This window comes from Lutra lutra, chromosome 5 (assembly GCF_902655055.1).
Source record: "Lutra lutra chromosome 5, mLutLut1.2, whole genome shotgun sequence".
In the NCBI taxonomy this organism is placed as follows: Eukaryota; Metazoa; Chordata; class Mammalia; order Carnivora; family Mustelidae; genus Lutra; species Lutra lutra.
The window spans coordinates 144,530,965-144,675,143 of record NC_062282.1 but is presented as its reverse complement, the minus strand read 5'-3'; the positions used below and the strand labels follow the sequence as shown (position 1 = coordinate 144,675,143).

The following is a 144,179-nucleotide window of genomic DNA, read 5'->3' as shown; positions in this document are numbered from 1 at the left end:
TGATGGTCTAGTAAGTAAATTATTTCCCTGAGTTCTGTGAGGTGCTCTAGGAAATTAATCAAACCTAAGGAGAAGGTCATAGGAAATTCCAATCTATAGTTGGTTGGTTGAGACTGGTGTCTGAAGTGGGGGTTGGGGAGGGGAGGTCCTAGAGGACCAAGACCTTAGTCTGTGGGATCTGAAGCTAGCTAATTCTAGGTACTATCCGAACTGAGTTAAATTTATGGAACTAGGTCAGTGCCACAGAGAATTAAGTTAACTGCTTGGTGGTTTGGAACACACACACACACACACACTCACACTATGAAATCTTTCCACTGTAGCTTATTTTTAATTTTTATTTTAAAGATTTTATTTATTTGACAGAGATCACAAGTAGGCAGAGAGGCAGGCAGAGAGAGAGGTGGGGGGAAGCAGGCTCCCTGCTGAGCAGAGAACCCTATGTGGGGCTCGATCCCAGGACTCTGAGATAATGACCTGAGCTGAAGGCAGAGGCTTTTACCCACTGAGCCATCCAGGTGCCCCTCCACTGTAGCTTTTAAAATTCACTTTCAGTCATCAACAGGGTGACTATGTATTAGTTTGCACACTACTTTATCCCTTTACTATATCCTAGTATCCCATTCAAAAGATGGAATTATCCTCATTTATATAATAAATGAGACAATCAACCTAATTATCAGTAGCCTCTGCTATCCTCTGAATGTTTCCCTCACCATAACTACAACTTGCTGTCCCCTTGGGACACCGCTTCACCCGCAACCCCTATGAAGTAGAGGCTGCTTTTCCCATCACTGTCCTCGTTTCCTCTTTGATGGCCACTGTCACTTTCCATCCAACTCTCTTGTTCTCTCCTTCATCAAAAACCAGTACCCGTCTGCAATTATTAGACCTTATTACCCCTTACACTCCTTGTTTTTTAAAATATTTTATTTATCTATTTGAGAGAAAGAGAGAGCGAGCACACACAAGTCAGGGGTGGTGATGCTGGTGAATGGCAGAGGGAGAGGGAGAAGCAGACTTCCCCCGCTGAACAGGGAGCCCAATGCAGGGCTTGATCCTGGGATTGAGACCCTAGGGTCATGACCTGAGCCGGAGGCAGTTGCTTAATGGATTGAGCCACCCAGGTGCCCCACCTTACCCTCCTTGTTGACATTACTATTAACCTCCACTCACTTCCCTTCACTCATTGATGAATTTAGCACCTACATTCCACCACTAGTCTTATCATTGGCAACTTACATATCCCAAAACTTTTCCATACAATTCTATAGCCTCTTGATTCTTTAAGACCTCCAATCAATGACCATACCAATTTTCAAGTATCCATGGTCCAGATGTCCTTCTCCCCTCCTTATCCAGCCTAGATTCTATGGTCTAGCATTATAGTCCATTGGCTTATCCTCTCTCCTTCCCTTGAGCTCATCTAATAACACCCCAATTCAATGCAGTGCTCACTCTAGGATTATGCACCACAGCAGAATGGGGCGTGTGCATACACAAACACAAATCACACCAACCATGCTGACCATATCAACTTCAAATTCATACTCCTGTATCTGAAAGGGGCACACCACAATGCCAAACAACCCTATTCCCTCCCCCTGGTAAGTCCATTCTCTAGATAAGTATTTCATGTCTTCTCCCTCCATATACAGGTCTATGTGAGTATCTCCCCTCGTGCTCAGTTGATAACTTTGCCACCTTCTTCAGGGGGGAAAAAATGCAATTCGATAAAAAATTGTCCCTTTTTTATTTCTTTCAAACAAGTTCACCAATCTACCCAGATAGCTATCCTTAATACCCTGTATCTCTCCAAAAAACAGTCCTCTCCTTTGAACCCACTGAACTATTATTTCTCTCAAAAATTCTTTGGGGAAGCTGGCTGGCTGTCAGTAGAACATGCACTCTTGATCTCAAGGTTGTGAGGTTCAGCCCCACAACAGGTGTAGAGATTACTTAAAAAAATAAATAAATAAAATCTTCTTAAAAATTTATTTCAGGAGGAGTCGTCAAAATGGCGGAGTAGCAGACTGAGATGACATCAGGTCATAGAAGCTCAACTAGATAGTTATCAAACCATTCTGAACACCTACAAACCAACAGGAGATCGAAGAGAAGAGCAACAATTCTAGAAACAGAAAATCTACCACTTTCTGAAAGGTAGGACGTGCAGAGAAGTGAATCCAAAGCGATAGGAAGATAGATTGCAGGGGGAGGGGCTGGCTCCCCACAAGCAGTGGAGCAGCAGAGCACAAAATCGCAACTTTTAGAAGTCAGCTCCACTGGGGCACATGGCTCCAGAAGCTAAGCGGGTGTGGAGCCCTCACAGGGACAGTGTGGTCTCAGGTCCCGTGGGGTCATAGAAGGATCAGGGGTGTCTGAGTGTCGCAGAGCTTGCAGGTGTTAGAGTGAGGAAGCCAACTACAGAGATGGAGCCAAGGAGTGAGCTCTCAGCTTGGGGTTACCTTAAACTGTGATCCATGGCACAGTCGGACCACTGCTCTTTGAGCAGGGACACCAGAAGTGGCAGATCCGGGGAGACTCACCTTCCTTCTCTGGAGGCAGGAATCTGCTGGGTTTGGAGGCTCCAAACGGGGCTGTGTGCCAGAGACAGAAATGCTCAGTCACAGGCCAGGTGAGCTGGGAGCACAGCAGGAAACCAGGGAGAAGGGAGGGAGCAACTGCTTTTCTCCCAGGGAGCACTGAGGAGTGGAGCCCTGAGCTCTCGGCTCCTATGGGCCAGAGATTGGGAGGCCGCCATTTTCATTCTAGTCCTCCAGAGCTCTACAGAAAGAGTTCAGGGAACAAAAGCTCCCAAGAGCAAACGCGAGCAGATTACTTAGCCTGGCCCCTGGCAAGGGCAGCGCAATTCTGCCTTGGGTAAACACATTTGAGAATCAATACAACAGGCCCCTCCCCAGAAAATCAGCAAGAACATCCAACTAAGACCAAGCTCACTGATCAATGAGTACAGCAGAATTCCAGAGGAGGGGAAAGCAAAGCATGGAATTCATGGCTTTCTCCCCATGATTCTTTAGTCTTGCAAAGTTAATTAATTTTTTTAATTTTATTTTTTCTTCTTCTAATTTTTGAAAACTTTTCCTCTTTCCTCTTGTAACATTTTTTAACTAGTTTATCTTAACAATACCTTTCTTAAAAAAAATCTTTTTAAACCTTCATTATTGTAGTCATATTTTATACTTCCTTGTATCTAACTTTATTTTTTGTATACATATAGAGTTTTTTCTTCTAAAAAATTTTTGGGATACAATTTCTTCTAATAGATCAAAATATACCCTAAATCTAGCACAGGGCTTTGTTCTAGTCTCCAGCCTGAGCAAATTCTCTCCACTTTCTTTTTCTTTCTTTTTCCAACCAACTTATCTTATCAATTCCATTTAAAAAAATTTTTTAATATTCACCTTTACAGTCATATTCCATCCCTTCATCATGTTTCCCCTTATTTATATATATATGTAAGTTTTTCTTTCCTTAAAATTTTGGGAGGTAGTATATTCTAAGAGACCAAAATGCACCCAAAATTGAGTGATGGGCTATGTTCTATTCAACAGTCTAATATATATATATATATTTTCTTTTAATTTCTTTTAAACTTCTTTTTACCCCTTTCTTCTCCTCCCGATTTGGCATCTCTTCTGATTTGGTTAGTATACATTTTTCTGGGGTCTTTGCCACCCTTTTAGTATTTTATTCTCTCGTTCATATGTTCTTATCTGGATAAAATAACAAGGCAGAAAAACTCACCACAAAAATAAGAACAAGAGGCAGTATGCAAGGCTAGGGACCTAATCAATACAGACATTGGTAATATGTCAGAACTAAAGATCAGAATGATGATTCTCAAGGCACTAGCTGGGCTCAAAAAAGGCATGGAAGATATTAGAGAAACGCTGTCTGGAGAAATAAAAGCCCTTTCTGAAGAAATAAAAGAATTAAAATCTAACCAAGCTGAAATAAAAAAAGCTATTAATAAGGTGCAATAAAAAATGGAGTCTCTTATTGCTAGGATAAATGAGGCAGAAGAGAGAATTAGTGATATAGGAGACCAAATGATGGAGAATAAAGAAGCTGAGCAAAAGAGAGACAAACAGGGGCACCTGGTTGGCTCAGTGGGTTAAGCCTCTGCCTTCAGCTCAGGTCATGATCTCAGGGTCCTGGGATCAAATCCCACGTTGGACTCTCTGCTCAGTGGGTAGACTGCTTCTCCCTCTCTCTCTGCCTGCCTCCCTGCCTACTTGTGATCTCTGTCTGTCAAACAAATAAACAAAATCTTAAAAAAAGAAAAAAAAAAGAGAGAGAGAGATGAACAACTACTGGACCATGAGGGGAGAATTCAAGAGATAACTTACCATAAGACAAAACAATATTAGAATAATTGGCATCCCAAAAGAAGAAAAAGGGAGGGGCAGAAGGTATATTGGAGAGAATTATTGTAGAGAATTTCCTAATATGGCAAAGGGAACAAGCATCAAAAGCCAGGAAGCACACAAAACCCCCCTCAAAATCAGTAAAAATAAGTCCATATCCCATCATCTAATAGTAAAACTTACAAGTCTTAGTGACAAAGAGAAAATCCTGAAAGCAGCCTAGAACAAGAAGTCTGTAACATACAATGGTAAAAATATTAGATTGGCATCAGACTTATCCACAGAGACCTGGCAGTCCAGAAAGAACTGACATGTTATATTCAGAGCACTAAATGAGAAAAACATGCAGCCAAGAATACTATATCCAGCTAGGCTATCATGAAAGTAGAAGGAGAGATAAAAAGCTTCCAGGACAAACAAAAACTAAAAGAATTTGTAAACACCAAACCAGCCCTACAGGAAATATTGAAAGGGGTCCTTTAAGCAAAGGGAGAGCCTAAAAGTAGTAGACTAGAAAGGAACAGTGACAATATAGAGTAACGGTCACCTTATAGGCGATACATATTCATACAAATTCATATTTTTTAATAGTTACCCTGAATGTAAATGGGCTAAATGCCCCAATCAAAAGACAAAGAGTATCAGAATGGATAAAAAAAACAAAACTCATCAATGTGCTGTCTATGAGAAACTCATTTTAGAACCAAAGATACCTCCAGATTTAAAGTGAGGGAGTGGAAAGCAATTTACCATGCTAATGGGCATCAAAAGAAAGCTGGGGTGGCAATCCTTATATCAGATAAATTATATTTTAAGCCAAAGACTATAATAAGAGATGAGGAAGAACACTATATCATACTTAAGAGGTCTGTCCAACAAGATCTAACAATTTTAAATATCTATGCCCCTAACATGGGACCAGCCAACTATATAAACCACTTAATAACAAAATCAAAGAAACACATTGACAATAATACAATAATAGTAGGGGACTTTAACACCCCCCTCACTGAAATGGACAGATCATCCAAGCAAAAGATCAACAAGGAAAGAAAGGCCTTAAATGACACACCGGACCAGATGGACATCACAGATATATTCAGAACATTCCCAAAGCAACAAAATACACATACTTCACTAATGCACATGGAACATTCTCCAGAATAGATCACATCCTGGGTTACAAATCTGGTCTCAACCGGTCATTCTCTGCATATTTTCAGACCACAATGCTCTGAAACTAGAACTCAATCAGAAGAGGAAAGTTGGAAAGAACCCAAATACATGGAGGCTAAAGAGCATCCTACTGAAGAATGAATGGGTCAACCAGGAAATTAAAGAAGAATTGAAAATTCATGGAAACAAATGCTAATAAAAGCACAACTGTTCAAAATCTGTGGGACACAGCAAAGGCAGTCCTGAGAGGAAAATATATAGTGGTACAAGTCTTTCTCAAGAAACAAGAAAGGTCTCAAATACACAACCTAACCCTACACCTCAAGGAGCTGGAGAAAGAACAAGAAAGAAAGCCTAAACCCAGCAGGAGAAGAGAAATAATAAAGATCAGAGCAGAAATCAATGAAACAGAAACCAAAAAATAACAGTAGAACAAATCAATGAAGCTAGGAGCTGGTTCTTTGAAAGAATTAATAAGATTAATAAACCCCTGGCCAGACTTATCAAAAAGAAAAGAGAAAGGACTCAAATAAATAAAATCATGAATGAACAAGGAGAGATCACAACCAACACCAAAGAAATACAAACAATTATAAGAACATACTATGAGCAACTCTGCACCAACAAATTTGACAATCTGGAAAAAAATGGATGCATTCCTAAAGACGTATAAACTACCAAAACTGAACAGGAAGAAATAGAAAACCTGAACAGACCCATAGCCAGTAAGAAGATTGAAGCAGTCATCAAAAATCTCCTAACAAACAAGAGCCCAGGGCCAGATGGCTTTGAAGGGGAATTCTACCAAACATTTAAAGAAGAAATAATATCTAGTCTCCTGAAACTCTTCCAAAATATAAAAATGGAAGGAAAAGTTCCAAACTCATTTTATGAGGCCAGCATTACCTTGATCCCAAAACCAGACAAGGATCCCATCAAAAAAGAGAATTACAGACCCATATCCTTGATGAACACAGATTCAAAAATTCTCGCCAAAATACTAGCCAATAGGATTCAACAGTACATTAAAAGGATTATTCACCACAACCAAGTGGGATTTATTCCTGGGCTGCAAGGTTGGTTCAACATCTGCAAATCAATCAATGTGATACAATACATTAATAAAAGAAAGAACAAGAACCATATGATACTCTCAATAGATGCTGAAAAGCATTTGACAAAGTACAGCATCCTTTCTTGATCAAAACTCTTGCAAGTGTAGGGATAGAGAGTACATACCTCAATGTCATGAAAGCTATCTATGAAAAACCCACAGTGAATATCATCCTCAATGCACAAAAACTGAGAGCTTTTCTGCTAAGGTCAGGAACACGGCAGGGATGTCCATTATCACCAGTGCTATTCAACATAGTACTAGAAGTCCTAGCCTCAGCAATCAGACAACAAAAAGAAATTAAAGGCATCCAAATTGGCAAAGAAGAAGTCAAACTCTCACTCTTTGCAGGTGCTATGATACTTTTTGTGGAAAACCCAAAAGACTCCATTCCAAATCTGCTAGAACTTGTACAGGAATTCAGTAAAGTGTCAGCATATAAAATCAATGCACAGAAATCAGTTGCATTTCTATACACCAACAACAAGACAGAAGAAAGAGAAATTAAGGAGTCAATCCCATTTACAGCTGCACCCAAAACCATAAGATACCTAGGAATAAACCTAACCAAAGAGGCATAGAATCTGTACTCAGAAAACTATAAAGTACTCATGAAAGAAATTGAGGAAGACACCAAGAAATGGAAAAATATTCCATGCTCATGGATTGGAAGAACAAATATTGTGAAAATGTCTATGCTACCTAAAGCAATCTACATGTTTAATGCAATCCCTCTCAGATAGCATCAATTTTTTTTTCAAAGAAGTGGAACAAATAATCCTAAAATTTATATGGAACCAGAAAAGACCTCAAATAGCCAGAGGAATGTTGAAAAATAAAGGCAAAGTTGGTGGCATCACAATTCCAGACTTCAAGCTCTATTACAAAGCTGTCTGGCACAAAAACAGACACATAGATCAATGGAACAGAATAGAGAGCCCAGAAATAGACCCTCAACTCTATGGTCAACTAACCTTCGACAAAGCAGGAAAGAATGTCCAATGGAAAAAAGACTCTTCAACAAATGGTGCTGGGAAAACTGGACAGCCCCATACAGAAAAATGAAACTGGACCATTTTCTTATTTTTCCTACAAAAATGGATAGACTCCAAATGGATGAAAGACTTCAGTGTGAGAAAGGCATCCATCAAAATCCTTGAGAAGATCACAGGCAGCAATCTCTTCAACCTCAGCCACAGCAACTTCTTCCTAGAAACATTGCCAAAGGCAAGGGAAGCAAGGGCAAAAATGAACTATTGGGACTTCATCAAGATCAAAAGCTTTTGCACAGCAAAGGAAACAGTCAACAAAACCAAAAGACAACTGACAGATTGGAAGAAGATATTTGCAAATGATATATCAAATACAGGGCTAGTATCCAAGATATATAAAGAACTTATCAAACTCAACACCCAAAGAACAAATAATCCAATCAAGAAATGGGCAGAAGACGTGAACAGACATTTCTTCAAAAAAGACATACAAATGGCCAACAGACACATGAAAAAGTGCTCCACATCACTTGCCACCAGGGAAATACAAATCAAAACTACAGTGAGTTACCACTTCACACCAGTCAGAATGGCTAAAATTAACAAGTCAGGAAACAACAGATGCTGGTGAATATGTGGAGAAAGGGAACCCTGCTACACTGTTGGTGGGAATGGAGGCTGGTGCAGAACAGAACGGAAACAGCATGGAGGTTCCTCAAAAAGTTTAAAATAGAGCTACCCTATGACCCAGCAATTGCACTACTGGGTATTTACCCTAAAGATAGAACTGTACTGATGCAAAGGGGCATGTGCACCCGAATGTTTATAGCAGCAATGTCCACAATAACCAAGTATGGAAAGATCCTAGATGTCCATCAACATATGAATGGATAAGAAGGTGTGGTATATATATACAATGGAATACTATGCAGCCATCAAAAGAAATGAAATCTTGCCATTTGCGACAACATGGATGGAACTAGAGGATATTATGCTGAGAGAAACAAGTCACTCAGAGAAAGACAATTACCATATGATCTCCCTGATATGAGGAATGTGAGAGGCAAAGTGGGGAGTTTGGGGGTTAGGGAAGGAAAAAATGAAATAAGATGGGATTAGGAGGGAGACAAACCATAAGAGACTCTTAAGCTCACAAAACAACTGAGGGTGCCAGGGGGAGGGGTAATGGAGAGAGTGGTTGGGTTATGGACATTGGGGGGGGCATGTGCTGTGGTGAGTGCTGTGAAGTATGTAAGCCTGATGATTCACAGATCTGTACCCCTGGGGCAAATAATGCATTAAATGTTAATAAAAAAATTTTTAAAAAATTCCTTCAGAGGTTAGTATAAAATATATAAAGAATTTATACAACTCGATACCAAAAAAACAAATATTCCAATTAAAAAATAGGCAGAAGATATTTCTCCAAAGACATCCAGATGACCAAAAGACACAGGAAAAGATGCTCAATATCCCTTATCATCAGGGAAACGCAAATCAAAACCACAATGAGTTATCACCTCACAACTGTCAGAATGGCTAAAATTAAAAACACAAGAAACAACAAGTGTTGGTAAGGAAATGGAGAAAAAGGAACACTCATATACTGTTGGTAGGGATGGAAACAGGTGCAGCCACTGTGGAAAACAGTATGGAAGCTCTTCAAAAAGAATAGAACTACCTTATGATCCACTAATCACACTTTGGGCATTTAACCAAAGAACAGGAAAACACTAATTCAGAAAGATATCTGCCCCCCTATGTTTACTGCAGCATTATTTACAATAGCCAAATTATGGAAGCAACCTAAGTGTCCATCAGTTGATGAATGGATAAGGAGATGTAGTACATGTATACAATGGAATAATATTCAGCCATTAAGAGAATGAAAACTTGCCATTTGTAACAATGTGGATGGATCTAGACAGTGTAATGCTAAATAAAATAAGTCAGTCATAAAAAAAAAACAACAACAGTACCCTATGCTCTCACTTATATCTAGAATTTAAGAAACAAAACAAAGAAAAAAGAGACAAACCAAAAAACAGGCTCTTAACTATGCACAGAGAACAAAGATATGGTTACCAGAGGGGAGGTGGGTGGAGGGAGGGATGAAATGGTGAAGGGGATTAAGAGTATACTTAACAGGATGAGCACTGAGTAACATACAGAACTGCTAAATCTGCACCCATACTACTGTATACCTGAAACTAATATAATACTGTATGTTAACTATACAGGAATTAAAACTTAAAAAAAAAGGAGTTATTTACATGCTGCTTCCTTCTCATCACAGCCCAAAACTATAATGTCACCTCCTCCAGCAAGGCCTTTCCCAACTATGACTAAAATCTCATCACACTTTATTCTAGTACTCTCTACCATAACAGTTATTAATACCTGAAATTATCTTATTGTGGTCTGTCTCCACCTACCAGCACTTCAACTTCTCAGACATAGACTCTCTTCCACATTGCTCTAGTACTTAACATAGGGCCTGACAAAGAGTAAAGGCTAAATAAAAATATCTACTAAATAAGTGGTTTAATGGACTGATCACTGAGAAATACTAAGTAAACAAAGATCTACCTACTAACAGGCATAAAAGATAGAACTTACAGACACTTTTACTATATACTACTAAAACCTTTAATGGATGCCCAAGCATATTTCACTACTAACATCATCACGTCCGTTATTCAAAATAATGGTAGATGCATGCAGATATATTATCCAACAGACTCTGTTGTTCAACGCTAAATACTAGGAATAATTCGTGTATTTCAAATTAAATATTAATGATATTTTAATAATGATATTATTGAGAATCACCAAGAAAATACAACACAGCAATTATATTTTCAAAAACATTTCAAATAATTTTTGTTATGAATAAAAAATAGTAAAACCATTACTGAAAATAACTATTAAGTCATTAGTAATTTAACTATTTCTTTTAAAATGGAAATTAAGTTTAACATTGTTAATTAACTGAATATTAATTATAAATTATAAATCACAAATGTCTAGTTCTAAGTAAAAACTATTATTACACCCCATCCCTAAAGATATTAACAAACTCTAAGCTAAAATAAGTACTAATACTTTTCAAAGTAATGAAATCCATTAGCACAAGTGAAAAATCAAAAAATGACGGCATGATCCATTTTTCCTACTTTAAGTTAATGAATAAACACTTCATAAATTAAAGTAACAGTCAATTTATTAATGTATTTTACCTTAAAGATACTCATTATTTCAAGTAATCTTTACTTTTACCTTATTCACTAAATGAATATTTTTCTTTTACAAGAGACTATATATGTCATGGGTGAAAGTATTTGTCATATAGAATTTGCCATACAGAATTCAAATTTATGAGAGTTCTGAGAATTACAAAACAAGTAAGTCTTAAAATATGCTGTTAAAACATTGTTTTCATTTCTATAACGTCAGCTATTCCAGAAATGGAAAAAAAGGGAAACTTACATTTTAGATCCAAAATCAAGGTTTCTCATGTACATTTAAAAATTTCTTCATTGATTTTATTAAGAAAGAAGTAATGCTGGAAGTAAAACTATTTAATAAAGCCAAAATGACTGGCAATTATAGTTATAAAACCTTATGACCATATTGCAAATTATTGCCTTTTTCATATCAACTAACGTTTCCTATAAAATTACATATAAAAATGTAATAGGAGATTTTTCACCTTGTAAATAACATATTTATAGACAGAAATGAGTAAATGCTATTAGCATGCAAAAGAATCCTGAAGCAGATGTACTTTTAAAAATGTTTTGAAATTCCTCAAAAAAATTAAAAGTAGAACTACCACACAATCCAGAAATTCCGTTTCTGGGTATTTATTTGCACAAAACAAAAACACTAAGTTGAAAAGATCATGCACCTCTATGTTCACTGCAGCATTATTTACAATAGCCAGGATATGGAAACAACCCAGGTGCCCATCAATGGACCAGTGGATAAAGAAGGCATGGTATATTTATACAATGGAGTACTACTTAGTCATTAAAAAAAAGAACAAAATCTTGCCATTTGCAAGAACGTAAGTGGACCTTGAAGGTAATATACTAAATGAAATAAGCCAAACAAAGACAGACAAATATTGCATGATATCACTTATATGAGGAATCTAAAATACAAATACACAAAACAAAACAAACACAGAACAGAATGGTGGCTGCCAGAGAGGGGGAGGGGGAGAAGTAGGCAAAATAGGTAACAGGGTTCACGAGATAGAAACGTTCAGTTATTAAATAAATAAGTCATGGAAATGTAATCTACAGCATAGTGACTGCAGTCAAAAATACTGCATTGCATATCTGAATGTCACCAAGAGAGTAAATCTTAAAGTTCTCATCACAAGAATAAAAAAAAAATGTATAGGGAGCCTGGGTGGCTCAGTGGGTTAAAGCCTCTGCCTTCGATGCAGGTCATGATCCCAGGGTCCTGGGATGGAACCCCGCATCGGGCTCTCTGCTCTGCAGGGAGCCTGCTTCCTCCTCTCTCTCTCTCTGCCTGCTTCTCTGCCTACTTGTGATCTCTGTCAAATAAATAAATAAAATCTTTTAAAAAATGTATAACTTCGTATGATAACTAGGCTTATTGCCCTAATCATTTCATGGTATCCACAAATATCTACCAAATCATTACATTGTACACCTGAAAGCATTTAATGTTATACATCATTTATACCTCAATTAAAATAACTTAATAAAGAAGAATGTTTTAATTTCTTAACATATCTTTAAGTAACAAAACTAAATTACTTTCTTAATCAAAGGATATCTACTTCAGTTTTTTAAAAATTCCTATATTAAAAAGTTTCTTTAAAAAATTCCTATTTGTTGATTCAAGTGAAAAAATTAAAGACTAATAATAACATCTTTCTCTAGTGTGCTTTTTTTTTTTAGTAGAGTAAGGGAATAAGGGAGGCAAATCATCAGCACAGAGTAAATCACAGAGCACTGCCTGATTTCCTGCACAAATTTTAAATACAAAACTATAATCTATTAAGACCACTACAGGATATTTTACAAGAAAACAACTTATACAAGGATACACAAATAATTTGTACACATAAAAAAACTAGTAGACAGGATAAGGATAGTAGAAAAGGAGAGAGGATCATGAGAGTGAGGAGGAAGGGAGAGGAGGAGCCCAGGAATAAGGAAGTATGAGGAAAAAGGGAGAACATGGTTATAGCTGATCACTGAACAGCATAACTGAAATTCCCCAAGGGATAGAACTTAAAGTTATCACACACACACACACACACACACACACACACACACACACACACACACACACACACAGGGTTACTATGTGAGGTAGTGGATATGTCAATTAAATAACTTGACGGGGAGAATCTTTTTACAATGCATATGTGCATCAAATCATATTGCGCATTTCATTTGTCAATGATACCTCAATAAGGCTGAAAGAAAAAGAAAAAGGAAGGAGAATATGCTAAGCAAATCCAGTAGATAAAAATTTAGATTGAGAAAACTAAGAGACAGTGATTCATTCTATGCTATGGGATGTAATTAAATGCAAAGTTTCATTACATCTCAACCATAGTATTATTTACCTATGAGGATATCCATTCATACCTATATTTAAGGAATAAACCTACATAGTAAAAGGCTCACTACATAACACTTGTGAGTTCACCAAGACAAATCTAGCTTTGTTTTGTTTTGCTTTGTTTTGTTTTGTTTTTACTTAGGGCATCAAAAACATTTACTTCTATACCAATGACAATTTTATCCAAGGGTCTACAATTTACTTCCCCGAAATTCATCAGCATTCAATGGAAAGGACTATCTACACAATCACATGTTTTAAAGAGCCAATTTAGGGCAGAAAATGGGAATATGTGATGAGCAAATTGGAGAAGTTGTGTAGAAGTGTTCTTCCATATAATTCATTAACAATGGTGGTAGCAAGGAGCTTGCTTCTTCTAAAATCTTGGGGGAAAACCCTAAAATTGTAATGGTCATGGAAAGTTGGGTGTGAGTCTTAAAACAGGGGAACGTAATATTTCTTAAAATAATTCTCATGTTCCACATAAAAAATCTTGTAATCCAACCTACAGAAATCTGCCAAGCACTGTGACTGGCTTCATACACTATAGTTCTCAATGCTTTATACTCACATAGGCCAGAAACTCTGAAAATAACACCGCTCATTACATGATGATTTTCAACCCAACACTTGGGGCTGATGAAATGCATGACATCTTGTGTATAAAGAAATCCTGTCCTCTGAGTTACATGGTTCAAATAACAATTCACGAAACAATCTACGCAACATCAAAGTGCAGTTGGAGGGTGCAAGTAAAGACTACTATTAGCTATAAATCCACAAAAACTGAAACTACTCCAGGCAAATCAAGCAAATATAAAGCATCTGAATTAAAAAGACAGCTACAATTAAAAAAAAGAAAAAAAAACTTTTAAAAACCATGTAAAATTGTCAGTTAAAAACATATAATTCTACCTATTTTGAGTATTTTTAGTAACTAAAACTATCAATTATAGTTCTTAAAACTGCCTAATGAGAGCAATGACTAAAGAAGCAGTGAATACCAGAAAAGATTAAGTGAAATCACCTTGTCAAGAGGTCAGTAAAGATAAAAAAAATTAATAAAATAAGAGGTCAGAAAAATAACTTGGAAAACTATATATACTTTCTTTAAAAGTTTTTTATAAGTTTTGAAAAATACTAAATTTTAAGCTTTTGTAAGGGTTCAAAAATTACCCTAAAATGCTGTAGTTAATAGATAAAGGTAGTAATCATTCTTAAAAAAATCAATATAAATTAAAGTACAATTTAAAGATTTATATGGTGCCTTATACAGTGATTTCTTTTTTAAAGAGGCAATAAAAATGGATAAAAAAATTTGCAAAATTTTATTTTTAACCTGAAAATATTACTGTAAGATGATTTTAACTCATTTTTTAGGAAACCATTACACATTATTATTACTATTTCTTTTCTATCATACCTAGGAAGTCATTCAATAGTAGGTGTCTTAGATTATAAATGAGCTAACTTGTGTTTAAATCAAAAAATTCAGTAATACAAGATAAAAAGAAATCTAACTTTTGTTCAGTATTTTAAAATATTTTCTGCATAGTTTCCCCAAACATTCATCAGCATTCTTATTATGACTAGCATTAAAACTTTTAAGAAGACTTTAATCCAGGTTAACAATTTTTTTCTTTTTAAATTTTATTTTTTCAGCATAACAGTATTCATTATTTTTGCACCACACCCAATGCTCCATGCAATGCGGCCCTCTATAATACCCACCACCTGGTGCCCCCAACCTCCCACCCCCCACCCCTTAAAAATTCTCAGATCGCTTTTCAGAGTCCATAGTCTCTCATGGTTCACGTCCCCTTCCAATTTCCCTCAACTCCCTTCTCCTCTCCATCTCCCCTTGTCCTCCATGCTATTTGTTATGCTCCACAAATAAGTGAAACCATATGATAATTGACTCTCTCTGCTTGACTTATTTCACTCAGCATAATCTCTTCCAGTCCCGTCCATGTTGCTACAAAACTTGGGTATTCATGCTTTCTTTTTTCTTTTTTTCTTTTTTTTTTTTACAGCTTTATAAACATATATTTTTATCCCCAGGGGTACAGGTCTACGAATCGCCAGGTTTACACACTTCACAGCATACTACTACTACTACTACTACTACTACACTACTCACCATAGTACATACCCTCCCCAATATCCATAACCCCACCCCCCTCTCCCAACCCCCTCCCCCCATCAACCCTCAGTTTGTTTTGTGAGATTAAGAGTCACTTATGGTTTGTCTCCCTCCCAATCCCATCTTGTTTCATTTACTCTTCTCCTACCCCCTCAACCCCCCATGTTGCATCTCCTCTCCCTCATATCAGGGAGATCATATGATAGTTGTCTTTCTCCGATTGACTTATTTCGCTAAGCATGATACCCTCTAGTTCCATCCACGTCGTCGCAAATGGCAAGATTTCATTTCTTTTGATGGCTGCATAGTATTCCATTGTGTATATATACCACCTCTTCTTTATCCATTCGTCTGTAGATGGACATCTAGGTTCTTTCCATAGTTTGGCTATTGTAGACATTGCTGCTATAAACATTCGGGTGCACGTGCCCCTTTGGATCACTATGTTTGTATCTTTAGGGTAAATACCCAGCAGTGCAATTGCAGGGTCATAGGGTAGTTCTATTTTCAACATTTTGAGGAACCTCCATGCTGTTTTCCAGAGTGGTTGCACCAGCTTGCATTCCCACCAACGGTGTAGGAGGGTTCCCCTTTCTCCGCATCCTTGCCAGCATCTGTCATTTCCTGACTTGTTAATTTTAGCCATTCTGACTGGTGTGAGGTGATAGCTCATTGTGGTTTTGATTTGTATTTCCCTGATGCTGAGTGATGTGCAGCACTTTTTCATGTGTCTGTTGGCCATCTGGATGTCTTCTTTGCAGAAATGTCTGTTCATGTACTCTGCCCATTTCTTGATTGGATTATTTGTTCTTTGGGTGTTGAGTTTGCTAAGTTCTTTATAGATTTTGGACACTAGCCCTTTATCTGATATGTCATTTGCAAATATCTTCTCCCATTCTGTCAGTTGTCTTTTGGTTTTGTTCACTGTTTCCTTTGCTGTGCAAAAGCTTTTGATCTTGATAAAAATCCCAAAAGTTCATTTTTGCCCTTGCTTCCCTTGCCTTTGGTGATGTTCCTAGGAAGATGTTGCTGCGGCTGAGGTCAAAGAGGTTGCTGCCTGTGTTCTCCTCGAGGATTTTGATAGATTCCTTTCTCACATTGAGATCCTTCATCCATTTTGAGTCTATTTTCGTGTGTGGTGTAAGGAAATGATCCAATTTCATTTTTCTGCATGTGGCTGTCCAATTTTCCCAACACCATTTATTGAAGAGGCTGTCCTTTTTCCATTGGACATTCTTGCCTGCTTTGTCGAAGATGAGTTGACCATAGAGTTGAGGGTCCATTTCTGGGCTCTCTATTCTGTTCCATTGATCTATGGGTCTGTTTTTGTGCCAGTACCATGCTGTCTTGATGATGACAGCTTTGTAATAGAGCTTGAAGTCCGGAATTGTGATGCCACCAACTTTGGCTTTCTTTTTCAATATTCCTTTGGCTATTCGAGGTCTTTTCTGGTTCCATATAAATTTGAGGATTATTTGTTCCATTTCTTTGAAAAAAATGGATGGTACTTTGATAGGAATTGCATTAAATGTGTAGATTGCTTTAGGTAGCATAGACATTTTCACAATATTTATTCTTCCAATCCAGGAGCATGGAACATTTTTCCATTTCTTTGTGTCTTCCTCAATTTCTTTCATGAGTACTTTATAGTTTTCTCAGTAGAGATTCTTAGTCTCTTTGGTTAGGTTTATTCCGAGGTATCCTATAGTTTTGGGTGCAATTGTAAATGGGATGGACTCCTTAATTTCTCTTTCTTCTGTCTTGTTGTTGGTGTAGAGAAATGCAACTGATTTCTGTGCATTGATTTTATATCCTGGCACTTTACTGAATTCCTGTACAAGTTCTAGCAGTTTTGGAGTGGAGTCTTTTGGGTTTTCCACATATAGTATCATATCATCTGCAAAGAGTGATAGTTTGACTTCTTCTTTACCGATTTGGATGCCTTTAATTTCCTTTCATTGTCTGATTGCGGAGGCTAGGTCTTCTAGTACTATGTTGAATAGCAGTGGTGATAACGGACATCCCTGCCGTGTTCCTGACCTTAGCGGAAAAGCTTTCAGTTTTTCTCCATTGAGAATGATATTTGCGGTGGGTTTTTCATAGATGGCTTTGATAATATTGAGGTATGTGCCCTCTATCCCTACACTTTGAAGAGTTTTGATCAGGAAGGGATGCTGTACTTTGTCAAATGCTTTTTCAGCATCTATGGAGAGTATCATATGGTTCTTGTTCTTTCTTTTATTAATGTGTTGTATCACATTGATTGATTTGCAGATGTTGAACCAACCTTGCAGCCCTGGAATAAATCCCACTTGGTCGTGGTGAATAATCCTTTTAATGTACTGTTGAATCCTATTGGCTAGTATTTTGGCGAGAATTTTTGCATCTGTGTTCATTAAGGATATTGGTCTGTAGTTCTCTTTTTTGTTGGGATCCTTGTCTGGTTTTGGGATCAAGGTGATGCTGGCCTCATAAAATGAGTTTCGAAGTTTTCCTTCCATTTGTATTTTTTTGAACAGTTTCAGGAGAATAGGAATTAGTTCTTCTTTAAATGTTTGGTAGAATTCCCCCGGGAAGCCGTCTGGCCCTGGGCTTTTGTTTGTTTGGAGATTTTTCATGACTCTTTCAATCTCCTTACTGGTTATGGGTCTGTTCAGGCTTTCTATTTCTTCCCGGTTCAGTTGTGGTAGTTTATATGTCTCTAAGAATGCATCCATTTCTTCCAGATTGTCAAATTTGTTGGCGTAGAGTTGCTCATAGTATGTTCTTATAATTGTCTGTATTTCTTTGGTGTTCGTTGTGATCTCTCCTCTTTCATTCATGATTTTATTTATTTGGGTCCTTTCTCTTTTCTTTTTGATAAGTCTGGCCAGGGGTTTATCAATCTTATTAATTCTTTCAAAGAACCAGCTCCTAGTTTCATTGATTTGTTCTATTGTTTTTTTTTGGTTTCTATTTCATTGATTTCTGCTCGAATCTTTATGATTTCTCTTCTCCTGCTGGGTTTAGGGTTTCTTTCTTGTTCTTTCTCCAGCTCCTTTAGGTGTAGGGTTAGGTTGTGTACCTGAGACCTTTCTTGTTTCTTGAGAAAGGCTTGTACCGCTATATATTTTCCTCTCAGGACTGCCTTTGTTGTGTCCCACAGATTCTGAACTGTTGTGTTTTCATTATCATTTGTTTCCATGAATTTTTTCAATTCTTCTTTAATTTCCTGGTTGACCCATTCATTCTTTAGAAGGATGCTGTTTAGTCTCCATGTATTTGGGTTCTTTCCAAATTTCCTCTTGTTATTGAGTTCTAGCTTTAGAGCATTGTGGTCTGAAAATATGCAGGGAATGATCCCAATCTTTTGATTCCGGTTGAGACTTGATTTAGGACCAAGAATGTGATCTATTCTGGAGAATGTTCCATGTGCACTAGAGAAGAATGTGTATTCTGTTGCTTTGGGATGAAATGTTCTGAATATATCTGTGATGTCCATCTGGTCCAGTGTGTCATTTAAGGCCTTGATTTCCTTGTTGATCTTTTGCTTGGATGATCTGTCCATTTCAGTGAGGGGAGTGTTAAAATCCCCTACTATTATTGTATTCTTGTCGATGTGTTTCTTTGATTTTGTTATTAATTGGTTTATATAGTTGGCTGCTCCCACGTTAGGGGCATAGATATTTAAAATTGTTAGATCTTCTTGTTGGACAGTTCCTTTGAGTATGATATAGTGTCCTTCCTCATCTCTTATTATAGTCTCTGGCTTAAAATCTAATTGATCTGATATAAGGATTGCCACTCCTGCTTTCTTCTGATGTCCATTAGCATGGTAAATTCTTTTCCACCCCCTCACTTTAAACCTGGAGGTGTCTTCGGGTTTAAGATGAGTTTCTTGTAGGCAACATATAGATGGGTTTTGTTTTTTTATCCATTCTGATACCCTGTGTCTTTTGATTGGGGCATTTAGCCCATTAACATTCAGGGTAAGTATTGAGAGATATGAATTTAGTGCCATTGTATTGCCTGTAAGGTGACTGTTATTGTATATTGTCTCTGTTTCTTTCTGATCTACTTCTTTTAGGGTCTCTCTTTGCTTAGAGGACCCCTTTCAATATTTCCTGTAGAGCTGGTTTGGTATTTGCAAATTCTTTCAGTTTTTGTTTGTCCTGGAAGCTTTTAATCTCTCCTTCTATTTTCAATGATAGCCTAGCTGGATATAGTATTCTTGGCTGCATGTTTTTCTCGTTTAGTACTCTGAATATATCATGCCAGCTCTTTCTGGCCTGCCAAGTCTCTGTGGATAAGTCTGCTGCCAATCTAATATTTTTACCATTGTACGTTACAGACTTCTTTTCCCTGGCTGCTTTCAGGATCTTCTCTTTGTCACTAAGACTTGTAAATTTTACTATTAGGTGACGGGGTGTGCACCTATTCTTATTGATCTTGAGGGGGGGTTCTCTGAACCTCCTGGATTTTGATGCTTGTTCCCTTTGCCATATTGGGGAAATTCTCTCCAATAATTCTCTCCATCATACCTTCTGCTCCCCTCTGTTTCCTCTTCTTCTGGAATCCCAATTATTCTAATGTTGTTTCATCTTATGGTGTCACTTATCTCTCGAATTCTCCCCTTGTGGTCCAGTAGCTATTTGTCCCTCTTTTGCTCAGCTTCTTTATTCTCTGTCTTTTGGTCTTCTATATTGCTAATTCTTTCTTCTGCCTCATTTATCCTAGCAGTGAGAGCCTCCATTTTTGTTTGCACCTCATTAATAGCTTTTTTTATTTCAACTTGGTTAGATTTTAGTTCTTTTATTTCTCCAGAAAGGGCTTTTATATCTCCCGAGAGGGTTTCTCTAATATTTTCCATGCCTTTTTCGAGCCCGGCTAGAACCTTGAGAATCGTCATTCTGAACTCTGGATCTGACATATTACCAATGTCTGTATTGATTAGGTCCCTAGCCTTTGGTACTGCCTCTTGTTCTTTTTTTTGTGGTGAATTTTTCCGCCTTGTCATTTTGTCCAGATAAGAGTATATGAAGGAGCAAGTAAAATACTAAAAGGGTGGCAACAACCCCAGGAAAATATGCTTTAGCCAAATCAGAAGAGATCCCAAATTGTGAGGGGGGAGAAAGGGGATAAAAAAGGGTTCAAAAAGAAAAAAAAAAAAGAAACTATTTAAAAAAAGAAAGCCGATAAAGAAAAAATATAAAAAGAGGAAAAAAAAAAAAAAATATATATATATATATATATATATATATTAAACTATTTAAAAAAACGTTAAAAAAGAAAACGGTAAAAGTTAAAAAAATTTAGCAGAAGAAGAGAAAAAGAAAAAAAAATTGAAAAAGAAAAAAATTAAATTAACTGCAAGGCTAAAAAATCATGGGGAGAAAGCCATGAGTTCCGTGCTTTGCTTTCTTCTCTTCTGGAATTCTGCCGCTCTCCTTGGTATTGAAACTGCACTCCTCGGTAGGTGAAATTGGTCCTGGCTGGGTTTCCCGTTGATCTTCTGGGGGAGGAGCCTGTTGTAGTGATTCTCAAGCGTCTTTGCCCCAGGCGGAGTTGCACTGCCCTTACCCGGGGCCGCGCTGAGTAATCCGCTTGGGTTTGCTTTCGGGAGCTTTTGTTCCCTGAGCGCTTTCCGTAGAGTTCCGGAAGACGGGAATGAAGATGGCGGCCTCCCGGTCTCCGGCCCGGAGGAGCCGAGAGCCCGGGGCCCCACTCCTCAGTGGCCCTCAGAGAACAGCGCGCAATGACTCCCGTCACCCTGGCCTCCGGCCGCGCTCCGAGCTGACAGAGCCTGCGACCGGTTCAAGGCAACCCCGAGCTGAGAGTCACTCCTCGGCTCTGTCTCTGTAGCCGGCTTCCCCGTTCTAATACCGGTAAGCTCTGTGACACTCAGACACCCCCGATCCTTCTGCGACCCTGCGCGACCTGAGGCTGCGCTGACCCCGCCTGGGCTTCACCCCAGTTAAGCCTCTGGAGCGATGTCCCTCAGCGGAACAGACTTTTAAATGTCCTGATTTTGCTCCGTTGCTCCACCGCTCGCCGGGAGTCGGCCCCTCCCCCCGCGGTCTATCTTCCCGTTGCTTTGGATTCACTTTTCCGCCAGTCCTACCTTTCAGATAGTGGTTGATTTTCTGTTTCTAGAATTGCTGTTCTTCTTCTCTTCAATCTCCCGTTGGATTTGTAGGTGTTTGCAATCTTTAGATAAGCTATTTAGCTGATCTCCCGCTACCCGAAGTAGTCTCAGCCTGCTACTTCTCCGCCATCTTGACTCCTCCCCCAGGTTAACAATTTTTAAAAAGTATGAAAACAGTCGGAAATAACCATTCATATATCACACATACAGACACATACATAACAAGCTTATTTTTATATCACAAGTTTAGCTCTTCCTTACAACTTAACACTTGATACAGCACACTCTAGAAGTCACAAATAAAGAACAAAGCAAAGCCCCTCTTCTTGTCAATATGTGACTCCAACTGTGGTAGATTTAAGTTAGATATAAACATATATTACATACATGCCTCTAATACTATATAAGATGTTAGTAAATATTTTCCCAAGAGGGTAGGGAAAATTTAATCTCTGAAATTAAAAGTTCTTGCCACCAAAAAAGATTTAAATAGCCCTAGTTAGGAAAATATGTTCCTGAAAGTATAGTTGTATTATATGCTATTTCAGTTATTTCCATGTGAAAATTTCAATACAACTAATCAGAGTCAATAAACGTTTTAGATGAATGTTGAAAAATGTAACCTTACCCAGAGTGATTACAAATAAAAATGCATGCTATGCCAAAATTACAGGCACCTCTTTCAGAATTTGGGCTACTATCCAAAACAATCTTCAGAGTCATTGAAATCTGTAACAACAATCCAATGGCATTTTTTCATAGCTAGAGAACAAAAAATCTTGCAATTTGTAAGGAGCCATAAAAGACCCCAAAGAGTCAAAGCAACCTTTAGAAAGAAAAACAAAGAGGGATGCATCATGCTCCCTGATTTCAGAGTACATTGCAAAGCTATAGTTATCAAAACAGTATGGTATTGGCATAAAAACACACAAATATATCCATGGAACAGAACAGGGCTCCCAAATAAACCCACACATGCATGACCAATTGATTTATGATTTCTGACAAAGGAGCCAAGAATGTACAGTGGGGAAAGGACAGTTTCTTCAACAAATGATGCTGGGAAAAGCTTCAGCCACATGCAAAAGAATGAAACTGGACCACCATCTTATACCACACACAAAAACTAATTCCAAATGGATTAAAGACTTGAATACAAGAAATGAAACCCATAAAACTAGAAAAAAAAGGTGGTAAGTTCTTTGACATCAATCTTAACAATGATTTTTTAAATCAGGCACCAAAAGCACAAGTAACAGAAGTAAAAATAAACCAGTGGGACTACATCAAACTAAAAAGTTTCTGTACAACAGAGGAAACCATCAACAAAATGAAAAGGCAACCTATGGAATGGGAAAAAATATTTGCAAATCAGATATCAGATAAGGGGTTAATAACAAAAATATATAAAGAACTCATATAATTCAATAGAAAAAAAATCAAAACCCACAAACAATTTGATTTAAAAATGGGGGAAAATGTACAGAGGATCTGAATCAACATTTTTCTAAAGAAGACATAGAGAGGGCCAACAGGTGCATGAGAAGACGCTCGCTATCACTCATCATCAGGGAAATACAAATCAAAACCAGAAAGAGATATTATCTCACACTTGTCAGAATGCCTAGTATTAAAAAGACAAGAAATAACAAGGGCTGACGTGGAAAATGTGGAGAAGGGAGAACCCTCGTGCACTGTTGGCAGGAATGTGAAGTGGTGCAGCCACTACGGGAAACACTACAGAGGATCCTCGGGAAGTAAAAAATAGAACTATCATATGGTCTAGTATTTCCATTTCTGGATATTTAGCCAAACAAAACAAAAAGATTAACTTGAAAAGATATACTTTTATGTTCACTATAGCATTATTTACAACAGCCAAGATATGGTAATAACCTAAACAGCCATCAAAGGATAACTGAAATGGATTATTAGTCAGCCATTAAAAAAAAGACTGAAATCTTGTCATTTCTGACAACATGGATGGACCTGGAAGGCATAATGCTCAGTGAAATAAGTCACAAAGAGAAAGATAAGTATCATTTGATATCATTTTTATGTGGAATCATTAAAAAAAAAACACAAAAAAACAAGCTCATAGATAGACTGGCAGTTGCTGGAGGCAGAGGGTGAATGGTGGGCAAAAGGAAGAAACTATCATTTATAAAATAAATAAGTCATGGGGATGTAAAATAAAACATGGTGATTATAGTTAATAATTCTGCAAAACTGCAAATATTGCATATTGGAAAGATGCTGAAGAAGTATATCTTAAAAGTTCTCATTATAAGAAAAAAATTTCATAAATATGTAGGGATGTTGACTGGACTTATTGTGTGGTGATTATTTTGCAATGTATATAAAGACTGAATTATTATGGTGAACACCTGAAGCTAATATAATTTTATACTCCAATTGTACTCTAACACCAAACAATTCAGGCAATTAGTAGAACACTTAAATCAAAATAGCTGAATTCAAATTTAGCCCCTAAAAAATATATTTAGTTTCCTTATTCTGTTATAGTATTCTATGAAATAAATTAATTCAATCTCAACTACCTGATGATCATTATTTTTGTTACTTATTACAAACTATAAAGTTTATGTACAGGATTGCATATTGATGTGAGCTCCCTCTATTATAGATCTACACCTATCTATAAATTAATGAAAAGACTACTGCCCCGATCAGGTACAATAATTTCTTTCCATTTTATAAAAAAGAACTTTTTTTTTTTTTTTTAAGATTTTATTTATTTATTTGACAGAGAGAGATCACAAGTAGACAGAGAGGCAGGCAGAGAGAGAGAGAGAGAGAGAAGCAGGCTCCCTGCTGAGCAGAGAGCCTGATGCGGGACTCGATCCCAGGACCCTGAGATCATGACCTGAGCTGAAAGCAGCAGCTTAACCCACTGAGCCACCCAGGTGCCCTAAAAAAGAACTTCTAAACTCACTCAACAACTAATCACATTTCAAACAAGGATCTGAAAAAATGTTTTAGAGGCACAGTTTTTAAAACAAATACACTATGAAACCTTGCTTTTTATGGAGTCAGTGAAATTTTTTTTTTATTTGCTTTTTTATGGTTATTTGGTTTACTTCCTTCTTCTGGGCAAGTTTAGTATGCCAATCTCATTATTCAGATAGTCAAAAACCCACGGACTTAAATTTTCTGAAAACTTAACCTGGTATTATCAGTGGAAGACATCATAACTAGCACCATGAAACAACTGTACTAAATTTTAACACTGTTCATTAACAGTTCCATTTTCCTGAGTTTGCGTTTGTTCTTTGGCATTGGCTTAAGATATAATCCATTCTTCAGAAGGTGTTCCTTGCTGAGGCGAATTTGAGCACCGTGCTGAAGCTGGAAAGAGCATAAAGCTTGAAGAGGACGAAGCAAAGTCTGTGAAGATAAAAAAAAAAAAAGATACTAAAATAGTGTCTGTAACAAATCACAATATTGTATCTAGTCTTTTCTTCATAAACAGGGATTATTATGTTTCTTTTTACTATCATTGGCTTTTGACTACAAAAAGTAATAGAAACTCTACTAAATATGTGATGATTTCCAAATATAAATTTCTTTTAATTCATACCTTACATAGCGCTAAGGAATTCTGGTAAAAAGACACAAGCATAGGAGCACTTTGGCTCAGGGGGTTAAGCCTCTGCCTTCAGCTCAGGTCCTGATCTCAAGGTCCTGGGATTGAGTCTCACATTAGGCTCTCTGCTCAGTGGGGAGTCTGCTTCCCCACCCCCCTGTCACTCCCACCTGTCTCTCTGACTACTTGTGATCTCGCTGTCAAATAAATAAATAAAATCTTGAAAAAAAAAAGACACAAGCATAGAGATGATAAAGTCCAAATTCAGTTTTATACATTAACATTCAAATATCTCAAAAAACTGTTGCATTATAATAATTTAATGTGTAACAGTAAAAGAGACCTTTAGATACAAATTAATTGTTTCTTTAAGATTTTATTTATTTATTTGAGAGAAAGAGAGAGGAGAGCATGAGAGGGGTAAGAACAGAGAGAGTGGGACACAAGCAGACTCCCCACTGGGCACGGAGCCAGATTTGGGGCTTGATCCCATGACCCTGAGATCAGGACCTGAGCCAAAATCAACCGACTGAGCCACCCAGGTGCCCCTTAATTCCCTTAATTCAGCTTCAATCACAGACTGATGTATGTTTCCTGCTGCCTGAGAACAATCGGATGACAGCAGCAATGGGTAAGAGGTTTACTAATTCTCTCACATTGGTCCGGGGACCACAGCAAGTTAAATACCCTGGTATTTGGTACATTTGAAAATAATTCTAACTATATATGTGCCTGTCTAAATCCAAATACCGACAGGGCCAGTCATATAACATAAACATGTACGGGGGTAGGGGGGAAACCCATATGATAACAAAGAATGATGGCAGTTAAAACACAACTAGAGTATAAGTCCAACCTCAAGTTTTTCAAGTTCAAAAATTAAAAAAAAAAGAAAAAAGAAAAAATCCACTCTGTCATATGTTTAAAACATATTTTGAGTCAGAGTCTTTCCTTGGGCCTGAGATCCCTGATCTAAATCTCCCAAGTAACAATAGCAAACTTGAGTAAGCAAACTCTTTTTTAGAAATAAAAGGAACAAAGAAGAAAAACAGATAAATTTATCTACCAAAATGTCACAACGTCTGTGTAAAAATGTATCGTCCCGGGGCGCCTGGGTGGCTCAGTGGGTTAAGGCCTCTGCCTTCGGCTCAGGTCATGGTCCCAGGGTCCTGGGATGGAGCCCCGCGTCAGGCTCTCTTCTCAGTGGGGAGCCTGCTTCCACCTCTCTCTCTCTGCCTGCCTCTCAGCCTACTTGTGATCTCTGTCTGTCAAATAAATAAATAAAATCTTAAAAAAAAAAAATGTATCGTCCCTCATCCACAGAGAGTGGCAACAAAGAGCTTAACATCAGCTCTCTACTTTGACACTGAACTCAGACACTGCGACAAGTCACCAGCATTTCCCTCTCCATATTTATTCTTTTCTTATTAAAAAAAATCCAAAATGTTATTCCAGGTAGCAATGTACCCAGCTGGTAATGCTAACTGGCTACCGACACTCCGTGTAATGATATGTGTGTGGGGCGGGGTGGGGGGGTGGTTTCTGCGTGGGGCTTCCAGAGACACTCTTTTTTTTTTTTTTTTTTTTTTTCATTTATCTGACAGAGAGAGCCCGATGTGGGGCAGAGAGCCCGATGTGGGGCTCGATCCCAGGATCTTGAGATCATGACCTGAGCCGAAGGCAGCGGCTTAACCCACTGAGCCACCCAGGCGCCCCAGAGACACTCTAAAATGGGACAGACTCGACAGGCAGAGGCTCCTGCACTTTCCTCTTGCCTGGAACAGGACTGTGGGGGTGGGATAACTATCATGGGACTCCTAGGCAATAAACACAAAGGTTAAAGTCAAATACATCCATTCGATAATGGACAGAGAGACAGAAGTGATGCCCAGCCCTGGGCTGCTCACCTCACCATCCCTTCTACCCAGGAGAAAAAGAAGCATACATACATGGTCCAAGCACTATAGGAGCCACTCTGTCACAGGCAACCCCATGTAATCCCTGACGTACACCAATGGGAAAGAGACAGACTTCTTGGAGAAACTCTGCACGCCATTAGTGTAGAAAGCCCCTAATATATGCAATCATGATTTCCTTTAAGTTGTTCAAATAAGAGAGGAAATGTGGAAATTTCTTTACAGAGTCAGCTCAGACTGACGGGATCCTGAAACACCATCCCTAGAAAACAAACCGAGGACTACACAGACTGAGACAACTGAAGGTTCTGTTGCTATTTATGATATTTATCAGATTCTTGATGGACAGAACCCTAATATTCCTATTGGTAAAGGCCCCCAATGTTCACCTCCTGAAAAGAAGATTCTACCTGTTTCCTGAGGTAACTAAGAGAAGTTGTGGAGACAGATCTAGATTAGATCCCCACTCCATCTGTGTGGTACTCAGTAGGGCTGTTCACAAATACACCAGTCCTCCATCCTTGAAATTAGATGTAGCCATATCACTTGCTTTGGTTAATGAAATGTGAGCATAAATACTGGTGTCACCTCTGGACAGAAGCTTTAAAAGAATGTATGATAAGGGCGCCTGGGTGGCTCAGTGGGTTAAGCCGCTGCCTTCGGCTCAGGTCATGATCTCAGGGTCCTGGGATCGAGGCCCGCATCGGGCTCTCTGCTCAGCAGGGAGCCTGCTTCCCTCTCTCTCTCTCTCTCTCTCTGCCTGCCTCTCTGTCTACTTGTGATCTCTCTCTGTCAAATAAATAAATAAAATCTTTAAAAAAAAAAAAAAAAAAGAATGTATGATTCACCAGCTGGTGCCTCCACCAGCCTAGGCCCCTAAGGGACTGTAGCAAGCACAAGCCCCCAGTGATCCCACAGCACAGTGGATCTGTGTGACACACGCATAAATCTCTGCGGTGTGATGCCGTTCTGATTTTACAGTCGCATCTAGCCTATCCTGACTGGTGTAATCATCACTAGCTATGTGTCTCCAGGTAAGTCATATAACTTCTCCTTGCCATTTTCTCCATCTGTAAAAGGAGGGAAATAATGTCAACCTTACAGGGTCATTATTAGGTTATGCTAAGGGGAAGCATCTAATGTGTTTAGCACACCACATGGCAGTAAGTGACAAGGCTTCTGTATAAACAAACATTTTACTCCAGGCAATGCGAAGCTACAGGAGAAACAGACTGGTTCAGAGGAACAATGAAAATCCAAAATCCTCCACTTTCAAAATAAGTTCATTTCTAAAAGTTTACTTGGGGGGTGGGGGACAGGAATCAGTGTTTTATAAAACCTTTTGTGCTCTGGTATAAAGTGACAGTTCTCAAGGGGCCATGACTGACCAGCTACTGCTGTCGAGCAGGGCTAAGGCACTTAGGCTGTGCACGAAGCTTTACCCCATCTAGCTCTACGGGCTCATGAGGTAAAACTTTAGAAGTAGAAAATGTTTTACTATAAAAAAGATCCCTAGCTCAAGACCTCCAAGGTGTGAAAAGCCCTGGTAAGTATTACAGTAGCTGAATGAATGAAAACCACCAATTTTCAGCTCAAATTTTTTGTTAATTTATTGGCAAGAATCGGGGACAAGGAAGGACAAGGGGATTAATTCTTCTTGAGTTCCTTGTGTCACGCAATTAACATACATTATTCCACTCAATTCTCACAACAGTACTAAGAGGTAACTATTTTGGGTACATTATAGGGAAGTAAACAAGCACAAGGTGATTATGTGAATTGCTCATGGGCAAAAAGTGATGGAGGTTTCATTCAAGCCTGCTTCAAAGCTCACCCTGAGCCACTGTGAGTGTTTGAAAAGCTGCTCAGGAATAAAGAGCGAGGATGAGCCAGCAGAATAAGAATGCTCTTCTATGCCAAGTTCTTCATTTTGAGGAGCCCTACCTACCCACACAGAATAAAGCCAGCTGAAAAATTACTACTCCGCCCCACTGCCTTAACATTTCATTAGGGGGCCCCTAATAAAAGGTTACTGGGGAAACGTGTCATGGCTTCCCCCTCAGGAAAGAGAGAAAGCACCTATGTTCAGAACAGATAGTAACTGCATTTCTCATAAGAATGAACTAATGTATTTTTTTTTAAAACTGTAGCTAGATTTGAACAGGCTAGACTTGGGATTCCCCCACTGAGAAAGCTAATTTTTTGCCAGCTGTAATAATAAGCAACTTGGGATGTTCCATTAAGCATTTCTTCTGCTCATGCTCTAGCCAAGAATCTTATCAGCACCTCCCAACTCACACATCTGATTGTCAAACACCATTTTTCCTCTCCTGGCTACTGAAGTATGACTACTTTTGACGATCAAGGCAAACAGAAAGAGAACTATAGGACCTCACTATTACTTTGGGATTTCGCATGCCATTTGACCCATAGACAACAATAACAAAATCTGAAGATAGGAGGGATCCTGTCGCCATTCTGTATCCTGAATTTTGCCTGTTGTTGGATATTATACTCAGAGCATAAGACAAGCTTCCTGCTGGAATGGTGCATTAACTAATACCAGAATCATGTATCTTATGAAGCTGGGAAGGAAGGAGCAGTAGCAGTACAAAAACTATCAAAACCCCTAGCCCCATCGCATTACAACGACATTATTAAATCACCACCAACAACAATAAAGCTTCTGTTCAGAACTGAAGTAAAAGATCCAATTCCAATGTAGAAATAAGAGATGTAGGCCCATGGACAATTCTTTTCAGAACCCCAAAGAAGGAGAGGAAATAAAGTTCCAAATCCACAGCCAAAGAATATTACATTTTTCCCTCAAGATTGGAGCTTTTAATGGGTCCTTGGTCTGATGTCAGCTGGTTGCAGAGTTTTAAATCAACAAAAAGGAAAATACAGAGACTGTACAGAAAGCAAGTTTAAATAACAGTGCTCAGTTTCATCTTTCTTTTAAGATGCCTAAAAAGAATACATTATTTTTGCTTAAGAACATATAAACAAAACAGAAAAACAAGTATAGGGGTATATAAAGTGCTTTGTTGATAGCTAGTTACATGGGAACAGGTGATAAGGTTAGAGCAGAGGGAGAAAAGTCAGAAAACACTCTGCTCATTTGGGAGAAAGATGTACAGTCCCTCAAGAAATTTTTTTCTTCCTCAAAGAAAAGAGAACAGAGAAAGAAAAATTGCCTAGACCCAAAACAAATTCTACTTACAAAGATACACACACAAAAAAGCCTACTTATGAAAGCCTACTTCTTTCATAAGAAGAAAAGCCTCCAACTCTGACATTTCCCATGGCTTAGGGTAGGGGAGAGGGAAAAGGCAAGTCAAGGCTTGCTTCTGGCATTCTTTAACTCTCCTTGCTCTGGACATCTTTGGTTCTTTCTCTTGGTAACCAATCCAGTTACTCTGACCTGAGCTTTTGTCCATTACTGAAATTTCCTTCACGGCTAAGGCACACTCTTGTAATAGTACCCAGAGCACATAATGAGAGAGAGAAAGAGAGAGAAGACAGGGATGAGTATTATATATGTGTGTGTGTATGTGTGTGAAAGAGGAGTTATAAAACTCCATCTAGTTATGGTCATTATCCTCTGACTTTTCTTCTTGAGTTTTATTTATCAAAAATCTTCGGTGATTAAAAAACTCTAACAATTTAAGTCTTATTTTGCTGTTCTTTTTTCTTTTGCCTGAAGTGCAAAACATGTTCCAAAAGACTGAGATGTTTGTGAGCTCAATGAACATCATTCTTTACTGATGATTATTAATTACATACAAAATCATCAGGCTTTCATGGAAATTAAATAAAATGATGATTGTAGGTTATAGCCTTTTCATATTCTGCAGGCATTTTTTTCTCAGAAAATTATCTTTTCTATACCCCAAGCAAGTAGTGACGAAGAGAAACAAAAAGTTGGTACAACTTCTCAAATAAAAGCACCAATGCAAAAAAAAAGGGGGGGGGCTGCTCTAAAATACTCTTTGAATTAGAAAGAAAAAAGCTGTGTACGAGAAACACAAAATGCTAAAAGACAAATATAAAATAATAAAAGAAAAATCTAACCAAAAACCCCTGTATTTAATGCTGTGCTACTTAAAAGCAATTTAGCTTATTACAAATGCTGTTTGCACAGCTTAGAATGAATATTTAAATAATGCAATCTGGATGCTAAACTAACACAGAAAAACACCAGAGAGGGAAAGAAGGTTATAAATTTCTATCACCAGAAACATTCAATTTGACACCTAGCTGCAAATTTAACAAGTTATGCATTCCTAAATTTTCTAGATAAAATCTAACCAAAACTGCTTCCTTTCATAAACTATATAACCTTCCAAAGACATACCTCTTGTATGTAATTATTTTTCTCCAAAATGGAAAGAGCAGCAGCTGCACATTCCAGTGTAGAAAGGCACCTATTAGTTGGTTGTGTCCGAATTACATACTGACTAGAAATGCTAGTTTTTAACTGCACCTGAAATGAAAACAGAATAACAGGATGTAATTTTTGTTTTAAATTGAAAATTATAAAGTCTGTGTTTTAAATACTAATTTCCTTCCAAAATTGCCGGCTTAGAAGTGTTAAATGTATTGGGGCACACAGTCAATGGCTCAGTCAGGTAAACGTCCAACTCTTGATTTCAGCTCAGGTCCTGCTCTCAGGATCATGAGATCAAGCCCCAGGTCCGGCTCCATGCTCAGCAGGGTGTATGCTGAAGATTCTCTCTCTCCCTCTCCTTTTGCCCCTCTCTCCCACCCCACTCACACTTTCTCTATCTCTTTCCCTGAAATAAATAAATAAAACTGTAAAAAAAAAGAAAAGAAATATTAAATGTATCACTATCTTCCATACATAATATCCTTTGGATATTATTATTGTTAAATAGCAAAAGGGGACAGTTATACATATATATGACATTGAAAATATATGCAGAATACATGCAAATTCCTACACATCATAAGTACAAAGACTAATAACCCTTTCCCAATGGGCACAAGCATGAAAAGACACCTCACAAAAGAAAACATAAGAAAGGCAAATAGGTACATGTAAAAGTGCTTAACATGACTAAACACAAATTAAAATCACAATGAGATAACATTTCACACTCTGTAGAGAACAGTTAAAATCAAAAAGACTACCACCACCAAATGGAGAGAATATGAAGCAAAGGAAACTCATACATTGCAGAGGAAGTGAAAATAATTTAATCACTTTGGAGAACTGAGAGTTGGGGTTTTTTATTTTATTTTATGATTTAGTCTTCCATTATTTCTTAATATAAATTGACAGGTGTATGTCTGTGTGCGGGCAAGTAAGCATACACACACACACACACACATTTTAGCTGAGTGAGACCTGAAAACTGACCGAGTCAGACATGACAAAGGCAACAGAAAATCAAATGTCAACATTCTGGCCTTTTGATTCCTATTTTAATTAAATGAAACTTAAGTAATCTTACACTCATAAAACCATATTCCTAGCCCACACTCTACAGAATCACATTTCAAGATGCGTAGGTAGATGAGTATCTCAGTTTTTACTCATAAAATATGTAAGCATGTGGAATGAAGTAGTGGTGTCTAAGTGTTAACACACAGCAATTTAATAAAATCAGATGTTCTCTCTCATTTTCTAACATCCCTGAAGTTCCATGAGTCTCTCATTTCTTTGAAGCATTAAAACTCTCTCATTCATGGAACCTTATCCCTCAGTCCTCTTCTTTTCTTTTCTTTTTTTTTAAGATTTTATTTATTTATTTGTCAGAAAGAGAGAACACAAATGGGGGAGCTGCAGAGAGAGGGAGAAGCAGACGGCTCTGCTGAGCAGGGAGCCCAATGCAGGACTCAACCCCAGAACCCAGGGATCATGACCTGAGCCGAGGGCAGACACTTAACCAACTAAACCCAGCCGTCTCTCTTCCTTTGTTTCTTATGCATCCTCGCCCCCCTAATGAGAAATATGGTTCTTCTACTCTGAATGCATTTTATTCAAATAATTCTCTACAATTTGTATCCCTTCTATCCTCAGAAAGAGGAAGGAGGTGGGGAAAAAGGGGGAAGAAAGGGGAGAGAGGAAGGGAGAAAAGCAAAGTGGGCATCATAAAAGATTTACTGTAGAATGTATTTTATTTTGGGATAAATCCTTTAAAGTATACTTAATAATGTTTTAGAAATGATCATATTAAAATTACTCTACATTACTATCAATGTAAAAGATGGAAACAGATGCAGAGAGGGAAAGAGATGGAGGAAAACAGTTCAGAAATGTGTAATGATAAAAAGAAAGCCTATGATTACATAACTGTAAGCATAATTCATGGTGCTGATTAACTGTAATTACTAACAGCTTTGCTATGTCATCAGGTCAACCAGAAAACAGAGTACAGCCAGCTACTGCTTTCAGCACTCAAGTCCATCCCTGGAGAATTGGTAATAAATATCTGATTACAACTAAAACTTCGGGAAACATGCACAATTCACAGTGAATTTTGTTTATTGGAAAATATTTGATCTCTTTTTTTTTTTTTTTTTTAAGATTTATTTGAGAGAGAGGAGAGAGCAGGAGGGAGGGGCAGGGGGAGAAAGAATCTTAAGCTGACTCCACACTGATCACAGAGCCTGATGGAGGGCCCAATCTCACAACACTGAGATCCCAACATGATCTGAATAGAGTCTGAGGCTTAACCAACTGTGTACCCAAGGGTGCCACCCAAGGCACCCTTGGAACAGATTTGATTTTTAAAAAAGAAGTTGGTAAAAAAATAAAATAAAATAATATTTTAAAGATAAAAAAGAAGTTTGTTATTTCAGTGAGGAATTTTACTTTCTTCTGTGGCTCCCACAGCTGTTTAAAATATCAGAATTTGGAATTTATCAATGTTAGAAGACTTCAGAATGCCCTTCATAATCATCTCTCCAGGATTTATCCAGTAACCAGATCTACTAAAAGCATAAATAACTAAGATCTGTCATATTATCAACATACATGTTATTAAAAGCATGTGAATGGGATCTTCTCACAGGGTCTATTAAGCTTTTGTGCTGTATCACCTTCGTCAGTCTTGATTCAGTGAGTAAATGAGCAGGAACAAAAAGAAATCCTGTTGATCCATCTTCCTGAGAAGTCACAGGCATCATAATAAATAACTTGTCAGAAAGTGCCTTGTCTTAAAAGTTCAAGAAAATCCAAGGCAAAAATAACCATTTAAGAATAGAAAAAATTAATATGTTACTAAAGTATGAGGCTCTATTGAAAGACCAGGATTATTATATCCAACCTGACAAAAGCTAATCAATTAATCTCATTCAAATCATTTCAATGCTCAGTTCCTCCTCACCTATAAAAATCACATAGATGGACCTGATGTTGTTGAAACCTATCTTTTAGCAATCAATTCTAAGATTATATATAATATATAATATATAGTATTAACTATAATTATATATCAGAACATAATTAATGTATCATATAATTGCTATAATACTGATATATAATTATTATATAGGAATGCAATTTCCAAAGAATGCTTCAGTAATTTTGATATTTTTAGAAGCCTGATCTCTTTGGATTTAAGTTGTTTGACTGCTCTTGACATAACTTCTCCTATAGGAAAAGGAAAATCAATGGTTGGCTTAGAATCCTACTGGTATGGATTGTGAACCTATAATACAACTCCCATTTTAGAAACAGCCAGCTCTTGCAGATCTTATTTCTAGGGTTAGCATTAGATCTTTTCCATTGATTCTCTGAACTGGCTAAAATTTGAAATCCTGGAAACTCTTTTGTTACAAGGTCTTTCTTTCTTTTTTTCCATTAAACCTTAAATGTATATTTAACATACAAGAATACTAGGTAACAGTCTGATGACAACAACCACTGTTAGATCCCTTTAAAAAGGGTGTTTTCAAATGTCTCCTTCCTAGCACATCTTTAGCTGTTTGTGTCACAAGGGACATGTCATTAAAAACCTGGGTGATGTGGCATGTACAGGGGGTTTAGTAATAGCTTTTAGGCCACAAAATAAGTAAATATCCAAGGAAAGAACATGCTCTGGCTTCTCTGCATAATACAACACAAGCATTTTTAAAATAATTTTCTATAACATAAATTGATTAGTTCTTTTGCCAAACAAAATAAATTAAGACCTCAAAATTAAAATTTTACTTTTTAATTAAAAAAAATTTTTTTTTAGATTTTATTTATTTGACAGAGAGAAACACAATGAAAGAGGGAACACAAGCAGGGCAAGTGGGAGAGGGAGTAACAGGCTTCCCGCTATGCAGGGAGCCCAATGTAGGGCTCGATCCCAGGACCCTGGGATCACGACCCGAGCCAAAGGCAGCCGCTCAATGACTGAGCCATCCAGGCACCCCCAAAATTAAAATTTTAATTCGTACCTCCAGGCCCCACAAATGTTATATTTTTATAATTTGATGGTGACTACTTGTTATCTGTACTCAGGCATTTTAAGCCTAGTTTCATTACTATATAAAACTATTGTGTTTCTCAATTACTAAGAATCACAAGAATTTCTAATCACTTAATCAGTCTCCTTGTTACAGGTTTCTAGGAAAAGCAGTCTACTTTACAGTTGTTTCCCGAAACAACTCTAGTCTAGAAGAGGCCAAAATAAGCTCCCTTTCAGTAGCATCCTGAAGTCTTCACCACTGGAGGACACACAAAAAAACCCTCCTTGCTTCAGTAGCCTTTCTCCTTCAGCAGCAAGATTTATCATCTGAGCCTGCAATGCAAGCGAACCTCTGAGAGAGAGGCACTGAATCTTTCCTCCTCGCCTCAATCTTTCAATCCCCTTCATTCCTTTCATTCCCTCGGCTTAATTCAACAGTGTGATTTAATAGTGGTAAGAGTCTAACTTTGGCATCAGACAGTTGCCAGTTCTAACACAGCCTTAGCCACTTATGTTCAAACTTTCACGCACTCACTGGACAGTAAGTGCCCTTCTAGATAATACGCACGTAATTGTCACTTTCCATACTCACAGAAAGCCTATGAAGTCAGTCCTGTTATGATCTCCATTGTACTGAGCACAAAACGAAAGCACAGAGGGTGCAGTAACTAACTCAAGGTTCTAAAATCAGGCATGGTGGAGCAGACACATGAACCCATAAAGTCCTATTCAAAAGCGGAACTCTATCACCAAGCTAATAATTAAAGGTTAAGGCAAACCTCAACACATGAAACAAATAAAAACAAAGCTATTCCTGTGGAAAGCAAGACTGAGGCACCCCTCAAGAACTTTAGGGTTCTTCTGATCATGGTTTGAAAATAATGATATAAAAGGAAGGGTCTTCTCCTATACAAGCATGAAAGTTACTCATAAATATCAGCGTCCATGCCTTGTTCCAACCCTGCCACACTCTGAAGCCTGCAAAATTCTTTACTTTTTTTAAAATTTAAATTCAATTAGCCAACATATAGTACATCACTAGTTTCAGATGTAGTGTTCAATAATTCATCAGCTGCATAAAATACCCAGTGCTCATTGAATTCCAGGACTAATATTGAAACTCAGAAAATCTGATGAAAATAAAACTGAAATGGGCATTAGCTACAGATGAAATGGTAATATTAGTGCTATTTCCTAAATGGATGATTGGTCAAGTTATTTTTTTTTCTCAGTTGGCCTGAGAAACATTATTGCACAACAGAAATTCTATGGGCAAACCTATTTCCAAAATTACAAACAAAATAAAACAAAACTAAACAACACCGTATAACAGATGTGGCTTAAATTTTAGCACTTTGTTATACATCAAAATGAGAAATAAAGTTCTCTGCTGATTCTTCAAAATGCAAAAACTTTAAGGTTAAAAATGCAAATACACAATTTATAATCCTAAAAATTAAGCACTTAGAAACTTCAATTTTAAGCAACTCTAAATAATGATAAAAAATTAAAATTCTCTTGAGTGAAATATTTAGCCAAATATCTTGATGACCGGTTCATCTTGTAAATAAAAATATTTAATCTACCACTGTCTTTCACAAAACTCCCAGTTTAGTCATATCTGAAGTCACTGGAAACTGTGTGTATGTAAATATATCCAGAAGCAAAATACAAACACTAAGATTCATGGAACCATAGAGTTGGAAGTAATCTTTAGATCTCCTTATTCTTAGGCATGATTATTCTTTTAAAATTTCCGAATTCACAGAATTATCCTAAAGTTTAAAACAATACTGAAATATAATAATCTCTCATAATTAAGTAAAACAAAATCTTATTTGAAATGTTAAGCATCTTCTTTAAAAAAAAATTAGTGGGGGCATGAAAACAAAAAACAAAAAAAATTCCTTAAGATTATTGGTGATGGGGACACCTGGGTGACTCAGTCGGTTAAGTGTCTGCCTTTGGCTCAGGTCATGATCTCAGGGTCCTGGGATGGAGCCCTGCATCAGTCTCCTTGCTCAGCAGGGAGCCTGCTTCTCCCTCAGCCTGCCACTCTTCTGGCTTGCGCTCTCTCTGACAAATAAATTAAAAAAAAAATTCTTAAAAAAAAAAAGATAATTGGAGATAATTTTAGAGTGATTTCAGTAAATTAATAGAACTTTATGCTACGCAAAAATGCTAAGAAAGAATGTCACTATAGATTATAAGTCTTTGCATTATTTTCTGCTGTCCTGATTCCTATTTTTTCCAACAACAGTTACTAAAGACAAGTCTCTGCTGAACACATGCTATAGAAACTAACTTTTGTGATATCCACTGAAACTCAAAATGTCCAACTTAAATACACTTACAGATATGCTTTCTTTCATATCAGGTTTCTATCAGTTTATATCCTTTATTAAGAAACTTAAATTAGAATCCTAGGATATGAGAAACTGACAAACTAGTCTTACTAAACAATAATCAATTTTAGAATACCTTGCTAGTCAAACATTTTTCACCAAAGATAAACTTCATTTAACAATTAGCAGTTCTATCCATTTCAAAAGCTGTCATGGCTTCATAAATGGCTATAGAAAAATGAGTCATAGGGGCGCCTGGGCGGCTCTGTGGGTTAGGCCTCTGCCTTCGGCTTAGGTCATGATCTCAGGGTCCTGGGATCGAGCCCTGCATAGGGCTCTCTGTTCAGAAGGGAGCCTGCTTCTCGTCTCTCTCTGCCTGTCTCTCTGCCTACTTGTGATCTCTCTCTGTCAAATAAATAAATAAAATCTTAAAAAAAAGAGAGAGAGAAAAGAAAAATGAGTCATAAATTAGCTGAGGTGTGAAATAAAGCACATATTAGACTATTGCTTCATAAGTGGGTTTGTCACACAAGACTTACATTTTAAAATTTAGTGAGCGAAATGGTGCATTTTATTGATTAAAAATATTTATTTCGTCTGTAACTTTGAATTAAAATAGTGTGTATGAATTGCAGGGTGGAAGGCACAACTAAAACATGGGATGGGGATTTAGACACACCTAAATTTAAATCTACATAATAATTGTATGACCTCCAACAAGTTTTTCCAACTCTCAGAGCCTAAAACTTCAACAACCTCAGGGGACGCCTGTGCTTTAAGGAGCTAGTCTCTACGAAGTATTTAGCAACATCGCCCTACAGTAGGCAGTCCCTACAGGCCAAGAGGGTGAGGAGGATGGTTTTACTGATGTGGTGGTGAGTCAAAAAGCTTTCTCCATAGTTGAATGAACAGGCCTGAAGCTCTCCCATTTACCGCAATACAGCCAGATGAACAGCCTGGCCAAGGGTGTAGAATGAGTTGTGAGTTAGGACAGAGGCGGAAGTCAACTTCTACAGGATGGAAGAAGAAAAGCTAGGGAGTAGATAGAGAAAAAGCAGTCTTAGAGACAGGAGAAAGAAGAAGAAGAAAAGAGAGGTTTCACTGAATGCTGGAAAAGAACAAGTCACTTTGCCACGTAAATAAAATATTCCTAGTAAGAATCCTGTTTAAAAAAAAAACAAAACAAAAAACAACTTGGTTTTTACTATTTCAACTTTGAAGTATGTGATCTGAGCATCATTAAAAGTGCCATCATCGGAGGGAGGAGTCAAGATGGCTGAGAAGTAGCAGGCTGAGACTACTTCAGGTAGCGGGAGATCAGCTAAATAGCTTATCTAAAGATTACAAACACCTACAAATCCAACGGGAGATCGAAGAGAAGAAGAACAGCAACACTAGAAACAGAAAATCAACCACTTTCTGCAAGGTAGGACTGGCAGAGAAGTGAATCCAAAGCGACGGGAAGATAGACCACAGGAGGAGGGGCTGGCTCCCGGCGAGCGGCGGAGCAACGGAGCACAAAATCGGGACTTTTAAAAGTCTGTTCCGCTGAGGGACATCGCTCCAGAGGCTTAACCGGGGTGAAGCCCACGCGGGGTCAGCGTGGCCTCAGGTCCCGCAGGGTCACAGAAGGATCGGGGGTGTCTGAGTGTCGCAGAGCTCACAGGTATTAGAACGGGGAAGCTGACTACAGAGACAGAGCCGAGGAGTGACTCTCAGCTCGGGGTTACCTTGAACCGGTCGCAGGCTCTGTCAGCTTGGAGCGCGGCCGGAGGCCAGGGTGGCGGGAGTCATTGGGCGCTGTTCTCTGGGGGCACACTGAGGAGTGGGGCCCCGGGCTCTCGGCTCCTCCGGGCCGGAGACCGGGAGGCCGCCATCTTCATTCCTGTCCTCCAGAACTCTACGGAAAGCGCTCAGGGAACAAAAGCTCCTGAAAGCAAACCCGAGCGGATTACTCAGCCCGGCCCCGGGTAAGGGCGGTGCAACTCCGCCTGGGGCAAAGACACTTGAGAATCACTACAACAGGCCCCTCCCCCAGAAGATCAACGGGAAACCCAGCCAGGACCAGTTCACCTACCAAGGAGTGTAGTTTCAAATACAAGGAGAGCGGCGGAATTCCAGAGGAGAAGAAAGCAAAGCACGGAACTCATGGCTTTCTCCCCATGATTCTTTAGCCTTGCAGTTAAATTAATTTTTTTTCTTTTCTTTTTCAATTTTTTTTCTTCTTCTGCTAAATTTTTTTAACTTTTACCCTTTCCTTTTTTAAAATTTTTTAACTAGTTTATCTAATATATATATATATATTTTCCTTTTTATACTTTTTCTTTATTGGTTTTCTTTTTTTAATTTTTTTTTCTTTCTTTCTGAACCTCTTTTTATCCCCTTTCTCCCCCCCCCCCCACGATTTGGGATCTCTTCTGATTTGGCTAAAGCATATTTTCCTGGGGTCTTTGCCACCCTTTTAGCATTTTACTTGCTCCTTCATATACTCTTATCTGGACAAAATGACAAGGTGGAAAAATTCACCACAAAAAAAAGAACAAGAGGCAGTACCAAAGGCTAGGGACCTAATCAATACAGACATTGGTAATATGTCAGATCCAGAGTTCAGAATGACGATTCTCAAGGTTCTAGCCGGGCTCGAAAAAGGCATGGAAAATATTAGAGATCCCCTCTTGGGAGATATAAAAGCCCTTTCTGGAGAAATAAAAGAACTAAAATCTAACCAAGTTAAAATAAAAAAAGCTATTAATGAGGTGCAAACAAAAATGGAGGCTCTCACTGCTAGGATAAATGAGGCAGAAGAAAGAATTAGCAATATAGAAGACCAAATGACAGAGAATAAAGAAGCTGAGCAAAAGAGGGACAAATAGCTACTGGACCACAAGGGGAGAATTCGAGAGATAAGTGACACCATAAGATGAAACAACATTAGAATAATTGGGATTCCAGAAGAAGAGGAAACAGAGGGGAGCAGAAGGTATGATGGAGAGAATTATTGGAGAGAATTTCCCCAATATGGCAAAGGGAACAAGCATCAAAATCCAGGAGGTTCAGAGAACCCCCCCTCAAGATCAATAAGAATAGGTCCACACCCCGTCACCTAATAGTAAAATTTACAAGTCTTAGTGACAAAGAGAAGATCCTGAAAGCAGCCAGGGAAAAGAAGTCTGTAACGTACAATGGTAAAAATATTAGATTGGCAGCAGACTTATCCACAGAGACCTGGCAGGCCAGAAAGAGCTGGCATGATATATTCAGAGTACTAAACGAGAAAAACATGCAGCCAAGAATACTATATCCAGCTAGGCTATCATTGAAAATAGAAGGAGAGATTAAAAGCTTCCAGGACAAACAAAAACTGAAAGAATTTGCAAATACCAAACCAGCTCTACAGGAAATATTGAAAGGGGTCCTCTAAGCAAAGAGAGACCCTAAAAGAAGTAGATCAGAAAGAAACAGAGACAATATACAATAACAGTCACCTTACAGGCAATACAATGGCACTAAATTCATATCTCTCAATACTTACCCTGAATGTTAATGGGCTAAATGCCCCAATCAAAAGACACAGGGTATCAGAATGGATAAAAAAACAAAACCCATCTATATGTTGCCTACAAGAAACTCATCTTAAACCTGAAGACACCTCCAGATTTAAAGTGACGGGGTGGAAAAGAATTTACCATGCTAATGGACATCAGAAGAAAGCAGGAGTGGCAATCCTTATATCAGATCAATTAGATTTTAAGCCAAAGACTACAATAAGAGATGAGGAAGGACACTATATCATACTCAAAGGAACTATCCAACAAGAAGATCTAACAATTTAAAATATCTATGCCTCTAACGTGGGAGCAGCCAACTATATAAACCAATTAATAACAAAATCAAAGAAACATGTCGACAATAATACAGTAATAGTAGGGGACTTTAACACTCCCCTCACTGAAATGGACAGATCATCCAAGCAAAAGATCAACAAGGAAATCAAGGCCTTAAATGACACACTGGACCAGATGGACATCACAGATATATTCAGAACTTTTCATCCCAAAGCAACAGAATACACATTCTTCTCTAATGCACATGGAACATTCTCCAGAATAGATCACATTCTTGGTCCTAAATCAGGTCTCAACCGGTATGAAAAGATTGGAATCATTCCCTGCATATTTTCAGACCACAATGCTCTGAAGCTAGAACTCAATCACAAGAGGAAATTTGGAAAGAACCCAAATCCATGGAGACTAAACAGCATCCTTCTAAAGAATGAATGGGTCAACCAGGAAATTAAAGAAGAATTGAAAAAATTTATGGAAACAAATGATAATGATAACACAACGGTTCAAAATCTGTGGGACACAACAAAGGCAGTCCTGAGAGGAAAATATATAGCGGTACAAGCCTTTCTCAAGAAACAAGAAAGGTCTCAGGTACACAACCTAACCCTACACCTAAAGAGGCTGGAGAAAGAACAACAAAGAAACCCTAAACCCAGCAGGAGAAGAGAAATCATAAATTTCAGAGCAGAAATCAATGAAATAGAAACCAAAAAAACAATAGAACAAATCAACGAAACTAGGAGCTGGTTCTTTGAAAGAATTAATAAGATTGATAAACCACTGGCCAGACTTATCAAAAAGAAAAGAGAGAGGACCCAAATAAATAAAATCATGAATGAAAGAGGAGAGATCACAACGAACACCAAAGAAATACAGACAATTATAAGAACATACTATGAGCAACTCTACGCCAACAAATTTGACAATCTGGAAGAAATGGATGCATTCCTAGAGACATATAAACTACCACAACGGAACCAGGAAGAAAGAGAAAGCCTCAACAGACCCATAAGCAGTAAGGAGATTGAAACAGTCATCAAAAATCTCCAAACAAACAAAAGCCCAGGGCCAGATGGCTTCCCGGGGGAATTCTACCAAACATTTAAAGAAGAACTAATTCTTATTCTCCTGAAACTGTTCCAAAAAATACAAATGGAAGGAAAACTTCCAAACTCATTTTATGAGGCCAGCATCACCTTGATCCCAAAACCAGACAAGGATCCCATCAAAAAAGAGAACTACAGACCAATATCCTTGATGAACACAGATGCAAAAATTCTCGCCAAAATACTAGCCAATAGGATTCAACAGTACATTAAAAGGATTATTCACCGCGACCAAGTGGGATTTATTCCAGGGCTGCAAGGCTGGTTCAACATCCGCAAATCAATCAATGTGATACAACACATTAATAAAAGAAAGAACAAGAACCATATGATACTCTCCATAGATGCTGAAAAAGCATTTGACAAAGTACAGCATCCCTTCCTGATCAAAACTCTTCAAAGTGTAGGGATAGAGGGCACATACCTCAATATTATCAAAGCCATCTATGAAAAACCCACCGCAAATATCATTCTCAATGGAGAAAAACTGAAAGCTTTTCCGCTAAGGTCAGGAACACGGCAGGGATGTCCGTTATCACCACTGCTATTCAACATAGTACTAGAAGTCCTAGCCTCAGCAATCAGACAACAAAAGGAAATTAAAGGCATCCAAATCGGCAAAGAAGAAGTCAAACTATCACTCTTCACAGATGATATGATACTCTATGTGGAAAACCCAAAAGACTCCACTCCAAAACTGCTAGAACTTTTACAGGAATTCAGTAAAGTGTCAGGATATAAAATCAGTGCACAGAAATCAGTTGCATTTCTCTACACCAACAACAAGACAGAAGAAAGAGAAATTAAGGAGTCCATCCCATTTACAATTGCACCCAAAACTATAAGATACCTCGGAATAAACCTAACCAAAGAGACTAAGAATCTATACACAGAAAACTATAAAGTACTCATGAAAGAAATTGAGGAAGACACAAAGAAATGGAAAAATGTTCCATGCTCCTGGATTGGAAGAATAAATATTGTGAAAATGTCTATGCTACCTAAAGCAATCTACACATTTAATGCAATTCCTATCAAAGTACCATCCATTTTTTTCAAAGAAATGGAACAAATAATCCTAAAATTTATATGGAACCAGAAAAGACCTCGAATAGCCAAAGGAATATTGAAAAAGAAAGCCAAAGTTGGTGGCATCACAATTCCGGACTTCAAGCTCTATTACAAAGCTGTCATCATCAAGACAGCATGGTACTGGCACAAAAACAGACACATAGATCAATGGAACAGAATAGAGAGCCCAGAAATAGACCCTCAACTCTATGGTCAACTCATCTTCGACAAAGCAGGAAAGAATGTCCAATGGAAAAAAGACAGCCTCTTCAATAAATGGTGTTGGGAAAATTGGACAGCCACATGCAGAAAAATGAAATTGGATCATTTCCTTACACCACACACGAAAATAGACTCAAAATGGATGAAGGATCTCAATGTGAGAAAGGAATCCATCAAAATCCTTGAGGAGAACACAGGCAGCAACCTCTTCGACCTCAGCCACAGCAACATCTTCCTAGGAACATCACCAAAGGCAAGGGAAGCAAGGGCAAAAATGAACTATTGGGATTTTATCAAGATCAAAAGCTTTTGCCCAGCCAAGGAAACAGTTAACAAAACCAAAAGACAACTGACAGAATGGGAGAAGATATTTGCAAATGACATATCAGATAAAGGGCTAGTGTCCAAAATCTATAAAGAACTTAGCAAACTCAACACCCAAAGAACAAATAATCCAATCAAGAAATGGGCAGAGGACATGAACAGACATTTCTGCAAAGAAGACATCCAGATGGCCAACAGACACATGAAAAAGTGCTCCACATCACTCAGCATCAGGGAAATACAAGTCAAAACCACAATGAGCTATCACCTCACACCAGTCAGAATGGCTAAAATTAACAAGTCAGGAAATGACAGATGCTGTCGAGGATGCGGAGAAAGGGGAACCCTCCTACACTGTTGGTGGGAATGCAAGCTGGTGCAACCACTCTGGAAAACAGCATGGAGGTTCCTCAAAGTGTTGAAAATAGAACTACCCTATGATCCAGCAATTGCACTGCTGGGTATTTACCCTAAAGATACAAACGTAGTGATCCGAAGGGGCACGTGCACCCGAATGTTTATAGCAGCAATGTCTACAATAGCCAAACTATGGAAAGAACCTAGATCTAGATGTCCATCAACAGACGAATGGATAAAGAAGAGGTGGTATATATACACAATGGAATACTATGCAGCCATCAAAAGAAATGAAATCTTGCCATTTGCAACGACGTGGATGGAACTAGAGGGTATCATGCTTAGGAAATAAGTCAATTGGAGAAAGACAACTATCATGTGATCTCCCTGATATGAGGGATAGGAGATGTAACATGGGGGGTTAAGTGGGTAGGAGAAGAGTAAATGAAACAAGATGGAATTGGGAGGGAGACAAACCATAAGTGACTCTTTTTTTTTTTTTAAAGATTTTATTTATTTATTTGACAGAGAGAGATCACAAGCAGGCAGAGAGGCAGGTAGAGAGAGAGGAGGAAGCAGGCTCCCTGCTGAGCAGAGAGCCCGATGCGGGGCTCGATCCCAGGACCCTGAGATCATGACCTGAGCCGAAGGCAGCGGCTTAACCCACTGAGCCACCCAGGCGCCCCCCATAAGTGACTCTTAATCTCACAAAACAAACTGAGGGTTGATGGGGGGAGGGGGGTTGGGAGGGGGGTGGGATTATGGACACTGGGGAGGGTATGTGCTATGGTGAGTGCTGTGAAGTGTGTAAACCTGGTGATTCACCACCTGTACCTCTGGGGATAAAAATATATTATATGTTTATAAAAAATAAAATTAATAAAAAATAAATAAAAAATAAAAAAAATTTTAAAAAGTGCCATCATCAGCAAAATAATTAGATCTTTTACCCACATCTTTAGATATTTCTTTAAAATATTCCCACACAATACTATATAAATAAAAGATAGAGCAATAATTTATATTTATTTATTTGACAGAGAGATCACAAGTAGGTATAGAGGCAGGCAGAGAGAGAGGAGGAAGCAGGCTCCCTGCCTAGCAGAGAGCCCGATGCGGGGTTCGATCCCAGGACTCTGAGATCATGACCTGAGCCGAAGGCAGCGGCTTAACCCACTGAGCCACCCAGGCGCCCCGGACCAATAATTTATAAAGATGTTTGAAAATCACTTTTTTAAAAAAATGTTCATTTCTTGCATGAACTTGCAAGATTGTTTTATCTGCCTAATGCTTTCTGCTATTTTCTCATCTTCCTATACCTCTTCATGTGTGTGACTTATGTGTGATGTTTGATTGACTTCATTACAGTGCAGACAGACATTAAAATGAGTTGGTTAACAACAGGTTGCTATGTTCCTGTGAACAATACAGAGTACAAGATCCCTAAATAGTATGAAATGACGGGTTGCAGAGTATTAGAACTTCTAAGACCTGGGTATATTTATAACTAATTATTTAACTTTTTGTGTACCACTGGACCAAATATGTAGAATTTTAAATATCTATAGAACACTGTCTCAATTTCAGTCTGTATTTTATTGAGCAACATGGCAAAAACTAACTAAAAGGAGACATACACAGCATTCACAGGATGGAAAACCAAAGACTGGAGAGATGTTAATTCTCAAAATCTGACTTACGAGTGAATGGAATCTCAGTAGATATCTGAAGAGGTTTTTCGTAAAGTGTGATTTCGTAAAGCTGATTCTGAAAGTATACGTTAATGCAAGTGGAGGAAAGAACCAAGATAGGCTGGAAGAACACAGTAGAAGAACTTGCTCTATCAGTAAGACCGAGTGTAAAGCAACATTAATTAACAGGGTGGAGGGGCACAGAGACGTATAAAATAATGGAAAGGAACTGAAGGCCTAGACCGAGATTCTCACATAGGTGCACAGGTGACAGATGACAGAGGGGGGAGCCCAGCACAGTGAGTTTTTATAAAATAATGGAAAGGAACTGAAGGCCTAGACCGAGATTCTCACATAGGTGCACAGGTGACAGATGACAGAGGGGGCAGCCCAGCACAGTGAGTTTTATTCTGGCATCTTCAGTGAGTGGTGCTGGGACAATAAATGTGCAATATTCCAGGCAGCCATATGGGAGAAAAAAATGAAATTAGGCCGATAGCTCACACCAAACAGAAAAATCAATTACAGGTAGATTAAATACAAATGTAAAAGATGGAACTGCAAACTTTTAGAAGAATATAAGAGAATATGAGGGAGAGGTAAGAATGAATGTTGTAACACAAAAGAACACTAACCATGAAAAAGAAGGATGGAGAAATTCAATGACATTAAAATATAAAATTCCATTTACCAAGACACAGTATAAAAAGAGAGAAAGGACAATATATTCACAATATATACAACTGCCAAATGGCTCAGATCCAGAATACATAAGAACTCCTAGAAACCAATAAGAAAAAGTCAAAAAGCTGAAAGAAAAATGGCTAAGAGATGTTATTACACAATTCCACGAAGAGAACATCTAATGGCCAATAAATATAATAAAAGTGTGTTTAAACCACATAAATAAACACAAGAATTAAAACAAAATGAGAAGCTACTACACACTCATCAGATGGGCAAAAAATTTAGAACACTGACATTACCAAATGTTAGAGAGATCAACAGCCATACATTGCTGGTGGGAGCATAAACAGTTACAATCACTTTATAACAATTTGGTTCAATCTAGTAAAACTGAAATGATGCTTAAGCCATGATCCATCTAGTTCATTTCTAGGTATATACTGGGTGGGACTCTCACATACGTGCATCATGCCCTGTGCACAAGAACATTCACAGCAGCTCTGATCATAACAGCTCCAAGCTGAAAACAACCCCAATGTCTACCAACAACAGAACACACAGTAATATATCCACATAATGGGATTTTGTACAGCAACGAAAATGAGCAAAGTATGGGTATGAACAGTAACACGGATGAGTCTTAAATATATAGTAGTGAAGAAAGACAATATACAAGAGAGCGTACATTGTATGGTTTGGCTTCTAAACAGTTCAAAAATTAGGCAAAACTATAACATTTAGGAATATGTATATATATAAATACGAAACAAAGAAATAATTATAATAAAGGTCAAGATACTGTTACTTCTGGAGGTAAGAAAGAAGGTAGTGGGGCACCTGGGTGGCTCAGTGGGTTAAACCCTCTGCCTTCGGCTCAGGTCATGATCTTGGGGTCCTGGGATTGAGCCCCACGTCAGGCTCTCTGCTCAGCAGGGAGCCTGCTTCCCCCTCTCTCTCTGCCTGCTTCTCTGTCTACCTGTGATCTCTGTCTGTCAAATAAATAAATAAAAATAAAATCTTTAAAAAAAGAAAGAACGAAAGAAAGAAAGAAGGTAGTGAAAGAGGTAGTGACATGTGGTAGAATGGGGGACCACGCCTTCTCGGGTGCCAACAACATTCTATTTCTTGATTTAAATGGTGGCTTTATGAGCATTAAGTATTTCTTGACTGTAAACATGTTCTGTGAACATTTGAAAATAAAACATGTTATTAAAAATTCTCACAATAAGCATTAGTTCAACAAATGCTCCTCCTTTATTATTAGAAGTCTTCTTTGCTATACAAAACACTAAAATCAAACTAGAAAACAGAGAATAGCTGTTAGTAATTAGCTGTGCGACCTCAGGGAGGTTACTGACTTTTCAGGGTCTCACTTCCCTAATAAATAAAATAATTGATTTAAATCTCTCTCTTAGAGTCTTTCAAGTTCTAAAATTCTTGGATTCCCATTATCTCCCATCACTTGGGTAAACACTGTGAGAACCCAGATTAAACCTCACGTATGTTTCCATTCATCACTGAACAGGCAAAGTGGAAAAAGTTGCAGAAGCAAAATCAAATAGATACACACACAGACATATTATTATTTCACTTTTATTTAAAGACCGATAAGCAGGCAAATGGTGACCCTGAATCACTATCTTCCTGTCCGCCTAACAGAATGCTAGGGATATAAAGACCTGCCGATTGATAAATTAGTTTCTGAAACTCAAATAGGCAATAACTATCCTGTCTGAGAGCTGAAAAAAGTGCTAGAGAGGAATACAATCTGTGTCTAGCGTGTGGCATTGTGGAATTTAATTTTATGAAGACTGCTGTCCATGCAAGTGTCGTCAACATCCTGAGATGTGCCATGATGCCTATACTTGTTCTGTTAATAAATTCTCTTAGACTATTTCAGAGAGCTAGTGAAATCCAAAAAGTGAACTCGTATTTCTTCAATGAATCCATCCCAACACAATCTGGACACCGTAGAGTACTGTGTGATAGCCATTAATGATATAGTATCAAGACAAGATGGCATAATTCTATCAACATTGTAGTTTGAAAAATACGTCCACAAATTTAGATACTGAGTTTGACAAATGAATTCATGTTCAGCAACACGTATAAAGCTGAAGAATCCCGACCCAAAAAGTGGTGGAACCATGATAACCGCAAGGGAGAATGAGAAGAATAGGGGAAAAGAATAGGAAGTGGAGTATTCTTACCAAACAGGGATTTCCTCACTATTCAGTAAGAAAAGAATTCTGATTCCAAATTAAAACTGAATTTTCCCAAAGCCCATCACTCATCTTTCCAAGTGATTTAAAAGAAAATTTTATTAGATGGTTAATCAAAACAATGGCATGTTAATTCCACTTGTCTTTGTGGAAAGCATTAGTTACAAAAAATGTATCGCTATGATGATATGCAATATTTAACAAATTGTGGTTTATTGTTATGTTGTTTTTCACCATCTGCTTAATGAAATCTTCTCTTGTATTTTAACTTACTATTATCTTATTAAGATTCCCATTACTTCCTTAATCCATATAAAGGCTGTTTGTGTATATTTAATTTACTGGCAATATCTAGAACCCAACTCCATCTACAGTAATTAGTTCTTTTTCTACTAGACAAGGTCAACATTCTAAGCCAGGGTGACAGACACACAAAGTCTGTGCCACTGCTAGCACGACTTTTAATTTTTTTTTTTAAAGATTTTATTTATTTATTTGACAGACAGAAATCACAAGTAGGCAGAGAGGCAGGCAGAGAGAGAGAGGAGGAAGCAGGCTCCCTGCCGAGCAGAGAGCCCGATGCGGGGCTCGATCCCAGGACTCTGGGATCATAACCTGAGCAGAAGGCAGAGGCTTTAACCCACTGAGCCACCCAGGCTCCCCACGACTTTTAATTTTTAAATAACCTTCTCTCCAATGATAGCACTCACTTCCAAGTCACCATCATTTCTAGCCTGAATCTCTGCAGATGGCAATCTGGACATCTTGCTTCCACTTTAGTCTTCCTGTAAGTCATTCTCTATGTGACGGTCAAGTAAGCAATTCTTTAAAAAACTAGTGGAACACATTATTACTCCAATTAAAAACCTTAGCTGGCCACAAGTAAAATCCTTCACATGGGCTATAAATCACCCATGTCATCAACACTACCCTCTCCCATCTCTGTCACTATATACCACCCAGACCAAGTACGGAAACTTCTCTACCCTTCTCTTTGCTTGCCTAACTATTACTTGTCCTTTACTTCTCAAATGCTAGAGAGGGCTTCAGGAATCTCCAGTTTTCAATCAAATCCCCATTTTAAAGCACTCTTCCACAGAATTTAATACTTTAATCTGCAATTATTTACTGATGCCAGCTGCTATTTGTTTACCCACAATGGAAGCTCCATTAGGACATGGACTGTTTACCTGTCTTACCACTATATTTTAATGTCAAGAACTACGCCCATCCCACTGGCTAATATTTAATAAATAGGGGTGAATTAAGAACACTGATCGTCATCATTAGAAAAAAAACAAGGTATAGCTGTCTATTCAAACCCAGAAGTGAATGCACAGATTAAGGAGGGTTTGTGAGTTTACTAGTGAATCAGATGTGGAAATGACAAATAGACAATAAAGATCCATATAAAGAGATTAGGGATTTGTGTCTGATTTAAACTTATGAAGTTGATGAACAACTACTTTAGCCAATTATTAACTTTTACATAGGAAAGCTGGAATTGGGAAGCAAATATTATTAATCATAGTTTATCTCTTTTGAGGGAATTTAGTAAGTTTATAAGGCAAGGAGAGCCTACTGATGACACATAAATCCTACACGAACTAGCAATCCAGCCAAGTGTACTTACTGTAAAAAAAAAAAAAAGGAATACACCTCCATTTAAGCTGAGAAATTTCTAGAAAGTGCTTAGATTTTATGAACCAAATATGAACTCTTTTAGTTATAAAACATGTACTGCTTATCCAATCTTCTTCTTGGAATATTAAAAGGATCACTTTCTTCTATGCATTCTAATACCGTTTTCTATAATGCAAAATCTAAATAATTTTAGGAATCTAAAATCTAAATCTAAATAATTTTATCCCCTTTTGGGATAAAGGAAAAATTCAACCAGCATAAACTCAGCATGTTATCGAAATCTACATCAAGAACATAAATAAATTATCTCTTCCAAACATTTTGCTTTAATTCAAAGTGACATTTTTAGAGCACTCATTTGGAGAAAAAAATTCTAAAGGGAATAAATGTCATGTAATTTTTAAATTGTACAGTCAAAGAAGGAAAACAGATGTCAGAAAAACTTTTTCTACAACTGTTGTATTTGTCTAATCACATATATATGCACGCACACTCACATATATTTATTCTACCATAAATAGCCACAGAATTTAGATTCTACTCCTTTAAAATTACAAGGTTTATATTCTTTACCCTAACTTTTCAAAGTAACACATTTTCACTTGGTTATAGGTTATTTTTAAAAATTCTAAAAGTGAAAAAGCATCATGCAAACTTCTGTTGTACAACTTAAACTTTTACTCAGTGTGAGTGGTTTTTGGAATTGTTTAATAATACTACATAGGAGTGGATACTAAAGTACTCTATCTGTAACAACAGAACATATATTAATAGTCTTTTGAGTACTCAAAAGTCATCATTAGTCCTAAATTTAGCTATACATTATACCAGTATAGAAAACACTAACCCAAATTTGGATGCATTAAAATTCTGATGAAAGATGATGATGCTTATCTGAAAGTCTGAAAAGAAAATACTGGGTCTAATGACTTTCAATAACAAGTTTCTTTAGTATTTAGTCTGACATTAGAGTTTAATAGGATAGCATGTAACTCAAGCTCACCATGTTTATTAGCAACACATCAGAAAAATTTTGCATTTGGGCTTACTTTCTACAATCATCAATGTCTTTTCTAAATATAAAAAATAACATGTTCATTATAATAGACGTATGAGATTTAGAAATGCATAATAAAAAAAATGAAGGTACCCTGTAATTTCACTACCCAGAGACAATGACTATTTACTATATAGTATTTATTCTTCCAATATCTTAATTTTAATATGCAATTATGAAATTTTTAATATCTGTAAGAGGAAATAATATGAGTTATGAAGTATAAGACCAAAATTAATATCCCTGAATCTTCTTTTTTTTTTTAAAGATTTTATTTATTTATTTGACAGAGAGAAATCACAAGTAGGCAGAGAGGCAGGCAGAGAGAGAGGAGGAAGCAGGCTCCCTGCTGAGCAGAAAGCCCGACGTGGGGCTCGAACCCAGGACCTGGGATCATGACCTGAGCCGAAGGCAGCGGCTTAACCCACTGAGCCACCCAGGCGCCCCAATATCCCTGAATCTTCTAATTAATCTTTAAGAAACGTAGTAAAACCGAAATGACTGACACTCCCAGGACCCTGCTCTCAGTATGTTCCACACAGTCACCGAAATACAGACAGACAGACTGATGGATACAGAGAAAGATCCACACAACCATCTCACTTAAAAATGTTCACAGTGGGACGCCTGGGTGGCTCAGTGGGTTAAGCCGCTGCCTTCGGCTCGGGTCATGATCCCTGGGGTCCTGGGATCGAGTCCCGTATCAGGCTCCTTGCTCAGCAGGGAGCCTGCCTCTCTCTCCGCCTCTGCCTGCCTCTCTGCCTGCTTGTGTGCTTTCTCTCTCTCTCTTTCTGACAAATAAATAAATAAAAATCTTTAAAAAAAAAAAAAGAAAGAAAAAAAAATGTTCACAGTAAAAGAGCAGAAGTTCTCCTAACCAACTTGACCTCCACTACTCTAAATTTTTTATCATTCTCTTATTTTTAGGTATCCTAAATAAGACATTGATCAACTTTGCCTACTTTCAAGCTTTATAGAAAAGGTAATTTTTCTTCTGTGACTCGTCTTTTTAAGAATATTCTAATTCAGGGGAGCCTGGGTGGCTCAGTGGGTTAAAGCCTCTGCCTTCAGCTCAGGTCATGATCCCAGGGTCCTGGGATCAAGCCCCGCATCGGGCTCTTGCTCAGCAGGGAGCCTGCTTCCTCCTATCTCTCTGCCTGCCTTTCTGCCTACTTGGGATCTCTGTCAAATAAATAAATAAAATATTAAAAAAAAAAGAATATTCTAATTCAGGGATTCATCCATATTGATTCCTACAGCTGCCATTCTCTCACTCTCCTTTCTGTCTGACAGCAACCCTTTTTGCAGATCTGTCACAATTTATGTATTCATTGAAACATAGGAGTTATTTAAAGTTATTTGCTAAAAAAAAAAAAGTTATTTGCTATTATAAAAAAAATAATAAAAATCCATGTGTCCTAGTATAGAAGCTTCCCCAGGGTACACATGTAGGAGTAAAGCTGATAACAAAGTATTGGGTTATACTTTCTGCATTAAACAATGACAAATGTGCTCCAAAGTAGTTCTACCTTATACACCCTTCAGCAGAGAATAAAAGTTCCATTTGCTCCATATCATCACCAACACTTGATATTATCATATGTTTTGAAATACATGTCAATCTAGTGGGTATAAAATAGTTTCTCATTGTGAGTATTTTGTATTTCTTCTTTCTTCTACTTAGTGTATCAGTTTAAAAAGCTCCCCTAAGGTGAACCATGAGAGACTATGGACTCTGAAAAACGATCTGAGAATTTTGAAGGGGTGGGGGGTGGGAGGTTGGGGGCACCAGGTGGTGGGTATTGTAGAGGGCACAGATTGCATGGAGCACTGGGTGTGGTGCAAAAATAATGAATACTGTTATGCTGAAAAAATAAAAAATTAAAAAAAAAAAAAGCTCCCCTATATCCTTTACCTTCACTCCAATGAGGCTGAGAACTTTATTATCCATTTTACAAATGAAGAAAAGTCAATATATGCACTTTTTTAATTAAAAGAAAGTTCTGGAAAGTCCCAACAGAAATACATGTATATAGGAGACTTAGAGATCCCTGAAGGATCAAAAATAGAGAGAAAGAGAGATTTATACAGATATATCTAAAAGGAAAAAATGGCACAAGCTTGATCCAGAAATAGAACTTGAGAATTATAAGAAGGGAATAATTATGGGTAGCTGATCAAACTATTTGGGGAGCTCAGTTAGGACACTACTCAGGGATTTTCAGCTAGCACCAATGGTGAATGATTTGCTGGTGACTGTGGTCAGACACTACTAGGCAGGAGAAGGAACCAGGGGAACAAAGGTGATCATTATTAAAAATGACCTCATTCCGAACCCCACGCTACTAGACGAATCTCAATTTACTACTTGCCTGTTGCATCATGAAGACAGGCTATCTGATACCTCTTAGCATGCTCACAACCTGATATTATCTTGAAATAATCAGTCTGTGAATGTTTTTGGAAAGATATCCATGTGAATTAGAATGCTAGGAACAAGCAGCTCTAATCCTAGGATCCCTAAGTACGTCTTTGCGACTCTGGCCGAGCCATAAAACTTCTCACTGTCCTTAATCTGTTGTGCCTGCTAGAGTCACAAGATCAAATGAAAACGAGTATGGCAAAGCATTCTGTGAAATGTGAAATGCTTTATAAGTGGAAAGAGTTAATATTATTAATGCTTCTAATGTTCAAAGTTGTGCATCTATGTTGAGCAACTTGTAATTTTAAAAGTCAGAAAGTTGATTAAAGCTGCAAGTAAAATAGAGAAGTTTAACATTTTTTAAGACACCTCGGGACGCCTGGGTGGCTCAGTGGGTTAAGCCTCTGCCTTCGGCTCGGGTTGTGATCTCGGGGTCCTGGGGTTGAGCCCTGCATCTGGCTCTCTGCTTGGCGGGGAGCCTGCTTTCCCCTCTCTCTCTCTGCCTGCCTCTCTGTCTACTTGTGATCTCTGTCAAATAAATAAATAAAAATCTTAAAAAAAATTTTTTTAAAGACACCTCAACAATAGTCTCTATTCTGCCCCTAACTAGGTGAGTGACTGTTCCTATTTGGTATTTAATGTGCATAAGCTTGGTTTTTTGTTTTTTTGTTTTTTACCTAAGTATAACCTGCTATGTGTGTGCACACACATATATGTACCCCTCCTTTTTTTTGAGAGGGAGAGAGAGCTGCAGAGAGTGGGTGTGTAGAGGGAAGGGCAGAGGAGGAGAGAGAATCTCAAGCAGGCTCCACTTTGAGCACGGAGCCCCACACAGGGCTGGATCTCATGGCCCTGAGATCATGACCCGAGCCAAAACCAAGAATCAGATGCTCAACCAATCAAGCCACCCAGGTGCCCCTATGCACCCCTATTTTTATAATATTGGGTGTTATTCCTTTAATTCATAGGATACTTTGTATCATATATCACAAATACCATCTATCCATTACATGCCACTATTGACCTTTTACCTGATAATTACCTGATAATTACATGATAGTTTCTGCTTTCCATATTGTGTTGACGGCATCTTAAACATCAAAGTCACCTAAAAGGATGAGAGGTAGTGGCTCCTGGCAGACACAGTGGGCTGAGTATGTGTCTGCTCCCTCCACTGAGAAAAGAAAATCTCACAACTGACAGAGTATTGAGTAGAGTACATAGAAGGGTCTTTCCTCCATAATAGGGAATAAGTAGCACTAGACTGAGCACTTGAGTACTTGCTTGCTTCCTCTTCTATATCTGCCATCATCATGAGAATATGCTTGAGATGGTCCCCAGGAGGGTGAGAAGCCAATGGAGAAAAGCTTAATCACATCAGGAACCTATCTATCCATGGGCCAGTGTATGCCGACTAAGAGTAAGGCCAGCCGCGACCAGCAGAGCTGCCCAGCATATACACAGCTCACCCTGTGAGCAACAAACTTACCTTTGTATGCCACCAAGATATTTGTAGTTGTTTGTTACACAGACTTATTGTGGTAGTATATAACTGATACACTGTGTAAACTTTTATATGATAAAGAGGATATTTGGTTCTAAGGTAACCACGGAGCTTTGCAGTATTTTAAAATGAAATCATCTGCTGCCACCTACAATTAAAAGGTTGAACACCCTAAAAACATATACTTAAAAATGGTTAAGATAGTGAATGCTGTTATGTGTATTTTAACACTATAAACAATGGAAAGGATCTTTCCAGTCTATAGTGCCAGGCATTAATCCCAAAATGGCATTAAAAAGTCCTCCCCAATCCAGGCCCTATCCTAATCTCTGGCATCCTTTCTTGCCATTTTGTTATGGTGTACCTCATTTTCCAAGGACCCTGATCTGCCTATGGTTCCTTATAATGCACGATGCTCTTTCTCTTCTCTGACACTCTATCCCCACTTTCCCCTCTTCCTAGCAATGTCCTTCCTCCTGCCGCTCTTCCCCTGGGTAACTCCTGATACCTTCTTTAGGTGGGTAACATCACTCCTATAAGAAACATCCCATCATTATTTCCCCTGCTGGGATACATATTATTCCTCTTCCCCCAAAATACCTACTACCATTGTTCTTGGAGCACTGCATTGTAATTATATTTATGTACTTGTCTCTTCCAACTCAGCTGTGCTCCTTAAGAAAAGATAACTTGCTCTCTCCTCATTTTGTGTTTATGATGCCTAACAAAGGACCTGGTACATAAAAAATGTTGAATAAAACTTCTGCTTTATAAATACATGTACAAGCAAACAAGCAGACAAGCCAACCAGTCACAGCCCCTTCCCAGGACAGACAGGAGCCTTGCCTTATAATTTTTTCTATACTTTTTTCTCACCACTGAGGAAAGAACCCTGGAATAGGAACTCACCAACTGACACAAAAATGCCTAACTCTTAAGAAAAATAGAGAAGTGGTTTCTATACTGGGATACTTAGTGACAGTTATGAAAAAAAATTTATATGATAGCAGAGCTCTTCAGAAGTGCTCAGAATCATAAAATACTACATGACTCCAGATATATTTTGTCTCTGTTATGGGACTTACTATAAAAAGAAGAAAAGGCCAAGGAATCTGGACCCCTTGAAAACCACTCAGTAAATATTAAAATGTAACCCCAGCAAGGGGATTTGCTTACAAACAATTTAGCACGACAGAAAAAGAACTTAAGTAAAAGTGCTCAATTTCAAAAGACAGAACTGCTTCCCATAGCAGTGCTGCATTCAATGATACACCACAGTTTACATTTTATGTCCAAATTTTTATTTGCTTTTGACGAGGCTACTGTGCATGAACACAAAAACAGGAAAAAACTCATCTGAATTTGGATAAGTGATTGGTGAAATCACAAATCCTGTGACTTCCTGACATTTTGTTCATTTTTAAAATAAATCCTTAACAGGAAAACTGGGAGATGTTCAAAACTATAGAACAATGATGGTAAACAAATTACCTAGCTGAACTGGGAAACAACTTCCCATTAATTAAAAACACGTACAAATGGAACAGTGTCTTTCTTCATTATTCTCCTAACTCACCTGCCTTGCCCTCAGTCCTCAGCTATTATACTCCATCACTCACGAGAGGCTAACTAGGACTAAACAAGGTGAAGTGGACAAATAAACAGGACAGATTTCTTCATCCTTAAGGTTCTCTAAAGTCTAGCAAATAATAACTCCATCTGAGAGTAATACTGTTTTCCTATTTTAGAAAAAATAATTATTAATTGGTAATATCTTTTAGACTTTTGGTTACATCTGGACTTCTAAATGTATAAGACGTGTTATGAATGAGAAAATAATTTCATTTTTAAAATAATTACTCATAAAAACAAAACAAGTATCCATACTTCCTGGAAATCTCACAATGGATCCATGTTAAAATAGTATTTGAAATAAGAGCAACAAAAGGGGGTCCCTGGGTGGCTCAGTGGTTTAAGCCTCTATCTTCAACTCAGGTCATGGTCTCAGGGTCCTGGGATCAAGTCCCATATCAGGCTCTCTGCTCGGCGGGGAGCCTGCTTCCCCCACCCCACGCCTGCCTCTCTGCCTACTTGTGATCTCTTTCTTTCTGTCAAATAAATAAAATCTTAAAAAAAAAAAAAGAGTGACAAAAGGTTTCTTATGTACTTTTCTGCCTGTATTTCAGATTAACAAACCATACATCATTATTTTATACAGCATCATAATTTCAAAAATTAATGATTAGCAGCCATGTAAAATAATCTCCCTGAGGATGATGGAAAAAATGGAGCTGACCAAAGTAACTTTGGAAAATGGCATTTTAACTTGATACCATTAGGTTAAAGACAAAAAAGAACTGCATAGAAACATAGTACTCTGGTTGGTAAATGTATTTCTTATGAGGAAAAGTGTCAATAATCATGAAACTATTCTGCCTATGTACTTTTTGAATAAATAAATGAAATGTAGATAATGGGAGCCAGGCTTCTCAAGGTCAGAGAAAGAATTTATATATGAGTAAGGGGAAAAGGCAGGAATGAATCTCATGGTGCGGGATTAGAGTTGGAGACAGTGCTATGAATTCATCTGCTTTAATACATATGCAGACAGCTACATCCAGAAATAATGAGAGAAGTGCACAGACATGAGTTAGTATACATAGATAATTTTTCTGGGGCTGTTAACTGAGAGGGCCCAGAAAACCGACACCCCAGTAGCAGCAAGCATACCTATAGACCATGGCATGGTTCCTTAATAGTTTATCAACAGCAAGAGCCAGGGATCCTAGGAGAAAGGGCTGAGCTAGAGAAATTTTAGGACTGGGGAAGGAAAGTACCTTCTAGTGACAGAAAGCAAGGAAGTGCTTAAGAAAAGACAGAGAGAAAAAAGGAGGGAATGAGCCATGTCAAAAGACACAGGAACTAACAAGAAAGAACTCATAATGGCCAAAGCTGAAACACTATGAGCAACAAAACAAATAAGGATAGAAATGGATTTTAACCCAAAGAATAAAACAAATATCCGAGTCAATACTAATATAAATAAATGACTAAACAAACATAACAACAAAATGAGAGAGAAGGGAAGACTTGTAGATACTGTCCTACAGAATATACCAAATAATGTATTTAGATATTCTTTCCAGGAGGCAGAGCTTAATTTCCCTCCCCTTGAACCTAAACTGCACTCAGTGATTCACTTCCAATGAGCAGGCAACAGAAATGGAAAAAGAGGGGCACCTGGGTGGCTCAGCCCTTAAGCATCTGCCTTTGGTTCAGGTCATGATCGCAGCATATTGGGATTAAGTCCCACATCGGGCTCTGTGCTCAGCGGAGAACCTGCTTCTCCCTCTCCCACTCCCCCTGCTTGTGTTTGCCTCTCTCACTGTCTCTCTCTCTCTGTCAAATAAATAAATAAAATTAAAAAAAAAAAAGAAATGGAAAAAGAGTGACTTGACAGGTGAGAAAGATGGCAGACACCACCATAAATAAGCAAGTGATCTAGGTTAACACCGTCACTGACAAGTATGCCTTGATATAAAACAGAAAGGGACTCCACCTTTGTTGTGGTATCAAAATCCATAATGATGGTATAACTCTGAGAAGACATCAGATAACCCCAAACCGAGCATGCATGCTTGACCAGGACTCTTCAAAAGTATCAATCTCATGAAAACAAAAACTACCAATTAATCGAATTACCTGTGACCATGAAAGCCAATGGCTACAAAAGTGTCAAAGATTGAAACGTGGCGTGCTAGGCTGGATCCTGGAATGGAAAAAGGGCATGGGGGGAGAAACTGGTGATATGTGAAAAATGTCTGTACTATGGTTAATAATACTGTAGCAGTATCATTTCATTAGTTTTGACAAATGCACCAGGTTATATAAGACATTAAAGTTAGGGAAAGCTGGCTGAAGGGTATACAGGAATTCTCCACAATTTCTTTGTAAATTTTCTGTAAACTGTTTCCAAAAAGAGGTTTAAAAAAGGATGACATAAAAATCAGTGAAAGAAGTAAGACTAAAAAAAGTCACAGAATTTTTTTTAACTGTCATTACACATGCTGTCATGCTACAAAACTTTAAAAATTCAGAAGGAAAATGAACTACTTCAATGTCAAAAACTAAATCTATCTACTGGCACTGTTCTCTGAAGCTGAAGATTGTTTACCTTGTACTGGCTTTCTTTTAATGTTAACTTTGTATTTATTTTGACAGTGCTTCCTGAGATACTCTGTGTGTAAAGCAAATGCACAGATGCTCGCTTTCATATGGTCTCCTGGTCACCCACCTCCATTCTTACATAAACGGCGTTACACTAGATACACTGTTGTTTAATTTGTTTTTTGGGGGGCTTTTTTCCTACTTACAATATAGCTTAGGGATAATTCTACAGCCTATAATAACTATCAACTGTATAAAATGATGAAGCACATCTTCAAAATGAATTGTGCTATAAAAATAGGCAAAAAGGCAGAGGGTCGATGAAGAATTTCTTTATGCAAAAAAATTAATTATATTTAGCAAAAACACAAAGAGCTCCATAAATGTTAATTTAAAATATTAACAGTAGGGGTGCCTGGGTGGCCCAGTCAATTAAGCATCTCTTTTTTTTTTTTAAAGATTTTTATTTATTTGACAGACAGAGATCATAAGCAGGCAGAGAGGCAGGCAGAGAGAGAGGAGGAAGCAGGTTCCCCGCTGAGCAGAGAGCCCGATGAGGGGCTCGATCCCAGGACCCTGAGATCACGACTGGAGCCGAAGGCAGAGGCTTTAACCCACTGAGCCACCCAGGCGCCCCCAGCATCTGACTCTTGATCTCGGCTCAGGTGATCCTCTCAGGGTTTCAAGATAGACCCCAGCTTCAGGCTCTGCACTGAGCAAGGAGCCTGCTTAGGATTTTCTCTCTTCCCCTCCTTCTATCCCTCCTTCTATCCCTCTCCCTCCCCCACCTTGCCTGCACACACTCCTTCTCTTAAAAAAAAATTAATACTAAAACAAAAATACTCAAATCTAACATGATGTTTTAGCTACTTTTTCAACATTATTAAAAGGGGGCGGGTCTTAAATCTTTCAAGTCAGGAGGAAAACATCACCAGTTAGAGGAAATAAATATTACCATGAACCTTAAAAACAAAGTAGGTAAATTTACAAAGAAAGTAGGTAAATAGTTTTGGATTAATAAAATACAGACTTGCTTATTGCCAAGGATCAGAATTTACAAGTATTTGAATCTTCAAAGACAGACATATACAGATTTTTCTCCACGCTTAGATCACAAATTACATGCTCTGAGCATATTCAAAATTAACAGCTTTTTCCAGTTTAGTTAAAAATCAAAGACACTGGCTTATAAAAAATACTTTTACGAACGTGTGTAGATGTGTAGAGGTGTGTATGTGTGTGTGTGTGTGTGTGTGTGTGTGTATGCACTTTGGAAATATAGTGAAGGAAATATAGTAAAGAAAACTTAGGAAAACACAAATACATTTCAGTTCTTTGGCTAAATTAAAAAAAATTTTTTTTCAAAGATTTTATTTATTTATTTGACAGAGAGAGATCACAAGTAGACGGAGAGGCAGGCAGAGAGAGAGAGGGAAGCAGGCTTCTTGCTGAGCAGAGAGCCCGATGTGGGACTCGATCCCAGGACCCCGAGATCATGACCTGAGCCAAAGGCAGCAGCCCAACCCACTGAGCCACCCAGGCACCCCTAAATTAAAAATTTTATACTAGCATGATTAAAAGTGGGAAAAATACTTGACTGAATCTATCCATGTTTAGCCTCTGAATATATTTTAAATGTTAAGATATATTAAACATATAAAAATATATTAAAATATACTTTAATTATAAAGTTCTATTCAGAAGATGGTAAGATAATGTAAGAACCTATTCCATGGAAAGGGACATAGCAATGTTTTTACATTCACGACTTTGTAAAGATTGCATTTGAGGACTATAATTCCATGTACAAGTTTTAACACTATCCTATCTACCAATTCCATTTGTGTATACACACCCAAAAGAATTGAAAGCGGGTTTTGAAAAACTATCTGTGTACTCATGTGCACAGCAGCATTATTCACAATAGCCAAAAGGTAGAAACAACCCGTGTCCATCAAGAGATAAACAAAATGTGGTAGATAAATAATGGGATACTATTTAGCCTTATAAAGGAAGGAAAAGCAAAAACATCGATGCTACAACACAGAATATGCTATACCATGGATGAAACTTGGAGACATTATGCTAAGTAAAATAAGCCAGTCACAAAAACACAGGTACTGTATGATTCTACTTATATGAGGTACTTAACAGTAGTCAAATTCACGGAGACAGAAGGCAGAATAGGGGTTGCCTAGGGATGAGGGAGAAGGGGAATGGGAAGCTATTGTTTAAAGGGTACAGAGTTTCAATTGTGCAAGAAAAAAAAATTCTGGAGTTTTAAAGAATCTTAGCACAATTTTTTAAAGACCAAGAAAATATCAGTTGATGAGAAATTGCTAAAATAGACATTAGCTAAAAAGTGAATGGGCTGACTGACAGAAATGAAGTCGACCCATCCCGGAACCGCTGGAGAAAACTACTGTGGATCCACAAGGACCAAACTCAGAAGTAACCATAAAAAGATCAGTAAGACCTAGATTTAGGGCAATCTTCAGGATAATTCATCAATGCTGATGAGTCTAGGCTACTCCCCCCCATATTAGAACCCTCCTCCATAGCCTGATCCCCAGGCAACAGAGCTATTACTGTCTACAACCTAAATCCCAAGGACTCCCCTCTTTTAAAACTAATAATAACAATAATAATAATGATAAGTGATGCTCACTCTCCAAAGTAAATTAGGAAATGCAAATGCAAACACTAGGAAATTATTTTCTACAGTCAGTTTAGGTAGGATTCAATCACCATTTCAGTGGAAGTGGAAAAACAGATCCTCCAACTTATCAGCACAGCCATGCAAGGCAACTTTAGAGCTCCCATCAGATTTTAGACCACGAATACTCTTTGACCTGGCCATTTCACATCTAGTTACCTACCACAGATAAATACTTGTGTACACAATGCATTAGGATGTTTACTAGAGCATTAGGATGTTTACTAGAGCTGGACACAAACTAAATATAAAGCTATAGGGAAACGACTACATAAACCACACTACATTTATTCAGTGGAATGCCATGAAGCAGGGGGTCTGGTTGTCATTTTTGTTTATCTTATGCACTGAGATACAAACATGTCTACAAGTGGGGCCCCATATTTTACTGGTTAAAAGGAAGAATTCTGGGGCGCCTGGGTGGCTCAGTGGGTTAAGCCGCTGCCTTCGGCTCAGGTCATGATCTCAGGGTCCTGGGATCGAGTCCCACATCGGGCTCTCTGCTCAGCAAGAAGCCTGCTTCCCTCTCTCTCTCTCTCTGCCTTCCTCTCCGTCTACTTGTGATCTCTCTCTGTCAAATAAATAAATAAAATCTTTAAAAAAAAAAAAAAAAAGGAAGAATTCTAAACTCGGACTAGAGCTTAATTCACATCCAGAGTGTCAATCACTTTTTGTAACTCTGGACAAGTTCTTTTACCTTCTGCTTGTGAACAATAATCATGTATTTCACTGATTCTTAGACACACATTTCCTCCCATATTTAATATCTTTTTAAAATTAGGACATGTCTTGTAACAAACAGAATTTTAGATTCCCCAACATCAGAAACAACCTGTATTAAAAATTAATGAGCTCAGAAACATTTATCTCAATCAAATGGTAACAGTTGGGATTCTCTTTGGAATTTTTAAAAATCTCATTAAAGCATGCTGCCTAATTTTCAAATGGAACGGGTTTTTCCATTGCATTCTAGACACAACTAAGTTGTTACTATTTTTCCTTATTTCCTCTTTTAAAATGTATGTCAGTTTTTTTTTCCATTCACATATTATTTCAATTTGCATATATCTGCTGGGATTTTAGACATCTACAAACTCACACTACAAGCAAATAATCATGTACTACAATGCATTCAAATGGCACTACACTTCTTTCAGAGTACTCATAATTTGAAAACAAAATGCTCCAGTTAATTAGTTCTCTGCAACATTAAAAAGTAGTGTTCTTCACATACATGTCATGGTCTTTTCTCACATAGGCTAGTCTAAAACTGCTGGACACTAAAATAACCAACAAAAGTCACAGTTAAACTTCCATATGAACCAAAACCTTAGGCTCCCTATTTTAAGTAGGTATTTTGTTTGAGGATTTTCCTTAAAAACTAAAAACAAGAATGATTTTTAGTACTTTTATATGGCTTACAACAGCATACTGAAAATCATTTCAATCACCTTAACGCTCACATGCCATCAGCAAAACATACTACATGCAAATGATGTGATCATATTACCTCCTTAGTAACTGTGCAAGAGAATTAATCTCATAGTTTTAGTTTCAATGTTATATATTAGATTTTGAATGCATTCTAGTATACGTATTCTTTGGAATAATCACTTTATGTCTGCAGCAAAACATTTAACACGCAAACTACCGTTTGTTTCTCATATGTTCAAATGTACATAGAAAGAACAACTAGTTAAATATTAAATGACATGAATTTTACAAGAACATGAAACAAAAACTCTATTTGCTTCCCTTTTACCACAGATTCCAATGACTCTAAATACTGTGATCTATTTTTAAAATCTTCATTGTTTACTTGAAAGAATGAAATTTGAGTTTCTGAAAGTTCTTATATAAAAAATGACATGTTTTATAAGATTATTACCAATTTGAAAATATATTTATTTCTAATGACTACCAGTATTAGTTGAAACTCATATTTTTCCAGAACTTCAATATTTCTTTTAGAAAATGAAGGAAAATCTGGGACGCCTGGGTGGCTCAGTGGGTTGAGCCGCTGCCTTCGGCTCAGGTCATGATCCCAGCGTCCTGGGATGGAGTCCCATGTCAGGCTCCTTGCTCAGCAGGGAGCCTGCTTCTCCCTCTGCCTCTGCCTGCCACTCTATCTGCTTGTGCTCACTCTCGCGATCTCTCTCTCTCTCTGACAAATAAATAAATTAAAAAAAATCTTTGAAAAAAAAAAGAAAATGAAGGAAAATCTAACACTACTGGTCTTAGAGGATAAAACTTCTTCAAAAGCTTTTCACAGGAAAGAGAGAAAAATCAACAGATGACAAAAATGATACTTGAAGATGCTGGTGCTGAGTTTGACAAATATTTGTAGTTTTGTACCTAATGAGTAGAAGAAAGCAAATAGTATAGTTCAAGATTAGGTATCAGATTTTTGTAATTTATAAGGGTTCTTTTTCTGTAAATACACCTTTGCAGTTACCCAATAAGAAAGGAACAGGCAAAGAGAAACACAAAAACTAATGAACATGCTCCATTTCTGTTTTGCCAGATCTAGAATACTGTCAATAAAATTTTCCCAGAAGTTCTAAAATTTTAGAGGAATGTACACCTAATGCACTAATAGAATTGCATATTTATATACATATCTGACATGAAGTTCCTTTTGCATACATTTCAAAAACTCACCCACAGAACCAGAAAAATATTAGTTTCTTCATTCTTTTTGGCTATTTCAAGAAATAATATAAAATAGGTATGTTGTTGTCCTTAAGAGGAGGTCTACAGATATTAATTATGTGTCATACTATTACTCTCCTACCCTTTTTCGGAAATCAATGTCTAGGAACATCAATAACACTAGAAAACAGTTCCTTCTTACATGAGCTCAGTGTAATTAAAGTAGAACTAAATTATTAGCATACTCATACAAAAACATCAAGTACATATTTATTTATTTATTTATTTAAATATATTTATTTATTTGACAGCAGGAGGGATTACAATTAGGAAGAGAGGCAGACAGAGAGAGGGGGAAAGCAGGCTCCCCGCTGGGCAGGAAGCCGGATATGGGGCTTGATCCCAGGACCCTGATATCATGACCTGAGCTGAAGGCAGAGGCTTAACCCACTGAGCCACCCAGGTGCCCCTCAAGTACATATTTAAATTTATTGTAGTGTAAGGCACTCTGTTACTTTATCTAAAAGGGCACTCTATTACTTTAGCTAAATGAAAAGAGCTTGGTTCTTAACATATCTCACCACTCATCTCTAAGCAATTGAAAGTTTTATAAAATCATGTGGGTAGGCTCTTCGTTTCAGAAAAATTTATTTCTTCAAATATCCTCTAACACTTTCTATATCATTTCTCTGGGCAGTTAAAATAGCCTTTTATTTATTTATTTCTGAGAGAGAGAGAGAGAGAGAGACCGAGTATGCAAGTGGAGGAAGGGGCAGAGGGAGAGCAGAAGAGAGAGAGAGAATCTTAAGAAGGCTCCCCACCCAGTGTGCGGCCTGTAGCAGGGCGCAATCCCACAACCTTGAGATCATGACCTGAGCCGAAATCAAGAGTCAGACACTTAACCAACTAAGCCACCCAGGAGCCCCTAAAATAACCTTTTAAAAACTAAGGTTTCCCTAGTACACCAGATCCAAACAGCCACCACTACACATTCTAGTCTAACTTCTGTTTTATTATAGACTGTGTTTATCCAGTGAAATAACTATTCAACTAAAATATCCTTGTCTATGCAGCTCTGCTCCATTATTTTTCATCCATCCTTTAATATCAACTCAGCTCCTGTACATGACAGACACCATTCTGGACACTAGGCAACAGAAGGACATGCCCTTAAGGAGTTAACAGTTATTAGGAATACAAGGGTGGAACACCAGACAATATGCTCTTCGATTATCATGCAGGGTAGGAAAACACGGACAAATAAATGGGCAATTATGATAGCATGCACTAGGTCCCAGGGACAGGAGAACTTGTGGACCTCACTGCAGGTTGCTATGGAAATACCTGGACAAAAAGCCTCATCTTGCAGACACATGTCAAGGGAGTCAATTAGAGAAAAAAGAGCTGAAAGTAGGATGTATAGGACAAATATACGTTAATTAGAGGAATGTACTGGGGATGTGGCTTCTAGACACAGGAAATGTGTAAAACTATGAGGTGAGAAAATTCACACAGAAGTCAGGGGACCACAAAGAATCTATTATTAGTGGACACAGAGTTCAAAGGGCTAGTGGCAAGAGATGACACTGTGTATTATAAGTTCTGTTATCTATCCAATATTATTTTAGCTATTTTCAGCTTATACTGAAATTACAAGATGTAAAAAGATGTATGTTTCTCTTAATTATTTCTTATTACTGTATGTGAATCTGCTGTATTAAAAATAAAAATTAAAATAAAAAGTTCAACTTAAAAAAGCTAGATAAAGGATTCCAGTTATGGGGGAAATAAATCCCTGGAATAAAAGGCATCAGGGAAAAAAGGAGTAATAATTTTTTAAAAGGTAATAAGAAATGTAAAAAAAAAAAAAGCTAGTTGAGGATTTTTTTAGAAGTAGAATAATTATTAGACTTAAATTTTTTAGCATAGTATCAGTAAGAAAATATAATCATTTCCTGATTCTAATACTTTCATAAGGGTGAAAATTTAGGGAAGAAGTTAATATTAATCAAAAAATACAAATTAACAATAGAAAAAATAAAGTGTTTATATATTTTTAAAAAGTGGTGATCTATTCTGAATGTCCCTCCAAAAGGAAAAAGTTAGGGAAGACCAATTTGAAAATGCTGTTATTAGCAAAAACTTCTTCTGACAGGTTGGAAAGGCTTCATGGTAGGGTGGGAAAAACAAGGGCTTTCAAGTCCTGGATCTGCCATTTACTCAACCTCCTAGGTAGCTCTTTAACTTAAAATTTGTGACAACATGTGATCTAAAAGTTTCTGTGAGAATATGAGATGCAGGCATGAATCTTAATAAAGCTGATCCAGGGGCCTGTTTAAATGATTCACAGAGAGTTCCTATTAATTTGACTCTTGTCCTGGGTACCTGGCACTAAATTCAGCCATGTGTGTGGACCAGGTTTTGACTCTCCAGGAAGGCTGAGGACGATCAATTAAGACTGTGTTCACATCCAAGTGTACAGATCTATACCATCACAGTACATACTGCTCAACGCTGAGACAGATGGAGCACACCCGGCCACGTGAGACGGGTCCCTGCACACACCCACAACAGTATACTGCTCTAGCCCTTTGTGTATAAAAGGCTGGGCCCCCAGGGGAATGGCTGAACTTGGACACACTGTAATGTGACTCTCTTGCCAGGATCATCTGCATGTGGGCACACCTGGCAAGAATTTTGAGCTCTGGGACTGTAATGCTGATCACTCTAGCAATGTGGACTTTTAACCATTTCACTTATTTTTTTTGTTCTTTGAGGTTAAATTGACAGAGAATAAACTACATGTATTTAAATAATACAATTTTAAAACCTTTGACATATGTATATATGTATATATACGTGAAACCATCACCACCATCGAGATTATGAACTAATAACCATGACCCTCTCAAGCCTTTGCAATCTCTTCTTGTCCCTCCCTGACTCCTGACTCCATCTGTCCCATCCAGGTTTGCAAGGGTCTCCTTTATGACAGTATACATTCAATCTTAATTTCCTAGAATGTTATATAAATGGAATCATATAGTATGTCCTCGTATTTATCTGTCTTCTTTCACTCAGAATAATTTCAGATTCATTCAGGTAGCAATGACTATGGGTAGTTTTACTGCTTTTTACAGTGCGTGAGTTTTCCATGAGATGGATACGCCACACTTAGTTTATCCATGCACCTGTTGACATACATCTGCATTGCTCCTAGCTTGGGGCTATTATTAATAAAGCTACTATGAACTTTCATATATAATTTTTATGCAGGCATTTATTTTCATTTCTCATGGTTAAATACCTAGGAGTAGAATGGCTAGATTATATATTAGATGTAGCTTTCAGTTTTTTAAGAAACTGACACACTATTTTTACAAAGTGGGTGCATCATTTTGTAGTTGGTGCCAGTAGGACTGCATGAGTCTCAGTGACTCTAAGCTTTGCCAAACATGGTGTAGAATTTTAGCCATTCTAATAGGTGTATCACAGTACCTCATTTTGGTTTTATTTGCATTTTTCTAGTGACTGATGAGGTTAAGCATCTTTTCATGTGCATATTTACCATGCAGCTATCTTTTTGGTAAAGTGTTTAAAACTCGTGGCCATTTTGTAATCGAGATGTTTGCTTTTTTTATTATTCAGTTTTAGATGTCTTTATATATGCCAAATACAAGTTCTTCCTCCAATCTATTCTTTGCAAACATTTTCTCACTCTGTGGTGTGTTTTTTCCTTCTCTTAACAAAGTGCAGAAGTTTCGAACTTTGATATGAGTCTAAGACCACTGGTTCTTCTGTAAATGCACTTTCAGTGAAATCTTGGACAAACCCAAAATAACAAAGAAAATTCCTCCCAGGACTCTGGCCCTTCCCTCACAGGTGCTTCCTGCAAGTAATAGACCAAGAAAAATTCACTTCATATAAAGATGGGTAAACAAAAACAAAAACAAACAAACAAAAAGAAACCAACACAGGATCTCTACAAAGATATTGCTGAAAATTAAGGGAAAAAATAAACAGAAAGACAGATACAGAATATTGCCTAAAATACATTGCCAAATGCAAAAGGCAAGGAACACATCAGCAACCATTTACCACATATCTAAGAAAGTGGGTATATATGTATTTAGTTGTACATCAAGAAAATAAATCTGGAAGAATACAGAAGAATACTGACATACTTGTCACTTCTGGGAAAGGGAAATGGGTAAATAGTGCATAGAAGTGAGAGGAAGACTTCTCAATGTATGCTCTTCCATATCTTTTGAATTTGTAGCCATATCAATATATTATTTTTACTAAAAATTAAATTCTAAAAAAAAGATATAGTCTTTTTAACAATTATTTAATTACCGTGATGCAAGAAAGTGGTTAAGTCACTGCTTTTGAAGATTAACATGTATCCCTTAGAAAACACAATTTTTCAGAAAAGAATGAAGTATCTTATTCAGCTTTCTACCGAAATTCAAGATCAGGAATAGGTATCTCATTTTGTTGCTATTTAGTAATAACACCATGTAAAGTACAATCGATTAATTAAGAAAAAATGATTAAAATAGGTCCCAGTTATCCAAGAAAAGGAATTAAATTTCATTATGTACATATGCAATAAAATACTCTTTGGCAGGTACTCACTAAAAGCTAGGAGCTATGCTAAATGCTTTGCATCTATAATGTTAATTAAATCTCACAACCATCTACCAAATAAATGTTATCATTACTTCCAGTTTCCAGATGAGGAATCTAAGAGCAGAGAAGTAACTTGCCATGTCAGACAGCAAGGAACTTAGAAAGCCTGATATAAAGCCAGACAATGTGACATCAGGACCTGGGGTCGCACATATTATGCCTTAGGGCCTATCCTCCTACACATTTCATTGCACTATATACAATAAAGTTTTAAGCAGATAGTCTTGTATATATTCTTCAGTAATTTACATTTTGTAAATTCTAAAGTTCTTAGATTTTGAATTAATTCATTTAAATTTCTACATATCTTTGAAAATTGGTAGAATGCAATCCTGAGGATATAAATCAAAGCACGTCACCAAAGTACAAAAGCCTCATTTCACAAGTTTTGTGGCCTATTTACTCTCTCTAATTCAGAAGTCAAATAAATGCACAGGTAGGAAGTAGTTTTTAAAATGTGCATAGTTCATTATTAAGGAGGTAAATGAATAGAGCAAAAATACACAGAGGGCTAAATGTGAAATTCTGCAGAATCAGAAATTCTTATACATTTGTGTAACAATTTGTATCAAGAATGAGAGTTCATGAGTAACTGCTATATGAAAGAGATTTTAAAATATGCCTTCTTTCTTCTGACTAAATTTGGCACAATTCTTCATTTGTATTCAGGATGCTTTCCAAATTTATAAAAATTTTCCTGATTCTTCAAAAAAATTTATTTTCATTATTAGGATGGCAAGGTACTAGAAGGTCAAGTATTTTTTAGCCGTCTGTTCCCACTACACAATCCACACCACTTCATAAACAGAGGCAGTTTTACCCACCATGCCTTCTAATTGAAGCACATAATCATACCAGCTGCCAAACTATGCCAAGCATGCCTGCTATGCAAACAACTCTTCTTTCTCTGAATTAATTATGTCCACTGGGCCAATTTAATGCAGTACTTCTCCAGCATTACCTTTGCCAACTGTGACAGCTGTTGCAAGAAAGTCTACAGTGCATATACGGCCTCTCAGCCAACTCTCAACTGTGGCTATGCAAAACATCTCTGAATAATGTACTCCTCGGAAAGAATGCAAGCAATTGGGAGGCTTTAAACACCACCAGTACCCTAATACGATTCACTGGAAGTTACAGGAATTAGTATATACAAACACAAATTCATTTCATGTTAGTACATACTTCCACATATGCTAGCAACCCAGTAAGATTTACTGGATCACAGTATTCATACTTAATAAAGAAAATCCATTACTTATTAATAATAAAATAGATTACTAAGAGAGTAGCTGATGCAACCAGGATTATCAAGAAATTACCAGTGACTGAATTAAGACAAAACCGCCCTTAACTCAAACCTCTCTTAACCTCAAGCATCCAGAAAACACTCACAAAACTTCCTACAGGCAAGATAACAAAATGATCTAGCTCAGGGCTGTCTAATGAAAATATACTCCAACCTACATATCTAATGTTAAATTTTTTTTTTAAAGATTTATTTATTTATTTATTTGACAGAGAGATCACAAGCAGGCAGAGAGGCAGGCAGAGAGAGAGGAGGAAGCAGGCTCCCTGCTGAGCAGAGAGCCTGATGCGGCGCTCAATCCCAGGACTCTGCAATCATGACCTGAGCCGAAGGCAGTGGCTTAACCCACTGAGCCACCCAGGCGCCCTAATGTTAAATTTTCTAATAGTCACATTTTAAAAAGCAAAATGAAAAAGGTAAAATTAATCTAATAATATATTTAACCACAAAGATCCAAAATAAAATACTATTTTAACATTTAATCAGCTGGGTGATGGACATTGGGAAGGGTATGTGTTGTAATGACCACAGGGGATTATTAAGACTGATGAATCACAGACCTGTACCACTGAAACAAATAATATATTATAGGTTAATTAAAAATCTAAAAAAAAATGTAATCACTATAAAAATTAAGAGGTTTTGTATTCTTTTCTTAAAACTACGTCCAATTTGAAATTCATTGTTTATTTTATATCATCTTAATTAGGAGGATAAATTTTAATTATGAACTTTTAATTGGTATTTAGATTTTACAAATAGAGTTTAAAAAGTAGTTCACATAACTAAGTTCCTCCAAACATACTTCAAAATTTTCAAATAACACATTCATGTACCACATAAATACATTCCTTCAATATTTGCATCCACAATGACAAAAATGGTTCATCATTTTTAAATCTTTGTTTTAACTCAGAAGTAAAAGCATATCAATTTAAAAAATATGACTGTCTAGTGAGTAAACTCACTAAATCTTGTATTAACTCAGTTTATTAATGTCAAATTCAGGGGCATATTGCACAAATTGAAAAGTAACTTTAAATTTCTAATGTCAACAAAGCATTCTTCAATTTTTTCTTGTTATTTCCTTTCCTTGAGCTTCAAATTTATCTAATTCTTATGAAATAGCATAATAATGTATAAACTTAAATTGCAATGGCATTTTTTTTTTTTGTTTATGATTTTGGAACATTTCACAAACATTCTGACTTGGAGTTTAGAATATAGTAACCTCTTGAGACCGCCTGGGTGTCTTAGACTCGTCATGATCCCAGGATCCTGGGATGGACCCCTGCATGGGGCTCCCTGCTCCCTGCTCAGGGGGAGCCTGCTGCTCCCTCTCTTCCTCCCTCATACTCTCTCTCTCTCTTTCAAATACATAAAATCTTTAAAAAATATATAGTAAATTCTTTATAAAATTCTTCTACCATGCAACCAACAAATGTTGGCAAATAACACAAAATGACTAAATTCAGTGTCCTTGATTTCTTTCAATAGTTCCATAAGCCAGTGATAATTCATAGCATTTATACATATATACAGAATTTTTTTTTCTTTTCTTTTTCTTTTTTTAGAAAGAGAGAGGGAGAAAACACATGTGTGGGGGGCAGGGCAGGGAGAGTGAGAGACTCTTAAGCAAGATTCATGCTCAGTGCAGAGCCTGAAGCAGGGCTCAATCTCATGACCAGAGATCAGAACCTGAGCCAAAATCAAAAGTCACCGACTGAGCCACCCCCAGGTACCCTATACAAAATTATTTTTAACAGTTGTATCCATGACATCGTTTAGAGAAACTACTTTAAAAAACCAAGGTACAAGTGTTTTCAATATGTATAATATGATGTAATCAAACAGTAAAGATACACATTTCTTGCTTGAAAATTCCAAAAAATCTGAATTGTTTACTTTCCATAACTGGGGCACTGTGCACACGAAATAAGCTTTTTTCATATTTAAATTCCTGACAGATTTTAAAGATTCAAAAAATATCTATGCTCTGAGTTCAATTTTTAGATTACAAATTGATAACCTTTCTTTCTACATTTGAGCTCACCCAAAGTATTTTCTACCCAAAGTATTAATTGTGTTATGTTTTCTTTATCACAGGAAATCTAAAGCTAAATAAAAATATCTGCAATTTATCAAAATTTGGATCAACTGATCTTTGATTTTATGGGGAAAGTCTTCTATCCTATGAGCAATTGTATTGAGGCTTAAATGAAAATGTTTCATTTGGGGGAAAATTCTTTTTAGTGTTTTCCTCATAATTTTCTAACAACTTCCACAATAAAAATAACAATGTCTTCTACTGTTTCACCATCAAAAAATGACTTCCATGTGATCGTGTTCATTTTTGAAAACATAAGAAATTTATTAAAAACTTACTGCCAATAATAATTAAATTTAGAAAAGTCTGTGAGAAACAAGGTCAATATGCAAAATTGAATTGTATTTTTATACATTTGCAGCAATTTCAAAATTAATTCAACAAAATACAGAGGTGCATGAGTGGCTCAGTCCATCAAGCAGCTGCCTTTGGCTCAAGTCATGAGCCAAAGCATCCTAAGATCAAGGCCTACATTGGGCTCCCTGCTCAATAGAGAGCCTGCTTCTCCCTCTCCCTCTGCCTGCTGCTCCCCTACTTGCACTCTCTCTCTGTCAAATAAATAAATAAAATCTTTTTTAAAAATCCACAAAATACAGTGTCATAATAGCATCAAAAACATGAAATATTTATAGATACATACAGCAAAATATGTGTAAGACCTGAACACAAAAGCCACAAACTTGCTAAAACAAATTTAGAAAGAAAAAAAAAAATAGCAAGATACATCACATTCATGTTCGTGAACTGGAAGACTCATTTCTGCTAAGATGTCAATTCTCTCAAAATTGATCTACAGATTTCTTTTTTTAATCTGCCGATTTAGTGTAATCCAAACTAAAATACAGCAGGCAATTTTGTAACAAACTGACAAGAAGATTCTAAAATTTACGTGAAAATACAAATCAATTTTAGCCAAATCAATTTTTAAAAAGAACAAAAGCTGAATGATTTACAGTACCAGATTTACTGCATAAAACCACAGTATTAAGGATGGTGTATTATGAGAATAAGGGAAGGCACGGATCAATGGAACTAAATATAGCATCGAGAAATTGACCTACACATACAGATTTCATTGATTTTTTTCTAAAAGATACTTCAGTAATTCAACAGAAAAAAAAAAAGGTAATCTTTCCAACAAACGGTGGTGGCACAAATGGTGGATATTCATAGGGGGAGAAAACTGAATCTCAGCCCTTATACATCACCTTTATACAGAAATTACATCTGTAATTACATCACCCTTATACAGAAATTAACTCAAAACTGACCATCAATCATAAAAGCAAAATGACAAAGTGTCCTAAAAGAAAGCACTTTGGGAGGGAATTCGAGAAAGAAACATGGTAGACCGACACCTTGATTTTTGTCTAGGAACTGTTCCAGACTTCTAATCTTCAGAACTATAAAATATTAACTTTGTATTGTTTTCAGCTACTACATTCATAGTAATTTGTTAGGGCAGCAACAGAAAACCAATACAGATTTCAAAAGAATTTACTTATATATAGTGTACCAGCATTGCCTTTTTTCTAGTCTTCATCATCTACCACCAGGACTATATATTGTTCTGTCTTTAATCCTGCTCTCTTCCAGCCCACTACAGCACTGTGTCGGAAGAATGAAGCTTCTAAAACTTACATCTGGTTGGAAAAAGCCATTTCACTTTTTCCACCTATCCCCACTTGGATTCTATACAATCCCAATCCAAGCCCAATAGGCTTTTGTTAGAAAATAAAAAATGAAGGGTGGTTGGGTTATGGACATTGGGGAGGATATGTGCTATGGTGAGTGCTGTGAAGTGTGTAAGCCTGACGATTCACAGATCTGTCCCCGTAAGGCAAATAATACATTATATGTTAATTTTAAAATTTAATAAAAAAAATAAAATATATACAGAAATGCAAAGGAAATCCAAAACAATTTTAAGAAAGAAAGGAAATGAAAACAAAAAGGAAGGGAAAGGAAAAGAAGAAGGGAATAGAGTTGAGGGGTTTATAATCTCTGATTTCAAGACTAACTACAAAACCACAAAAATCAAGGCGGTACTGTATTAATGTTAAAGACAGACACAAACATAAATGGAATAGAACAGATAGTCCAGAAACAGACTGATATAAACATGTCAAAGCATTTTCAACAAATGAGTCACAGTAATTCAACAAAAGAATGACACCACTTTTCCACAAATAGGTGCTAGAACTAGGTATCATTTTTTTTAATAATATTTGACTCTTTCTTCACACCAACCAGAAAAAAAAATTAACTCGGATCATAAATATAAGCTCAAAATATATCACTCAGCTAAAATTATATAACTTATAAAAGAAAAAGTACAAGAAAAATCTTTGTAGCCTCTTGGTATACCGAAAAACATTTCTTAGTATATAAAACACATTAACTATGAAAAAAGGCTGATACATTGGATTTGATTAAAATTAAAAGTTTCTACTCTTCAAAATCAGCATTAAGAAATGCAAAGACAGGGGCGCCTGGGTGGCTCAGTGGGTTAAGCCTCTGCCTTCGGCTCAGGTCATGATCTCAGGGTCCTGGAATCGAATCCCACATCGGGCTCTCTGCTCAGCAGGGAGCCTGCTTCCCCCCCCCCCCCCCCGCCTGCTGCTCTGCCTACTCTCTCTCTCTGTCAAATAAATAAATAAAATCTTATTTAAAAAAAAAACAACCCTGTCTGCAAAATATTTAAAACTACTGCAACTCTATAATAAAATAAATAATCCCCCCCAATAGGAAAGGATGGACTACACTAAATAAGAAATAGAGGTGGCAAATAAGAACACAATAAGATGCTTAAAATCATTAATTTCAGGGAAATGTAAATCAAAACCACAAAGAGATACCATTACTTTGCCATTACACTGGCTAAAATTGAAAACACTGGGGCGCCTGGGTGGCTCAGTGGATCAAGCCTCTGCTTTCAGCTCGGGTCATGATCTCGGGGTCCTGGGATCGGGCCCTCAGCAGGGAGCCTGCTTCCCCCTCTCTCTCTGCCTGCCTCTCTGCCTACTTGTGATCTCTGTCTGTCAAATAAATAAATAAAATCTTTAAAAAAATAAGAATAAATAAAATTGAAAACACTGACAAGTATTGTCAAGCATGTGGAACAAGCAAAACCTCAATAATGTTGAAGAGGAAATAAAATGGTATAACCACTTTGGGTAAGTGTTTAGTCATTTCCTATAAAGTTAAACAAAACACATAGAAATTCTACTCCTAGGTATTTACCCTAGAGAAATGAAAGCCTATGATACAAAAACAAAATAAAACAGAAAACTTGCAAAATCCTTGGAAACATTATGTACTATCAAATATCAAACATCCTTTCTCTCTACGACACACTTTACTTCTCCCTCAACGAAATACTTCCTACTGGCTTATAATTATTAAATATCTCCTATTGAAAAAAATAATCAATTGAACACCTAGTAACTTCACAATTCCATCCAGTTTCTATCCCACTTCTCTTCTTCCCAAACTATTTAACATAGTTTTCTCCACTAACAGGATTCATTTCTTTACCCTCCACTTGCCCCTTAAGCTATGTTACCTGATTTCCATCCCATCACTCTAATAGTAAAGACTCTTACTAAAACCAACTATGAGCATCAGGTCACTAAAACTAATGCATATTTCTCAGTTCTCATCTTAAACCATCTCCCAGGAGCATCTGACTCTAGTAACACTCTTCCTCCTTTGTTCCCAAGACACCAGACTCCCGTGGTGTCCCTTCTATCTGTCTATACCTTGTCTGTTTCTTTTGTGGTTCCAAACTGCTCCCCTGGCCATTAAATACTCCTCAAGGCCCAATCTCAAACAGTCTTTTCCTTTTACCCTATTTTCTCATTCTAGATAACATTAACCATAGCCTGGTTTGACTTAGCTTCTACCTAGAAATGACCCACAAATGTACACCTCAGGCTCTAATAAATCCATGCTTTCAACTCCAGACTGAAAATTATTGCTTTAAAGAGATTCCAAATTCTCAATTTCATTTTCATGAGAACATCTGAGAAGATACTATGAATACATGGTAAGTGCAAAAATTCTACATCTAATTAGTAGTTTAGCATTCTTCTAAGGAACAAGCATACTTGGATGGAAAGAATCTGAAAACCCTTATTATGGCATCAATTTCAATATATGCTAATGAGTAAGAGGAAGAAGGTGGGTTATGAGCAAGCCCCAGCAGAGTAGACCTACAGTGTAAAGGACCCTGGCTTTAGAGGCACTGGAGTGGTGGGTAAGTAGCCAAAAGCCCTCCACCTACTGATTCAGACAGGTCAGAAGAATCAGAGGGGCACCATCATGATCCTTCTTTGGATTAAGATTCCAACCACTGGGCGGAGCTTTTGTGATCCAACTTCTAAGAGCAAGAATTAGGAAGGTAGGGATATCCCCCTGGGGAAAATGGAATGCTAAATCAAAAATCAAGGCTAAAATTCAGTCATCTACACAGAGCCATTCTCAGTGAGGGAAAGCACTCTATATGCAACCATATATGTTCAGGGTTCACCCTAAGTATCCAAATATCAAGCTCAAAACATCAACTGTCCAAAGCTGATGAAAGTAAAGTGCCTAATATCTACCCTATCCTGATCAAGATGATCCCCTCCCCCCAAAAAAATCCAAACACTAAGACTAAGATTGGAAGCACTGGTGCTCCTAAAATTGAATGGGCTCTCAAGGACAGCAAAGACAAGCAATGGGACTTGCAGTCATAAGACCTCCATTCCCATCTCAGTTCTTATATTTTCAAGCTTAGTAAAACACCCTAAGCCTCAGTTTCCTTATCTATGACATTGGACCACAAATAATACTCTTTCAAACAACCTTACAATTTGCTAAAATGATATTACACAATAGAAGCTAAATTATTTTCCAACTTGCATTAATATCCCATAGAGATATCATTTATTGTTAATACTGAACAATAAACATGATCATTAAAAATAAATTAGAATTGAGGGCACCTGGGTGGCTCCATCGGCTGGGCGCCTGCCTTCAGCTCAGGTCATGATCCCAGCATCCTGGCATCAAGCCCCACATCAGGCTTCCTGTTCACTGGGGAGTCTGCTTCTCTCTCCCCCTGCTCTTCTGCTCTCACTTGCTCGCTCTCTCTCTCCCTCTCAAATAAATAAATAAAATCTTTTTAAAAATAATAATAATAATAATAATAAGTAAATAAATAAATTAGAATTGAATAACATTCACTTGGGAGTTCTCAAGGAACTCATATGTGAAAATATCAAACTATGAGCTAAAATACATAATAACTATGGAGACCGTGCAAGAATGTTTCAATGTTATCCATTAAAAAAGGCTCCATGAAGTCTCTTGGAATGACAAACCTGAAACATTTCTCATCACAGGTTGAGCAATTTTCCATATTAAGTAAGAATAATTTCTAGTCATAAAAAGCAATAATATTTTCTGCAAAGGGAATTCATGCTTCCATAGTTCTTCTAGAGAATAAACATTATGGTGCATCTGAGCCTATCATACTGCACGCAGGCCAGATTTTTCATTTTCAAATAAAAAAATGAATCTGGGAAGGAATAGGATAAAATCAACTAAAAGAGTTTTTCTCTAAAGAGGATATAATAAAAACATACTCTGCTTATAAATACAAGAGTCAAGAGAATATATTACATGTTAATAACATCACATAGGGTATAGATAACACGAATACATAATTATTCAGCAGAACACAAAGAAATTCCTTAACTTGGAGAAGGTGGTCTGGGAAACATAAAAGGAATTAACAACTTCATAAAATATGTGGTGATACACAAAATATATTACTTCAAGTATTCTAGCTAAGAATAAAAACACAGGCTATCTTCGAGTGCCTGGGTGGTGCAGCTGGTTAAGCTTCCAACTCTTGGTTTTGGCTCAGGTCATAATCTCAGGGTCTTGGGATCAAGCCCCATGTCAGGCTCCACATTCAGCATGGAATCAGCTTGAGATTCTCCCTCACTTTCCCTTTGCCTCTCCCACTCATCCATGCTTTCCCTCTCTCTCTTAAATAAATAAATAGATCTTTTTTAAAAAACACAGGCTGGGTGGCACAATCAGTTGAGCATCTGAGTCTCTGGCTCAGGTCATGATCTCAGGATTGTGGAATTGAGCCCCACACTAGGCTCTGTGCTCAGAAGGGAGTCTATTTGAGGTTCTCTCCATCTCTCCATCTTTCTTTCTCTCAAAGAAATAAACCTTTTAAAAAAAAAACCTATGGGGTTTTGTTTTGTTTTGTTTTTTACTTCAGAAGTCTAAAATAAATGAATGAATGATCCGCCTACTCAGTGTAGTGTGATTTCTTAATTGGCATGTCAGGGCTAATGGCAGAGTTCACATATAGGCACTCCAGTCATCAATCCTAGCTGAACACAGCCTTTCATCCATCACTGCCAAAGTGCCAGATATGTGCAGAAAGCTCACAGACCCTCCAGTCCAGAGTACATATTAGATGAAAACCACCAAGTGACCTCTGCCAACACCAAGTCAAACCATGACTGAATTCCTCAACAACAAAACTGTGAGATGCAATACAATGGTGGTTGTTTATAAGATATCAAATTTTGTAGGATTTGTATGTCCCCCAAAACCACCCACAGGTTCAGTGATTTACTAGTACTCACAGAACTCAACTGAGATTACAGCAAAATAATATAAAGAAAAATCAGCCAGGTGAAAAGATACAGAGGGGAGCACAGAGGAAACCAACCACAAGCTTCGTAAACTCCTCTCCCAGTGAAGTCACAAAGGACACACTTCAGTCCTCCAGCACCGAGCTATGGCCGCCTGTGTGAAGTGCTGTCCACCAGAGAAGCTCATTACAGACACAGTGCCCAAGGTCTTTACTGGAAGTCAGGTATGTAGGCACCTTCTGCCTGGAACATACCAAATTTCAGACCCCCAGAGAACAGCACACAGTCACCAAATACCACATCGCTTGCATAGAGTTTAAGCATAGCGAGTCACTATCATTTATGGAAACTTTTATATCTGTGTAGGAAACTATTTACCATTCACATTCCCAGAGGCTAGCCACTCTTGCAAGCATGTTACTAAGAATAGCAGTCTTGAGCCTACTATGTGAATTGCTTAGTGTACATACAGCAATAGATAACTGGAATGAGAGATCACATCATTGTCAAAAAACAGTATACTAAGCTGTACAAGCCACTGGCCTGACCTGATCTAAAATGACAGAGCTTCTATTCCTATGAAAAACTTAAAAGAGGTTAAAAAGGTTCAGTGTGTGAAACCAAATGTACCAAAAATAATTACTTTTTGAAATATGCATCATCGCAAATAACTGCAGAGTAAAATTACTATTTGAAAATTAATTCTTAACCTCAGCCTTGTATACGATATATTTAAAGTCTCCTAAAGGTTAACCTTGATAAAAATTTATTCTGAAAAATACACATTACATTACTTGAAAATAGTAATTTAATGGTCATTTGTCACTGGGCAAAAACAAACCTGCAATGTTACAATGAACTCCTGAGTAGCATAAAATCAGAAGGTAAAATTTTAAATCTAATAAAGCTTGTCATCAAAAATTAGGATTATTATGAAAACTAGTAATCTGATGCAAAAAAAGTAATTGTTCTAATTTTATTTTTTTATAAAAGATTTTATTTATTTGAGAGAGACCGAATGTGAGAGAGAGCGCAGGAGAAGGGGGGGGGGGTCAGAGGGAGAAGAGGACTCCCTGCCAAGCAGGGAGCCTGATGTGGGACTCGATCCAGGGACTCCAGGATGATAACCTGAGCCAAAGGCAGACACTTAACCAACTGAGCCACCCAGGCCCCAGAATTGTTCTGATTTTAATCACACAAATTGCCATTAAAAATATTTAGTTCAAGGAGACAAAAAGTTATTCTTAGCTCTCTTGCATACTTGACCTAAAAATATTTACTCAGGTAACAGCAGGAATCACGTAGAGTCAATCCTTATTATTTATAGATTCTGTATTTGTAAATTCATCTGGTTTCTAAAATTAATTTTTAAGTAAAGATCAGTACTCTAGGGTTCACTGTCATTTGCAAACATGCTCATGCATAGGAAAATGGAAAATGCAGTTGCCCAAAGCACACATTACCCCAGCTGAGGTAGAACACAGTGATGCTTCACCGTATTTTTCTACTTTCATACTGCTTACAAGTATCCTTTTCTCAAGTGTATTAAGTGCCACATTTTGTGTATTTTTGTGCTTTCTTTTGGTGACTTCACCGTTTAAAATGGCCCCCAGCATAGTAATAAAGTGCTCTCTAGTGTTGCTAAGCACAAGAAGGCTGTGATGTGCCCTATAGAGATAATATGTGTGCTAGATAAGCTTCATTCAGGCATGAGTTATATAGTGCTGTTGGCCGTGAGTTCAGTTCATCAATCAAGGTATGTATTAAATAAGGTGTCTGTAAACAAAAACACACATAAAACAAGGTTATACATTGACTGACTGAAAAACTGTTGTGACCAGAGGCTTGTAGAAAACTAATCCCATATTTTCCCTATGGCCAATGGCTCAGTATTCAATAACTCAGTGTTCAAAGCAATTTTATAAAACCTATCACAAATATCAAGAATCAACTGTATATACAAACTTCTTCTTCAAGTTTACTATATTGTATAAAGTATTGTATTGTATAAAGTTTGATATACAGAGACGTTGGCCCAAATCATAAATGAATCTTTGCAAAGTGAACACACCATTACCCAAATCAAGAAATAGAGTATAACCAGAATCCAGAAACCTCACATGCCCCTTTCCTTCCATTTTTCCCTCCTACCACCACAAAAGAAACTGATCTCTACCTTGACCTCTAAAACCATAGTTCTGCCAGTCCTTATATCAATATTATGTTTATAAAATTCATTCACCCTGTTACTCATTGTTTAATTTTTATCACTGTGGAATATTCCAATGAATATGCTACAATTTATTCTGTTGCTGATGAGAATTGAGGCTTTTGTAAATTCTGTTAATATGAACATTCTTATACTTTTTAGCCTACAGACCTTAGAAATGTTTCCACTTAAAATACATTAAAAGCAAATTTAAGTTACTTATTGTCATAGGAACATCTCTAAACAAATAACTGTAAATAAAATAATGCTGTAAAACTTTGTGCAAGCTTAGCAGGCATAGTATTACTATGAAGATAATGAGGGCAAATTGCAGCAATGAACTGAAAAAAAGGATACCTCAGTTTGCAGAAAAGAAAAACTTTTATCCACCCAGGAAGCATAGTCATAATTCTGACATATGAAAAGATAAAGTATTTTGCCTTATTAAGATGGACTGGATAACAGAGTTAATAGATTATAAGCAAAAACCAGTGATGGAAAAAATACTCAAAGGATCTCAAAATCGTTATCACTACCCAAGTATTTTTTCACATATATCTTACATTTCCCCCAGGATTTAACTATATTATAAAATATAATACGCAAATAAAATTAAATCTATAATTATTTATAGTAAAGATTATCAGACCTTATAATACAAGCTTATATATTTTCTAAGATATTTTGCCTGTATTTTTTGGTTTTTCTAATTTAAATTCAATTAGCCAACATACAGTACATCATTAGTTTTTGATACAGTGTTCAATAATTCATTAGTTGCGTGTAACACCCAGTGTTCACCACATCTCATGCCTGCATTTTTTTGAGAACCACATTATCAACAACCTATGACCTCTTTTAAAATTCTAAACACTGAATAAAAGGGAGGGGAGGAGTCCAAATGCCTGAGAACACACATTGCACCATAAGTATGTCCAACAATCTAACATTGTCAAATGTTAAATCATGTTTAAACACGTAAATAGTTTATGTTTAAACACACAGATATGTTTAGACACATAAATAGTAGCATAAAACAATCAAATTTGGGGAACAGCTAATTTTTGATTATACAATCCAGTTCAGTTTTCAACAATTTGATTTTCACTGAGAATCAAGCTGAAACAGAGACCAAAATGCGTATGATACAATTCTCTGTGTAAAGTTCATTATCTCGCCTAAAGTCACACCTTTTATGTAACTGGGGAAAATGCTATATGCTGGTATGCATTTACGGCAGTATACCATGTTAGTTTAAACAAAAGTGATATACTGTATCTGATTAAGATGACAACGGGCTGTAAGCTGTGTCTGGAACCTGTCAACATAAGTAGACAAGTTCTTTAAGTGTGCCCTAATTATCCATAAAGTGGATTACAAATTCAGATCATCAAGAGATCAAAATGACTTCATTAGGAATATTTATTTTTAACACAAGCTAAACTCAAAATTAAACTGCGATGGTTCACTATAATCTTAAGTTCTTATTAATGATTTATAATTATCTCCCTTTTATTATTTCTGTTTGGGGTAATTTACCATGAAACATATTCTAAGAGTTTGTCTATATGATCACATAACAATATACCTTCTCTTACCTTATGCTTTATCAATATGTATCACTGTATCCAGTGGTTCTCTTGAGAAAATAATTCATGAAAATATAATTATTTAACTTGATGAAGTTATAAACAGTGAAAAGCTGCAAATGTGCTACTTGAAATATCAGTTATCAAATGTTCAAAGGCAAAAAGAGTTTTTTAAATATATCCTTTGTATTGAACACTACCTAAAACAAAGTAGGGACTCAAAAAATATTAATAGGAGGGATGAAATATAAGTAGGTTCATCTGTGGGAATGCACAGTTAAAATATAAACCACATGAATATATGACAACTGTAACCCATTTATACTCAAATAAAGATCAAATAATAAATCATAAACTGGTAAGAGTACCCAGATTTCTAATAGACCAAAACAAAAACAAAACAAAACAAAACAAAAAACATTTTCAGGTGAGACTGAGTATTTACTGTCAAACTCATAGCTATATTTAAACATTTATCATTATTTTTCTTCAACATAATTATCTCGATGGATCTTTTTCACACGTGGAGGACATATTGTTTATAGTTTAAAATGTTTCTGATCACTGGAGAGCATAAAACCAACAACTATAGTGTTTTCAATCACAATCACCTCTACAAGCATCCATTTGGTAAAAGTATGCCTGTTACTTTATATGGTAATCAACACATTATTCACAGTAGACTTAAAATCTACTAGAACTCATAAGTCCGTAATAGTTTCTGAGACATCTTCTTTGGTGTATGCACAGTTGATTGCCATATGGATCCCGAGATCTGGATTGCATGCAAAGTTGTTAATGACATCAAAGGACCAGATGCTCTAAGCTTATAAGTCGTCAAAAATTTGTTTATATCCTTTTATGCCATATAAATAGATATTTGCATCACTATATGATCTTTCTATATATTTGACATGAGACTATATCCTTTGGGTGCATCTGTATATTTTATCATACTATAATGGACACCAATTTTATTACTAATTTATCTTTACTTTCATCAAAAATATCTTTAAATTTATTATAGTAAAAACAGTACATCATAAAACTCCTTTTTTTTTTTCACCAAAAATGTGGTTACTAATCTTCACTGGCCAAAATGATAAAACCTCAGTCAGTATTCTTACAACGTAGTGGGAACAATATTGCCTAAAAGTTTTTTTTCCTGGGAAACATATGAGATAAATTTTAAATAACTTTGAAAACTAATTGCTACATAATTGGTAAGGATTATAAATGTGTTTTCGTAAGTTCAAAGAATGTTGACAACATTTCTTCTTTTCAAAAGATAGACATAAATTATGAGAGAAATGGACACTGTACATCACAGTAACTAAAGAAAAATAAACAGCCTTCATAAAACATTACTTATAAACCATAATCTAGTGGGAATACTCATCACTGTTAAGAAGTTAGAAGGATTCCAATTCTACCAAGTAAAAACTCAGCAGCACTTGAGTCTGGCTATAAAATACTTTGAGAATACCAAGTATGATCTGGTCCTCTGAAGCTTATCAGAATTTTCAAGGAAAGTGTCAGGACCACCAAATCTCTAGCTAACTATCTAAAGGAGATGGTGAACACCTCTACATGTGGTTTAAAAATTGAGTGTTACAGGGGTGCCTGGGTGGCTCAGTTGATTGAGCATTCAACTCTAGATTTTGGCTCAGGTTATGGTCTCAGCGTTGTGGGATCAAGCCCTGTTTTAGGCTCCACACTCAGCAGGGAGTCTGCTTGAGATTCTCTTTTTCCCTCTCCCTCAGCTCCTCTCCCACTCACATGCATGGCCGCTCTCTCTCTCAAGTAAGTAAATCTTTTTTAAAAAGTTGAGTAAACATCATGCACTGTCATTATGAAGACAAAAATCCCATTAAAAATAAATTTGAGGTTTCCAGAAAGTTATGTACCAAAAATTTAAAAAAATAAAAAATAATAGTAATAATAATCTCTGCCATATTTATCATCATCATAATCCCATCTATTAATGCACATTTGAAATTTAATCAAATGAAATAAAAGAGCTAAAGAGAAAAAACATTTTGCCTTAAAATGTAACATTTATATTAGATAATTTTACATACATATTAGGATGGAATTATGTCACAAAGAATACAGAATCAAAATCTATTGCCTTATTTAGGATTATAATGAACACCTTTGGATGCATACCATTAGCGTCTATATTAAATTTGGAATTACAGCAAGAATAAGTGATTCAATTAAAAAGACATTTGAAATAATAATCAATACCACTTTATACCATCACATTAGCAAAAGGTAAAATGATGACATAATACCCAGGACTGCTCAGAGTATGGGGCCATAGACACTTTCCTGGACTATTAGTGGAGATTGCTCTGCCAATATCTTCCAAAATATAAAATGTACATACTTTCTGACCCCAAATCCACTTTTAAGAGTCTAATAAAAATTCTCACACGTTCAAAAAGCTACTATGTTCAAAGATGTTCACTAAAATTTAGTACTCATACCTTAAATGTCCAGTAAAAGGAATGGTTACATAAGTTATCATACATTTGTCACAAACAAAAGATCCAAAATATGTCACATACAAAAAAAAACCCCTAGTTCCATATTTAAATTTCTCAGCCTTGCTCTTTCCTCCAAGGACCGAGTAACTAATGGAATTTCTGGTTTAACTTGGAGAACACAAGCCCTCCTAGCTAGTCATTGCCAGTGAAAGGAATCTCAGCAAGGTAAAAAAAGAGATGCTCAGGTTCATCCTGCAGAGGGCAAAACATTCGGAGTCCGAGGACCTGTCCTGATAACACACAACTGAAAGCATTCACAAGGATACAAGTCTAGTATAGAGGCTGTGAAGTTACAAATGTAATCATCACCCTGTTCTATGTTCTATTTTCTGTGATAAAACCATCCTTCAACTGCTTATTTGTAATGAAGGAGTCTCTCAAGTCATCTGGAGCCAAAGATTCCTAGCATGTCCTGGGACTAAAGCCTTTACTGAACAAATCTGTTTTTTTTTTTTTAATTGGTTGTCTTGATTGATAAGTGATTGCCCTGGTAATAGAATTTTACCTCTCATTTCTATTTCTGAAGATTTAAATACCCAGAGCACAGCTTTGTTAGCCATAAAAATTTTGGAAACTTTATCTCTTTCTTCATGCATAAATTCTTCATGCATAAAGGTAAAATAGGCTGACTTCTCCGGTAGGTTCCTTAACTTAAAAATCAACCACATGTATTTTAAAATGCATTAATTGGATTTCATCAAAATTAAGAAATTCTGCACTTCCAAAGAGACTGTCTGCTAAGCGGATGAAAAGACAAGCCACAGACTAGAAGGAAATATTTGTAAATCACATACATAATAAAGGACTTGTACCCAGAATACATAAAGAACTCTCAGACCCAAGGGCCTGCAGTGGAAGAAGGCGGGGGCGGAGGGGGGGAAGAACTCCCAGACTCATTAAGAAAACAGAGGAGCCAATTTTAAAATGGGCAAAAGATTTGATGTATACTTTACCAAAGACAGACCACAAATAAGCAGGTGAAAAGACATTAGGCATCATTAATCATCAGGTAAATGCAAAACAAAGCCACAAAAGATATCCCTATACAATTATTATAATGGCTAAAACATCAAAGACTGCCCATATCAAGTGTTATCAAGGACGTGAAGAAACTGGATCTCATAAACTACTGAAGGGATGCAAAATGGTAAAACCATTTCGGAAAGCAGTTTGATAGTTTTCCAAAACTGACCACCACCACCCCCAAATTTTTTTAAGTCTAGCGTACACCTATTACATGAATCCAAGCATCCCATTCCTAGGGGAAACCACTCAAAGAGAAAGCATACCTCCATACAAAGATTTGTAGTGATACACCAGCTATGTTATTCGTAATAGCCCAAACCTGAAAACAACCCAAAGGTCATCAACAGATGCCCACATAAACAAAGTGCACGGCGTAATAAAAAAGAATGAACACACCAAAGAGAATAAACTGCAAAATGATTAGGCCAAGTGAAAGATGTCATACCAAAAAAAAAAAAAAAAAAAAAAAAAGGTACTAATGTGTAATTATATTCATATAAGATTCTAGGAAATGCAAACTAATTGATAGTAGCGGATAGATCACCGGTTGTCTCAGGACAGGAGAAGAGGGGAATGAAGAATGACAAAAGCTCGGGCCGCCTGGGTGGCTCAGTTGTTAAGCGTCTGCCTTCAGCTCAGGTCATGATCCCAGGGTCCTGGGATCGACCCCAGTATCAGGTTCCCTGCTCAGTGGGGAACCTGCTTCTCCCTCTCCCACTTCCCCTGCTTGTGTTCCCTCTTTCACCGTGTCTCTCTCTGTCAAATAAATAAATAAAATCTTAAAAAAAAAAAAAAAGAATGACAAAGCTCGAGAAAATCTGTTAAGTGATGGACACATGTTTACTATCTTCACCCTGATGATGGTTGCACAGGTGCAAACATGTGTTAAAACTTAGCAAACTGTACACTTTAAACATGCACAGTTTATTCCATAAGAGCTACAAACCAGAATTTAAACAGGAAAAGGATGATGCCAGAACACGATGATTATGCATCTATTCACCACAATGATCCAAACAAGGAAACTGTGCTGACAATTGGTTCACAAGTCAGACGCATCGGAAGAATTATCATGCGTGCAAGATAATGCAAATGATAAAGGACAATTCAACAAACTGCCACTGGAGACTGTGTACCTGCTCTATGCCAACACAGCACAAAAAGAAAAATGCAAACAAAGAAAAACAAGGGCAGATGGCAATTGAACTACCACATCACACTCTTTTAGTATCTAAAGAAGATACCATAACAAATCGTTACAGAAAGTTATCTTGCTCTATATATTTCTTTCTTTTTTTAAGTTTTTTAAAATTTTTATTTATTTGACAGAGAGAGAGAGAGAGAGACCACAAGTAGGCAGAGAGAGAGGTGGGGGAGGCGGGGTGGGGGGCGGGGAAGCAGGCTCCCCGCTGAGAGGAGAGCCTGATGCGGGCTGGATCCCAGGACCCTGAGACCATGACCTGAGCCAAAAGCAGAGGCTTAACCCACTGAGCCACCCAGGCACCCCACTATATATGTTTCTAAAAAGAAATGCCTGAGAAACAAAAATTTCAATTTCTGTTATTACTGAACTGTTTTTGCCGTTCCTGATAAATGACTTTACAATGAAAATTCTGCCAATGTAACAATTCATAAGGAAAATGTAACTGCTGTGTTCACACCTATAAATATTTAAGATATCATATAACCTATTATTTTTTAGTTTTCAGGTAACCCCCAGCAACGGTATTTTTCCATTAATACAAAATAAAATGATACTTTGTATATTCTTCAATTGATTATCATAATATATTCATTTTAAATAAAAAGTTTTCTAAGTTAGATACACATTTTTTTTTTAAGATTTTATTTATTTATTTGTCATAGAGAGAGAAGCGAGAGTGAGCACAGGCAGACAGAGTGGCAGGCAGAGGCAGAGGGAGAAGCAGGCTCCCTGCCAAGCAAGGAGCCCGATGTGGGACTCGATCCCAGGACGCTGGGATCATGACCTGAGCCGAAGGCAGCTGCTTAACCAACTGAGCCACCCAGGCGTCCCTTAGATACACATTTTTAAGGGCATTTGCTTCTTCTAGTGACTTCCATCCTATACCACATACTATATTTTAAGTGTTAAGATGTCCAAATTATCAAGTAAAACATCTCCAATGTAATAATATTTTATGAAGAAAGGTAATAACCCTGCTTCCTTTTTCTACTTAATCCCCAAAGCTGTAAGCTAAGTTTCAAGATAGTGCTTCCAGGTAAATTAAGACTGTACTATGTTTATCTAAAGAAAATGCCCTTATGAGAATACCCATATCCCAAGCAAAGAAACTGTAAGAAATTCTAGACCAAGACCAATGCAGTAAACCCTACACCAAAAAGGGGTGGGGGGTGTTGGGCAGGAACACCACAATTATTATTAAATGTTTGTGGTTACCTAATAGATTATTGTCAATCTCTGTAAACTGTTAGCTCCATGAAGACATAGATCAGGTCTACTCTAGTCCACTAACAAAACCAAAAACAATCAGAGTAGACTGTGGAGTAGAGAAAGCATTTCAACAGATCATGTTGCACAAATGAGTTAGTGAACCAATGAATAAGTGAATAAATGAGCAAACATATAAACAATTGACAAAGAGAACACATGAGAAGACTTATTCTGGAGAAAAAAAAAATTTAGACCACAACTTTTCTGTCTTTTCAAGGATATTAAAAACGTACTTTTTGAAATAATAGGACGATAAGAGAAAAAAGGAGAAAAAATACTAAAACTATTATTTTAAAAAAAGAATAAAAATAGTATTATATTCTAAAAAGCAGAAATGAAACTGAGGAAAAAAATAAAACATGCATGAGAAAAAAAATCATTTAATTATGTCAGAAAACAATGAGACAAAGATGATCAGGAAGATGGGGAATGACCAATCTCCAACAAATGGTACTGGAAAAGCTAAAGTTGGACCCGTATTTTACACCATACACGAAAAAGAAATAAAAATGGATTCAAGATGTAAATAAGACCCAAAGCCAAAAGCCTCCTAAGAAAACAAGGGGAACAGCTTCACGACATTAGATGTGGCAAAAATTTCATGGATGTGATACCAAAAGCACAGATAACAAAAGAAGAAATGGGCAAAAAGAACTATTTGAGTAAAAAGCTGAAAAAGCTTTTCTAAATAACGATGTAATATGCATCGCATTCCCGTTTGCCTTTTCATGAGGGCATTTCTCCCTGTTAACTGACAGAGGTGTGTCTTAGCTCAGGGTGCTGTAACAAAATACCACAGATTGGCTGATGATGGTTACCATCTTTGGGAATTTCCCAGTTATGAGCCCTATATAGGAGACTTAGAGCTCAGAATTTATATCCTAGCCTTGGGAAACAACACTCTGTGAATATTTTCATGTTTCTGCTCACTCAGGGCTTTCTGAGCACAGAGCACTGGTGCCTCAGTGAAAGGACACATGAATGGTGCTCATACCTTGGAAGTTGAGTATAGACTGTTACACTGTTTATGAGCACCAAAAAAAAAATTTTTTTTTTTTGGAAGGAAACGCAAGATACTTTTAACTCTAAAAAGTTGCAAGGAGGGAAATGCAGTTAGGGGGTTACCTGGAAGGGAGGCAAAGGGAATTATTAACTACCGCTTTATTTATATTTTTTAAGATTTTATTCATTTATTTGTCAGAGAGAATGAGAGAGAGAGAGAAAGAGAGAGAGAAAGCAGGAAGTGAAGCAGGTAGAGGGAGAAGCAGGCTCCTCACGTAGCAAGAAGTCCCAGGTGGAACTCGATCCCCGGACCCTGGGATCATGACCTGAGTGGAAGGCAGATGCTTAACCGACTAAGCCACCTAGGCGTCCCTAACTATTGCTTTAACTGCCAATTTCTTTCAACAGTTAATAGTATTATATGTATTGCCACACCTATCAAGAATCATCAGTTTCCCTCTCCTCCTTTAAAGGTAGACTCTTTGACTCAAGAAATTATGTCTTTTTGTGGATTGAGTTGTCCAAAAAGTATGAACAACATGTGGGCCATAATAAAATTTTTCAATATCTCACTGACATTCAACACCTGTTACATGATAATTACCACCTAGATATGAGAAAATATGTGTAACTCTTTCTAATCTCCCTTAAGAAAGGTATATAAATATATGTAAAAGATCATATAGGCAAGTCTAATTTAAAATCACAAAAATAAAGTCTATTTAATTAATTCCCAGAGATAAATCATACTAGTGACTGAAAAACATATTGGTCTAATACTGGATGCTTACCCCAACTGCTCCCATTTTCCAAACCGGCCCTAACACTTCTTCCTCCACACACTCTCAGACAGGAGCCTCTAGATCCTTCTCTGTAATTAAGATTATAGATTAATTCTTTCATCCCCTTAATATCAACATTGTATTTGACATAGAAACTTTAAACACATATGTCAGAATTCTTTACCAGGCCTTTGCATGCTAGCTGTGTGATCTCAGGCAAGTTACTTAACATCTCTGTGTCTCAGTTTTTGCTTCTACTAAATGGAAATCATATTAAATTATCATGACAATTAAATGAGTCAATATTTGTATTTAGAAAAGTGACACATAATAACTAATACAGGAAAGTTTGGGAAATTAAATTAATGAAGAACAGAGTAAAAGCTTCTCAGCTTCTAGCATTTGGTGTCCAGAGATTCATAAGCCCTTCTCCCAAATCTGAAATCTTCTTTGACTTTTATACTTAGGGCCTCCAATCTTTTTTTAACTTGCTTCTTTTTCTGTAAGCATTTAAACAACTAGTACTCAAGAAACAAAAGAAAAAACAGATAAGTTGGACTTCACCAAAATTAAAAACTTTTTTGCATCACAGAACACAATCAAGAAAGTAGAAGAATGCCCCAGGGAAAAGAGGAAGTACTTGCAAGTCATATATCTAATATGGGGCATTCTACGAATATTTAAAAAATGCTTTACAACTCAATCATAAGAAAAACAAAATAACAAGGGGCAACTGGGTGGCTCAGTCCGTTAAGTGCCTGCATTCAGCTCAGGTCATGATCCCCGGGTCCTGGGATCAAGCCTCCCATAGGGCTCCTTGCTCATCAGGAAGTCTACTTCTCCCTGTGCCCCTGCCCTCCACTAGTGCACCCTCTCTATCTCCTTCTCTCTCAAACAAATAAATAAAATCTTAAAAAGAAAAAAAGCAAAATAGCTAATTTAAAGATCAGGAAAACACTTGAAAGCTATTTCTCCAAAAAAGATATACAAATGACCAATTAGCACATAAAAAGATGATGCTCAACATCATTAGTCACTAGGGAAACACACACACACACACACGTGTGCAAGCGTGTGTGTGCACGTGCGTGTACACACACACACACACACACACACACACACACACAAAGACATAAGTCAGGTTGGCCCAGAAATGGAGAAATTGAATCATTCAGACATTCAAGCATCACTAGAAGAAATATAAAATAGTGCATCTGCCTTGTGAAATACTTTGGCAGTTCCTCAAAAAGTTCAAACAGTTACTAAATGACCGAACAATTCTACTCTCAGGTATGTACCCAAAAGAACTGAAAAAAGGCAGACACACAAAAACCTACAGACAAATATTTATAACAGCCTCATCTCGGGTACCTGGGTGGCTCAGTGGTTTAAGCCTCTGCCCTCGACTCGGGTCATGATCCCAGGATGCTGGGATTGAGCCCCACATCAGGCTCCCTGCTAAGCAAGGAGCCTGCTTCTCCCTCTCCCTCTGCCTGTTGCTCTACCTACTTCTGCTCTCTCTCGCTCTATCAAATAAATAAATAAAAATATTTTTTTTTAAAAAAAAGGATCATCACAAGAGCCAAAAAGTGGAAACAAACAAAATGTCCATCAGCGGACTAATGATAAACAAAATGTGGTATATGCATATATTGGAATATTACTCAGCCATAAAAAAGAGTGGAATACTGACATGTGCTACAACACAGGTCAACTCTGAAATATCCGTGGTTCAGTCACAGAAGCCTGACACAAAGGCTACCTACTGTATAATTCTGTCTATAGAAAATATCCCAGTAAGTAAATCTACAGAGACAACAAACAGAGCAGTGGTTCACCTGCATTTGTGAATGGGGGAAGGAAAAAGGGGACTAACAATGGGTACAGAGCTTTTGGGGGGAAAGGAACTGAAAAACATGAAAATATTGTGGAATATGATAATGGTGACAGTTATACAACTTTGTATATATGCTAAAATCCACTGACCTGTACACTACAAAGGCCTACCTTTAAAGGTTGTGAATTACATGTCGATTTTAAAATACCTAGTGCAGCAGTGCTTCTCAAACTTTAATGTATAGAAGAATTACCCAGATGTTTTGTTAAAATATCGATCCTGAGTAATTCTAAAGTGGTACTTGATATTCTGCATGATGCCAATGCTGCTGGTCCATGAACCACACTCTGACAAGGCAGGCAGAGCACCTCCTTCCACAGTCTGCTGTTGTATACCTCTACCTAACTTATTCCACTTGAGAATAATAATGCCTTACATTTCAGGCACTACACTAGACAAATGATTTGTGATATAAAATCATAAATTTAGGTTATTGTAAAGTAAATTCAACACAATTTTTTTTTAATTAGCAAATTCTAGGAATAGCCTGAAATGCTGAATTAGAATGCAGGAGAAGCAGATTATACCCCTGGATCTCCCCATAACTGGCTGTGACTTCAGCAGAGTCATTTATTACTGGCCTTTAGCTTCCTGCCTTCTGAAATGCTAAGAATTTATTAATCTTTAAGATTCCTTCTGGGGGACACCTGGGTGGCTCAGTGCGTTAAGGCCTCTGCCTTCGGCTCAGGTCATGATTCCAGGATCCTGGGATCGAGCCCAGCAGGGAGTCTGCCTCCCCCCCCTCTCTCTGCCTGCCTCTCTGCCTACTTGTGATCTCTGTCTGTCAAATAAATAAATAAAATCCTTAAAAAAGATTCCTTCTGGTTCAGGGGCACCTGGGTGTCTCAGTCATTAAGCGTCTGCCTTCAGCTCAGGTGATATCCCAGGGTTCTGGGATCAAGTCTCACACAGGATTCCCCCCTGCTCAGGGGAGAGTCTGCTTCTCCCTCTTCCACTCCACCTGCTTGTGTTCCCTCTCTTGCTGTCTCTCTCTCTCTGCTAAATAAATAAATAAATAAATAAATAAAATCTTTTTAAAAAACAAGAATCCTTCTGGTTCAAAAATTATATTATTACCTGCCAAAGGATTTGAGAATTTCTCCCAGGAAGGCAAGTAAGTTCACAGTTAAGAACTCAATGAGGAACAGATGGAAATAGGGAAGTGATGAATTTCATGCACATATTTCTTTTTTATTTTTCTTTTTAAGTAAACTCTAGGCACAACATAGAGCATGAACTCACGACCCTGATTTCAAGAGTCATATGTTCTCTCAACTGAGCCAGGCAGCCTTCCCTCATGTAGAGATTTCTGGTAACTTTCTTTAAATTATCCTTTCACATATAGTAAGTCATAATTCCTATCAACTTATGTTCTACTACCTGGAATGATATACCCAACAGAAGCAAGTTAACTCAAGTTCCATATATAAATACAATGCCATCTACAACTTGGAGATAAGCCTCATCACCCATGAGGAGAACACAACACTCCAACACATGAGCCAGAAGAGATCCAGAGGTACAGATACAGTCTATCAAAAAACAAACAAACAAAAACATGAAAGATATTGTGAAGATCAAAAAAGATCATCGATGCATTATAAACCCCTGGCATTCTGCATTTAACATTCAACTGTTCTTACTATGCCCCAAAGATCTGGAAATTCCATGACATGAAATACTTACTTTGTTGTGTCACTAATTTAAAGCATATTTATTGAAAGACACAGTACAGAAGTCACTTAACAAACAATAAGTAAAATACGCTATTCAGACTCTGTATCTCAAAGAGGCTGCATTGTGCGCTAGTCTTCCAGAATCTTTTACAAATTACTCAATGAGATAAAAAACAAAACAAAACAAACAAACAAAAAACCTGTTTCTTTTGAAAAGGAAAAGGGTATTAAAAAAATAAGCCAACTCCCAATGCTGGTGATAGAAGTAAACAAACATGAAATTCTGGAGAGAATTAAAAGATAATCTGAAGAAAACAAAAACACTAAACTTGAAAAGGCACCTGCACTCCCATGTTCATGACAGTATTATTGACAGTAGCCAAGATATGGAAACAAACTGAGGGTCCACAGATGGATGAACGCATAAAGAAAATGATACACACATAAACAGACACATACAATACACATTATTCAGCCACTTAAAAAAGGAAATCTTGTCATTTGCAACAACATGGATAAACTTGAGGGCATTATACAAGATGAAATAAGTCAGACAGAGAAAGACAAACACCATATAACCTCACTCACAGGTTGAATCTAAAAAAATAAATAAATAAATAAACAAATGAGCTCCTAGACACAGAGAAACGATCAGTGGTTGCCAGAGGTGGAGGATGGAGGGGAAGCAAAATGGGTGAAGTGGGTCAAAAGGTACAAGCCTCCAGCAGGTAAGTCATGGAGATGTAACACAGAGCGTGGCAAATATGGTTAATAATACCATACTGTACATGTCAAAGCTGCTAAGAGAATAGATCTTAAAAGTTCTCAGGGTGTGTGCGTGGCTCAGTGGGTTGGGCCTCTGCCTTCAGCTCAGGTCATGATCTCGGGGTCCTGGGATCGAGCCCCGCATCGGGCTCTCTGTTCGGCAGGGAGCCTGCCTCCCCGTCTCTCTGCCTGACTCTCTGCCTACTCGTGGTCTCTCTCTCTCTGTCAAATAAACAAATAAAATCTTTAAAAAAAAAAAAAAAAAGGTTCTCAACACAAGAAAGAAAACACTTGACAGGTGTTAGACTTTGGTCCTTTTACAATAAACACAAATATCAAAGCATTACGTGTACAGCTGAAACTAATACAATCTTCTATATCAGTTAAAAATTTAGAGGATAATGATGAATTTGAATTAGGCAAAAGATTAGATATGTAACATAATCCAGTCCATAATAGGTCTATGTAGACACAAGAAACAGCTTTCATGAAAATGTTTTAGTCCCTGGGTTCTCCCAACAGTGTTCGGCTTATCAAGTGAGAAATACAGCTTTAGTGGAAGTTTTAAAGGCAATAGAGCAAGGATATGCAAATAACTCACTGGAAATAAGTTTATGAAGAAAGGTGGGAGCCTCTACAAACATTTCCATATTCATCTTGAATTTATTACTATCCAACATCAAGAGTCTCCTGTGTAAAATTCTTCTGAGGGAAGAGATTCACTGCCAAATTGTCTGGATATATTAGAAATCCAGATTAAGAAGAGGCCAATTTAACGGGCTTGTATTACAATTCTTTTATTCATCAGTTAAGTACAAAGTTTACAAATGGTTATTCTCTTATTTAGGGAAAAAAAGACTATATATTTTTTTCTTTCTTTTTTTTTTTTAAGATTTTATTTATTTATTTGTCAGAGAGAGAGAGAGCGAGAGTGAGCACAGGCAGATAGAGTGGCAGGCAGAGGCAGAGGGAGAAGCAGGCTCCCTGCTGAGCAAGGAGCCCGATGCGGGACTCGATCCCAGGACTCTTGGATCACGACCTGAGCCGAAGGCAGCTGCTCAACCAACTGAGCCACCCAGGCGTCCCTATATATTTTTTTCTGTAAAGAAAGCAATACCTTGGGTTTTAATGTTGATTTTTTTTCTTTCTGCCATTTTTTTCTTATGTATTTGCAGCAAAATGTTTATACTACTATAGAAAATGAATGGAGCAGCTAAACCAAGACTTAACAGCTAAGATAAATTTATGCAAAAAGCAGGTGTGTGAGTCTATGTGCACTGAGGAGATGAGAAAACTGACAAATTACATTTAGAAATAAAATCTAATTAATGTATACATTTTTTATACATCTGAAGATTTAGACAAGTACTGCATTTTCATTGTACATTTCTGTCTTTCCCTTGGTGAACAAAACCGTAAGAGAGAGTTATATTAAAATACTGCTCTACAGGGGCGCCTGGGTGGCTCAGTGGGTTAAGCCTCTGCCTTCGGCTCAGGTCATGATCTCAGGGTCCTGGGATCGAGCCCCACATCGGGCTCTCTGCTCAGCGGGGAGCCTGCTTCCTCCTCTCTCTCTGCCTGCCTCTCTGCCTACTTGTGATCTCTGTCTGTCAAATAAATAAAATCTTTAAAAAAAAAAATACTGCTCTACAGCACCAATTTTGAATGAGCCAAGAAATATATAAACAAACATGCTTTTACAAGTAAACAACTGATACATAGTGGTCTGGTTATCTATGGGTTTTTGGTCTGCCCATCCCTGCTTTTAAATAGTCCTGATAACAACACCTCACGTCCTTGGAGAAATTTCCAGATTCATGTGGACCTGTTGTCATTAGTTGTACCACCATCCTCCCACCCCCAACAATGGGACAATCCAGGATTCTGCCCTTGGAAGGAGAAATCATCTTTCTGTTAAGATAAATTAAGCCACGGGCGCCTGGGTGGCTTAGTGGGTTAAAGCCTCTGCCTTTGGCTCGGGTTATGATCCCAGGGTCCTGGGATGTAGCCCCCACATCAGGCTCTCTGCTCAACAGGGAGCCTGCTTCCTCCTCTCTCTCTGCCTGCCTCTCTGCCTACTTGTGACCTCTGTCTGTCAAATAAGTAAAATCTTAAAAAAAGAAAAAAAATTAAACCAGTAAGAGGCTAATCTGCTGCTACAGATTTCTTCCAGTAGAACAGAGGAAGTCAAAAATCAAACCAAATGCAGAGGGCAGCAATCCTCAAAAACAGAGAGAGCTGCTTGAGAACCAGATCCCAGGCAAGACAGAAGCCAATCCTACTGGTTCTCAGCTTCCTAGTGACATGACCTGTATACTTTCTTTTTTGTTCAAATTTGAGTTGAAGCTCTGTCGTTAATTACCCATGCACAATTCATGTTACTTATAACTTCACTGTACACTCACTTATTAAAGCCGGGCCCTTAGGAAAGTTTACTGCATAATAAAACAAAAATTCTTTCCAGAAAAGCTGGGGAATAGTTACTAATTAAATAAAAATCATTATATACGAATGGGAAGTTTTCCAAGAATGGGAGAATATATTAAAAATAAGCATATCTTTTTAGTGTTACAAAAGTAACAAAAAGTGAACTATAAGAGGTAGTTCAGAACTTACTATAAAATCACTACAATTATCAACATCATTTTATAGATGTCTAAAGTAAGCGTTGTTACATTCAAAAATCAATTCTCTCTTCACCTCAACTTAGCTATCTGTGAATAGGTAAGTGTATGTATACATATAAAGTGTATGTATACATATAAAACTTTTTTTTTTTTAAAGAAAGAGTAAATATACAGATTTCACTGGTTTTTGCAACAACTTCCAGAAAGTGGGTTGGTTTGTCTAACCAACCCACACTCATATATTTGGGCTATGTATTGTATGACACTCTAAAAAAGCATACGTATTATTATTCCTAAAATGACCCATATTCCCATGTATATTAAGATGAAACTATCTCAGGATATATGAGTTTTTATAAATTGTGTTGGGCTTTAAATCACTATTTTTTTTAATTTCAGGCAAAAAAAAATTTAGGAAAAGATATTTAGGAACAGACACTTTTGCTAGAGCTCTTGCTAGAGCTAGCAACATTTCAATTTCAAAAAGTAAATTTGGATACCTATTCTGTAACTCTGAAGAGGTTCAGAAAAGCATAAAATACACACAGAGAGACTGATAAGGCAATTAATGAATAATGGTAAAACTTCAGGGCATTCAGGGGACCTTTGTTATGATTCTTGAAATTTTTCTGAAAGTTTGAAGCTCTTTCAACATAAAAGTTGACAACTTAGTATCACATTGTTATATAATTACCAAGGTATTTTATAAATACATTTATTTTCTAATGGCCCATTTTTTTGGAGATTTTTCACCTTTACCTTGTTCATTTCTAAGAACTCTAAGCTTACAAAGCCTTTATCTGATTCACAGATTTCCAGAAAGCTTTCACTTTAGCTTATGGTGATATTTTCTGTCACGTAGTCAAATCTAGCTAATGTTTCTTTTAAGCACTTTATCTGATGGTCGTAATAGGCCCATTTCGAGGCTAAACAAATATCTACTTATATTTGCTTCTAGCTTAGAAAAACGAGAAAAGGAAAAAGTGATAAAAAATATATGGTATAGTAGGATGGGAAAATTATTTCATTTACCTATGTCCTTAACTGCTACTCAATTTAAAGAAGAAAATGAACTTGGTAAATTATTTATTTTAAAGTATCTTTTAATCTTTGTAATATGACTTTGTAATTCATTGCTATGGTACTCATGTAGTTACCACAAAATGAAAGATGCAGACACAGCATAAGCAAGGAAAAAAAATTCAAATATTTGCACCAAACCTATAGACATAAGACTTCCATAAATTTTCTTTGTATGTTGGACAATATCTAATTGTAATGTCAACATAAATTTTGTCTAAAATGTGCAGCAACCTAACAGTATCCCTGCCTTTTAGGAGTTGGTTCTTGTGGATCATGGCGTATTCACAAAGCCAGATAAACCTACGGAAGCTATTCTCGGTAAATGTCCTTGATGGAAGCTTCCCTTTCAGTACATTGCTCTGGTTAAGACAACAGCGTTGGCTCAAAACTAGATCGGTTAAAGACGCAGCTCTGCTCTGAAATAGCTGTGTGATCTAAAGCAAGCTACTGAACACGTCTGTGTCTCGGCCTCTTCGTGTGTTACCTAAGACAGTAATAATACTTTGGGGAAGACTTAAGCAAGTTAAGACACATAAACCACTTGGAATTATGACTGGCTCATTCAAAGCACTCAACACATCAGCTGTTTTTTACATCTGTTTTGCGTAGATGAGTCTCATCTAAAAACCGTATCCGCATTTTAATCAAAGGGAATGAAAACTACAAAGAGTTTGAGATTAGAATCTCAGAATCATGACTCCACTGTTATTCGTCACCAAGTGCATGTGTTGCTATACACACAACAGAACAGATAAATATATAACACAAAAGCTACTAGAAATGCAGAGCCAACTTCATTTAAAAGACATGAACAGAAGCTTTTCAAATACCTTTTTCAGAATCAAATACCTGATGTATGACAAAAATAAAAGTGCAAGGAAAAATTTGAGAATGTGAATTTTTTATAGTGAATTTTTTATAGTCACAAAACAGATACAAAAATTTGCCATTGACTTACCCACACAAAAATCATAAACATATTCAAAATATCGCAGGCAGTGTTCTTTTATCACAACATAACAAAATAAGAAATAAAAATAAAACAGAGACAAAAATCTTATAACACCTGAGAATTAAGAGTCATTGATAGGGCAAGTGGGTGGCTCAATAGGTTGCTTCAACTCAAGTCATGATCCCAGGATCCTGGGATTGAGTCCCACATCTGGGCTCCCTGCTCAGTGGGGAGTCTGCTTCTCCCTCTGCCCCTCCCCCCTGCTTGTGCGTGTTTACTTGCTCACTTTCTCTCAAAAATAAATAAATAAAATCTTAAAAAAAGAAAAGAAGTCATCAATAATCCATGGGTAGAAAGAAATCAAAACAAATCATATCAGTGGTATAGATATAAGAATACATCAACCCAAAACTATAAGCTACAATGAAAGTAATATTAAGAAGAAATATTACGAAGGGGGGGTGGGATGGTGTGGCTGGGTGATGGACAGGGAGAGAGTATGTGCTATGGGGAGTGCTGTGCATTGTGTAAGACTGATGAATCACAGACCTGTACCCCAAAACAAATAATACATTATATGTTAACTATTTAAAAAAAAAAAGGGGGGCGCCTGGGTGGCTCAGTGGGTTAAGCCTCTGCCTTCGGCTCTGGTCATGATCTCAGGGTCCTGGGATCGAGCCCTGCATCGGGCTCTCTGCTCAGCGGGGAGCCTGCTTCCTCCTCTCTCTCTGCCTGCCTCTCTGCCTGCTTGTGATCGCTCTCTCTGTGTCAAATAAATAAATAAATCTTTCAAAAAAAAAAATAAATAAACCTGAAGGGACACATAAGTCAAATGTAGTCTGGGACCCTTAAGAGGTCCAATCAAACCCATCCATTGTCTGATGGACCGCATTTCCAATTCGGGTTTCTTACCATTAACAAACCCAGAAAAAGAAGAAATATTACAGTCTTCTCTCCTTTTATTATTAAAGAAGGAACTCACTAATCTTACCAAAGGAAGAAAATACACAGTAAAATCTTACAAAAACAGAAAAATGAGCTGAAAGTGGTGAAAGAAACTGATCAAGATAAAAATCACAGATTAAGGAAAAAATGAAGTACAATAGCCATTAAAACAATCTAAAGGCTAATACTTTTAAAAGCTAAATAAAAGAGAAACATCTTTTGAGTATGCTCATAGGGAAAAGAGTGTGTACGAGAGTGATTAGAAAGGACAAAAGATATAATTCAGAATAAATTAAGTATTTAAGAATATATTCAGGTACATGGCAACCAATTTGTTAACTCAAGGGAAAGGAATAATTACCCCAAAAAGATAAAAGTTATTAAAAAAAAAGTTATTTAAAAACTGAACCAAACAGAAAGAGAAAGCTTGAATAATTTCCATAAGAGCTTAAAAGAAGGGTTTAAAAATTATCATTTTTAAAAAGACCAGGAACAGGTGGTTTCACCAATGAGTTCATTCTAATTTTTAAAAAGCAAGAATTCCAATATTAGTTGAACTATTCCAGGCCATAGGAAATACTAAAATCTCTCCTATTCATTTGGTGAAGTTAAGACTATCTTAGTACTCAAACCTGATAATAGAAGTATAAAAAATACATAAATTATAATTCAATGGCCTCAGATAAAGTTTCAGCAAAATATCAAGAGAATATAAAATGATCAAGTGGGGTTCATTCAATGAATACAAGAATGGCTCACTATGGGAAACGTTCCATCATCCACAAATTGAAAGATAATCTAATTATAATAACAAATGACAAAATAGTATTTCATAAAAATTAAGTCATTCCTAATAAGAAGAGGTAATTTAGTTACCATACAGAAGTATTTAAATATAACAATTCACAAAAAATTAATAGATATAGAAATATTTAATCCTTAGACTTCACCGATTAAATGTCTGAGATACTCTTACTATAACCAAATGCCTAAATTAAGGTAAAGTTTGGTGGCAGGAATTGAAAAAGATGAACAGGGTTCAAATTTTCTACATATACATAGCAAACACACATACACACATATACATATCTATGTACATGCATTCACACACATAAATATTACCAAATCCATACATAAAAAACGTATGTGTAGCTCCTCACAGAAAATATATACAACATACATAATTATACATTGGTGTTTATTCTCCGTTAAAATACTAGTTTACCTGTTTGGGGAGTCGGAACAAAGAATTCTTATAGAAAATGTCCTTAGCCTGGCTCCATGTACCATCGATGATGATGATTGTGGAAGGATAAATAGGAGACTCTAATATAAATTCTTCCAAATTAGCAGCTTCAGCCCCTGGATATAATATTAATGTATCAGACTTCCGACAAACAGCTGAAAGTTCAGGATCTCTAAAAATTTAAAAAGAAAATCCTCTGTTAGCTTGTGAGGGGGAAAAAAGAAGTTTAACTATTCTTATTGTAGTTCCTTCAAAAATACACATCAAAGCATCTTGGTACTGGAGATGTAAGAAAGAGTCAGACAGCCTCTGTCTGCAAGTAACAAAACAACCTTGAAAGGAAGGAAATAAGTTAGAGAGTCTATTAAAGACACTAAATGGCATCTTCAAACTGATTAATGGCACCTACAAAAATGTACATCAAGATCTTATTTTACAATGTCCCTTGAGATTGGGATCAAAGTGAAATGTTGTTTTTTACCACTCCTAATATACATTGTACTGAGGTTCCCAGTTATTGCAATAAAGCAAGAAAAAGAAATAAAAGGCATAAAGATCATTTGCAGGTGATAGTACTACTTCAATAGAAAGTTCTAGGGAAGCTACAAAACAATTCCAGTAAGTAGCAAATAAATTTAGAAAGTCACCTGATATAGGGTTGGTACACAAAACCCAATTGTTTTCTTATATACTAGAGGCAAAAAATTGAAGGTAAGTATTTTTTTTTAAGATTTTATTTATTTATTTGACAGAGATAACAAGTAGGCAGAGAGGCAGACAGAGAGAGAGTGGGGGAAGCAGGCTCACTGCTGAGCAGGGAGCCCGATGTGGGGCTCGATCCCAGGACCCTGGGATCATGACCTGAGCCGAAGGCAGAGGCTTTAACCCACTGAGCCACCCAGGCGCCCCTGAAGGTAAGTATTTTTAAACTCCATTTACAAAGGATACCAAAAGCAGTAGGTCTCTTCACCATTCCTGAATGGTTACATCATGTACTCTTAAAATAAAAACTTAAATTAATACCATTCAATTGCCAGATAAATAATTAACAATATCAACTGGCTTTAGTTTAAAAATCCATTAGTGAATAATAGTTTACTGACTAAGCACCATATTAGGCTCCAAAGGAAAAAAACAAACTACTTAATATAATAGATTCAAAATGGGATGAACTATTTGAAAACGCATCAAGATTCTCATCCACAACATTGGGGAGGGTTTTGCTACGGTGAGGAAAAAAAATAATAATAATAATAATTTTTTTTAAAAGAAGATTCTCATCCACAAACACGTTGGTGGAGCTGTTAGATAGCCAAATGTCAGGAATGACCCAGATAGTTTAGATACTCATCACTTTTGCAATGAAATAAACTGGATCCAAGCTGGCAGATGGATCAAGTTTGGATATACCTACATCCACCTACAAATTATAAAGAGACTTTATGTGAAAGAAATGTCACAATGTAAATGATACACACGTTCCCCATGCAAAGGGCTCTGGATCTCATGTGCATTCCCAACAAAATGACAAAATTCACACCAAGCCCAGAGCAAATCTCATCTCTGAGGGCAAGGCAAAGAAAATTTTATATGAGAAAAGTGTTCCTAAACAATAGTTACCAAGAAGGGAAAAAATGATTTTATAAAGTTCTAACATGATATTATTTTCATAATTTGAAACTAAATAATTAAGGAACCCAAAATAATAAGGGAAGAGAAAATTTTGGTCAATTCCCTGGGATGGGAGCTAGTACTAGCCTTACTTAGCATTTTCATAAGTGGACTGAAAAACAAATCCCTGTATTTTCAAAAGAAATTAAATTTTGCATCTAAAAATACACTTAACTGTGCAGGTAGGATCAAAATAATTAGTGAAGGCTTTGTGAATGGGCAGAAAAGCAAAAAAAAAAATATGCTTCAAAGATAAAAGATTTGCAGAAAAAGTTAAATATATACATAGTATTTAATATAAATTTATGATAATGGGTTATATAATAAGATCCAAGAACATTGTATGTGAAGTAAGATCCAAGAACATTATAGAACCTTCAGTGAACTTATCAACTAATGGGCTGCTGCCCCTAAAAATAGTGGGCCTCAGTCAAAGAGTTATTTTAAACATGACAGGAGAAGGCATCCTTTAAAAAAGATATGATCTGGGAAGCCTGGGTGGCTCAGTTGGTTAAATGTCTGCCTTCAGCTCAGGTCATGATCCCAGGGTCCTGGGATCAAGTCCCATATTGGGCTCCCTGCTCAGCGGGGAGTCTATTTCTCCTGGAAATGCCTGCCACTCCCCCTGCTTGTGCTCTCTCTTTCTGTCAAATAAATACATAAAATCTTTTAAAAAAATTTTTTTAAATGTGATGTGCCTATAACAAGAATACTAAATACAGTACTAGTCATCATGCCTTAGGAAAGCCTTAATGGGCTAGAATTGGATAAATATGTGTTCATTTACATAAATGTATATCATATATAATTGTTAATTTAAGAAAAGAAAGAAGAAAAAACACAACTAAATCTAATACAAATCCTCTAAAATGAAATAAACAGTACATATATGCCTTTTAGGCTCAACATATATTCTTGTAGAATTGAGATAATTCCTCTGTTTATTACATTTTGGCCTGTGTTTTCTGAGGGTGTTTTTGTTCATGTTTTGATTTGTCCTGTATTATTTTGAAGAAGAAGGCAGAACTTAAATTTTTTTTACCTCTTCCAATGTACCATGCTCTGGGTCTGATGGATAAGGTGAAAGAAAACACTTTTTAAAGATCTGTGTAGCTATGACTTATTCTCAATTTCCCTAAAAGGTAATTTACCTTTCTTCACTGAAGCGACGACCAATCTTGACTTTACACTTGTCCTGGGGGAGGCATGCTGCTAATAGGGGAACTGTCCGCAACACCTTGCTTTCCTTTAATTACAAAATTAATTAAGACATAGATTTTCACTTAGACAAACACACCTTTAAAACTCATGATGAACATGATTCATTACATGATATATAACTTCCACAAGACTTTTATTACAAATCACTGTTTAATAAAAAGAGCCACAGTTTCTCTGATTTATCAGTATTAAACATAAGTACACATTTTTATTTCACTTGGGTGTGTTTAGAGATTTACTAATCAAATAAGAAGATTACATTAATGTAAATAATAGTTAAGATTATGAAAGGTGAAATCTGCATTTAACTAAACTGAATCATTTATTCTGACAAATTTTATTTCAGTAATAATTACATTTTGTAGTACATCAACTTGAAGATAATTGCCTAAATCTTTATGTCCAGGAAAGAAGGAAGTGCTGAAAAAGAAAAAGTCATGGGGCCCATCAAACTGACACAGAAGCCAATCTTAAAGAGTTCCCAATGACCAAAATGGTACAATTTGAATAACAAAGTAAATAGCAAAGTACCTGGATTATGACCCAAAATAAAAAAATAAATAGGAGAGAAGAGATAAAATTCCTTACAGAAGAATTCCAAGTAGTAAACATAAGTACTCCCTACTCCAGGAGGTGGAGCCTAATGTCTCCTACTCACCTTAATGTGGGTTGGATTTACAGGCTATGTCCAAACAATAAAGGTTATAGAAAGGGGAAAAATAAAATAACCTTAGAGCAGAGAAATCTGGTGACCATTCCTGTAAATTCCATTAACTATCATCAGTGTTTTTTTCCAACATCCTAGCTTTCAACACTAAAAACCACCTTTCCTGTCACAAGAATTCTATCCTTTATCCTAGTATACCCAGCTGATGTGCTGCTTTGCCTGAGCCTGCCTCTTCTTGGTTATTTTAGTCTATAGTGATCAGTCACTGTCTGGCTCGTCTCCACTGGCCCGACTGGAAATTTTAAGCCTGATGTAATAAGTGCCAGGAGCCCTCTCTGAGCAGTTCACCTACATACAGACCCCTGTTACCTTTACCAGTTTATGTAACACTGTTTATATATATCCTCACAGCAAATAATGTGACCATTATGGCACATTAATACACACAGCATATTAACACACAAAAGGGTGATGTTTCATACGAATTTAGCGAAGTAACCCAAAATAAGTTTAGAGTTACATTACTTATGTTTATAACAGAAACAAAAATTATGGTAGTTAACAGTATTCAACACACACAAATACATCCTTCAGGGACATTTTTGCATTAATCTCTTTTGTCCTAGGTTTCTGAAGTGTTCATTAAAATAATATGAAAAGGTAAATCTAGAGATGCCAAGAGTAGTTAAATTAATCTACCTAAAACATGGAAAACAAAAGAGGAGAGTCAGATTTGTTGGGATTTGCAACTAAAAAGAACATGTAGAACTAGAACTAGAACTAGAACTGTGAGGAGAACGGAACCAATGTGGAGCAGCTCCTACGGAGAATGGGATGAGGAGAGGTAAGAGGAGAGGTCTGGGACAGTCTCCAATATGTCCTATTATTTTCTTCCCTCCTTACTGTCACTATGAGACTATGACACATACCACTTAAACCACGCTCCAAACTTCTACCAGCATACATATATATATATAGAATTAAATAGTGCAGTGTCAAAAGATTTATAACGTTCCCAGGTATACTCCCCACAACCACTTCCCAAAGGCAATCACTTTAACTCTCTCAACTATTTCTTCTAGTAGTTATCTCCATATTTGTATAAAACATGTGTGTCTTACTATCAATTTTAAGTATTATTTACAAACCACCATTTATTATCATCATCATCATAGCTGACTCTAATATACATTTTTCTAAGTACATTATAGAGAGATGGATAGACAAACTGATTAATTTACCGCTCGCAATAAACCAGTAAAGAAGTATATCTTTTATCATGTCCATTTTCCTAATGATGAAACTAAAGCACAGAGAAGTTAATTAACTTGCCAAGGGTTACAGTTTACAGAGCTATTAAGGCTTTACATTCAAGCAGTCTGGCTCCTGAGCCCTTATTCTTAACTAAAGGCACTGTATAAGCACAACCTCTTATGAAAAATAGGGATTTACCTTTCTTCCATCACGCCCTAACATCACATATTCTCATATTTTTAGTTAAGTCAATAAATAGTGCTTACATCACTATGGCTACATAAACGCTATTCACAAATGAAGGCCACATCGTGTCACAGAACATTTCTTCCTTATAGATATTTTTCACACTTTTGAGATAACCATTACATTTTATTCTTAAATACTCTTCTCCATACATATAAGTACTCTTTGAAATGCTCCATCATATCACCTCCTTATCATCTACTCCATCAAATCTTTTCCCAAAGCCTCCTCCTAAAGCCTATCTAAATGGACTTCAATCACTTTTTAGGGGGAGTGGTCAAATTAGAATGCTCATTTTAAAAAAAAAAAGTGTGCTGAGATTAAGCACAAGGAAGGCCAGTATTATTGAGTTAGATTAAAACTGGAAAGCTCCTTGGATGACAAGGAAAAACAGTATGGATATACTTGTAGATACTTGTATAAAAGACATCTGTAGCACACACAATTATAGAGGGATCACCTACACTGTGAACTAATCATGAAAAAAAGGAAGAAAGAAAGGAAGCAAAGGAGAGGAAAAACAAATGAATGAATGAATAAGATATCTGAAAGCATTAAAACTTCCACAAATCAATGAAAACACCTACATTTTTTACCTTTTACTAATTTTTATTACTGAATTTAATAAATGAAATTATTATTAATTTAATCTTAGTTATTGAATTTTATTAATATTATTATATTATATTTATACATAATATTTATTATGTATAGCTGACATACATACATATTTTATTAGTTTCAGGTATAGAACATAATGATTTGACAATTCTATATTATTACACAATGCTCACCACAGTCTAAGTCTGTAACCTCCTGTCATCACACATTATTACAATATTAATAACTATATTCCCAATGCTATACTTTTTATCCCCATGACTTATTTACTTTACAACTGGAAATGTGTACCTCCTAACCCCCTTTAGCTGTTTCACCCATCCCCCTACCACCTTCTCCTCTGGCAACCACCAGTTTGTTCTCTGTATTTATAAGTATGTTTTCGTTTTTTTTTTAATTTGCTCGTTTGTTTTGTTTTTCAGATTCAACATATAAGTGAAATCATATGGTATTTGTCCTTCTCTCTCTGCCTTATTACACTTAGCATAATACACTCTCCAGGTCCACCCATGTTGTACAAATGACAAGATCTCATTCTTTTTATGGCTGAGTAATACTTGTGTGTGTGTGTGTGTGTGTGTGTGTGTGTGTGTACCACCTCTTCTTTATCCATTCATCTATCGATGGACATTTTGGCTGTTCCATATCTTGGCTATTGTAAATAATGCTGCAATAAACATAGTGGTGCATGTATCTTTTCAAATTAGTGTTTCCATTTTCTGTGGGTAAATACCCTCTGATAGAATTAATGGTCAAATGGTATTTCTATTTTTAATTTTTTGAGGACACTCCATAATTTTCCATAGTGGTTATACCAGTTTACATTCCCACCAAAAGTACACAAGGGTGCCATTTTCTCCACTTGCTATTTCTTGTCTTCTTGATACTTGTCATTCTGACAGGCTTGGGGAGGAGATACTTCATTGTGGCTTTGATTTGCATTTTCCTGATGATAACTGACATTGACTGTCTTTTCATGTGTCTGTTGGTCATCTGTATGTCTTCTTTCAGGTCTTATGACCATTTTCAACTGGATTATTTGTTTTTTGATGTTGACTTGTGTAAGTTCCTTATATATTTTGCATATTAACCTTATTAACCAACAATAAGATCTATCATTTACAAATACCTTCTCCTATTCCATAGATTGCATTTTCATTTTGTTGATGGTTTCTTTCACTGTACAGAAGTCTTTAATTTTGGTGTACTAACAACACTATTACACTATTTTTTGCTTTTGTTTCCCTTGCTTGAGGAGACATATTCATAAAGATGTTGCTAAGGCCAGTGCCCAAGACCTTACTGCCTATCTGTTCTTTTAGGAGCTCTGTGGTTTCAGATATCACTTTTAGGACTTTAATCCATTTTGGGTTTATTCTGTGCATAGTATAAGCAAGTGGTCCAATTCCACTGTTCTAAATGTAGGTGACCAGTTTTCCCAGCACCATTTATAGAAGAGACCTTCTTTTCCCCATTGTATATTCTTGCCTCCTTTGTTTATAAATTAATTAATTAATTACATTAATTAATATAAGTATAGGTTTCCTTCTGGGCTCTCTATCCTGTTCTATTGATCTATATGTCTACTTCTGTGCCAGTACCATAATACTGTTTTGATTACTACAGCTTTGAAGTATATCTTGAAATGTGGGATTGTGATACCTCCATTTTTGCTCTTCTTTCTCAAGAGTGCTTTATCTATTCAGGGTCTTTGGTGGTAACATACAAATATTGGGCTTATTGCCCTAGTTCTGTGAAAAATGCTAGTGGTATTTTAAAAGGTATTGCACTGAATTGGTAGAATGCCTTTAGCAATATACATATTTTAATAACGTTAAATCTTCCAATCCATGAGCATGGTATATCTTTCTATTTGTACCATCAATTTCTTTCATCAATGTCTTATAGTTTTCACACTATAGGTCTTTCACTTCTTTGGTTAAATTTGTTACTAGGTATTTTACTCTTTATGGTGTAACTGTAACTGAGATTGTTTTCTTAATCTCTCCTCTGCTACTTCATTGTTAGAGTATAAAAACACAACAGATTTCTGTATTTTATTTTTGTATCATGCAACTTTACTGAATTCAATTATTGGTTCTTATAGTTTTTGGTAGAGGCATTAAGGTTTTATGTAATTCCATGTCACCTCAAATAATGACAGTTTTACTTCTTTTTTTTTTTTTTTAAAGATTTTTTTATTTAGTTATTTGACAGAAATCACAAGTAGGCAGAGGCAGGCAGAGAGAGAAGAAGGGAAGCAGGCACCCTGCTGAGCAGAGAGCCCGATGTGGGGCTTGATCCCAGGACCCCGAGACCATGACCTGAGCCGAAGGCAGAGGCTTAACCCACTGAGCCACCCAGGCACCCCGACAGTTTTACTTCTTTACTACCAATGTAGAGGCCCTTGAAAACATTAAAATTGCCACAAATTTTTTAAAAACCTATATTTTAAATACTATCTTATGTCTGGAACCACAAAATAATAACCACTATAACACTATTTTTTTGCTTTTGTTTCCCTTGCTTGAGGAGACATATTCACAAAGATGTTGCCACACGTATACTGCAAAATGAAAAAACATTCACCACCAAAAGTCGAGTTTTATCCAAAACTATTATAGTCCATAAACTATCATTTTTTACAACTCTGAGCTGCAGAGCGTTGCAAATTTAAATACAGCAAAATAATGCTAGTGACCAAATTGTTCAATTGTTCAAATCCTGACAAAAGCATGTTGTAACACTAAAAGAAAACAAAACAAAACAAACAAACAAACAAAAACACTGCCCAACAAATGGAATATTCGACAATTTGCAGTAAAAGAATAAGTGTTTCATCATTTGGAAAAGGAAGAAGACAGACTGATACCTTTCAAATCCTTGTTAAGGATTTCAAAGTGGCAAAGGCTTCAGAAATTTAAGAAAAAAATTATTCCTTCTCCAAAAGTCTGACTCAGTAGATTATATCCTGAGTTCCCAAATGCTAGAAGAATTTTAACTTCAGTTAATCTAAACCCATTCTATACCATGCATCAAGTAGTTTTATAATGATTATCATTTATGGTTCTCAATGAAATCCTTCCCTCCCTTCTTTCATTACTGCAGTTAATCATGAATTACAAACATACATACACACCAATACATGCACAGTTTTCACCTATACAGGAAAGTACTAATTAAAAAATCCTCATCTACAGCATATATACTTAATATATACATATCTGCTCTACTCATTACAGGAATAAAATTTTATTTTATACATTCATTTCATAATACTAAAATACTGGCATTTCTACTTTAACAAGAAATATTAAGAAATACAGACTATGATTAAAATTTAAAAAGCAATGATTTTCTTAGTTCTTCACTCACAAAATTCCATTTTTTCTTCACACAGAATCATTGGTGTTCTAAATTTCTATGCTATTCAATTACCATTTTTATGAAATAATACGGTTTTATGAGATAACAGTTTTTAGGTCTCTAAAGCATATGACATGACACTATAATATATAAAAGAAACTTTTTCCCAAAGACAAAGCATTTATCATCAATTTATTTTCAGAAATGTTAAAGAGCTGGAAGGTATGAATATGTTCATCAATGTGTTTCCTCTTACATACTAATATTCTATTTGAAATTATGTATTTTATAAATCTTACCTCTGCTGGATGCTGAATTATGTATAAATGAGTAGAGATGTGCAGAGGATGCAATGGTAGAAATGGACACAAACATACTTTCTGAGGCCGGCTACAGGGCAGGAAAAAAAAAAAAGAAAACCTGTAAATGTTTAAAATACAGTGATAAGACAATAACCTAAAACTTGAACATAATCCCTCTTCTTTATGTAAAGAGATTTGCTAAAGCTGCATTCTTTTAAATGAAACACCAAGAATTAATTTAATCGATTAGACTTTAGAAATGAGAATTTGGAAAAAGATTCAAGTAAATTCTGCACCATCTATACAAATCAAAGTACCTCAAAAAATCCTGTCTTAGTTATCATAAGTGAAGAATACTCATCATGGTCTTTTTATTCTTGAAGCAACACTTCTACTAACTGGCATTCCAAATCAAGAATAGATCCAATAATGGGGCGCCTGGGTGGCTCAGTGGGTTAAGCCGCTGCCTTCGGCTCAGGTCATGATCCCAAGTCCTGGGTTCGAGCCCCGCATCGGGCTTTCTGCTCAGCAGGGAGCCTGCTTCCTCCTCTCTCTCTGCCTGCCTCTCTGCCTGCTTGTGATTTCTCTCTGTCAAATAAATAAATAAAATCTTTAAAAAAAAAAAAAAAAGAATAGATCCAATATCAAAGAGAAACCTGGCAACTCTTCTAAATCATCTGATATCAGAAGGAATAAAATGATGATAAAATATAAGAATATAATTACCACCTAGAAGAGAGTTCTAATCAAACTTGGTAATTAACACAAAGAGCTTACCATCATAAAAAGAAACCCTAATGGGCCACCAGATTATATTTAGCAGAAATTATATCTACAGAATGTCTTATCCATTTATTTTCCCTATTTGTTTTTGTTTTACTTACTTCTTAGTGCTTTACTATTGTTTCAGTAACACTTAATGACATTACAAAATTCAAATGGAATAAAGTATGTATTTCCATCTCAGTCCTCCAAACTAGGGGATTCTCTTCCCTAGGGGCAACCAATGACCAGTTCCTTGTGTGTCCTTCCAAATGTATTACAGAAATATACAAGAATCTTCTACCATTGAATCCCATATTTGATATGTATTTGTAATATGAAATTCATCAAGCAGCCAGATATCATGGGAGTAAATTTTCATGACAGATCACTATTACAGGCAGATGTTACCTGCCATTACAACAGCACACAAATGAATGTTGTATAAAAGGGAATTCCCAACAGTATACTGTTACTACTACAAAACTGACTGCTATCAATTCCTTTCTCAGTTTAACTTATGTAGAGTTATACCCCAAGGTAAGAAATTATTACATTAATAAACCACAGAGTGGGAGTAAATTGGTCTAACTGTATCTACCACCTCATTCTGTAAGAAACTGTCAAACCTATGTTCCTGCTGAAGAAATTGTCTAAATGATATCTTAGAATAGAAATATACCATACAAGATGATCCCATCTCCCCTTTCCACCACTGAACCTAGAATAGATGGTTACCCCAAGGAAAACCAACGTGCTCCCTTCCCATTGACGTCTGAAATGATTCAGTATGATTATTCTGCCGTACAATGGATTCCGATTCAGGAATGCAAGCAGATTAAGAGAAATGAAGAGCATCTTTCGGGGGTCACAAGAAGAGTAAACACAAGTAAATACAGAGAGGAGCAGAGAGTGGTTGATGGAACTATGTATACTGACAAAGAGATCAAGGGCTGCAATTAGAAAAAAAAGATAACTCACTGAGTAGAAAGATGAAGAAGATGAAGTACAAAGATTTGGATTTTGTATTTGAAACCCCATATGACTGAAATGCACAATCAGATGTCAGTAAACTTTTCCTATAAAATGAATTTAATAACAGATGAAGCCAATTTAAAAATTCAGAATTAAAATGAGTATCACCAGGGCGCCTGGCTGGCTCAGTCAGTAAAGCATGCAGCTCTTGATCTCAGAGTCATGAGTTCAAGCCTCATGTTGGGTGTAAAGATTACATAAATAAACTTTAAAAAATATATATTAAGAATGGATATTACCTTAAATGTCTGTAAGCTGTATGACAGGCTATGAAGGAATGCAAAAAATATCAACTATCCCATGAAGGAAACATCCACATATCAGAAAAGTCAAAGAACTGCAAAATCCAATCAGGTAAACAAGCCGTGTAGACACTGCAGATTTCTGCAGGCAGAAAACCACTAGGTAAAAAAAACCCTGAAAATAACATCTTTAGTTCCTCACCTATATAGTGAGTACAAAAGTCCTCACTCGGTATGATACTTGAGATAGTGCAAAGAAATGCTCAGATTTTGCTAGCTCTGGTTTTCATGTCTGACCCAAACTGTTACTCAAAAAAGAAAAAACTAATAAATTGCAGTTACCCAGAATCATAGTTTCCTTCCTGGGAACACATCTTTGAACTTTAGGAAGATTTAGAATTAAGTAGTTTGGAGAGTTCCACTTCTAAGATGAAGGGAAAGTGCTTCACAGACCCAAAGTCCAGTGAAATAAGCAAAGCTCACAAAAGCATTTTTAAAAAACAATCACTGAAAAATAGAAGCACCCTATGACCCACCAATCGCACTACTAGGTAATTATCCAAGGAATAAAAAAAAAAAAACCTACTTTGTAGGGATACATGCACCCGCACGTTTGTAGCAGCATCATAATAGCCAAATTATGAAAGCAGCCCAAGTGTCCGTGGACTGATGAGTGCATAAAGAAGAGGGGGTATGAATATACAACGGAATGTTACTCAGCAGTAAAAAGAATGAAATCTTGCCATTTGCAACAACATGAGTGAAGCGAGAGAGTATAATGCTAAAGGAAATAGGTCAGAGAAAGAAAAATACCACGTGATTTCACTATTATGTGGAATTTAAGAAACAAAATAAAGGCGGGAAAAAGAGAGAGAGAGGCAAACCAAGAAACAGACTTAACTATAGAGGACAAATGGTTGCCAGAGGGATGTGGAGTAGGGGGAATGGGGGGAAATAGGTGATGGGGATGAAGGAGGACACTTATGATAAGCATGACAAGACCAGGTGATATATGGAATTCTTGAATCACTGTATCAGACACCTGAAACAAATATAGTACTCAATGTTAGCTAACTAGAATGAAAATTAAAAGTTTAAAACAAACAAAAAAATCACTGAAAGTCTCTGGAAACTGTCCTAGGGGCATATGCAAAGGAAGAAACATTATTCAAGAAAATCTACTAAAACTTGGTATTGGTACAGTTTGTCAGCCTCAGAGCCATAACCAATTTCCTACCTTGCCCGGGCTCAAGTTGACAAACTCCCCTCCAGGTAGGTGTGGCCAAGAGAACAGAGCTCCCTCTCAGCTCTTAATAAAGCTTAGCCCATATGTCACAAAAAAGGCAGGTGATGAGCATTTCTCATTTCCTCCAACTCCAAGCAGAGGAGGCTATATTCCTGGTGAGGGTGGCCCAAAGAACAGCAGTGCCCTTCCTCCCCACAGCCTCCAGCTATAAAACACAAGTTTAACCACCACGCAGGAGGCTGGCTGGCAACACTGGAGCTCCAAGAGTGGTCAACCTAGATTGTTCATGGGACAGAAGTTCTACACCAGAAGCAGCATGCCAGAAGCTAGTGCTCAGCTCTGTGCCCAGAACAGTAGCTAGGAGAGTTTGCCCAAGGGAGGCAGACTCTAAGAAAAGAGAGCTCTGAAGCTCTTCCCAAAGGAACCCAATTCATTTGAAACAGAGCATGAGCAAATTCAAGTTTAAGGGTGCTCTCAAAGATAACAACTCTGCCCCCTTTTAAAAAAGATTTTATTTATTTATTTGCAACAGAGAGAGGGAGAGAGAGAGAGAGAGAGCACAAGCAGGAGGAGTAGCTGGCAGAGCGAGAGGGAGAAGCACGCTTCCCGCTGAGAAGGGAGCCCAATGTGGGGCTCGATCCCAGGGCTTGATCCCTGGGATCATGGCCTGACTGAAGGCAGACACCTAACTGACTGAGCCGCCCAGGCACCCCGATAATAACTCCTCCGATAATGAAGACCAGCAAGCTATATGATAAACCAGCTAGATCAGCAGAAAGAACCAAGGAAAAGAGCTAAGAGGAGAACAGCCACCGTCAGAGCAAACCTCAAAGGGTGACCTCAAAAACCATCCCTGCCTGAATGTATTTGGATCAGACTGTTGAGAAATGTATAGCCTAGGGTACTGTATAGAAATAACAGGACAGGGGCACCTGGGCGGCTCAGTGGGTTGAGCCTCTGCCTTTGGCTCAGGTCGTGATCTCAGGGTCCTGGGATCGAGCCCCGCATCGGGCTCTCTGCTCAGCGGGAAGCCTGCTTCCTCCTCTCTCTCTACCTGCCTCTCTGCCTGCTTGTGATCTCTCTCTGTCAAATGAATAAATAAAATCTTTAAAAAAAAAAAAAAAAAAAAAAAAACCATCCCTGCCTGAATGTATTTGGATCAGACTGTTGAGAAATGTATAGCCTAGGGTACTGTATAGAAATAACAGGACAGGGGCACCTGGGCGGCTCAGTGGGTTGAGCCCTGCCTTTGGCTCAGGTCGTGATCTCAGGGTCCTGGGATGGAGCCCTGCGTCAGGCTCTCTGCTCAGCAGGGAGCCTGCTTCCCCCTCTCTCTCTGTGCCTGCCTCTCTGCCTACTTGTGATCTCTATCAAATAAATAAATAAAATCTTAAAAAAAAAAAAAAGAAAGAACAGGACAATCAGCTGGTAATTAGTGGAGGCTAACAAGCAGGATGTGATACTAAAAGAAGATGTCAGCTTGAGAGAAAGATCTGGAAAAGAGACCTTCAAAGAGAACCCTGCTAAAACCTTTGTGATACTGGTGATGTCTGCACGACTCAGCTAATGTAACAAAAACCTCTGACTTGTATACCTCAAAAGAATGAATGTCATGGTATGTGAATCATATCTTAATACAGCTGTTATTTTTAAAAATGTAAAAATGCGGGGCACCTGGGTGGCTCAGTTGTTGGGCGTCTGCCTTCAGCTCAGGTCATGATCCCAGGGTCCTGGGATCGAGCCCCGCATCAGGCTCCCTGCTTGACGGGAAGCTTGCTTCTCCCTCTCCCACTCCCATTGCTTGTGTTCCCTCTCTCGGTGTGTCTCTCTGCCAAATAAATAAAAATAAAATTAAAAAAAAATGTAAAAATGCAGTAGAAAAAGAATGTTCAACCTAATCAGTAGGAGAGAGGTGTTCTGGTACGATCGGCATTATGTTATCTGAAGGTGGCCTTCCTTTCCTACAATGGAAGCCGCAGGAGGGCAAAGACTTGGCCTTTTCAATTTTCACAGCAGCACCCAGCACAGTAAGCTATCAGTAAAGACTGCTGAATACAGGAAGCAAACTTTGCATTCCCTCTTGTCTCCACCTTGGGGATGCCTTCCTCCTCCCACACAATTTCTTATCCTATACCTTCACTTTTTAACATATCAAATATTGATCTCTCCTTCATTTCTTCTCTAGTACTTGAACGACTAGTTTATATTATAAATGAAATTCAGAATCTCATATCTCCCTTTGCTGTAATTTGTGATCATTCCAGTAAGCGGTAGCACATAAGCTGCAAAAATATTTACTGAAGAAAATAATTACTTAAAAAAAAGAAAAGAACATTTTATGTGTACACACCATAACTATGATTTAAGCTAAAACTAATTGTTTTGGCTTCTACTTTGACAGGCTCATAAAACATCATTACCTATTTATTTTAAAGCATGTCCCCTTTATTAACCTAATTCTAATTCCAATTAGCTCAAACTAATAAAAGTACAGTTCTTTAAAACACTTTGCATTCCAATTGATCAACTTTATGTTTAGTGAGTTACTTTACAATATACATGTGTGCTTATTTGTTACTTTAACAGCCATTTGGCTCATAATCTCCTCTTCCGTCATGGTCTCCAACACTGCACTGGTGCCTCGCTGTCCAAGTGTTAAATCATCTTTACCAAACTACTGGGTAGGTAGCAGAGTACCTGTTTTCCTCCTTCTAAAACCCTTTCCAAAGAACAACAAAGTCTCCCTACAACCAAATTTAACTCCAGAAGCTTTAAATATTTTAAATTGATGATGGATTAAATAATTTATAAATTCAACAAATTTGTATTCAAATGTTTACTGTACACTAACTATGTGCCAGACATTAGGCACTTGGGACAATGAAACAGACAAAAATTCCTGCCCTCATGGAGCTTATTTGTTCTGTCTGTGCCAGAAAGAATTTAGAAGTTCCTTGCTTCCCATGAACTATTGCAGTCGACAGGAAAATAGATACCAAATAACTACACATCAAAACTGATTATTTATAATAGGAAACATTCATTTTGAAATAAAAATCATGGGGTGCCTGGGGCTCCTGGTTGGCTCAGCTGGTTAAGCGTCTGCCTTTAGCTCAGGTCATGATCTCAGGGTTCTGGGATGAGCCCAGTGTCCTTAGACTCCCTGGTCAGCAGGGAGTCTGCTTCTCCCTCTCCCTCTGCCCCTCCTTACCAGTCCTGTGCTCTCTCTCACTCTCTCTTGCTCTCTCCGCCAAATAAACAAATAAATGAAATCTTAAAAAAAAAAAAAAAAATCAAGGGGCACCTGGCTGACTCAGTCAGTAAAGCATGCAACTCTATCTCTGGGTTATGAGTTCAAGCCCCACATTGGGTTGAGAGATTACTTTAGGAAAAAATCTTTAAAAATAAATAAATAAATAAAAGCCAAGCTACTTCTAGAATTTATGTAGCTCTGAAGAACAAATATTAATATCTGAAGAACTATCAACTGGTCAGTTGGGTACAGATGTAGGGAATAACTACTAAGACATGTCACTGACAAGGTCATTCATTATCTTGCTATGTGATCTTGAGCACATCACAGGTTTTCATGTAGGTTCTGGGGAGTAACTCCTGATTTGGAGGCAAAGGTTATAAAAATATAATCATTGAAGCCTAGTAGTTTTCAGCTAATTTATAATAGAACGACCTAAGTAGGAGTTGAGATTTTTCTCCCTTCTATCTTTGCAATGCTTTGTAAAAGTAGAAGAGAGAAAAATTTACAATGCATTGCAAATGTATTATAAATACTGTTTTCCATCATTGGGATTTATCTTCTTTGAAATTTATACAACCCCCCCAAAAAATAAATAAATAAAATCTATGCAACCCAATTAAGGTTAATTACATTCTTAAAATATAAATGGAATTTTCAAATAATTTCCCTGAGAAAATGTAATCAAATAACCTTTTTCTTCTTTTCTCGTTAAGGATGTAGGAATAAATATGTAGGTTTCCTGTCAGACTAAGACTTACTGGCTTCCTCGGTGAATGCTGAAATACGAGAGTAATCTGTCACTCTGGGCATGCTATCTCTGACAGGCTGTAGGCAAATAAAATTATATATGATAGAAGTAGAGATGCTAGGACTTACAAAAAACATCTTCCAGAAGTTTAATTAAATTCTTATATTCACTGAAAGCTATTTTTCTCATAGTACTGATTTTAATCAAGAAAATCTCACACAGCCAAACTTTAAAAAATTAGTGAGTAGGTTTACAAGAATTACTATTTTTAAAAGATTTCTTTCATCCACTATACAAAGGCAAATGTAGAACCCAGAAAAATAGTGTACCTCAAATTTCCTAGTACTCAACAAAATTTTTATAGTCCCAATGGAGTGAAAAAGCAAAGAACAGAGTTTCATAGCTTTTCAATAGATTAGTTGAATAGATACACTGCATTACACAAAAAAAGCCAACAACTTTCTAATTTTAAAATAAGCTTTGAAAAACTAAATACCACAGTGCCCTCTACTGTCACTTTAAAAAACTTAATCTATAAAATAAGCCAGTTTTCAAATTTCTTAAACTACATTCAATATAACCAATGAAAGAAGAAACAGCTCTTCATTATTAATATATCATAATTACACTGAAAAGAAATTAATAAAAATTTAAAAATATGTGTATATTATAATTAGATTTTTATATAATAAATACAATGTTAAATAAATTTTCACATCCTAAAGGGAATAAAAACAGGTAACATCTACCATGTCTGACTACTTCAAGTATATATAAAAATATACTCTAATGTCCACCAGGGTTGCTTTTATCACTACCTTGTTTTAGAACTTCTTCTAGGAGTAGAGGAAGGCTAAGCTTAGAAAGAAAAGAGAATCACTGTTAGAAGAGAGAAAGTAAATAAATGAAACAAGATGGGATCGGGAGGGAGACAAACCATAAGAGACTCTTAATCTCACAAAACAAACTGAGGGTTGTGGGGGCAGCGAGAGGGTGGTGGGGCTATGGACATTGGGGAGGGTATGTGCTATGGTGAGTGCTGTGAAGTGTGTAATCCTGGCGATTCCCAGATCTATACCCCTGGGGCTAAGAATACATTATATGTTAATAAAAATTTTTTTTAAAAAAGAGAGAGAGAGAGAAAGTAACTCTGTAAGAGAATCTCTTTAGATGAGACCTTCCAGAAACCTGTGCCCCAGAGGGAATGTCTACAGCGGTGATTTCCAAAGTGGATTAAATAAATGATCCAATGGGTCATTACCACTTTTACTTTGAATTAAGCGTTACTAATATTTATTATATGGAATAACGCTTCCTCCTTGGGCTGATATGTCATATGGTAATATGTTAGGATACATGATATCCTGATCGAAAAAGAGGCCTTCCTCTTAACATGAAGTGTTAACAGTGGCACCCACAAATTCTTGAGCAAGGAATCCATTTCTTCGTTGTTATCTTCAATTTCTTTCATCAATGTTTTATAGTTTTCAGAGTACAGGTCTTTCACCCCCTTAGTTAAGTTTACTCCTAGGCATTTTATTATCTTTGGTGCTATTGTAAGTGGGATTGTTTTCTTAATTTCTCTTTCTGCCACTTTATTATTAGTATATAGAAATTCAACATTTCTGCACATTGATTTTGTATCCTATGACTTTACTGAATTCATTTATTTGTTCCAGAGGTTTTTGGTGAAGTATTTGGGATTTTCTTTTTTTTTTTTAAAGATTTTATTTATTTATTTGACAGAGAGAAATCACAAGTAGGCAGAGAGGCAGGCAGAGAGAGAGGAGGAAGCAGGCTCCCTGCTGAGCAGAAAGCCCGATGCGGGGCTCAAACCCAGGACCCGGGATCATGACCTGAGCCGAAGGCAGCGGCTTGACCCACTGAGCCACCCAGGGGCCCCTGGGGTTTTCTATATATAATATCATGTCATCTGCAAAGAGTGAAAGTTTTACTTCTTCCTCACAAATGCGGATGCCTTTAATTTCTTTCTCCTGTCTGACTGTTGTAGCTAGGACGTCCAGTATTTGCTGAATAACAGTGGTAAAAATGCACATCCTTGACCTGTTCCTCACCTCAGGGGAAAAGCTCTCAGTCTTTCCCCACTGAGTATGTTAGCTGTGGGTTTTTTATATAAGGCCTTTGTTAGTTATGTTCCTTCTCAACCTACTTTGTTGAGGGGTTTTATCATGAATGGATGTTGTACTTTGTCACATGCTTTTTCCTCATTTAATAACATGATCATATGATTTTTATCCTTACTCTTATTGATGTGCTATATCACATTGATTGATTTCCAAATACTGAGCCACAGTGGAACAACCTGGAAATACTTCCCACTTGATTGTGGGTTCTTTTCAAAGAAGCAGCTCCTGGTTTCATTGATCTGTTCTAGTGTTTTCTTAGTTTACAACTGAGTAACTTTAAAAAACAGTACAAAGATTAGCTGAACTGTGGATTCACATCTTACGATCTTTAACAACTTCACCAAACACATGCCTTATGCCTCAAAATAATGGATAATGGTAGCATGACTTCATCACAGTAAGTGAAACATTTTTAAGTGGTTTATCACGATTGCCTCTTCCTTTTTAAAATCTTTTTCTGTGTGTGTGTTTTATGGGGCACCCCATACATTATTATATAATAAGTACAAATAAACATAGATAAATGTGTCTGGCTACTAGAATTTCATCCTAAATTTTTTTTTTTTTTTTTTTTTTTTTAGTATTCCATTGTATTTATTTTATTTTATTTTTTTTTTATTTTTTTCAGCATAACAGTATTCATTATTTTTGCACCACACCCAGTGCTCCATGCAATCCGTGCCCTCTACAATACCCACCACCTGGTGCCCCCAACCTCCCACCCCCCACCCCTTCAAAATTCTCAGATCGTTTTTCAGAGTCCATAGTCTCTCATGGTTCACCTCCCCTTCCAATTTCCCTCAACTCCCTTCTCCTCTCCATCTCCCCTTGTCCTCCATGCTATTTGTTATGCTCCACAAATAAGTGAAACCATATGATAATTGACTCTCTCTGCTTGACTTATTTCACTCAGCATAATCTCTTCCAGTCCCGTCCATGTTGCTACAAAACTTGGGGATTCATCCTTTCTTTCTTTCTTTCTTTCTTTTTTTTTTTTTTTTTTTTTTTACAGCTTTATAAACATATATTTTTATCCCCAGGGGTACAGGTCTGCGAATCGCCAGGTTTACACACTTCACAACACTCACCATAGCACATACTCTCCCCGATATCCATAACCCCACCCCCTCTCCCAACCCCCTCCCCCCATCAACCCTCAGTTTGTTTTGTGAGATTAAGAGTCACTTATGGTTTGTCTCCCTCCCAATCCCATCTTGTTTCATTTACTCTTCTCCTACCCCCTTGACCCCCCATGTTGCATCTCCTCTCCCTCATATCAGGGAGATCATATGATAGTTGTCTTTCTCCGATTGACTTATTTCGCTAAGCATGATACCCTCTAGTTCCATCCACGTCGTCGCAAATGGCAAGATTTCATTTCTTTTGATGGCTGCATAGTATTCCATTGTGTATATATACCACATCTTCTTTATCCATTCGTCTGTAGATGGACATCTAGGTTCTTTCCATAGTTTGGCTATTGTAGACATTGCTGCTATAAACATTCGGGTGCACGTGCCCCTTCGGATCACTATGTTTGTATCTTTAGGGTAAATACCCAGCAGTGCAATTGCTGGGTCATAGGGTAGTTCTATTTTCAACATTTTGAGGAACCTCCATGCTGTTTTCCAGAGTGGTTGCACCAGCTTGCATTCCCACCAACAGTGTAGGAGGGTTCCCCTTTCTCCGCATCCTCGCCAGCATCTGTCATTTCCTGACTTGTTCATTTTAGCCATTCTGACTGGTGTGAGGTGATATCTCATGGTGGTTTTGATTTGTATTTCCCTGATGCCGAGTGATATGGAGCACTTTTTCATGTGTCTGTTGGCCATCTGGATGTCTTCTTTGCAGAAATGTCTGTTCATGTCCTCTGCCCATTTCTTGATTGGATTATTTGTTCTTTGGGTGTTGAGTTTGCTAAGTTCTTTATAGATTTTGGACACTAGCCCTTTATCTGATATGTCATTTGCAAATATCTTCTCCCATTCTGTCAGTTGTATTTTGGTTTTGTTCACTGTTTCCTTTGCTGTGCAAAAGCTTTTGATCTTGATAAAATCCCAAAAGTTCATTTTTGCCCTTGCTTCCCTTGCCTTTGGTGATGTTCCTAGGAAGATGTTGCTGCGGCTGACGTCGAAGAGGTTGCTGCCTGTGTTTTCCTCGAGGATTTTGATGGATTCCTTTCTCACATTGAGATCCTTCATCCATTTTGAGTCTATTTTCGTGTGTGGTGTAAGGAAATGATCCAATTTCATTTTTCTGCATGTGGCTGTCCAATTTTCCCAACACCATTTATTGAAGAGGCTGTCTTTGTTCCATTGGACATTCTTTCCTGCTTTGTCGAAGATGAGTTGACCATAGAGTTGAGGGTCCATTTCTGGGCTCTCTATTCTGTTCCATTGATCTATGTGTCTGTTTTTGTGCCAGTACCATGCTGTCTTGATGATGACAGCTTTGTAATAGAGCTTGAAGTCCGGAATTGTGATGCCACCAACTTTGGCTTTCTTTTTCAATATTCCTTTGGCTATTCGAGGTCTTTTCTGGTTCCATATAAATTTTAGGATTATTTGTTCCATTTCTTTGAAAAAAATGGATGGTATTTTGATAGGAATTGCATTAAATGTGTAGATTGCTTTAGGTAGCATAGACATTTTCACAATATTTATTCTTCCAATCCAGGAGCATGGAACATTTTTCCATTTCTTTGTGTCTTCCTCAATTTCTTTCATGAGTACTTTACAGTTTTCTGAGTATAGATTCTTAGTCTCTTTGGTTAGGTTTATTCCTAGGTATCTTATAGTTTTGGGTGCAATTGTAAATGGGATGGACTCCTTAATTTCTCTTTCTTCTGTCTTGTTGTTGGTGTAGAGAAATGCAACTGATTTCTGTGCATTGATTTTATATCCTGACACTTTACTGAATTCCTGTACAAGTTCTAGCAGTTTTGGAGTGGAGTCTTTTGGGTTTTCCACATAGAGTATCATATCATCTGCAAAGAGTGATAGTTTGACTTCTTCTTTGCCGATTTGGATGCCTTTAATTTCCTTTTGTGGTCTGATTGCTGAGGCTAGGACTTCTAGTACTATGTTGAATAGCAGTGGTGATAACGGACATCCCTGCCGTGTTCCTGACCTTAGCGGAAAAGCTTTCAGTTTTTCTCCATTGAGAATGATATTTGCAGTGGGTTTTTCATAGATGGCTTTGATAATATTGAGGTATGTGCCGTCTATCCCTACACTTTGAAGAGTTTTGATCAGGAAGGGATGCTGTACTTTGTCAAATGCTTTTTCAGCATCTATGGAGAGTATCATATGGTTCTTGTTCTTTCTTTTATTAATGTGTTGTATCACATTGATTGATTTGCGGATGTTGAACCAGCCTTGCAGCCCTGGAATAAATCCCACTTGGTCGTGGTGAATAATCCTTTTAACGTACTGTTGAATCCTATTGGCTAGTATTTTGGCGAGAATTTTTGCATCTGTGTTCATCAAGGATATTGGTCTGTAGTTCTCTTTTTTGTTGGGATCCTTGTCTGGTTTTGGGATCAAGGTGATGCTGGCCTCATAAAATGAGTTTGGAAGTTTTCCTTCTATTGCTATTTTTTGGAACAGTTTCAGGAGAATAGGAATTAGTTCTTCTTTAAATGTTTGGTAGAATTCCCCCGGAGAGCCATCTGGCCCTGGGCTTTTGTTTGTTTGGAGATTTTTGATGACTGTTTCAATCTCCTTACTGGTTATGGGTCTGTTCAGGCTTTCTATTTCTTCCTGGTTCAGTTGTGGTAGTTTATATGTCTCTAGGAATGCATCCATTTCTTCCAGATTGTCAAATTTGTTGGCGTAGAGTTGCTCATAGTATGTTCTTATAATTGTCTGTATTTCTTTGGTGTTCGTTGTGATCTCTCCTCTTTCATTTATGATTTTATTTATTTGGGTCCTCTCTCTTTTCTTTTTGATAAGTCTGGCCAGGGGTTTATCGATCTTATTAATTCTTTCAAAGAACCAGCTCCTAGTTTCGTTGATTTGTTCTATTGTTTTTTTGGTTTCTATTTCATTGATTTCTGCTCTGATCTTTATGATTTCTCTTCTCCTGCTGGGTTTAGGGTTTCTTTCTTGTTCTTTCTCCAGCTCCTTTAGGTGTAGGGTTAGGTTGTGTACCTGAGACCTTTCTTGTTTCTTGAGAAAGGCTTGTACCGCTATATATTTTCCTCTCAGGACTGCCTTTGTTGTGTCCCACAGATTCTGAACTGTTGTGTTTTCATTATCATTTGTTTCCATAAATTTTTTCAATTCTTCTTTGATTTCCTGGTTGACCCATTCATTCTTTAGAAGGATGCTGTTTAGTCTCCATGTATTTGGGTTCTTTCCAAATTTCCTCTTGTTATTGAGTTCTAGCTTTAGAGCATTGTGGTCTGAAAATATGCAGGGAATGATCCCAATCTTTTGATACCGGTTGAGACTTGATTTAGGACCAAGAATGTGATCTATTCTGGAGAATGTTCCATGTGCACTAGAGAAGAATGTGTATTCTGTTGCTTTGGGATGAAATGTTCTGAATATATCTGTGATGTCCATCTGGTCCAGTGTGTCATTTAAGGCCTTGATTTCCTTGTTGATCTTTTGCTTGGATGATCTGTCCATTTCAGTGAGGGGAGTGTTAAAATCCCCTACTATGATTGTATTCTTGTCGATGTGTTTCTTTGATTTTGTTATTAATTGGTTTATATAGTTGGCTGCTCCCACGTTAGGGGCATAGATATTTAAAATTGTTAGATCTTCTTGTTGGACAGTTCCTTTGAGTATGATATAGTGTCCTTCCTCATCTCTTATTATAGTCTTTGGCTTAAAATCTAATTGATCTGATATAAGGATTGCCACTCCTGCTTTCTTCTGATGTCCATTAGCATGGTAAATTCTTTTCCACCCCCTCACTTTAAACCTGGAGGTGTCTTCGGGTGTAAGATGAGTTTCTTGTAGGCAACATATAGATGGTTTTTGTTTTTTTATCCATTCTGATACCCTGTGTCTTTTGATTGGGGCGTTTAGCCCATTAACATTCAGGGTAAGTATTGAGAGATATGAATTTAGTGCCATTGTATTGCCTGTAAGGTGACTGTTATTGTATATTGTCTCTGTTTCTTTCTGATCTACTACTTTTAGGGTCTCTCTTTGCTTAGAGGACCCCTTTCAATATTTCCTGTAGAGCTGGTTTGGTATTTGCAAATTCTTTCAGTTTTTGTTTGTCCTGGAAGCTTTTAATCTCTCCTTCTATTTTCAATGATAGCCTAGCTGGATATAGTATTCTTGGCTGCATGTTTTTCTCGTTTAGTACTCTGAATATATCATGCCAGCTCTTTCTGGCCTGCCAGGTCTCTGTGGATAAGTCTGCTGCCAATCTAATATTTTTACCATTGTACGTTACAGACTTCTTTTCCCGGGCTGCTTTCAGGATCTTTTCTTTGTCACTAAGACTTGTCAATTTTACTATTAGGTGACGGGGTGTAGACCTATTCTTATTGATTTTGAGGGGGGTTCTCTGAACCTCCTGAATTTTGATGCTTGTTCCCTTTGCCATATTGGGGAAATTCTCTCCAATAATTCTCTCCAATATACCTTCTGCTCCCCTCTCTGTTTCCTCTTCTTCTGGAATCCCAATTATTCTAATGTTGTTTCGTCTTATGGTGTCACTTATCTCTCGAATTCTCCCCTCGTGGTCCAGTAGCTGTTTGTCCCTCTTTTGCTCAGCTTCTTTATTCTCTGTCATTTGGTCTTCTATATCGCTAATTCTTTCTTCTGCCTCATTTATCCTAGCAGTGAGAGCCTCCATTTTTGATTGCACCTCATTAATAGCTTTTTTGATTTCAACTTGGTTAGATTTTAGTTCTTTTATTTCTCCAGAAAGGGCTTTTATATCTCCCGAGAGGGTTGCTTTAATATCTTCCATGCCTTTTTCAAGCCCGGCTAGAACCTTGAGAATCATCATTCTGAACTCTATATCTGACATATTACCAATGTCTGTATTGATTAGGTCCCTAGCCTTTGGTACTGCCTCTTGTTCTTTTTTTTGTTGTGAATTTTTCCGCCTTGTCATTTTGTCCAGATAAGAGTTTATGAAGGAGCAAGTAAAATACTAAAAGGGTGGCAACAACCCCAGGAAAATATGCTTTAGCCAAATCAGAAGAGATCCTGAATTGTGAGGGGGGAGAAAGGGGATAAAAAGGGGCTCAGAAAGAAAGAAAAAAAAAAACTATTAAAAAAAAGAAAGCCGATGAAGAAATAAATATAAAAAGAGGAAAAAATATATATATATTAGATAAACTATTTAAAAAACGTTAAAAAAAAGAAAATGGTAAAAGTTAAAAAAAATTTAGCAGAAGAAGAGAAAAAGAAAAAAAAATTGAAAAAGAAAAAAAAAATTAAATTAACTGCAAGGCTAAAAAATCATGGGGAGAAAGCCATGAGTTCCGTGCTTTGCTTTCTTCTCCTCTGGAATTCCGCCGTTCTCCTTGGTAGGTGAACTTGGTCCTGGCTGGGTTTCCCGTAGATCTTCTGGGGGAGGGGCCCGTTGTAGTGATTCTCAAGCGTCTTTGCCCCAGGCGGAGTTGCACCGCCCTTACCCGGGGCCGCGCTGAGTCATCCGCTCGGGTTCGCTTTCGGGAGCTTTTGTTCCCTGAGCGCTTTCCGTAGAGTCCGGAGGACGGGAATGAAGATGGCGGCCTCCCGGTCTCCGGCCCGGAGGAGCCGAGAGCCTGGGGCCCCACTCCTCAGTGTGCCCTCAGAGAACAGTGCCAAATGACTCTCGTCACCCTGGCCTCCGGCCGCGCTCCGAGCTGACCGAGCCTGTGACCGGTTCAAGGTTCAACCCTGAGCTGAGAGTCACTCCTCGGCTCTGTCTCTGCAGCCGGCTTCCCCGTTCTAATACCGGTAAGCTCTGCGACACTGAGACACCCCTGATCCTTCTGCGACCCTGCGGGACCTGAGGCCGCGCTTACCCCGCCTGGGCTTCACCCCAGTTAAGCCTCTGGAGCGATGTCCCTCAGCGGAACAGACTTTTAAAAGTCCTGATTTTGCTCCATTGCTCCGCCGCTCGCCGGGAGCCGGCCCCTCCCCCCGCGGTCTATCTTCCCGTCGCTTTGGATTCACTTCTCCGCCAGTCCTACCTTGCAGAAAGTGGTTGATTTTCTGTTTCTGGAATTGCTGTTCTTCTTCTCTTCAATCTCCCGTTGGATTTGTAGGTGTTTGCAATCTTTAGATAAGCTATTTAGCTGATCTCCCGCTACCCGAAGTAGTCTCAGCCTGCTACTTCTCCGCCATCTTGACTCCTCATCCTAAATTTTTTAACTAACTGTGGTACATAACCAAACTAATTCAGGAATCAATGGCCTAGAAATAAACTTGTTCCAACGATAGGAACTATAATCAAAAAATTTTTTAGTAAATTTCATTACAATTAAAGAAGGCTTAAGAGGAGCCAGATGTCAGGACAACGAAGCCTTACACTCAGAGAAATGACTATATACATCAGCTATATAAAGCCCCTACTAAAATTGCAATGCAAAGTGACAGATCAGCTAAGACTGAGAATCTTAAGTAATTGTTGGGTCCCCCAAAATTGGGTCCCCCAATAATGGGTCCGTGATTAAAGGAGCGAGACTGATACAAAGCGAAGGTCAAGCAAAGCTTTATTTCGCGCCAAGCATCAGGAATCAGACCGACCGTCAAACAGACCGGTCAGGGCACCCCTCCAGAGAGGATGACCCCTCCCTGCTTTCCAGACTAACTTTTATAGAGCAAAGGCCATGTGGCTGGGCCTGGCCACACACAGATGGCCAATGAGATTTTAACACACACAGGAAACTCCACAGTGATGCTAGGTGACCAATTGAATTACAATTTACTCTAGTAGACATTTGAACCAGCATATCGCCTAGTTCAGAATTGGTGCCCAAAAGGTGCCCAAAGGGCGGGGCCCATACTCCTTGGTAACTAGGGAGACAGTATGAGCCCCCCACTGATTGAATACCTCCACCTGGCCTGACCCACCCTTGTATTTGGACTTTGTTACCTGGGACTGGTTTCCCGGACTTGCTTTTAAATAAGTTCCCCTGGGGGGGACAAGGTCAATTTAAGTTTTACAGCAAAATGGCAGTTCGACGGGGGTGGGGCTGCTCTGGCTGAATAGGCCCTTACAGTAATCATAAAGTAATCATCTATATTCAATTGTCCTATTATTTACTTTCCACTTTCTCCTGTCCTACAGAAATATAAATTGTTACCAAAAAATAGCAAAACATCTTTCTTAGTAGCAAATTACGTCACTCTTTCCTCTGCAAACTTTTATTTTATACTTTCATAATCTGTCTTAAATGTTAGATAAATTTGCTCACACTCAGTTCACTAGAAATTTTAGAGGAAACAATCTCTCAATCATTTCCTATGGCCCAAGCTATGCATTTATTGGAAATTGGGTATTGAACGAATAATAACTGAATGAACAAAGAATATCCACATGATTTATCAAAGTAAGCTTCAAAGTCTGTGTGTATCAGAATCCTGTTTCTTATCCACTAACGAAGGAAAGAGAATCGCATGAATGTCCATCCTGACAGGCAAGGAATCAAACACTAAAGTGGTCCCAAGGACCAGTTATCCTCATTAGAGAAATTTTACAAAGCATAGCATAGACTTAAGAGCCCATTTTACTAGTAAACATTTCCGTTTTGTTTATTCTTTCCTCTCCTTTCCATTCCTAAAAACTGTATTTTAAAATACAGATTTTTATGTAGCTGATTCAATAAGGAAGTATTCCTCAAAATTTTATACAAATAAAAATTTTGTATAAATTCTCAAGAGACCTGAGAATTTTTTTTTAAAGATTTTATTTATTTATTTGAGAGAGAGAGAGAGAAAAAGAGAACAGTGGGGAGCAGCACAGGGAGAGAGAGAAGCAGGCTCTCCACCAAGCAGGGAGCCCTATGCAGAGCTTGATCCCAGGACCCTGGGATCATGACCTGAGCCGAAGGCAGATGCTTAACAACTGAGCCACCCAGGTACCCCAGAGAATTTTCTTTGATATGAAAGAGAAAATATCAGGTTTAACTTAAATATTTACTTAAATACTTAATACTTAAATATTTAAGAGAATATAATGATGTTATGGAATAAGCCACTGATTTTGATATAATTCAAAGAGTGCTTGTCATCAATGTAACATTTATCTGTAGCTGGAAAATGAGTACTTTTGAAAGCCCCAGGATGACAAAATCTCCATCATGAGGCAATTTATTTATGGTGACCTACAGCACAATACATGTAAAATTATTTACTTCCCCTTAATCTCTGAATCTAGAAAAACTACTCTAACCTGGAAAAAGTTAACTAAAGCAAAAGAGACCAATTTCATAAATAATAATGATTATTTCATGGAGGAGGAAAAGAAAGAGAGAAAAGAGGGGAATAGGGAAAAGGGGGAAGGAGAAGAGAGATGAAAGAGGGGAATAGGGAAAAGGGGGAAGGAGAAGAGAGATGAGGAGAAAGGAAGAAAAAGAAATAAAAGAACAAATGAGAAAAGTAGAGAGGAAGAATTATTTCTTAAAGATTTGTAATTTGAGAGAGAGTGTGAGAGCGCATGCACGTAAGTAAGGGGGTGGGTGGGCCGGGAGTGGGGAATCTCAAGCAGACTCCACACTGAGCACAGAGCACAACCTCAGGCTCAATCTCAGGACCCTGATATCATGACCTGAGCTGAAATCCAGAGTTGGACTCTCCGCCTAAACCACCCTGGCACCCCCTAAGGAGGAAGAATTTGTTGTTAATTGCACACTTTTAAGTTACAAGCACTATCTAAATACCTTCATTCAATCTCAAAAACCTGTCAAAGATTCGCAGTATTATTGTTCTAATTTACAGGTGTTGAAAGCAAGGCTTAGAAAGGTTAAGTAGCTTTCTTAAGAAAACAGAGTTAAGAAAACAGAGTTCTAATTCCAAAATGCATACTCTTCAAGCAATCCGTTTTTGTGGATCCCATATAAGCATTTAATGATCAATGAAGTTATACTACATAAATGGACCTAGCTTCCCTAGCCCCAGAAGGCCCAGCACTAGCATTAAGACACTTGGTGATAAACAAATAAACCTAAGAGTCTGAAAGAGATGACCAAGAAGCAAAAGGTAAAAACCAAAACATTTTTTTAAATTCTCCAGTACAAAATGTCTACAGTAATTAAGGATACATGGTTAGACACAAGGAGCAGGAAAAGGCCAAGCCACAAGAAGCTAGTAGAACCATGGAGAAACAGACTTAAGTCAAAAGAACAAACAATTCAAACTTTAAAGACAGGTAAGACAGTATTTGAGCTGGACCCTGAAACAGAGTAGCATCTCAGACAGCAGGCATGAGGGAAGAACACTTAATACAAAGGGAATAACAGAACAAAGGCATAAAGCAGAACATAAAAAGCACCTGTTTTAAGGGGACTAGTTCCAGGTAGCTGGAGAAGAGGGTATGGGATGGGTATAGTGGAGGAAGAGATACACCAGGCTTTGGAAACCACACTGGAGCCGGGACTCCGTTCTCTACCTGAAATATGAGCATGGAAGGTCTCCAGGAAAGGAATATCAGGAGCACACCCAGATGTTAGAAATCGAATGACCTCTGTTGAAAAGAAGTTAGAAAACAATTTGGAAATTCCTCAGAATGGTAAACAGAGAACTACCATATGACCCAGAAATTCCACTCTTAGGAATATATACCCCCCAAAATTAAAAACAGTAACTAGAACAGATACTGGTGTAGCAATGTTCATAGCAGTACCATTCACAAGTGTCCATCAACAAGTGAGTGGGTAATAGAGAAGCAAAGAAAATGAATAATGGATAAACAAAAGTGATATACACATACAATTCAGCCATAGAAAGGGAAGAAATTTTGATAGGCTACAATATGGATGGAACTTGAAAACATTACTCTAAGTAAAATGTTAGAAACAGAAGGATAAATATTGTATGTTATATGAAGGATCTGAAATAAGCAAAGTCATAAAAATAGAGATTAGAAGAGAAGTTACCAGGGGCTGGGCAGTGGGGGATGGGAGATGGGAAGTGGTTATTTCGTGGGTATACAGTTAATGCCAAAGATGATGAAAGAGTCTGGTGTATAGATAGCAGTGATGGTTACACAACATTATGAATATATGTCATGACTCTGAGTTATACAGTTAAAAACCATTAAAATTTTAAACATTATATCCATATTAGCACAAGTATTTTTTAAAAAAGGAAAGAAAGAAAGACAGCCTGCCAAGTAACATGTCTACATAGACAACAGGTCAGATATTCCTTATCCACAGGATAATCCCTCTTAACCTTTGCAAAGTCCTGAGACTCATTCTCTATCTTTTTATTTTTCTCCCCTGAGTAACTCTAGAAGACGTGTTACTTCACTTCACTGCTGCCTTTTTCCCCACAGCCTTCCCATGAGGCTTCCAGTAGAGAAAACCAGAAGACAAGTAAACAAACAAAAAACTCAACAGGGGAAAACAAAATAAATTCCTATCAGTAACATCTTCAAATTTGTCTTTGTGACTGAAAAATGAGGACTTCCCAACAGAAGTAAGAAGCTGAACTTAGCCAGGTAAAGGATTCAAGAAATAAAAGCTCGACCTTAAAAAAGACAGGAATTAAAAAGCCCTCATCCCAAAATAACTAACAATAGCCAAGAAAAAGGGAAAAGAACAGAATCTATGGATTCGAAACCCACAAAGAAACACCTCCCTGGAAGTTTTTTTATATGTAGCAGGAAAACAAGGGTAGTCATACTGTTCACTTCAATACAATCCTTTATTATGTGGTATAGTAACAGAAGTATGAAAGCTAACACAGTCTGCCTCTTACTAGTCCCCTCACCTTCAGGGTCTATAAAAAGGAATAACTATTTAAATCACAAAGTTGTCTCTCGTGTATGAAATAAAAATGCACACGTAAAAGCACTTTGTAACCTGTGGGCCCTTTTTAAATAATACCAAATTTTAGACAAGACTATTTCTGAATATTTTCTCTCTCTATATAAGCATGAATAGAACAATGAATTATTAATTTTGGGCAAATGTACTTTAAAAATTAATGTGCTTTGATGTTCTTTGAAGAAAACAACTATCCATCAGAGGGTAATGATATAATTCTTATTTTTCTTTCTTGGGGAAAATAAATCAAACATTTAGAAAGCTCTGTGCTTTTTTAAAATTGGTCACTCCTCTTTGGAGACTTAATTAAGATTAAGAAAAAAAATTCCCTCTTGACATATATCATCTTTGTTCAACTTTGAACACAAGATTAACCAGCACAGTAATTTGTAAATCAGTTAGCTTTCCACATATATTACAAATGAACGACTTCAAAGAATAAACATATTTTCTATACCAACAGGAAAGAACAAATTAACTTAATACTTTTCTCTTGTGAACATGATACTTTTGATACAAAGAATTAAAATTTCAAATTATCTACATTTTTACTCTAAAAATCATCATGAAGAATCTAGTTGATTTTAAATTTACCAAAGTAGTCTGTTTTCTAAACCTAAGGGTTGATACCAATTCAACATTTTTAATATATTCTATTTTTTAAAAGATTTTATTTATTAGAGAGAGAGAGCATGAGATGGGAGAGGTCAGAGGGAGAAACAGACTCCTCACTGAGCAGGGAGCCCAATGTGGGACTTGGTCCTGGGACCCCAAGATCATGACCTGAGCCGAAGGAAGTTTGTTAACCAACAGAGCCATGCAGGCGCCCTTAATACATTCTAAACTAACTGCCTTGGGAATCACCATTTTTCACTTGTACCTACCATACTTATAGGCGATTTACCCTGCTGTTTAAGCAGACCAGCCATAATGCTATACATGAGACCTAGAATGAAAAAGCAATGGAGCTAGGAGCTGTGGTGCCCTGAACAGATCACACCCAACCCAACGTCATGATCAGTGCTCAGCTCAACCAGCTACTGCTCCAAAAGGTGGTCCCTGACCTGCTAGGTCTTCCTATCCTGACAAAAGCCAGAAATCTGCATTTTTTAAAATAAAAATTCTGGACTTTTACCTGTTAGAACTAATTTAAAAACACAAAATACTAGTTCAAAACAAACATCTGTTGGCTGCCGATGTGTGGCTCTTGCATTCTTCTTAAACACCTGTAGTTTCCCACCTTCCATCTCTCCTGATTTTTATCCCCACCAGTTGTTTCTCCAAAATATGTAAACCTAAAGAATAAAGAAAGGTTAAGCCATGGAACAAAGGAGCTAGATGTTGTTAAAAGAGAGAAACCTGGAACACTTCAAATTTTCTAAGAGACTAGATCTTAAATCTTTTCACCAGAAAAAAAGATAGAATAATTACGCATCCCAAGCTGCCAGTGTTAATTGTACTACATTTTCTAAATGTATTAAAGAAGAAAGCATTGAAGGGAAAAAAATTCTATCTCAGAGCTTATCTGTGTCAGTCTGTGTACATGCCCCTGCTGCTGTTTCCCTCCCTCAATTAAAAAATACTGCATGTTTTGACATTATTCCATTATTCTAAGGACCAGTGATTTCTCAGTGGTTTCTAACTCTTACCCTCAGGCTCATGGCAGCATCTCTAGAAGATATGAGAGTATAATTAAGATCCTAGCATCTTTACTAGAATGAGGTTCCAATTCTTCCCAGTCAAGACTTTTAACATTGTATCACCAATCATCTGCAATTTTTAATAAAACAGAATATAAATTATTACAGCTAAAAGTTACCTAGTGAAGTCACACTTATGACAACCACCCAAATAAAAAAATATTCCAGTGCTTGGTGTGTTGGATCCAAGTACATTAGACTGAATTCCTCTTAACCTCCCTAACATAACTTACCTGGCCCTTCTCAGTACAACCAATATTAATCTCTACAGCTCTCTCCTCTCCCTCCTTTCCACCACATTTTCAAAATACACTCCTCTCTCTACCCTGTGCCTCTGTTAATCCTGTTCTCTCAACAGAACACACTGCTAATGAAATAGGTATCCAGTAATGTTTTAAGTAAATGGCCAAATAACTATAACTTGCTGATCACTCAACTCAATGAATGCATTTTTGTTTTAATAACTATTAGGGCGCCTGGGTGGCTCAGTGGGTTGAGCCTCTGCCTTTGGCTCAGGTCATGATCTCGGGGTCCTGAGATCGAGCCCCACATCAGGCTCTCTGCTCGGCGGGGAGCCTGCTTCCTCCTCTCTCTCTCTCTGCCTGCCTGTCTGCCTACTTGTGATCTCTATCAAATAAAGAAATAAAAATCTTAAAAAAAAATTTAACGTATAACTATTACAAGCCTAAATGTAGATATTCACCCACGGAACTAATAAAACTTCAAAAGCTTAATGAAATAGAATATAAAGATGTATCAACTAGCTTATATATTACTAATAACACCTAAATACTCTCCATATTTCTAGAACTGTAATATAACCTATTAGAATAAATAAAATGCATACTATGCCAAGGGTGAGAACAGCATTAAAGGTACAAAATTTCACTAGAAAATGCAAAGTGCGGGGGCACCTGGGTGGCTCAGTGGGTTAAAGCCTCTGCCTTCGGCTCAGGTCATGATCCCAGGGTCCTGGGATGGAGCCCCACATTGGGCTCTCTGCTTGGTGGGGATCCTGCTCCCCCGCTCACCCGCCTGCTTCTCTGCCCACTTGTGATCTCTGTCTTTCAAATAAATAAATAACTAATCTTAAAAAAAAAAGAAAGAAAGAAAGAAAATGCCAAGTGCAGAAACACTGGAATGAATCATAATCCTAAAATATTAACTAAATATAATTGAAAACAAGCTAAAATCCAAGTCATTTTTATTTTTTAGAAAGCAGATTAGATTAGGGTGTAAAGAAGGATAAAAAGACAGAGCAAAGAGAATTTTTATGGCAGTGAAAATACTCCACGATATACTATAATAGTAGACATATATATTATTATAAAGTAATCCAAAAGCAAAACATATACAACACCAAGAGAGTAAACCCCTAATGTAAAACTGTGGACACCGAATTATGATGATGTTCATCTAATTTAGCAAATGTACTACTCTGGCAGGGGATGCTGATAAGGGGGGGAAGCAGGTGGGGGTGAGGATACAGAGGAGGTCTCCTCTCCTTCCACTCAATTTTGCCATGAATCTAAGACTTCTCTAAAAAATAAAGTCTATTAAGTGGAGGGGGTAGCAGATCAGAAAAACTACAAATCATTGCTAAATGTAGTAGACTCATTTTCTTTAAAAAAAAAAAAAACCTGTATACAGCATTTATATTAGCAGGTCTGAATCAACTAGAAACTACATGACAAAGCTAGCACAATAATTCAGCCTTGGATTTATCAGTACCCTATTGAGACCTCTTTGCAGCATTGTTAAGTGTTATCTCCTAACACCTCTAGGGAGTGTGTTTAAATAAAACGTACTCACACATCCCTTCTGTTCATATATGCAGTCCCTTACAGACACAAATTACTTATCCTCCTCAAAAGTCTAAACGGAGTGTCTACTTTCAATAGGACATTTGGGAGATATAAAAAGATTCTTACACTCAAGATCCCTTCCTCTGAGATCTTACAATCCAATCCTGGGAAAAGATCAAAACGTCCAAGGAAGGATACTCCAAGTAGTCAAGTGGTAAACACACGAAACCAGGCTGTCCGTCTTTTCCTTCACAGGATGCCTTTCTCCTGACTGGATCCTTCTCATCTTTCAAATCTCAGTGTAAATGCTAGCACCTCAGAAATATTTCCTGACACCATCCTGTGATTATCTGTCACAACGTCCCACTCCTTTGCTTCACTGCTGGTTTGTTGTTCATTTTCCATTCTGTAATTGCATATTTGGTTGCTGGTTTATAATCTGCAGCCAGTAACAGACTGAATATCCCAGGCAGGTGCACACTCCACTGTATTACCAAGAATTTGCAAAGCATTCAATAAACACTGGTTAAATGAATGCACAGGTCTGGGGCTCGGGACAAAGGGCTGGGCTAGAAGTATTGGGGTAGAGAGGATAATTTACCCATGAAAACTGGTAAGATCGCCTGTCAAAAATGTGTGGGGTTCTAAGAGAAGAGAATCTAGAATCAAGAACTGAGGAAGCCCAAACATGCAGAGTTTGAGTAGAACAGGCAAAGACTAGGACAGACTAGTCAGATAAACCACCAGGAAGCCGGAGATACACAGTGTTCCAAGAACTTAGTATTCCCTCCCCCTGCTTGTGTTCTCTTACTCTCTCGGTCAAATAAGTAAAATCTTCTAGAAAAGCGGGGGGGGGGGGAGCTGGGGTTGTTTAAACCTCTGCCTTTGGCTCAGGTCATGATCCCAGTGTCCTAGGATTGAACACCTCGTCGGGGGTCCCTGCTCAACAGGGAGTCTGCTTCTCCCTCTCTGCCTCTCCCCGTTTGTGCTCTCGCTCCCTCACATTCTCTCTCAAATAAACAAAATCTTAAAAAAAAAAAAAATACATTTTAAAAAAAGAAGTCAGTATTCAGGGGCGCCTGGGTGACTCATTGGGTTAAGCCTCTGCCTTCGGCTCAGGTCATGATCCCAGGGTCCTGGGATGGAGTCCCGCATTGGGCTCTCTGCTCAGCAGGGAGTCTGCCTCCCCGCCCCCCTCTCTCTGCCTGCCTCTCTGCCAACTTGTGATCTCTGTCAAATAAATAAATAAAATATTTTTTTAAAAAGTCATTATTCAAATGCAGAATGCTGCCAAGAGGTCTAGTGAAAAGTGAACAGAAAAGGATCCACTGGGTTTCATCGTAGGGAGGTTACTGGGAGTGTAGGATGGGATGACAAACTGCACAGCTATGCCCAGATGAGGAAGCAGAGGCACTATCTAAGGGTTAAAACTGTGGAAGGCAACAGAAAGATGGGTGATAGATGGAGACATTCAGTAACTCCTGAACACCCACAAGGTAAAGAGAACAGTTTATCTAAACAGTATGAGATGCAAACAGGCAGGGAAAACAATCCTCCACATCCTGAAGTACCCCAGCACCATGAGGTCATCCTGAAAGTCACTGCAACAACTGGGCATACTGCGAGCATTCAGTGTTAGCTATGGTTGCCTGTTCAACAGACTGTCTCTTCACCAGACTCTAAGTGCCCCAGTGAGGGCAGAGACCATGTGTTTGATCCATGCCGACGTTCCCAGCACCATACAGATGTCTGGCACAATGTAGGTGCTCAATAAATCCAAACGAAGTCAGAATTCAAAAGGCAATCGTAACAGAAATCATACTGGTTATCTCTGTTCTCTAATTACTTTTACTTTCTTTTTTTAACTGTACGATGACTACGTCACTTGGGCATAAGAGTATTCGTTACTTTAAGTATTATTGTCATTAAACCTGGCTTCCCCCTTCAGACTCAAGATTCCTGACAGCGAACGCGTGCCTGCTCATCCCGCGACACGCTCGGGGTCTCGCAGGAAGTCAGGCTAAATACTCATGAACCTGGATCAACGGCATCTTACTAAAGGGCTGTGACAGCAATTTCCACAGAGTGATCCCAAGGTCACCAGCCAACCCAAGGTCCACGACCCTAGAGGCAGCTATCCCCTCGGCGAAGCCGGCGCCTTCCCGGCAGGGGGCGCTGCAGCCTCCTCCGACGGCGGCCCTGGTCTTAGTCCCCGCCCCCCAGTTCCGCGGTCACCTGCAGCGGCTGCACTCGGGCCTCCGCTCGGCGGGCTCCACCGGCAGCTCCCACAGTGCGTCCTCAAAGGCGCTGTCAGCCAAGGCGCCGTCCGCCTCCGCGTCCAGGGAAGCCTCCGCCGGCGCTGTGTCGCCCTCCCTTCGCTCCTCGTCTTTAGGCGTCTGAGACCTTGAGGGCCCCGACGACCGCGCGACGGGGTCCCCGGGTGTTCGCGCCTCTTTTTGCGGCTCCATGGCCGGCGCCCAGGTCCTGCTGTCACATTGAGCCCTCGCTGCCGCAGGGGGGCGCCACACGCTGGAGAAACCGCCTCGCGCCGCGCGGCGTCACGCACGCCGGCCACGTACGGGGGGGCGGGTCCCCGAAGCCCAGGCTCGAGGTCCCGCCCTGCTGCGGAATTGGGACGAGCCTATTGGTCGGTGCTCGGTGGGCCCTTATACCTGGGAACCAGGAAGGGAAGTGTGGGTGGTCCCGGGGAGCAGATGCGAATAGATAAGCTTCTCAGGGACAGAAAATAGGAAGCCCCTCAGCGGACCTCTCAGGAGCAAACCCGAACGCGCCTTCTTTAATGTCTCCCCTTAAAAGTGACAGTTAAATGGAATTCTGCATTTTCCACCTTAGGACGGCACTTTTGAGAAACTGGTTCCGTGCATACCACAGTTGGAGCAGCGATGCTGTTGATCGCTAAAGGCCAGCAAAGGAGAGCCTGTACGGACTGACAGCTGGATTCGCAGCTGGTCCGTCTCATGCAAACTCTTCTCTAGACAGGCAGGGAGCTCTGTCCTGTGTCTTTTATATCTTGGCATTCCTCCTTGGCATCAAGCATACATTTTACACTAGACACCAAATATTTTTTTTTATTTTATTTTCTCAGTGTTCCAAATGTTTCTTAAATGCGGTTTTTAAGTTATCTGAGGCCCCTAATATCAGGAAGCAGTCGGAGGGCTGAGATACGGTGGATGGGGGCGGGGCGGGGGGAAGCCATCAAAAGATAACTACTTTAAAAAAAGAAGAAAAAAGATAACTACTTTAGGAAAGAGAGAGGGGAAGGAAGGAAATGGAAAGGAAAGAAGAAAACTACTTTGCCCCAGTATCTGCAGCTCCTGGATGACAGCAATATAGCCTAGAGCGTTTTGAAAAGCCAAAGTGAAGTCCGCCTTAGAATGAAGGCAGAAATAGTACTTGCCCAAAATTGGGCTCTGATGCTTTTCATTTATTAATACTGTATGTGACTTCTACCACTGTTGAGCATTTAAACAAAAAATTAGTTTTCATCAGTTATCTAAGTTTTGCAGTCATAATTATTCGATCCCAGAGCCATGAAGGATTAAACACAAAACAAAGCAGGTTCAACACTAACGGTAATAGAGCAGTATTGTAGTTCTTAAAACAAAGTACTTATTTCAATATTAGGTTTTCAGCCATCTTAAAACCAAGCTGATGAATAGAATACAGAGCTATCGTTTTTAATTATTTTGCATTCTTTTCTGCTGGAAACAGCACCTGTCCTTTCTTTTGGAGTACTCTAAAGAGATAGAAAAAAGCTGAAAGACCTACCCGGCGAGGGATGGAGGATGGAAGAAAGAAGTGACACACAGGCCCGCTGAAATTGGGAAATAATGAAAATCCAGAGACTGTAGAAAGAGAGGTGAATCAGAAAATAAAGAAATACTGGCTGCAGATTTGGGATGGAGAACCAATTCTTTAACTGCCAAAACTAAATTCTCATGTGACAACCTTTAGACACTTTTTTCTAGTTTCAAGACATGAAATGTTCTCTTAAGTCATTTAAAGTTCCTCCCAACTGTGAGGTGTGTGAGGGCAAATCAGTCCTGACAGCCTACTTATATTTGACTTTCCCTTTAACCCCCACTTATCAGATTACTGGCTGTACACTTCAAAGTATCCAAAATCCAATCATTTATCTCTTTTACTACTTCTGCCCTTGTTTAAGCTCCCATCATTTCTTGCATAGGGTATTGCTATAGACACATAAGTGGTCTCTTGCTCTCTCCTTGCTTCTCTGATAAATCTGTTCTCCCTGAGGTTGACCAGAATCAAAGAAAACTCCCACATAGCAGGGAGGCAGCCAGAGTTAGGCGAAAAGAGTCATCTGTCCTCTGGAAAGCAAGATATTCACCCAATATCCAGGTTTGTTAACCCTGACCTTGAGAAGCCCAAAGAGATGTATCACCTACCAAGCAGCTGCTACTTAATGTGAGATCACCATCCTGGGGTAGACTCGAGTCAGAATAGACATCAGTGATCCAACATCTAAGAAATGCCAAGACATCAAGAAGGGGAGAAAAAGTTCCTTTAAGGTATACTACTGATTTATGAGAGCAAGACTGTTGCAAGATAATCTATTAATACGTTAGTTTATATGTCGTTTATCTCCCAGCTCCTAGTAGGTAACCTGGGTTGTTGGCCTCAGGACAGTGAGTGGTAAAAACTGATTAGAGATATCACCATATCAGGCCATGGGGTGGGGGTGTGGGCAGGTTGTTAGGGATGGTAAGTGCCCTTTTTTTTTTTTTTTTAAAGATTTTATTTATTTATTTGACAGAGAGAAATCACAAGTAGGCAGAGAGGCAGGCAGAGAGAGAGGAGGAAGCAGGCTCCCCGCTGAACAGAAAGCCCGATGTGGGGCTCGAACCCAGGACCTGGGATCATGGCCTGAGCCGAAGGCAGCGGCTTAACCCACTGAGCCACCCAGGCGCCCCAGGTAAGTGCCCTTTTGGTAAAAGCAAAAACCAAAGTCCCACGCCCACTCCCACATGGTTCCCAGGAGAAGAGGCAATATCCAGATAGGAGGAATAAGGGAATGACTTCATGCGTGCCTTGAGGGAATGAACCATTTCCAGCCTTGTAACTATCCTGCTGCAACCACCAGAATACTTGGGGCCAAGAAGACAAGAACAGTGGCATCTCACTGGTAGCAAATGAGGACAAAATTTCCAGGGGCCTCCCTGAGGTTTCCACACAAGATCCTTGAGACCTTAAATGTTACTGATAAAAAGGGTGTCAGTAATGTCTGGGATTGAATACCTTGCCAGTGCAGTAGGATGAAGATCCAGCATTGAATAAACTTGGATTTAAGTGAAATAAAGATAGGGCACCTGGGGGGCCCAGCCAGGTGAGTGTCCAACTCTTGATTTCAGCTCAGGGTCGTGATCTCAGGATCTTGGGGTTGGGACCTAATACAGGCTCTGGGCTAACATGGAGCCTGCTTAGGATTCTCTCTCCCTCCCTCTTTCTGTCCCTTCACTCCTCCCCACTCCTGTGCACTTTCTATAAATCAATCCATCAGTCAATGAAATAAAACTGCATTTCCTGCCATTATTTGCTTTCTATCAATGCTGTAACAGATTACCATAAACTTTGTGGCTTATAACAATACGCATTTATTATCTTACATGTTTGTATATTAGAAATCTGACAGAGATCTCATAGGGCTAAAATCTACATGGGGGAAGGCTGCATTTCCTTTGGAGGCTCTAAAGGAGACTCCCTTTCCTTGCTCATCATTCAGGGTATTGGCAGGATTCAGTTCCATGTGGTTGTCATTTTCTTCCCGGCTATCAGCTTTTTGATGTCACCCATATTCTTTGACTTGTAGGAGAAGCAAATGGTTGGTTACCTTTACTACAACTCATAGGTTTAGAGAATGAAATCAGCAAAACAGACCAATGGGAGAAAAGCATTCATATTTACTTAAAAAAAGATTTTCGGGGTGCCTGGCTGGCTCAGTGGGTTGAGCCTCTGCCTTCCGCTCGGGTCGTGGTCCCACAGTCCTGAGATCAAGCCCCGCATCAGGCTTTCTGCTCAGCGGGAAGCTTGCTTCCTCCTCTCTCTCTGTCTGCCTCACTGCCTACTTGTGATCTCTGTCTATCCAATTAAAAAAAAAAAAATCTAAAAAAAAAAAAAAAAAAGATTTTCATGACCAGGGAGCCTTCCTAAGGGACAAGGACCCAAAGAAGTTGTGAAACCAACTTGCTTTTACGTTAGGTTGAACAAAGAAAGGCCAATTGTGGAAAAGTGACTCAACTATGTGGGCAGGCTGAAGCAAGATCAGAATTATTTTAACGAGGATGGTTTGTATAGACTTCTCTTGATCTCAATTTCCTGTCCTTGGCGATTAGCATGTGTTTACCTTCTGGAATAGAGAGGACAACTTTCATATAGGAATGAATATCTCCTTTTAAGCAAAAGAAGGAAGGTCAGTGTTTTTCTTGTATTTGCCATCTTTCAAGCGTCTTTCACTCAGAACAGTCAAAATGCTAAAGTGCCATATGTCTGGGGCAGAATCTTCTGGACCTCTGAGCCAGTAATGGCAGGTTGAGTTCCTGTTAGGATTCAACTCTCCCTAGCCCCTTCTACCATAGAAAAAAGAAAACCACAGGCCCCAAATGGTGTCACTTAGGCCAAGTCACCAAACTGGGGCTTCATGCCCAACAATATTAGGTGACTGTTAGAGCCTTTCCCCGAAATGTAGTCTTACCTGGTCAGGTAATTTTCTGGATCAGGAATTGTCTGATCAGAACCAATGAAGTCATGTGTCACATGGACTCTCCCTA

General features: G+C 37.6%; 1 protein-coding gene across 1 annotated transcript; it reads right to left on the bottom strand.

The window, feature by feature from the left end:
- Window positions 1–24,616: 24,616 nt before the first annotated feature.
- DTWD2 (DTW domain containing 2) lies at window positions 24,617–139,939 on the bottom strand. The gene is made up of 6 exons (XM_047731588.1): window positions 139,606–139,939; window positions 112,474–112,564; window positions 105,951–106,045; window positions 103,108–103,300; window positions 31,431–31,559; window positions 24,617–24,958 (listed from the first exon to the last, which is right to left on the bottom strand). The coding sequence occupies exons 1-6, from the start codon at window positions 139,836–139,838 to the stop codon at window positions 24,788–24,790; spliced, it is 912 nt and encodes a 303-aa protein (XP_047587544.1). The 5' UTR covers window positions 139,839–139,939; the 3' UTR covers window positions 24,617–24,787.
- Between the last annotated feature and the right edge of the window lie 4,240 nt (window positions 139,940–144,179).

Coding starts and splice junctions, on each gene's coding strand:
- DTWD2 (XM_047731588.1), bottom strand. CDS start 139,838: ATGGAGCCGCAAAAAGAGGCGCGAACACCCGGGGACCCCGTCGCGCGG. Junction 106,046..112,473: donor TAATTCAGCATCCAGCAGAG/GTAAGATTTATA, acceptor TTGTAATTAAAG/GAAAGCAAGGTGTTGCGGAC. Junction 31,560..103,107: donor TGTTCCGACTCCCCAAACAG/GTAAACTAGTAT, acceptor TTTTCATTTCAG/GTGCAGTTAAAAACTAGCAT.